General features: G+C 33.7%; 1 long non-coding RNA gene across 1 annotated transcript; it reads left to right on the top strand.

Annotated features, from left to right (window-relative positions):
• Positions 1-52,868: 52,868 nt before the first annotated feature.
• Positions 52,869-108,100, top strand: LOC116420612. Its single transcript, XR_004230980.1, has 3 exons — positions 52,869-52,948; positions 80,168-80,305; positions 107,730-108,100. It is a non-coding gene; the product is annotated as an uncharacterized LOC116420612 (long non-coding RNA).
• Positions 108,101-144,179: the final 36,079 nt, after the last annotated feature.

Genomic DNA, 144,179 nt, shown 5'->3' with positions numbered 1-144,179 from the left:
TAGAGATCTGGGGGTGGTAGTTTATTTGTAGGATGTTGACTTGAGAGCGATGTGGAGTAGGGAAGAGAGAGGTGGATTTGTTGGAGTCAGAAAGACTTGAGATTGAATGTGGCTTCTGACATGTATTGGCTATGGACCATTGGGCAAGTTATATTGTCTTCTAATTCCCTGTTCAAATCTTGTCTAACCAATAAATAATTAATAAATATTTATTAAGCACCTACTATGTGCTAGACACTTGTTATATGCCAGGGAAACAAAAAGAGGCAAAGCAAAGTTTCTACCTTCCAGGAACATACAATCTAATGGGAGAGGCAGCATGAAAACAAACATAAACAAAAAATCCATATACAGGATAAATAGAAGATAATTAATAGAAGCAAGCATTAGAATCAAGCTGAGCTCCATAGTTAGAGAATTTTTTTTTAACCAGGGGTTAACTGAACCATTGAAAGTACAGATTCAGGAACTTTAAAAAAATGATGGTGAATTATTTGATTGGGATTAAAGACCCCTTCCTTCACTCCATCTTCTCTATCTCACCCTCTGTTCACCCCAAGATTCTTATGCCTACATCCATGTTAACTGTTTTTACTAGTGACCTTTATTCCTGAAACTTCTGCTCTTGTTTTTCATGTTAGTCTTAGACTCATAGAATAATGAAATTTCAGAGTGAAATCTCAGTGATCGTGTAATGTATTGAATAACTGAGCAGAAAGACACTGCAGGTGACTATCTGTCTTTAGCAAAGATTATGATCTTTGAAGCTGGCTCCTCCTTAAGGGGAAAAAAATGGGTTTATACTTCCCGGGTGGAGCCAAGATGGTGGAGTAAAGCCAAGAAGCTGCTCAAGCTCTCCCAATTTCCCTCAAAAACTACATGAAAGGAAGCCTTTGAACAAAGTCTAATGGAATGAAACCCCTATCCAACTCAAGATAGATCGGAAAAAGTTCAAGAAAGGTCAGTTTCACCGGGGTGAAAAAAGTGTTCAGGGCAGTTCAGACAGATTCTGAGAAAGCCAGTGAGAGAGTCTTAATCACAGCAAATTGGCAAATAAGACCCACAGTCATGGCTCAGTAGAGGAGCAAATCAGAAGTCAAACTCTGGGAAACCAGGGTGTTTCCTAAAAAGAATAGGCAAAGCTACCCCTATAAACACAAGGGGTCCCTATACTCAAAGGTAAGGCTCAGAGCTGCACAAGAAACTTGGGACAGTACCCCATTTACCTCAGGGGCAGAGCTCAACCATAAAAGTAAAAAAAAGAGGAAATACCAAAAAAAAAAAAATGAAAATGAGCAAGAAACAGAAAAGAGGCTTGATCTTAGAAAGCTACTATGGTGATAGGACAAACCAAAACACAAACTCAGATGAGGACAGAATATCCACACAGGAAATCTCAAAACAGTGATATGAATAAGTCCCAAGCCCAAAGAGGCTTCTTGGAAATGTTCATAAAAAATTTTAAAAGACAAAAGAAAGAGAGAAGAAGAAATGAAAAAGGAAATGAGAGGTAGGCATGAAAGAGTCAACAGCTTGGAAAAGGAAGGAAAAAAATTGCCTGAAGAAAACAACTCCTTAAAAAGTAGAATTAACTAAATGGAAAAAAAGATATAAAAGCAAACTGAAGAAAATTATACATTAAAAATTAGAATAGGGCAAATGGAAGCTAATGACTCTGTGAAACAGAAAAAATCAGTCAAACATGAAAAAATGGAAGAAAATATGAAAGACCTCATTGGAAAAAACAGCGTACCTGGAAAATAGATTCAAAGGAGACAATTTAAAATTGATTGGCCTACCTGAAGGCCATGACTAAAAAAAGAACCTGCATGGCATTCTTCAAGAGATCATTTAGGAAAACTGCCTCAATATTCTAGAAACAGAGGAGGAAATACTGATTGAAAGAATCCATCGATCACCTTCAGAAAGAGATCCTACAAGGAAAACCCCGAAGAACATTGTTGCGAATCTCCAGAACTACAGCCTGAAGGAAAAAAATACTGCAATCTGCCAGACAAAAATAATTCAAATTTCAAGGAGAAAATAGTCAGGATTATCCAAGATCTGGCAGCTTCTACAATAAAGGAACAGATATCCTTGAATACCTTATTCAGGAAGGCAAAAGACCCAGGGTTACAACCAAAAATTATCTACCCCCAAGACTCAGTATCAGCTTTTGGGGTGGGGGGGGCACAAAGGAGCTTCAATGAAACACTTGGATCATTTCTATTGAAAAAAAAAACAGAATTAAATAGAAATTTTAATCTATAAATACAGGACTCAAGAGAAGCATAGAAAAGTAAATAGAGAAAATATATATTATTTAAAGATTAAACTGTTTACATCCATAAATTAAAAAGTGATATCTGTAACTCTTGAGAATTATATCTGTCACTGGGGCAGACAGAAAGGGGAATCACATGGATTGAGAGTATGGTTGTGAATGGACTCTGATGTGATGACATGCAAGGAAAAGACATTAAGGGATAGAAAAAGATCTATATTTGAATAAGAGAAAAGGGGAGGTATAATGGGACAATTAGTTTACATGAAGAGGTGCAAAAGACCTATTACAATCCAGGGAAAGAAGGGAGGGGGATGAGCATTGTCTGAAATTTGGTCTCATCAGTTTTGGTTCTAAGAGGGAATAATTTGATCATTCAATTAGGTATAGAAATTGATCTAACTATATAAAGAAGTAGGAAGCAGAAGAAGAAAAGAAAACCAAGAGACAGGATAGAAGAGAGGGCAGAAACACTAGGGGAAAAGGAAGGGTGATAGATGAAAAGGTACTGAGTAGAGTGGGTTAAAAAACTACAAGAAAAGGGGGTAGAAATGATAAGAGATAAGGTAGTGGGTGAGGTGGGTAAAAAAAAAACACTACTTAAGGACAAGGTGAAAATAAAAAACAAAAGTATATACAGGGGAGAAAATAGGATGAGGGAAATACAGACTTGGTAATCATAACTGTGAATGTGAATGAGATAACTCTCCTATAAAATGGAAGCCAATAGTGGAATGGATTAAACAACAGAATCCTACACTATATTGTTTACAAGAAGCACATTTGCACAGAGAGGCACATAGAAAGTAAAGATAAAAGGCTGAAACAGAATTTGTTATGCTTCAGCTGAAGTAAGAATCACAGGGATAGCAATTCTGATCTTAGATAAAACAAAAATAAAAATAAATCTTGTTAAAAGAAATAAGGAAGGAAAGTAGATCTTGATAAAGAGTACAGTAAATAATAAAGTAGTAACGATATTAAATGTGTATGCACCAAGTAGGAGAGCAGCCAAATTCCTAAAGAAGATTTAAAGTCAGTTGCAGGAAGAAATAGATAGCAAAACTATACTAGTGGGGGATCTCTACCTTCCTCTCTCAGAATCAGACAAATCTAACCACAAAATAAACAAGAAAGAAATTAGGGAGGCTAATAGAATCCTAGAAAACCTAGGACAATTGACAGGAAAAGATAATGATAAATGTTGGAGGGGATGTCGGAAAACTGAGACAGTAATGCATTGTGTTGTTGTTGGAATTGTGAAATGATCCAATCACTCAGCAGACAATCTGGAGCTATGCCCAAAGGGCTATAAAACGGCATACCAGCAGTGCCAAGATTGGTTCTGTATCCTAAGGAAATTTTAAAAGAGAGAAAAGGACCCACATGTGCAAAAATGTTTGTAGCAGCTCTTTTTGTGGTAGCAAAGAAATGGAAAATGAGTAGATGCTCAACAATTGGGGAATGGCTGAATAATTCATGGTATATGAAGATAATGGAATATTATTTTTCTATAAAAATGAAGAACAAACTGATCTTAGAAAAACCTGGAAAGATTTATATAAACTGATGCTGAGTGAAATAAATGGGATGAGAAATACATAGTACACAATAACAGCAAGAATTTGCAATAATTCAACTATGAAAGATGGCTCTTCTCAGTATTTCAGTGTTCCAAAGCAATCCCAATAACTTTTTGACAGAAAATGCCATCTCCATCCAAAAAAAGAACAAAGGAGACTGAATGTAAGTTGACACATGCTATGTTCACTTCTTGTTTTCTAGTTTTTTTAAAAAAATCTCTCCCATGGTTTTTCCATTTTGCTCTTATTTTTCTCTCCCAACATGATTCATAAAGTAATGTGTATTAAAAATAAATAAATTTACTAGAAAAAAAAAGAAAATGGTTTTATGTGGAGGAGGATCAGCTAGGAGGCAGTTGATTGAATCTGCAGATATACATCTCATGATTGGCCAATTCCATCTTGGTGTTTATGTGTCTAAATTCCTAAGCTGCTTGGTCTGCTTACAGACAGACAAGTCATGAGCTAGGAAAATGTATCTAAGCAGCTCCTGAGATACTGCCTTTAGCTGAGATATGCTGCAGGAGAAAGAAACCGATAATGAAGTAAATAGATCTGAGTCTGTCTAGACTTCTGTTGCAATGGTGACTCATTGTATTGGAGATGCTTCCCCATTCTTTGATTTCTGCCTAGTCTTTAGCTTGTAGTTCTGAATGATGGGTAGTTCTAGAAACACCTGTGACTCCTCAACTTCAGACTCTCTCTTTGAGCTGGCTAATTATATCTCAGCATGTAACAGTAGGTGGGCTTCCTGGAGTAGAGGCTGCATCCTTCAGACCTGCTCTTTTCACTGCTTCTGATATTAGCTTCAGATGTTTAGTTTTGTTTTAAAGGCCCAACCTGTTACCCTAAGACAGAGGGAAATTTTATCTATATTTAAAGTTGTACCTATTAAAAATATAAAGCTGAGACCTTAGTTCTAGAAAAAAATGATAAAATTAAGATTCTATGATGCTGATCCAATTTATCACCAGATATGCTGAACCTTGAGTCAGGAAGGTGTAAATTCAATCCAACCTTAGATCCTTAGCATTATGACCCCAAATATAGAGATAATAATAACAACTACTCTTCAGGGTTGTTATAAGAATCAAATGTAATATTTTTAAAGCATTTGCCCCATAGTAGACAGTATATAAATGCTCATTTCTTTCTCTTCTTCAAAGAAGGAGTTGAAGTTCAATGCTCTGGATTTAGAGGATTTGAGTTCAAATTCTGTCACTCATACTTGACATCTACATAACCTTTGGTAAATAATATAATCTGCCTGTGCTCCAGTTTCCTCATCTTTAAAATTAAAGAATTATTTTTGTTGTTGTTCAATTACTTTTCAGTTGAATCTGATTTTTTTGTGATCCCAGTTGGGGTTTTCTTGGTAAAGATACCAGTGTTTTGCTATTTCCTTCTCTAGCTTTTTTTTTTAAGATGAAAAAACTAAAGAAAATAGGGCCAAGTGACTTGCCCAAGATCACATAGTGTGCACAGAACTCAGGATGATGAATCTTTCTTGCTGCAGTCCTTGCACTCTATACCCAGCACCACCTAGCTGCTTAGAGTTGTACACAAATAGTTTCAAAGTTGTTTTCCAATTCTAGCTCAATGAGATCATGAGTTCCTCTCCTTCCATCTTTTTCTATTTTTTCTTTCTTCCCTCCTTCCTTTCCCTTCCTATCTTTCTTATTCCTTTCATTCTCAGCTCATTATTGCCATTCTGGCTTCATGTCACTGCAGAATATTGACCTTTAATCATCTTATTCATTTTTACATGGCCCTGTGCCTTTCAATCTTTTGCCCCTTTCCCAATCATTGTCTTCCCTTTTCAAACACTAAAATTTGGATCATCCTCACCATGGCCTATTCTGTTCCTACTTACCATGTTTCTGAATGACAGTAAAAGTTATCCTTGTATTTCCAATATATTTTATTTATTTTTATAGAATGATTGATAGTATCCTGGATTTGGAGATAGTAAACACTTCAGGTCCTTCACCAATGCCCCTCATTCTTATGAAATAATTCTCATAGGAACGATATGAACTAAGGCCCTTCAAAGGCAGTCAGATATTTCCACTATCTCATGTTGCTTCCTCAATTGGATCTCCATAGCTGCATTACAACATATGAATCTCCTAAGACTGACTGCTTATATATTCCCTATAACAACTTTTCCAATCTCCTCTCCCTAATTTATCTATGCTTTTCTCCTCATTCTCATAAAAGGTTATTACCTCATACAAACAAAAGGGTTAAATATGGCAAGAAGAGGATCTTTCTCAAAAAAGGAGGAAATAATAGATATGCTCACAAGTTTTGAGGTATAAAATTATGGAGAAGATGAGGCTCAAGATTGTTGGCTATTATTTGCTCAATAAAGTATGAAATAAGGTCCTGTATTAAGGATGGGGAAAGGTGGTATAAGTGTCTTGAGAGAAAATAAGGTTTAGAACAGCTCCTTTGGAGAGAGGCAATCTGCAAAGGCTAAAGGTTGTTAGGGACCACTTAGACCCAGTCAACATAACTCAAAGACTTCCTTCAGTGGCTTTCAGGACCAGTGGTTTAGACAGAGGGAAGGCTAATGTTGGGCAGGCTTGGGTTTGAAAACAAACAAGCTGTGATAAGACAAGGGGTCAAGAGCAGAGGAGCATGAAACTGAACTATTTAACTAAAATCAAGATCTTGAGAAAGGCCATCCCTCCTGCTGTGGCTTCCTTTTCCTATGAAAACAGGGAATGGTAGAAATATCAGAGGAGCTGCTATCTTTCTTCTTCCCCAGATTCTGATCCTAACTCTCAGACTTTTTCTGCTATGCCATTGCATTCTCACCCTGGAAGTTTACTTTCCCCCTACTAAGATGGTCTTGATGAATGAAGGGGTTAATTCTGATAGGAAGAGAGTGAAAAAAAAGTGTTGATTTTTTTGTCATTCTTCTTCCCACATCCTAGGGTTGATGAAAGGGAGGACATACTTGGGAAAAGCACATTAAAAAACTTGGCCCTTTGAGCAGGGATGTGTATTCCAAGCAAAGGTGTTTTCTTGATCTGTGGAACAAATTCTTAGAAAAATTTTATCTTTTAGATAGAAAAAATATATCAAAGAAAATATATAAAAAACATGTTTAGCTATTAGAGAGGGAGAGGAGCAAAAGGAAGAAGAAGGACAATACAAATACTATATCCACTAGAATGAGGTATCTAAGTCAATCACTATCGACTCTGGACACTCTGTATGCATATCCTGTCTTTAAAACAAGAGAGAAATCTCTCCGTCTTCTCATCTTTCTCCATGCTAGGAATTTTTCCAGCTAAGAATCCTTCAGGCTGACATCCTGAAGGACAAAGCATGTGTGAGATACAGTGGGAAGCACAGAAACCAGATCATATTCTGTGTAACCTACTCTAAATCAGAGGAAACAAATATCCCATGCACTGGTTTGTGGCAATGACTTCTCTGCATAAGAAGATCCAGGCCAAGCTGGAAAAACATGAACAGACTTTTGGAAACTGCTGGGGAGAGACCTCTGGCAGGAATTGTGGTATGGAGGGACCATGAAGATATGTCCCAAAAATAGCTGAGGAAAAAATTCAGGAAATAGTGAAATATATGAGAGTGGAGAGGAAGGACACTAAGAAAGAAAAAGTCTGTATGTATTCTAATGAAGACCAGTTAATCAATAAACAGTGTCTCCCATGAACCAGACACTCTACTAGGGGCCGGGGATATAAAATGATAGTCCCTGCCCTCAAAGAACTCATATTCCAATGCGAATATGAGTCTTAGGTGAATAAGAAGATAAATGAGATGTATTCTGGGCCAAGAGAGGTAATGTTCCTTTACTCCCCAGCAAAAAGAAAAAAAAAAAAGAAAAGAAAAGAAAGAAAGAAATAATCAACAAAAGAAGGAGTTGTGTGAATATGTTGGGGCATGATTTCTTCATAGAACAGATTGATGGAAATGATTACTGACCTTGGAAAAAAGAGACAAACTAAATATGGAACTGCTGTAGAACTTGACAGATTGGAAAGGAATTATCTAATTCAGAATCTAAATCTTTAACTTATTCTGAAAATGGATAGATTTTATGTGACTGTGACAACCAAACTGTCTCAAAAATCTGGACTGTTACAAAGCTGTGATTCCTATGGACTCTTTGAAGCTAAAAAGAGAACTATGACATCTGTACCTGGCTGCTCTGGTGAGACATATGTTGTTTATACTATAGAGAATATTCAAGCTGATGTTGCCCAGGTAAGAACATAAGAATGTGGTCCCAGTATAGAATTTTTTAAAGTTAGTTTTGCTTTATTTTTAGCTCTATACTCTCTCATTCCCACCCCCTTTGAGAAAATATGGAAAACAAAACCCCTTACAAATAGATGTAATTAAGCAACACAAATTCCCACCTTGGACATACTGAAAAACAAATGCCTCAGTCTGCACTCTGAGTCAATCACTTCTCTATCTGGAAATAAATAATGTGCTTTATCATGAGTTTTTTGGAATTATGCTGGGTGATTATATTGATCAAAGTTCTAAATCTTTAAAAGTTGTTTATTTTTAAAATACAGAAATTGTATTCTGGGTTCTGCTCACCTCACTGTGCATTAGTTCATGTGATCTTACTAGGTTTCTCCAAAACTATCTCTATTATTATTTTTTACATCAAAGTGGCATTCCATCATACGAAAAAATCATAACTTATTCATTCATTGTTCAATTAACATGTTCCCCTATCAATTTCCAATTCTTTGTCACTACAAAAGAGCTGCTATAAATATTTTTTGTATATGTGAGTTCTTTTTCTCTTTCTTTGGTCTCTTTGGGGTATGGATGTAGGAACAGGACTGTGTCACAGTTTAATAGCTTTTCACAAATAGTTCAAAACCATTTCCCAGAATTGCTGGATTTGTTCACACTTCCGCTAACAGTGTGAATGTACCTGTTTTTCCATAGCCCTGCCAACAATTATCATTTTCCATTTTTTTTTTTTTTTTGGTCAACAATTATCCATCTGATGGAAATTGTTTAATCTGCACTTCTCTAATTCTTAATGATTCAGAGTACTTTTTCATATGGCTATTGATGGCTTGGATTTCTTCCTCTAAAAATTCTATTGATATCTTTTGACCATTTATCACTTGAAGAACGGCTCTAATTTTTATATATAATTAAATTAATTTAGGTAAAATTGTCATTTTTATTGCATTAGCTCAGTCTACCCATAGTTTGTGTTCATGCTCGTGTATTTCCTGTCTTAGCAAATGTACTCCCAATTAGTTTAAACTTTTTATTGTTTATTTAAGTGAGATTCCTCTCTATCTATCTCTAGGATTCTCTAAGTGAAATATTATTTCATCTTTAAAAAAAACAAAACAATTTTGTTTCCTCTTTGGCTATACTTAACTCAATTTATTTTTATTATTTTATTGCTGTAGCTAGTATTTTTAGTACTGTATTGAATAATAATGGTGATAATAAACATGCCTATTTTATCTCTGATCTTAAGGCTTCTTGTGTATTCCCTTGATAGATAATGCTGGTTCTTGGTTTTAGATGCATACTATTTAACATACTAAGAAAAAATTCCATTTATTTCTATGGTTTCTAGTAGTTTTTTTTTTTTTTTTTTTTAAATCTTGACCTTTTCATCTCCCAGGATAAGTGGGGCATTAGGCTATGTGCTCCTGGGCAGGCCTAATCTCCAGTGTTCTTTGTCAGATCCCATCTGCCTGTTTTGACCCAACAATCTATATTGGGGAAAAAAATTACTTGCTGATTAAAATTTTTTTTTCTTGTAAAGATTTGGTCTAGTACATTTTCCAGATTTGTATGGAAGAATTATGGTAAGGAAGCCTTGGCCATTATAATTATTTACTTTGTTCCCCAGGTTAGAATTTTTGAAGAGGAAGTATACTAAGGAATATTCATCAACTTTAAAATTGCCATTTTTTGAAATGCAAATTACCTTTTAACCATCTTTGTCACCATTAGAAAGGGAGGATAACCAAATAGAGTGCACCATGGGTCATGAGTTTTTCTGGATGATTTTGGAACTCTTCTATTTTATAGTCTTCAAATCTTTTCAAATACTCATGTGTAGTTTTTTTCATCTTGGGCAGATCATAAGGTCACATGATTTAATAGGATAATAAATTTAAAGCCATAAAGATTAGAGAAGGTTTTAATAAAGTGGATGACAACAGGAAAGCATTTACTTCTTAATGTTTCTTTATAGATATTGTTTAAATGCCAGACATGTGTACTTCTTTACTCTGCTGGATTCATTAAATATGATAACCTAGATTATTTTATTTGATATAGAATTCAATATGTTTAGCCTAAGCAAGAAATATTCCTGATGCTCTATAGTTCCCTAAATTGTTACCCTGAGTGGAAGAAAGTTATTTTCAAAGCACAAATTATATGATTATCAGGGTTCTTTGAGAACTCATTATGGAGAGGCCATCTTATATATAAATTAATATTTATATATACCTTAATCATTGAAAATTCACTCCTCTAATTTTCACAGTCCAGAATCTGTTTAAATTTGGTCCCAGGGTAATAACTGCAGACCAGTATTTCAATGATCTCAGTGGAAATATACCATCTACACGAGAAAGTTTTGTGTAGCAAAAAACTGAACCAAACCGAACCAAACCAAACAAACAACAAAAAACAACAACTCTGAACTTGGAGTCAAGGAAAATTCATATTCAACCCCTAATGCCAAGATTTAGTAGATTCTATAATCCAGGATAAATCTTGGTTCCTGATTTCCTGCTCTTACATTTTCATGAAGTTTGAGATATTTACCTCCATCTCTTGCACTACCTCATGCATAAATGATACTTCATTATTTCAACTTGTTGATCTGAAAATGGAGATAGGCCAGCACTATTTTCATTTTTTCTAAAACAAATATATATATGTATGTATTCTTATATATAGTTATAGATAGATGCATATATAGTTATTATTCAATTGTTTTAATCATGCTCATCTCTTTGTGGCGATATTTGGTGTTTTCTTGGCAAAGCCACTGGAGAAGTTTGCCATTTCCTTCTTCAGATCACTTTACAGATGAGGAAACTAAGTGAATGGTTCAAGGTAAATATTTGAGTAAATGGCAGATTTGATCTTAGGCATCCTGACTTGAAACCTGGTGCTCTATCCATTGTACCATATGGTTGCCATATTGATATATTTATGACCATACATGTATATATGATTATATACATATATACTTATATCTATTCATATACAGACATACATAAATGAGACATAAAGGAAAGACATTGTAATTAGATCTATCAATAGTGTCTAAAAGAAGAATTCAGCCTGATACCCATTTTATTTCACTTGTGTAGGTTGAGGAATTTACCTTTGCAAGGAGAAGGGTCATCTTTTCATGTGTGGGAAAGAGGTAATAGTGTAAAAGGTGAAGCAAAGAGTTTAGTTGAATGTAAGGGAAATGGAGAAGGTATGGGTGATTTGAGAAGGGATGAAAAGAGATGGAAAAGTGTTTTTTATTAGCAAAGCATAAACCATTGTCTCGTTGCAATGTGGGACCAGTTGAGATTACATAACATAAATCTGAAGTAAATTCAGTCAAAATGGTTTTATTATTTGTCTTCATTGTCATTCAGAAGCACATTAGTAGAAGAAAAGATGGTGAGAATAACCCAAGAGTGGGTGAGGTTTGACAGAGCAAAATTGGTCTCTGAGATGTGAAGGCAGGTGGCTTTAGAGAAAAGATTAATATAGAACTTCACTGTTTTACTAACAGGTCAATATGGAACAAGAATAAGAAACAAGAATTTTTCTAAGAAAAAAACTGGGGCATGGAGGGATTGCAAAAATGCCTCATTAGACTTTTTACTATGTAATGGTTAGGTGGCAATTGACCAAAGACATATAATCTGTAAAGAATCTAAATGGTCATCTTGTTAAATTTCTTATTAAATTATTTCTGCAAGAGTCCCAGAAAGTAATCATCCTACTTTTTGAATACTACAAGGAATTGTAGGTTCACTACTTTATATATGAACGTATTCTTTTTTTTTTTTTTCTCAGAAAAAATCCAATTGTTAGAAAGATTTTCCTCATAGTGAAATGAAATTTTTTCCCCAGTATTTATTGCCCATTGGTCATTTGCTCCTTCAATAGTGTTAAGCAAAATAAGCCTAAATCCACTTTTACATGTTTCTTATAATATTCCAAGGTAGTAATAATGTACTATATGCATCATCTATTTTCCAAGCTAAACATGCCCAATTCCTTGAGTCAATATTCTAATATCAAAACTATGTACATGTTTTATGTACAATAAAGTGTGGGCTCCCTGGGGAAAGGAACTCTTCTCGCTTTGGCTTTGTGAAACTAGTACACAGGACAGACAAATTCATATTCATCTCCTTTGCCCTAACATTTATACCAGAGCAGGGAAAGTGTTTATTTGATGCACATCACACTTTAGCTGAAACGGCATTTCTCAGATGTGCTGAGTTTGTTGAACGGCACAGGCCTCCTAAGCAAGGGTGAGCAGCAGATGCTACTTGCTAATTCTTTTTTTCCTTTCTCCTGGTGAACCTGGATTATATCTCATTATAGAACAGCTTATTGAGATTCTGTTAAATCCCCATTATTACCCCCTCCCCCTTTTTGGAAGCTAAATCATGCTCATATTCCTATATAAGAAGAGGCAATTAAAACCAATTCAGCTCTATTTTTAGTGGTACAATCCCATTTAATTAAGTCAGAATATAAAAAAGGAATCTCCTCCCCAGCTATATAAAGTGCAATGTTATGTTGGTAGTGTTCCTATTAATGGCTAAAAAGCATTAAGTAAAAGGGATAACTATCACTTCTAGTCTTTATCCTATCCAATCCATATTCTCTAGGATTTTCCCTTTTGTTCTGTACCTCAGATCATACATGATTTCACATCTGACCTATGAAAGTCAATGAATAAAGGTCAGACATAAGCTAGGTTTCTGAAAGGATTTACTATACCAGTCACTTTAGTTGCTGTTATTGTATTATTGGAAGCTTCACAGTATAATTTAGTTTTCTCATGATTGATCTAGGAAGCTCTAGGAAGGAATGATACCTAATGATATCCAACTGGTACTGGGGGCAATGGAAACTTATTGAGTTTTTCTTGAGAGGGAAATTAACTACAATCTTAATTTCTTTGTTGAAAAATGTTATGTTTGAGGAAAAAAAAAAATGGGGTTTACTTAGTTTGTCATTGTCAGAGCTTCCTACTTGGAAAGGGGAAAGAAAGGATGGTGTTTCTTTGCGATCAAAGAAATTTTTATGATTGCCTTTTCTATCTGAAGGTGTATGGAAACCCATTTGGGGGCAAGAATGTAGCTTATGTTCCTGTGACAAGTCAAATGTTTGATTTATTCTGTTCACCTGTCTCTTCTGTCAGATTAGGTATCTAGTTCCTAAACTATACTCAAGGGATTAGTTAGGTTTCATGTTGGTCTATTTTGCTTGTCACTTTTTGACCCCTTGAGATTCTCTTCAATATACAAAGTGCATTTCCTTTGAGTTATTTGGCTTTCCCTGTCCTTCATTTATCACATTGGAATTCTAGTCACATTTAGGTGATTTCTTAGAATCACTCTCCTCAGCATGAGTATCATTAAGAAGGAGCCATTTTTCCGAATCTTGAATAATTTTTAAAAAAGAAGTTACAATCCATTAGATTTGTTCCTTTTAATTGTACAGGTTCCAAGTCATTAGAGTATTAATGTCTGCAATGGAAAGTGTTCTGTGGGCTTTGCCAACATGGACTTTTGGTTGTTAGATGATTGAATGACAGGACTGTTAGGTAACTGATTTTTCAAGGTTAAAACCTAACTTTTGAGTTCCTTTGAGGTTCAGTGAGAGGTTTATGCTTATTGATGGTTCATAGACCACCATTTCCTGTTTCTCTCTGAATTAATCATTCATGCTAGTCTTATCCCTTCGATATTTCTACCAAATTTTCCTGCTCCTCATTATGACTCTAGAATGTCCTTTCTAATGTTAATTGCTTTTCATTTTAAACTTATATTCTCCTCCTAGAATTTCTCTCTCTCTCTGTTTGTACATATATATTATATTTTAAAATATTTTATTTATTGTTTATATTTATTCATTATATATATTTATTTTTATGTGTATATTATGTTTTCTCCCATAAAATACTTCTTCACTTCTTGTTGATGACAGAGACATTGATTATGTCTTTGTAACCCTAATACCCAGAATGGTTCTTGAAATATGGTAGAGACTTAAATTGCTTGATGAATCAGCACAGTACAATGAAAAGTTAAATCAAAATAACTAGCTTCAAATCCTAGTTTTGCCATTTACTCTGTATATATCTCAGGTGGGTCTATTTGTATATCTGAACTTCACTTCTCTGTACCTCAGTTTACTCATTTGTAAGATAAGAGGGTTATGTTTGAAGACCTTTGAAATTGTTAGCTGGGAATAAAATATTTTTACTAAATAAAGATATCCTAATTAAGCCTTTGAAACACACCAATTGCTTTGACTGCAGCTACTTTTTTAGTCCAGAGGGGAGCCAGCATTCACAGCTGTGGAAACTGAGATATACTCACAGTTTTAACACTCATTTGGATGTTCACTCTCTCTTTACAGTGACTTCCTAATTTCTGCAACCTTCTTTTACCTCAGTTCAATCCCATGCATTTCCTGGCTGGTTCTATACATTTGCCATCTGGCCAAAGATTGAAGTTTCTGTCTGATACTAAACAAAGTTTCTTTCCATTTCTATGCTTTGTCATCACCATCCAGGACAGAATTTTTCTTTGATTTTCCTTTACATTGCCCTTCAAAGACTTTCAGTCCTGGGAATGATCTCTCTTGGCTACTCTAATATCTAATAACTTCATCCTTTCATTCCTTCCTTAATTAATTCTAAAGCATAGCAATGGGATTTGCCTTATGAAAGTGACCTGGTCAATCGTTTTTAATTTTACCTTCTCTCTTGTCTTGGAAGGAGCAGTATGACTGTCATTTTAGTATAACCTCCATTAGCCTTCCTTGGTTTAACAGAGTACTGAGTAAATTGAAAGGATCAGGTCAAAGATTAGAAGACAAATGGAGAGTTTCCCGTCTCTTTTTTTCTTACTCCCAGGGATATAGCATTTTTCACACCACTGGGAACCTGTTTTTGACACGTAAGGGTTTCTTACTTTTCAGGTGTCACAGAAAGACTAGCCAACTCACTGAGTTTTTATCCATCTTTATCCCCTTTCTCTTGGCTCATCAGTCATCATTTATTTTTGCCAATGAAAATTCTTAACTATTTTGTACTCTGTGTGTGTTTAAACAAGGAGAGTTATTTTTCTCTCTCCCTCTTTTGCAACATTTATTAAATGTTTTCCCAGTGGCAGACATGCTGTGAGTATAGTGAGATTTCCTGGCTTATTCTAGCACAGATTACCACCTTTCCCTTCCTAATTTCCATCCTCTTTTCTTATGACAATAAACACTTTGTAAAATCTGGAAAGTATGAGTTTAATTCACCCAAACTTAACATGATAGTTATCTTCACTTATTGTCTGAACTCCACTTTGAAAGAATTAATAAATGAATGAAAAAAAGTTTATAAATTATTATTAATGAATAAGGTACTGAACCTAGCCTTGGTAATACAAATATACAAGGGAAAAAAAATCCTGCCCTCAAGAAGATTATATTTTTGTTAAAAATATTAGAAACTCCTTTTTTTAAAAAATTATTACCTAGAGAACAGTATACTTCAGTGAAGAAAACTGAGTCAGCATAACAATGATAGAACTCATTCTAACAAAGGAGATCATAAATATAAGAGAATGATGATTAGGGAAGGATATTTTGAATTAGCAAGTCACAAAGAGGAGAGTTAAGTGGAAGCACCAAGTGTAGATAGTTATCTTAAAAATAATTTTTCTGGAAGAGATAAATAGATTACTAGCAGGCATGGTGGGTTAAAATGAAATGAATTTTTTTTAGTGATTTCTGTGGCTGATGTTGCTTTTCTTTATCAGGACTGAAAGAGCAGGTAGATGAGATAAATAATAAAAAAAAAAAGAGTAGGAATGTAAAAGAAGGGAGAGTGAGTGAGGATAATTTGTTGGAAAAAAGGAGGAGGTATAATCAAGGGTGCATATGGAGGTATTCACTTTGGCAAAGAGAACCTCCACCTCTTCAAGATAAGAATAAAAAATAAAGTGAGTGTGGGGGGGGAGGGAGGGATGGCTGAGTGATATGAGATGAGGAAGGAAGGAAGAGCTCTTGGTGAATGCTTTATTTTTTCATGGAAGTATAAGACAAAGTCCTCAACTTAAGAGGATATGGATGGGAATCCTATGAGAAACATGAGGAAATAGGAAAAGGTTTGGAACAGTAGCTATGGAGAGTGTGATCATGAACTGATTAGAGGAGAATGATTTCCTTATTGCAGTGAGGGCAACTGAAATTAAATAACATAAATTTGTGATGAACCTAGTCAGCAGGACTTCAAAATTCCCTTCACTTCTGTTCAGCAGCATATGAATAAGAGAAGAAATTAAATGAGAAAAGTAATCCAGGAATAAATTCCTTCCTCCCTCCCTCCTTCCTTCCTTCCTTCCTTCCTTCCTTCCTTCCTTCCTTCCTTCCTTCCTTCCTTCCTTCCTTTCTTCCTTCCTTCCTTCCTTCCTTTCTTCCTTCCTTCCTTCCTTCCTTCCTTCTTTCCGTCCTTCCTTCTTCCCTCTACATGAACTGATTTTGATGAATGAGGCAATTATTTTCATGTTGGCTTATTTATTTGTTTGATTTAATTTTGTGAATTCAATTTAACTTTCTAAAGATTACCAGCAAGCCATCCTTTTATTTATCTAGAACTTCCTTCTGGTTTTTGTTTGGTACACTAATGTCAAAAATGGAATGATACAGCTCTTCCAAAAATATTTCCACTTATTGGTAATTGGACAATGCTCTTCCTTTTTAGGTTTTTGTTCAGTTGTTTTTCAGTGTCATCCAACTTTTCATGACATTATTTGTGGCATTATTGGCAAAGAGTGTGAGTTCTCTTTTCTTCTCCAACTCATTTTATAGATGACGAAACTGAGGCAAACAGAATTAAGTGACTTGCCTAGGGGTACACTCTTAGAATGTATCTGAGGCCAGGTTTGAACTCAATAAGGCTTAGGAACAGGATTCTATTCACTATTTTCAACTACAAGCAGTCAAGTTAAAATATTTTGACAGTCTGCAGGGTATCTGCTTCTTAGCATTTGCTGTGCCTTTTCCCACTATATTACCATCATCACTTCAATGATGGAAGCAGAACTCAGAGGACTGAGCACTACTTTTTAAGTTTTTGCTATATTTGGTAAGTATTGCTGTAATGCTGGAGAAACTGAGCAAGACAGAGATTAGAGACCAATTCAACAGTTTATTAAATGGAGAGATACACTGGGACCAATGGGTCCATGTCTGGTCCCAGGGCTGGAGGAGACTATCATCTCAAAGAGTCCAGCCCCGAGTATCACAGAGCAAGCTTTTTATAGGATAACAAGACCAATGACATAATGGGGGAGGTACCTGGGATGACACATTGGAGGGGAGGTATTGGAGAGGCTTCTGATATTCTAATGACATCTAAAATGAATAAACCTTTATCCTGTCAAACATTAAGAAGGAATGTCTATACCCTAAAGATATAAAACCTTTATCTCATCAAACATTAAGAAGGAAAGGTTATAACCTGAGGCAGAATAACTAAATAGGACAATTGGGGAAACTAGGTCAGGACATCAAAAGGGAACTTTGGCACAACATTGCTATAGCCAAAAAAATGTTTCAACACGACATGGCCAATCTACTGACAATATATTTCTCTTATTAGTTAGGTGGGTACTAGGAAAAAAGTACACTCAATCTAATCCAGGCACCAGACTCAAAGTTTTCACAAGATGGTAGAACTTCACCTCACTTAGTTAATATAACCTTCAAGAAGCAATGGTCACCTCCATGCCAAAATTAGGCATTGGAGTGGAACTTTTTGGAGGCACACAATAGGTATTTTTAATGTATATGTAACAGGTAAAGGTTTGTTGACTGATTTATAGATTGACTAATGTTCCTCCAAAAATGAATGGAGCATACAGGATATGTACTCCCCCATGAGGCACCTATAAGCTGCTTTTCACAGATTCTATTTCATTGGATTATAATCACATATGCTGCATGTGATGGATATAGCCAGGAAAACTTGAAATAGAAGTTATGTGTACAAACACCTGTAAAGAAAGCCACAATATTTAGCTCATTACCTAAATAAACACATTGTTAGTATTTTTGCTCAGGAAAAGAAAAACAGTAATCTTGTTGCTCCACCAAATCTCAGGAAATGTAGCTTAAACTCTTCACATATGGATTTTATCTGAGCTGATTTAGAGTCTTATCTGGGACCAAGGAAATCTAATCAAGGGTTTTCTAGGCATATTTCTACCCCTAATCCAATCCTCCTCTTGATTCAATTAAGAGCAAAGAAGAAAAAGGATTGTAAATTCTTAAAGGAACAATCCACAGGGTGAGAGCAACTCAAACTATTTTGTTGTTCAATCATTTCAGTCCTATCTAACTCTTTATGACCCGATTTAGGGTTTTATTGGCAAAGATGCCAAAGGGCTTGCCATTTCCTTCTCCAGTTCATTTCACATGTGAGGAAACTGAGACAAATAGGTTTAAGTGACTTGCCCAGGGTCACACAACTAAAAAGTGTCTCAAGGCATATTTTTACTCAGGTTGATGAGGTGACCTGGAGTCAGGAATCAGTGAATCAGGAGTCAGTGAATGTATATTTTCCCCTGGTATAATAGAGTGGCAGGAATAGCAGACGTGGAATGACAAGTGCAGGATTTAATTTCCAAATCTCTCAATTAGCTATGGCTTACCCAAGTTTACCCACTTTATTTACCCACTTTGTTTCCCCAAGTGAAGTTTTTTTTAAAGATATTCTTGACACTAGAAAAGTACTTTACTAAAGTGTTATATAAAAATTATATATTTATATCATATAATTTATTATATAATATGTTATATATAAAGTATTATAGAAATTTAAGTTATTATTCACTGATGTATTATTATTCATGGATCAGTAAACTCACAGATATTTGTATGATTTTAACTGCCTATAGGTAGGAGGCAAGTAATAGTCTCTAAGATTCCTTCCAGGCCCACAATGATGATGTTAAGATAAATAAAAATACATTATTAAAAAGGTCAGAAGAATATTGGGAAGTCAAAAGCAAGAACTGTTAAATTTCCCTTTTTCTTTCCTTTGAAAAACTTTATATTGGGACCTTTTTATATCACTTTAATTCTAAATAGATTCTTGCTTTTACTATCCAGTTTTCACTTAAAAAAAAAAAGAAAACATGAAAGAAGGGAGGGGAAAAGAAGGTAGGAAGGAAAGAAGAAAAAGAAGAAGAGGACAGCAGGAGGAAAAATTTCATCATTGGCAATGCCTAATAATTTATGCAGTATTCATGGTGTCTTATTATTATTATTATTATTGCACTCCCCCCCCCAAAAAAAAGGAAGTGAATTTTCTCATTTCTTCTTTCATTTTGTCAAATTTTTTGTTTATTTTTCATTCATGTTATTGTAATCATTGTATATCTATTATTTTCCTAGTGTTGCTCACTTTACTGCATCAGTTTTATATCTTTTTGTGCTTTTCCAAATCCTTCACATTCATCCTCTTTTATGGTTCAATGGTTCCACAATTATCATGTACCAGTATTCAAGTAGTAATTTCTCATTGATAGACATCTGCTTTGCTTCTAATTTTTTACCCAAATAATTGCTGCCATGGATATTTTTCTGTGTGTAGAATAAAAGTATTGTATTTCACTATTATATTCAAAGTTATTATTTCATGGATGACAAACAATTCAAGGACTATAAAGAATTATTACCATGACTTCCAATTTCTTTGCTGTTAAGCAGACTTCTTGTTCTCATTGTGTTTAATGCTTTTATTCCCAAGTCCCACTGGCTGGTTTTCAACATATTTTCAAAGACCAGGAATGGTTCAGTGTCAGTTATTTGTTGCATAAGGCCAGGACACTCCAGAAAAGAAAATCTAGAGTGTTTTTTTATTGCATTTATGACAGTGTGAAGCTATTGTCATAAAACATTACTCAAGTCTCTGAGCTCATTACTGGGCAAATGCCCATGTGTGCCATTTGGGAGTTTCTTTAAGCTGAGCCAGCTGTGACACTGGAGATGTGTCATGTCCTTGCTTGCCAGAGCTGAAAAAAAAATGACCCATTTCCACCTTACCAAAGAGTAGCAGCAAATAGGATACAATGATGGCTTGCATTTACACAGCATATTATGGTTTACCAAGTACTTGGCTTTGTGAGTTAGGGGGTATAAATGTTATCATTTTACAACCAAGAATATTGAACCTCAGAATTTAGTTAAGAGTTAGGAAACCCAGGTCCAGGTTTTACCTCTGCCACTAACTAGCTATATGATCAAGGGCAAGTTACTACTCCTTCTCTATGACATAGATTCACACTTCCTTGGCTTGTAACCCTTAGTCAGAAAACCTAAGAAATATAAACGTTATCCTTTAGTATACTATTTTACCACCAGGTGGGGCTGTTAGTTACTACCTAGATTCCATTAAAAAGGAAAATTCTGGGAGAAAGATGCTCCAATGCTCGATTTTGTACATTCACTCCACTGGATAGAGGTGCTGAGTAAGTTCTGAGCTCTGTATTCTTCTGAGAAAAGTCAGCAAACTTTCTCAGCTTCAGCTCTCTCTTTCTCTGCAGGGAGGAATAAATCAGCTCTCAAGGGGAAATAGATTATTGTGCACATACCCAATTAGAAATTAACTCTCCATCCTTCATCTCTGACAAAGCCAACATCTTCTTTGGGAAAAGGATATTCCTGAGCCATAGTTATGTGATTTTGACCTTGCAGAGTTGCTCTCCACAGAAGTGGACAAACATCACTGACTTCATCCATAATGACATAGATTTGGTAAGAAAATAAACCACATTTTACACTTATGAAACAATACATTAAAAATGTCTCCTTAGAGTCTATATGCCTGCTGTTCTCTCAGCAGAATTCAGAGAATACATAAACTACTTCAAATGTATTAATTTTAGGAAATATATCTTCAGTTTGCTTAGTGCCCTGGGGCCATTCATCCTGCCAATGGGAAATTTATTCTAGAAAATAAAGTACAGTTACTAATTGAGGTTTATCTCACATATGGGGGCCCAGAAGGATGGGAAGAAGAATAATTTTGAAACATTAGATGATTACTAAATACTTGAAAAATGAAATAAGGAAAGAATGTAGAAATGATAAACATCCCCAAACTGAATAATGGTAACTGCATAGGGAGTTATAGAGGCAACAGAGTTAGGGTGGGAAACAAAGAATGGGCACTAAAAGAAAGAAATACATTTGTCAAGCAACAACAACCACCCACCCCTCCCCCCCAAAAAAGACAAAGTCCACCACCATATTTTTTATTATGTAATCAATAGCTATATGATACAGTAGATAGAATATATGCTACATATATTATTTCATTTAATTTTTACAACTTTTTCTTGAGATAGGAATTATAGCTATTATTAGCCTTTACATTTAGTAGAAAAGGAGATTAAAAAGTTAGAAAGAGTGAATGGTTTGCCCTTATCATACAACCAATATGTAACACATATAAGATTAAACCCAGATTTGACTAATTCCAAGTTTAAAGGCTACACTGCTTGTGATCATCATTTTCTTAACCATCTAAGCTCAAACTTTAGATATTTAATGAACTCCATCCTCTCTTTTGATATTATCTTTCATTAGTTTTGTATTAAATTTTCCTTTTCAGTATCTTTTATTTCTTTTTCTATTTCTTTCTTTCTTTGTTTCTTTTTTCAGTTACATTTAAACAATTTTTTGTAGTTGTTCTTATAACCTTGAGTTCCATATTCTTTCCTCTCTCTTCCACCCCACCCACCATTAAGAAGGCACACATAAAGTTATGCAAAACATTTCTATAAAAGTCATATTGAAAAAGAAAAAGATCTCCTCCTCCCCCACTTCCCCCAAAAAACCCTCAAGAAAAATAAAGTTAAAAAAAAAAAGATCATGCTTCAATCTACATTTAGACACAATCAATTCTTTCTCTGGGTATGGATGGCATTTTTCATCCTAAGTCCTTCAGAGAGTAATGGAGCAGTTGTATTGCTGAAAATAGGAATGTCATTCACTACTGATCATCCTACATCATTGCTGTTACTTTATATGAAGTACATTTTACTTTGCTTGAGGTATGGAGGACTTTCCAGGTTTTTCTGAGAGCATCCTGTTCATCATTTTCCATAAAATATTATTCCATCATAATTACATGCCACAATTTATTCAGATATTCCCTGACTAATGGGTATCCCCTCAATTTTCAATTTTTTTGCCAAAAAGAGAGCAGTTTAAATATTTTTGTATATCACTTTTTAAAAAAAACTCTCTTTTGGGATTCATGATTAGTGATGGTTTTGTTAGGTCAAAGGATATACATGATTTTATAGTCCTTTGGGCATAGTTCATATCTTTTAATCATTTATGAATTGGAGAATGCTAATTTTTTTAGTTATAAATTTACCTCAATTCCTTTTACATTTGAGAAATGAGGCCTTCATAAGAGAAACTTGCTTCAAAAAATTATTTTACCAATTACTATTGCTAACTCCATTTCCTCCCTGTTATTCTATTCTCTCTCTCCTTTCACCCTAATCTTCCTCAAAAGTCTTTTGTTACTGATCCCTCCCCCAATATACTCTCTCTTCTATCACCTCCCCTCTTCCTGTATCCCCTTTCCCTTCACCTTTCTGTAGGGTGAGAGATTTCTATACTCATTAAGTCTGTATGTTATTTCCTCTTTGAGCCAATTCTGAGGAGAATAAGGCTCACTCATTCCTTTTCCTCTTCCTCTTCCCCTTCCTCTTCACTGAAAAAGTTTTTCCTTGCTTCTTTTATGACAGACAATTTTTACCATTACTTTTCTCCCTTTCCCTTTCTTCTAGTACATTCCTCTCTTGTCCCTTAATTTTATTTTTAAAGATATTATCCCTTCATATTCAACTCACATCTGTGCCTTCTGTCTATATATACTTTCTAACTGCCATAATGAAGAGAAAGTTCTTATGTGTTACAAATATTATCCTCTCATATAGGAATGTAAAGAGATAAATCTTATTAAGATCCTTATGATATTCCTTTCCTGATTCCTCCTTATGCTTCTTCTGAATTCTGTATTTGAAAATCAAAATTGCTGTTCCTCTCTAGACTTTTCATCACAAATGATTGAAAGTCCTTTATTTCATTGAATTTCTGTCTTTCCTCCTGAAGGATTATACTCTGTTTTGCTGGTTAGGTGATTCTTGATCATAATTCTAGCTCCATTGCTCTCTAAAATATCAGATTCCAAGCCTCCTGTCCTTTAGTGTAGATGCTGCAAAATCTTGTGTTATCTTCATTATGACTCCATTATATTTGAATTGCTTTGCAATGCTTGCAATATTTTCTTTTTGATATGGGAGTTCTGGACTTTGGTTATGATATTTCTCAAAGTTTTCATCTCAGGATCTCTTTTACTAGGTAACTTGTGGATTCTTTCCATTTCTGTTTTATCCTCTGGTTCTAGAATATCAGAACAGTTTTCCTTGATAATGGCTTGAAAGATGATGTCCAGGTTCTTTTTTTTTTTTTTTTTTTTAATATGACTTTCAGGTAGATCAATAATTTAAAAATTATCTCTTCTGGATCTATTTTCCAGATCAGTTGTTTTTCCAAGGAGATATTTCACATTGTTTTCTATTTTTTTCATTCTTTTGTTTTTTTTTTTATTGTTTTCTGATTTATCTCTAAGTCATTAAGTTCTATTTGCTCAATTCTAATTTTCAAGGAATTATTTTCCTCAATGAGCCTTTGTATCTCCTTTACCATTTGGCCAATTTTGCTTTTTAAGGTATTCTTCTCATTAGCTTTTTGTATTTCCCTTTGAACCACTCTCAATTTTCTTCCTAATTTTTCCATTAATTGATTTTCAAAATTCATTTTTCCCTCTTCCATGACCTGAGTCCAATTCTTATTTTTCTTGGAAGGTTTGAATATAAGAGTTTTGACTTTGTAATCTTCTGAGTGTGTGTTTTGATCTTTCTGGCCATCACAGTAACTTTCCATAATCTATGGTCTATGGTCTATGGTTTCTGTTGTCGGCTCATTTTCCTAGCTTTATCTTGATTTTAACTCTTCGTTAAAGTAGGGCTCTGTTCCCAGGGTGGAGGGTGCACTGTCTCAAGCTTCAGCTGTTTTCAGAGATTCTTCTAGGAATCTGACCACAAGTGCTCTTTTCTGCTCTGGAACCATAAGGAGGGTCCTCACCCTTCTATAGTTGCAAGATCAATTGTGATAAAGAATTTTTCCTCACTGCTGGTAAAGAGATTTCATGTGGGCTGAAGCCTCCAGAAGTTGCAGTTGCCACCAGTGCCCATGCCCACTCCTGGTTTGCTGGTTTCCCAAGGCCCTTTCAACCTACTTTCAAACCTTTCCTGCTGTTCTTCTAAGTCTTTGGTGCCTTTGGGCTGAGAGGTCTGGAAAACTCCAGTGCTGTTGCTGATTCAAGGGTCCCTAAGCCTGGTCCAGCTTTTCTGCTGCTGGAGCTGGGCCCCAGACCAGGGCTTCACTTTGATGGCTGTACTAGGACTGCTTGTTGGGCTTCCTTCATGGTTCCCCCAATCTTTTCTGTTGACCTTCTAAGTTGTCTTCAGCTGGAAAATGTTCTAGTTACTTTCTTTATTTGTTCTGACACTCTAAAATTTGTTTAAAGTCATTATTTAAAGGAATTTGGAGCAATTAGAAAGAGAAATCAGTGAGTGCCTACCTTTATTTTGCCATCTTGGTTCTGCCTCCCCTTCCTTTTCTGTATCTTTATGAATCATTTGTCATGAATCCACAATCACCTAGTGTCTATTGCAAAAAACTTCTAGTTCTGCACCTTCAAAATTCTTGCCCCACAATCCATCCTGCAGACAACTACTGGAGGAACCATTATCCAGAGTTGGTATTGGCAAACATTTTTCTTACTCAAATCCTTCTATGTTGATCCTATGTTCAAAGCCCAATGTGAACTAGTGATTAGACAGTTGCCTTTAGAGTGAGGGAAACCTGGGTTGCCAACTATGTCTGGCATAGTGACTGTGTGACCAAGGGCACATGGTTTAATCTCTCAGTGTCCCAGACAACTCCCTAAAATTGTAAGTTACTTTCTAAGGCTCCTTTGGGGCTCCCTGTACTTATGATATGACAGGATTGACTAAGAAAAATTATTAAGTTCAAAATTTTCATATGCTTTGGTGCAGAACTCATAGGGAGAAACAGATTCAGAGCTTTAAAAATATCTTAAGAGTTTAGTGTTTTGAAGAATATAATTTTAATTTTAATATAATTCAAATTCAATTTCTTTTAAAAACTAGAAAAAAACATGTTGGGGAGGAGTGCAATTTCAAAACAAAATGGAACATTAATAAAACAAGGAAGAAACAGAAAGGTGCTTTTTAAAGCCTGATGTTGATTGCTATTTTTGTACAAATGATTTTAAATTAATAAAATAATTTTTCCAGTATCTTATTAGCAAAATCAGAGATCTTGAACCTTGAGTCATCTCTGAAGATTCAATAACAGATGTCAGTTTTTCACCCAAGATGAAAAATAATTCCATCACATATAGCAATTTAGAGTGTCTAAAAAAAAAGCAACCTCAACACAATTTGCACTTCTTTTGTATTTCCTAATAGAATCCTAACATTTTAAACCCAAAAAGGACACTAGCAATTAGCTCAATTCAATTTCAAAAGATTTTACTAAATGCCTGTGATAGAAAATGTATCTATTAGATTTTTGCCTATTCTTTATTCCCTTCCTCCCCGTTCCCTGGAAAGGTGAGAAAGCCAGGTAGGAGAGTAGTAAAGCTGAACCTCCCTAGACTCTATATTGATCATGGCCTCCCGGTCCCTCATGGCATAAAAGTTCTAAGATACTTGTTTTATGAACTTCTCTAATATGGTGAATTGTCTGATGATCATTTAGCTCATTATTCCTTACTCTGGTGGACAGACATGTTTCCATATACAGATGAAAGGTGCTACATCTATAAGAGTTAAATGCCACTATTAATGTGGCATACCCTTACTATGTTAAGCCTCATTAATTTTTCTTTTGTTAATTATTCAGTGATTTATGATTGCTTCATTTTGTCCCAGCATTAAACAGAAACTAATAGGGTGTTAACTTGTATCAGGTACTCCCCTAAAATTATTTTTTTCTTTTTGTTTTAGCTTTTTATTTTCAAAATACATGCAAAGATAGTTTTCAATATTTGCCCTTGCAAAACCTTGTGTTCCAATTTTTTCTCCCTCTCTTCCCCCACTCCCTCAGACAGCAAGTAATCCAATATATGTTAAATATATTTCTTCTTCTATACATATTTCTACAATGATGCTACGCAAGAAAAATCAAATCAAAAGGAAAAAAAAGAAAAATAAAATAAAAGACAAGCAATCACCCAAAAAAAGTGAAAATACTATGTTATGATCCACATTCAGTCCCCATAGTACTTTCTTAGAATGCAGATGGATCTTACCATCACAAGTTTATTGGAATTGACTTTATCAAAAGAGTCACGCCCATCAGAATTGATCGTCACATAAGTACAATTATTTCTGCAAAATACTAGGCTATGTTCAGGACACAAAGACAAAAATAAAATAATACTTAACTTTCAGAGTTTGAATTCACTCTATAGTATAAAAGGATATTAGAGGATTAGAGTATAATATGGAGATCATCAATTAATTGCAAAATAAACACAAAGTAAATAGAATGTAATTGTGAGAAGGTAGGGAATACAGCCATAACAACAATCAGGAAAGTGGGATTCTGGGAATGAGTACCATGATCAGGATTCAACTGGCCAACTGGACCAGCATATATCAATGATGTATATGAGGCTGTATCCTTAACATGTCCTTGTCAAATAACTCAGCTGTATGGAGGAGCCTTTTATAATCTTACTGTACAACTCAACTGTATGAATAATTCAACTACCTGAAATGTCTGATGGTTGTTACTTCTAGTAGGGAGCAACACTTCTGGGAAACCTGTGGGGATACCTGTATTTAAAAGTCTTCAAAGGTTTTTGGTAAAATTCTCCGGATTGAGAAAATTTCAACATCCAGGGGAGGTTAACACCAATATTCTAATAGCTATGTAACTGTGATTAGCTGATGCAAGGTGTTAGTTTGTTATTCCCATATCTTGTAAGAAAGCAGTAGTAAAAAAATTCTTACCCAGAGATATTTGAAGAGAAAATCATTTAGTATTGGAGTATCCAGTGAAATTCTACAACAGTGTGATAGAAATAACTGGTGGACAAATTTGTAATAAAAACTGTGTATTCTCATAGAGAACAACTCAGGGAAAAATAAAAAAGATTGTCATACCAGCTGAGACTAGATAGCATAAATATATAAGGGACCTTTTCCCTCATATCTAGTGACATATGTATAGAAACAGAGTAATTAAATGGTAGAGATAATATATTGCTGGGGCCACTATTACTGATGAGGAATGTTATAGAAATTATGACAAATGTTCTATTTTCCATTTGGAGCTTACAAGTCAATTCCATTTATAGATATTCTAGAGATGAGCTGTCATAACACTTGGCTCTCATTTCAAACTTTTTGTGAGCTTCTTTTAATCTCTATTTCTTTCCTCTGTTTCAGAATACAATGTTGATCAAGATCTTTTACCTCTTTCTTCATAGTGTTTAATGAGTATATTTTAGGCTCTTATCTCTTAACTTGACAAACTCAGATTTTAAAGTATTGCATTGAATTCAGGATTCTGTTGTTCAAGAAGTACACTAATAAACTGGAAATTGTTTCAACAAGAGACACCAGGATGATGAATGGGCCCTTGAGATCATGTTATATGAACATTAAGTTGAAGGAACTAAGTTAATTTAAACTAGTGAAGTGAGTTTTCTCCTCATTATTTTAAATGTACTTAGTTTATTCCTAGCTATCATGCACTCTTTTTTTTTGAGCATTTAAAGGACTGTTGTATGAAGAGATTAGTATTTCATTTGGGGCTAAAGGGCAGAACCAAGAACAATAGTTGCAAAAAGACAAATTCAGGCTTGATGTCTGAGAAGGGAAAATGTCTTAATTAAGGCTATCCTTCATCTCTTCCTCTCTTCCTCCACTGGATGTTTTCAAAAGAGATTGGACAACTACTTTATAAATATGTTGAAGTGTACATTCCTTTCTACATTCTATATTTCTGTAGTCTATTGGACTAAATGGCTGCTGAAATGCCTTTCATCTTTCAAATTCTGTGATTCTGTGAAATATTTACTGGCTCCACATTTGCCTTCATCTTCTAGCTTCCTTATAACTACTTCTTTGAATCAATTAAACTTCTGTAGAAGATCATGATAAGCAAGGTTCATGTCTTTACTTCTTTCCATTTCCTAATTTTCAACATCAAAACTTTGCAAATTGGTAAGTTTGAAACTGTTGCACTTGTTTAAAATGTCTTTTTCCTGTCTTTGACTTTTGCTCTAACTAATCACAATCTATTCCATTGATACCTGCCTTTTACATCAGTTACCAGTCATTTCCTGTCTGTAAGATATAATCAGTTTAATTTTTATGTGTATATGGTTCTGTTCAGTACTACTAATGTCCAGCATCGTCTAATTCTCTTTTTGAAATGTTCTCCTTCATCTTTCTCAGAAATTTAGAAATAAATTATATAAATTATTTCCTGAGAAGTTAATCCAGTATTTGGATGAGAGGAACCATTTAATAATTGAATATTTTCTTTCAATATCTGAATAGCAATGTCTGAGAATTTGAACCTTGAATTATCTCTGAAAATTCAATAAAAGATGTCAATGTTGGTTTTTCTCCCAAAGTGAAAAGTGATTCCATCACATGAAGCTTTAATTCTATTAAATAGATAAAATTACATAAAAGAAAAAAAATGTGTAGTTAGTAAATGTCTTCCCCCAAAATTATCCAAAGTAAGAAACATACATGCGTGTTCACTGTAACATTACTTATGATGCTAGAAACAATAAAATGTACCTGATAATTAAGAAAAGGTTAAAACATATATTGTATATGAATGAAATGATATGCTACTGTACTATAAAAAAATGACAAATAAGAATAATTTAAAAATTTGGGAAAACTAGTGTGAATTTATAGAGAGCAAAAAAAATAGAACCAAAAGAACAATGTAGACTAAATATACATATAATAAGTTAATTGGGGAAAAATTCACAAATCTCTGATCAAATATAAAGGTTAATACTAATAATAGCACTGGTAAAAAAATTAATACACCTGTCCTTCCCTCCTATGTATAATCAATAAACTATAATAAAAAAAATTACAGATAATTTATTAGGAAATGTCTGTTGTAAAAACCAAAATGTAATAGTAAATTTAACAAAAAATAATTAAAGTAGCTTACATTTTCTCAATACTTAAAGTACAGAATAGTTTATTGGGTTAACAGGAGGTTGATTTTATTTTTTTATTTGAGGAGAAAAAGAACACCAAGAATCATAGTTTTTAGATAATTTAGAATCATTACCTATTAAACTATAAACATGACATTTCCCTCCGGAATTATGTGACACATAATTAGAAGAATTGAATCACATCAAGATTGATGCCTTTACAAGAAATTAAGTTAGAAAACAATGTAGGGATAGTTTGTAAATTCTTCTTATAAAGTCAAACAAAGAAGTTGCTTGAATTATTTTATTATGTATCTAAAAATCAATCTTTAAATAATTTTTAATTTATTTCATTTATTCATTTTATTTATTCATATAAATTCATTTCATGGGATATCTAGTCATTTCCCCTTGCATTAGTCATAAGTATTTAAGTAAAAAAGACTATGCTGTGATATCACAATTTTAGTTCATGTATCAACATCTGTTTTAAAGGATGACATTTTATGAAGAAAAATTAATCAATTAGTATTTGTTAAACACCTACTAGATGCAGATACATATATAAATACAACAAATGAAACAATCTCAACTTATAAGGAAGTAGTTCACATTCTTAAAACCATTAATGGCTAAGACTTTGCTAAGAGTTGCAAGGTCCTTTAAATATACTATCTCTTTTCATTTTCACAACAATCCCATGACATAGATGCTATTGCTCATCCCCCTTTTTACTGGCAAGAAAATGGAAGATGATTAAATGTGACTTGTGTGGGGTCACATAGCTAATGTCTATGAGAGGATCTGAATTAGGTTTTTCAAAATCCAAGTTCAGTATTGTATCTATTGTAAACCTATATCCTGCAAAGAACAATATGTATGTATTTGGATTCTTCAATTTGATTGTGAGTATAAGGAATAGTAGCATTTTTAAAAGAAATTATGGCTTTTCACAGTAAAAATAGTTTTCTAAAGAAGAAATACACACTACCACAACCATCTGAAAAAATGTTCAAATTCATTACTAATTGGAAAAATACAAAAAAAAAAGATGACTTAAAGGGATCACTTCACATGCATAAAGCTAAAAATGTAAAGATGAAAAAAGATGAAAAAACTTGTCGGATATCTATTTAAATACTAGAGCATGGCATGAATTCCTTCCTGGTGAAATTCATTATATAATTTTTAAAAATTAGTATTATATAAAGAAAGTTATTAAGGGCCAATATATCCAAGAGATTATTAATAAAAAGAACTCACACAAATTATACATATATAAACATGTATAAATTAACATGCCTTTTTCCATATTTCTCTAAGTTATTATTTTTTATGCTTTACATTTCAACATTGCATTGTATTCACATAGAATATATCATTCAGCTTTTCCTTGATTGTTAGATAAATTTTTTTATTTGTTTTTAGCTTGTTATTATCAGTAGGACCAAAACAACAATGTGAACTTCTTACTTTGGTTAATTTTTCAGGGATATAGTATCAAAGTTTATAATTCTATTTTTTAAAAATAATTAATTTTATCAGTAAGGAATTAGTATTTTGTTTTTTGGTTTTTAAATGGAAATTCAATGATGATTTTTCCCATCTTTTATCATCTTTACCTTTTTAGCTTTATGGGTATAAATTGATACCTCAAAGTCACTTTTATTTGTACTTTTCTTATTGGTAATGATATTGAACATTTTGCAGATGGCTGTTGAAAGTGTGATTTTCTCCTTTAAAAACTGTTATCATTTTTATGTGTCTACTGAAGAATGATTTATAATTTTGCATCAATTTCCTATAGAATTTGGATGACATGCTTCCATAAGAGTATTTGATATAAAAATATTTCCCAAGTCATATAATTTCTTCTCATTTTAGTAGCATTAATTTTATTTTCACACTGTTTTAAATATCACACGCTCAATATGATGGTTTTGAAAGTGATAATTGATGGGCACATAGACAACCTGCTTGCTACAATGATATTCTATGGAAACCAAAATACAACTTTCCTTGTATGTTAGACAGATTCCTTGGTTGAAATATTGTGAGGATATGGATGAACATAACCAAAAAATGGCCAGGTATAGATGGATCACAATCTGTATCATCTGAGGGAATACCTATGTTATTAAGTAAGAAAATACACTGAAATCTTGAAAAATAAACAAAATTGTATATTTAGTCTTTTTTAAAATCTTTTTTAAATTACATATTTGACTTGGAGTTCTTGTTACCATTCCATTCTGTTTTTCTAGTATATTCTAGGTATAATAAATATAGAATTATTCTCTTCTTTTTATTGTAATTTTAGAATCCTAGAGCTAAAATGAGCCTCACTATTTTGTCAATTAACATGCATTTATTAATTGCTTACTGTGTGACAGGCACAGTGCTAACTACTGTGGATAAAAATATATAATTTATTTATGTAATAGATTAACTATATTCTCCTATATATGTTAAGTATTAATAGTATCAGTAAAGATGCACACACAATTCCTTTGTTATAGCAGATTTTTTGTTTGCACATTGATTTAGTCTCTCTACTTTTTTTCCCCTCTGGAAATTCCCTTATGGGGATTTCTTTTCTTTCTCCTCTTTTAGTTATTCCAATTTATTTGACATATTTCTACTTATTTCAAAGTAATGATGTAAAGTTGGATTTATATATACCCCTTTTTCTAGTCAGTTCATCAGAGTATCTCTAAGCTTCCTTAAAAATATATGTTATTTAGTAGACCAGTTATGACTAAATCCCTGGTATATTATTAAGGGTAAAATCTATGTATTTTGTGAATCATAATTTCTCTGTCTGCTCTGTCTTCAGACAAACAGTTGTTTTTTAGCTTCTCTTCTTTTTTTCTCCTCTCTATGCTGGAATTGTGGTGATTCATTGTATTCCCATATGAGCAAGCCAAATCCCACCTCAAGTGTGATCTGATGGCTTGTAACTTATCTTCACATATAATGCATGTGTTTTCCAATTAAGAGAAAAACTACAAGCCCCAGCAGATATAATATATAAGATATAAGAAAAACAGTAAAGCTAGCTCATAAATGGTAATATTGTACAAATGCATATACCTTTGAAACTTGTTTTTAGAATCATAGAGCTAAAATAAATTCAGAATTTGTCAATCAATATACATTTATTAAGCAATTACTATGTCAGGTACTATGCTACCACTAGGAATACAATGAAAAGCAAAATCGTGGTTTCTGTTCTGAAGGAACTCACATTTCAATGGAAGAAATAACATACATACAAACACAATATAAACAATGTAAATGGAACATAATCTCAAAAAAAGTCACAGGATTCTGAAGTCTGTCTTCCTCCTTTTGGTTATATTGAAGGAGGAGATAGTGGAAATCTTATGAGAAGCAAGAATTCTGCAAATGTGCTGAGGAGTGGATATCAAGAAGTCCAGCAGTATCTGAACAATTATCAGAGTTTGACTTATACTGAAGTTAGCTACTGGGGGAAGGAGGGTAAAGCATTCTCATGGAATTGAACTTAGTGCCAAGGAAAAGGTGATAATGTGATATCACTACAGAGACTGGCTAATGCCTACTTTTATATCCTTAGTTTTTCATTTTCATATTTTCAAGGGAGAGACAAACTGTTTCCAAATTTTTGCTCTTTAAGAATGTTTTCTTTTTGTCCCATTCCCCCTTTCCCCCTCCCCTCCCTGGGAGCCCTTTTCCTGCTTGTTTTTACAAAAACCAGTTTGTCCAAACTAATGTGCTTATTTATTTATTTATTTGACTGGCTTGTGCATGTGTGTTCCTTTTGGAGTTGAATAGAGAAGAGAGGAAAGAGGGAGTCAATTGAATAGAATAGAAAGATACCTAAAAGGCATAATGATTAAAGCTAGAAGGTATTCCCTGGCATAATATGGGGGCTCATAACTATATTGAAAAGAGGTATTATTGATCCATATTTTAAAATATCTCAACAACAGAGGAGAAGTCAAACTATAAACCCAGGCAGAGTCTGGACCCAAAGCAGCCTGTAATCAAGAGAAGGAAAGCAGAACTAAATTACCTCTTCAGAGACCAGTTGCTTTAGTTGAGTACTTGTCTCTCCTTCCACACATTGTTTCCCTCCACCCTGAGAGCCTTGGGTTTTGACTAATAATACAGCCACATTAGAAACTAGGACTTTTACTTCTGTCTGTTTTGATTCTCATTCATTCTCTCTCTCTCTCTCTCTCTCTCTCTCTCTCTCTCTCTCTCTCTCTCTGTATTATCTTTACTTCTCTGTGTCCTTATTATATTATCATCCCCATAAATATCCCCAAGGAATACGAGCTCTTTGAAGACAAAATTTGTTTATTTGCTTTTGGTATTTCCAGCACCTTTAATATAGGTTCATATAATTGAACTGAATTAGTTGCTGCTGATCTTTCTGGCACTTCGAACCAGCTAGAAGCCTCTAGGATGACACTCTTAGTTTGAGTTCCTTCTCCTGTTACTCAGTTGTAAGCCTCAAATGAGCTGGGGTCTGAGTTGGAGACTCTGTTCTGAAGTCAGAGCTAAACATCTGCCATTCACTTCTGCTCTTGTTGCATGTCCATTAAGCAGCCTCAGAACCATTCACCACTGCTCATTGCCCTGTTACTCTGAGGGACAGGTTCAATTTTTAATCCACAGTTTATCTGTATGCCAGCTCTTATGTATATGTACAACAAAGTTATCAGCGGGGATCTTATTCATTCTCCCTGCACAGCTAGATTTGGGACCTCTTTCTGCCTAGGGCACAGAAGCAAGTTCCAGTTGAATTCCCATGCAGGAATACTCTTGTGTTTAGTGCCCTTATGGCAGAAATCATATAAGACCTTCTGTCTTTTGTTTGTTGACTACAAAAAAGTTGTAAATTCGGGAGAGAAAAATGTCATCTTAAATACTCTCCTTAAAGAACAAGACAACAATAACTAAAGGACAGGTCTACAAACAATGTTTTTGAAGGGTTGTTTTTTATATATTGAGATGTTTACATTTATTGATGGTGTTCAAATTACTAATACAAATAAAAATTTTCTAAAGATATCATTTCTCTTCTATATATTAACACAAAAATCCTTGATAAATGCAAGAATGATACTCTAAAACATGTGTTCCTTAACCTTTGTTTTGCATCACAATTCCACTTTGGCCATTTAAATGAAGACCCTTTCTCGGGATATTATTGCTAAATGAATAAAATAAAATACACAGAATATCAAGACAATAAAAATAAGTAGTTCATATACCCAAGGTTAAAAACCCTTGTTCTAAAGTAAAGCTTAAAGCAGGGGAGGCAACACAGTAAGAAGAAGTGTTTCTCCATTGTCTCAGAAAAAGTCTTGCTCAGAGTATCAATGGAAGATGAATATTTTTAAAAATAGATAATGAGTTTCTCCATATGATCTCAATTGTATTCAATACTGAAGGAATTGCTTCAGTCCTATAATATTACAGGGCTTCCTCAAGGGAATGCATGGCTCCTCAACAGAGTCCATGTAGGAAAATCAAATGGATAAACTATTTATTTTCCAGATTATGACATTCAGTTATATGACTAGTCTTTCAAATTAGTATATCAATGCATAAATCCAGGACAGGTAAAGAAAGAACAAGAAAGAAAGATGAAGGAAAGAAAGAAAAAAATGTCAAGGACCACACCTAAGTGTGAAGGAGCAGGTCAATTCTCCAAAAGCCCCCACAAATATAAATTATAACACACTTGAGGGAATTGAAAATCAGACTTTACTGACACAGATGTTGCTTGTGAATTGGGAATGAAATAAATCAGAGGCAAGACGGAAGAGGAGAGAGGTCAGAGAATTCAACTGCCTCTCAGTCTCCTTGTATCATTATCATCCTCTCACATGAAGGGATCTGTTCTACTGGTCAGAATTAGATCCCCAGCATCCACTAGCAGGTTGCTCCCGTAACAAAAAAGGGAAATAGATTGCTTCAGTTTTTATTCAGACAGTATGAGTTCTTTCTCTGGAGGCAGATAATGTTTCATCATTAGTTCTCTGGGATTATCTTGGATCATTGTGTTGCTGAGAATAGCTAAATCAAATGATACTGCCATATTGTTTACAGTGTGCTATTTCTTCTCACCTCACTTTGCATCAGTTCAAAGTCTTTGCAAGTTTTCTGAAATAATTCTGCTTGACATTTTTAAAATAACATTATTCCATCACAAACATATGGTTTATTAAGCCATTCTCCAACTCAAGGGCAACTTCTCAATTTCCAAATCTTAAGCCATCGCAAAAAAGAGCTACTATGAATATTTTTTTGTACAAAAAATTTTCTTCTTTTGTCTGTTTATATCCTTTGATCAATAGGAGAATGACTTCTATTCTGATAGATTTTAGGCAATCCTCTATATATTTTAGAAATGAGGTTTTTATCAGAATCCTTGGATGCAAACTTTTCCCCCAGTTTTTTTGCTTCCCTTCTAATCTTGGCTACATTGGTATTGTTTGTACAAACCTTTTTGATTTAATATAATAAAATCCAGTTTCCATTTCATAATGTTCTCTAGTTCTTCAATGGCTTCAAATTCCTTCCTTTTCCACAGATCTGAGAGGTAAACCATCCCTTGCTCTCCTAATTTACTTATAGTATTACTCTTTATGTTTAAATCATGAACCTTATTTTGATATAGGGTGTTAGGTGTTGGTCAATGCCTAGTTTCTGCCATACTATTTTTCTAATTTTCCCAGCAATTTTTGTGAAATAGTGAGTTCTTATCCCAGAAGCTGAAATCTTTGGGTTTTTTAAACACTAGATTACTATAGTCATTGACTATTCTATCTTATGAACCTAACCTATTCTACTGATCTACTACTCTATTTCTTAGGCAATACTAAATGGTTCCTTTAGAGCAAGGACTGTTTTTTGTCTTTCTTTGTATCTCCAATACTTAGCACTGTGCCAGGCAATTGGTAGGTACTTAATAAATTCTTATTGACATGTTGACTCTTCGCTGTTTCATATGGAATCCTTTTAGATTTATGCTGTATTTATGGAAATTTTCTTTTTCTTTTTAAGTTCAGAATTAAAAACAAAATTATTTTAAAATAAATACATCAAAGTTTAAAACTGTGATTTATGAATTCTTTTTTTATTTAATAGCCTTTTATTTACAGGTTATATGTATGGGTAATTTTACAGCATTGACAATTGCAAAACTCTTGTTCCAATTTTTCTCCTCCTTCCCCCCACCTTCTCCCCCAGATGGCAGGATGACCAGTAGATGTTAAATATATTAAAATATAAATTAGATACACAATAAGTATACATGACCAAACCATTATTTTGCTGAACAAAAAGAATCAGACTCTGAAATATTGTACAATTAGCCTGTGAAGGAAATCAAAAATGCAGGTGGGCAGAGATATAGGGAATTCAATGTAATGGTTTTTAGTCATCTCCCAAAATTCTCTCATTGGGCGTAGCTGGTTCAGTTCATTACTGCTCCATTGGAACTGATTTGTTTGATCTCATTGCTGAGGATGGCCAGGTCCATCAGAATTGGTCATCATATAGTATGTAGTTGTTGAAGTATATAATGATCTCTTGGCCCTGCTCGTTTCAGTCAGCATCAATTCATGTAAGTCTCTCCAGGCCTTTCTGAAATCCTTCTGTTGGTCATTTCTTACAGAACAATAATATTCCATAATATTCATATACCACAATTTATTCAGCCATTCTCCAACTGATGGGCATCCATTCAGTTTCCAGTTTCTAGCCACTACAAAAAGGGCTGCCACAAACATTCGTGCACATACAGGTCCCTTTCCCTTCTTTATAATCTCTTTGGGATATAATCCCAGTAGTAACACTGCTGGATCAAAGGGTATGCACAGTTTGATAACTTTTTGAGCATAGTTCCAAACTACTCTCCAAAATGGTTGGATTCGTTCACAACTCCACCAACAATGTATCAATGTCCCAGTTTTCCCACATCCCCTCCAACAATCATCATTATTTTTTCCTGTCATCTTAGCCAATCTGACAGGTGTATAGTGGTATCTCAGAGTTGTCTTAATTTGCATTTCTCTGATTAATAATGACTTGGAGCATCTTTTCATATGGTTAGAAATAGTTTCAATTTCTTCATCTGAGAATTGTCTGTTCATATCCTTTGACCATTTGTGATTTATGAATTCTGAGAGGGAAGGCTGTTTCTCATGTGAATTAGGGGTGGTTTCATTCAGGTTCTCTCCCTTATCCCACAATTAAGAAATCACATATGAAATTATGTAAAACATTTCCATAAAAGTCAAGTTATGAAAAATAAATGATCTCCTATCATAATGAAAATAAAAATCCTCAAGAAAATTAAGCTAAAAAAAGAGATCGAAAAAGAGATAATGCTTCAATCTATTCAGACAAAATCAATTCCTTCTCTGGGTATGGATAGGATTTTCCATCGTAAGTGCTTCAGAGTATGCTGGATGATTATACTACTGAGAATAGCAAAGTCATTCACACCCGGTCATCCCAGAATATTGCTATTTCTTTGTATGTAGTATATTTCACTTTACTTTTGTTTGTGGAGGACTTCCCAGATCTTTTCTCCCCTGAGAGCATCCTGCTCATCATTTCCCATGGAACAATAATATTTTATCATAAAGATATACCCCAATTTATTGAGCCATTCAACAATTGAAGGGCATTCCTATCATTTCTATTATTTTTTTTGCCCTGAGAAGAGAGTTGCTATGAATATTATTTTGCATATATGCCATTTTCCTTTTTTCTCAAATCTCTTTTGGCATTCATGCCAAGAAGTAGGGCTATTAGATAAAAGGATATGCATAAATTTAAAGCCCTTTGGGCACAAATCATATCTTTTGGTCACTTATCATTTGGGGCATGATTCTTATTTTTATATATTTGATTTAGTTCTCTCTGAGAAATGAGGCCTCATCAAAGAAACTTGCTTTGAAATTCCTCAAAAGTGGTCAAAAGACTATTTCCTCCCTCAATACCCACCTTCCTCCCTTCCCATATCACATTCTCCTTCTATTTTCTTGTAGGGTAAGATAGATTTGTATACCCCTATTGAATATGTATGTTATTTCCTCTTTGAGCCAATTCTGAGGAGAGTAAGGTTCATTCTCTCACCCTTTCCTCCAGTGTAAAGGCTTTTTTGCCTCTTTTTTATGGCAAATAATTTGTACCTTTCCATTTCTGCCAGCTTTTTCCCAGCATATTCCTCTCTCACCCCTTAATTTCATCATTAAAAAAAAAGATATTATCTCTTCATATTTAACTAACACCTGTGCCCTCTGTCTATATATACTCCTTCTAAATGCCATAGTAATGAGAAAGTTTTAATGAGTTAAAATTGTCATTCTCCCATGTAGGAATGTAAACAGATAAACATTATTGACTTCCTCATTTCCTGATTAGTTCCTTATGCTTCTCCAGAGTCCTGTATTTGAAAATCAAATTTTCTATTCAGCTCTGCTCTTTTCATCACAAATGTTTGAAATCCATTTCAATGAAAGACTACCCTTTCCTCTGAAAGATCATACTATACTTGACTTTTCTGAGTAGGTGATTCTTGGCTGTAATCTTAGCTCCATTGCTCTCTGGAATATCATATTCCAAGCCTACCAGTCCTTTAATGTAGAAGCTGTGAAATCTTGTGTTATGCTGACTGACTCCACTATATTTGAATTGTTTCTCTCTGAATGCTTGCAATATTTTCTCTTTGATCTGGGAGTACTGGAATTTAGCTATAATGTTCCTGGGAGTTTTCATTTTGGTATCTTTTTCAGGAGGGGATTGATGGATTCTTTCAATTTTTATTTATCCTCTGGTTCTAGAATATCAGGACAGTTTTCCTTGATAATTTTTAAAAAATGGTGTCCAGGATTTTTTTTATCTTGACTTTCAGGTAGACCAATAATTTTTAAATTACCTCTCCTGGAACTATTTTCCAGGTCAGTTGTTTTTCCAATGAGATATTTCACTTTTTTTCTAATTTTTTCATTTTTTGGTTTTGCTTTATTGTGTCTTGATTTCTTATAAGGTCATTAACTTCCATATGCTCAATTCTATTTTTAAATTTTATCAAAGCTTTCTATTTTCAAAACATATGCATGGATAATTTTTCAACATTGATCCTTGCAAAATTTTGTGCTCCAAATTATCCCCCACTTACTTCCCTCTTACCTAGATAGCAAGTAATCTAATATATGTTAAACATGTGCAGTTCTTCTATGCATATTTTTACAATTATCGTGTTTCTATCCATATTTTTACAGTTATCAGATCAGAAAGGAAAAAAATGAGAAAGAAAACAAAATACAAGCAAACAACAAAAAAAAAGTGAAAATGCTATGGCTATGATCCATGCTCAGGTCCCGCAATCTTCCCTCTGAATATAGATGGCTCTCTTGTTCACAAAATCATTAGAACTGGCCTCAATCATCTCATTGTTGAAAAGAGCCATGTCTATCAATCAATTCTATTTTTGAAGGATTTATTTTCCTCAGTGAACTTTTGTACCTCCTTTCCCAGTTGGCCAGTTTTACTTTTTAAGACATTATTCTCATTAGCTTTTTGCATCACTCTCAATTCTCTTCCTAATTTTTTCTCTAATTCTTTTACTTGCTTTTCAAAATCTCTTTTTTCCTTCTTCCATGGCCTGAGCCCAATTCTTATTTTTTCTTGGAGGCTTTGGATGTAGGAGCTTTAACTTTGTTATCATCTCTTGAATGTGTTTTGAACTTCCTTGTCACTTTAATAACTTTCAAAGGTCAGAAACTGTTTTTTAAAAAAAATTTTTATTGTCTGCTTATTTTTTTCTAGCCTATTGCTTGGATTTTACTTCTTTGTTAAAGCATGTCTCTCTTCCAGGTGGAGGGTGCATTGTCCCAAGATTTAGGGGGTTTGTGCAACTATTTTCAGAGATCCTTCTAGGAACCTGAGCACAAAACATTTTCTGCCTTGGAGCTATTAGGAATGTCCCCGCCCCATTATAGCTATAAGATTTAGTGTGATAAATTAGTAGAGTTCTGCTTTGCTGATGCTAGGGTCCCAAGGTTGGGGCTGGGTTGTGCTGTTGAAGACTGTACTGAGACTGCACAGCAGACTCCCACCCCATTGCCACAGACCCTCTCTGCTGACTTTTGATTTCTCCTTAGTATTCCCAGCAGAGAGGTCCAGGAGCCTCTAACATTACTGCTGATTTGGAGGCCCTGCCTTGCTGATGCTAGGATCTTGACGAGGGGGTCAGGATAGGGCTGGGACTGGCTCTATGTATGTTTTGGTGAGGTTTGCACTGAGATAACAATCTGGAATCCCACCCTAGTGTCACAAACATTTTCTACTGATCTTCTAGATTGCCTTTGGCTGATAAATGTTCTAGTCCATCTTTTTGGGTGTTGTGATGCTCTAAAATTTGTTTAGAGTCATTATTAAAGGAATTTGGGCAATTTGGGGGAGAGGTTGGGTCAGTTCCTGCCTTTACTCCACCATCTTGGCTCTGCCCTTTTCTTCAATGCATTTTTAAAGAAGCTGAACTTTCTAATTCCTGGAAAGAGCTCTTATTTTCCTCCTTATACAGGAGATAACGAAATACAAAATAAATACATCCTGTTAAATGCCCATTTATTTTCTTGAATACTGTAAGTTTGATGAAAGAAGACTAGGAATGTTACTGGAATGAAACCAAAAACTATAGAATATCTCTAATGCCAGAGTTAAACTGTAATTTCAAAATCTCTAATGATGTTACTCTCTGAACTATAAACAATTCTAACCCAGGTTCTTCTATTTTAATTTGCTTCTTGTCATTCACTCTTATCCTTGGTCTCAAACCATATATTTCTTCAAAGTCATTATCTACCACTGTAGTTAAATTTATTTAATAGCTTTTGAAAGTTCTCAGTGGGTTGGAGAGTAGTTTGGAATTATGCTCAAAAAGTTATCAAACTGTGCATACCCTTTGATCCAGCAGAGTTACTACTGGGCTTATTCCCCAAGAGATACTAAAGAAGGGAAAGGGACCTGTATGTGCGCGAATGTTTGTGGCAGCCCTTTTTGTAGTGGCTAGAAACTGGAAACTGAATGGATGTCCATCAGTTGGAGAATGGCTGAATAAATTGTGGTATATGAATATTATGGAATATTACTGTTCTGTAAGAAATGACCAACAGGATGATTTCAGAAAGGCCTGGAGAGACTTACACGAACTGATGCTGAGTGAAATGAGCAGGACCAGGAGATCATTATATACTTCAACAACAATACTATATGATGACCAGTTCTGATGGACCTGGCCATCCTCAGCAGCAAGATAAACCAAATCATTTCTAATGGAGCAGTAATGAACTGAACCAGCTATGCCCAGAGAAAGAACTCTGGGAGATGACTAAAAACCATTACATTGAATTCCCAATCCCTATATTTATGCACACCTGCATTTTTGATTTCCTTCACAAGCTAATTGTACAATATTTCAGAGTCTGATTCTTTTTGTACAGCAAAATAACGTTTTGGTCATGTATACTTATTGTGTATCTAATTTATATTTTAATATATTTAACATCTACTGGTCATCCTGCCATCTAGGGGAGGGGGTGGGGGGGTAAGAGGTGAAATTGGAGCAAGAGGTTTGGCAATTGTTAACGCTGTAAAGTTACCCATGCATATAACCTGTAAATAAAAGGCTATTAAATAAAAAAAATAAAAATAAAAATAAATAAATTAAAAAAAAAGAAAGAAAGTTCTCAGTGGGTATTCAACAGAATTTTCCTTTTCAAGGGGATGGAAGAAGCTGGGCCTGTTACTTTTCTTTCTTATGATATTAGGATCCAATTGAATCCAATAAAAATTATATGCCAGAGAAATATATAATCACAGGGAAATAGTATAATGTAATGAAGGAATGGTAAGCTTGGAATCAGGAGAACTGCTATACTGATAACTGGTATAATAATCCTACATATTTTATGAAGCTAAAAACATTCTTCTGAGGAAGGTTCATAGACTTTGCCAGACTGCCCAAAGTTTCCATGACATGTGAAAAAATAAAAGAATCTAATTTACAGTGAAAAAAACTATTTGAAATGATAAAATAGTATTGCAGTTTTTCCCCCTTATTTTCCTATCTATATTACTACCAACTTACTTTCTCCCTGATCCTGAAATAAGATTCCATTATTACACACACACACACACACACACACACACACACACACTTCAAAACATGGATTGTGTCTGGGCATTCACGGTTGGTTCTCTACTTTCAGGTCTCTGTCAAGTTAGAAGATATATTTCATCATCAGACTTGAAGTCTTAATTGTTTGCCACTTTACTCAGATTTCTGAGGTTAAATTTTTGCAGATTTCTTTCTGTATCAGCTCTATATTCTCTGAATTCATTAAGTTCCTTGTTTCTTTTCTTTTTTTTTTAAATTCTCACTTTCTAGGAACCAAAGATATTTCACTGTATTCAAATACCATGATTTCTTCAGCTATATTCAATTTGATAGCATTTTATTCCAGTTTTTTACTACAACAAAAATGTCTACTTGTAATTATGAAACTTTCCTTATATCCCTAACTTCATTAGAATCCATATCTAACAAGGGGGATTATGGTTCAATATTATTTGCCAAAATGGTTAAATAAATTCATAATTCCACCAACAGTGCTCTAATATGCTTACCTTATCCTATCTCCTCTTTCTTTTTTTCTTTCTCTCCCTCATCTTGATCTCTGAAACCTCCCAAGATATCTTGGGGTTTATGGATGAGATTTCTTTATAAAGGACTATGCCTTAAATCCTAATCACTCTATTCCTTACTGATTGACCAACACTAGGCCCAGGCCAAGCCCTAACAATTGGTTTTGGTTAAGCCAGAAAGTCTGAGGGTCTTCCTCTCTCAGATTGGATTTTTATTTTTTATTTTTTGGACTATGTAAAAAGAGGCCATTTTCTGCCTCATTTCTTACCCAGCCTTAATCACTAATGGGTATTGCCTCAGTCAAAGTAAGACCTGATAAAGACCTTATCTTAATATAGCCAAGGTCTCCCATTGCATCTCCAGCCATCCTGATCTATACCTTGCCACTGGATCCAGATAACTCTAGAGGAGAAAGTGATACTGGGGACTTTGCATAGCTTTCCCTCACTTAAATATAATTCACTTGCCTGTTATAAATCACCTTCCTGAAGTCATGGTCCATCCTCTTCAAAAATGAAGGATAAACAACAAACAATAACCTCATCTCCCCTGACAATTACTGCTTTCTTCTTCTGACATCTTTGCTATTCTAATAAATGTGAGGTAGATTCTCAGAGCTGTTTTGATCTGCATTTTTGTTATCATTAGTGACTTGGAGCATTTTTCATTTATGGAGTATATTCATATACTTTGATTACTTATCTTCAGGGCAATGGTTATTATTTATATATGTTATATTCATTCAAATGTAGTATTACATTTATATTTGCATTTGTTCTTTATATATCTTATTAGCCTCTTGTCAGAAAATTGTCATAAAGATTATCTTTCCAAATTAACTGCTTACCATCTGATTCTAACTGAATTGTGAAGTTTTCAATTTCCTTGTGAAGTTTTTCAATTTTTGTATTCAAACTGTTCTGACTTCTTTGATCATCTCTGTCTTATTTATTTAAGAATTCTCTCCCAGCTTCATTATGAAAGTGGTCTTTCTTTTGTCCTCTATTTTTGAGGCAAACATTAAGTGTTATAAATTTTTTGAGGTGCCTGATCTATGACTTCATTTGTTTAAGGAATGCCCACTTATTTTCACTTATGCACATTGGCAACTTTAGTGTCTTAGTGAATTGTCTGGGGAATTATGAGATTCAAATACATCCTCATGGTTATAGGGTTAGTACATATCAGAGGCAGGAAACCTGTTCTTCCAGCATATTTTGTCCTCTCTCCCTTCCTACCTGTTTGCCCTTGGGCAACCTGCTTGGAACTCAGTTTCTTTAAGCTGTAACATGAAAGAGTTGGATTGAAAAGTATCTAATATCATCTCCTATATCTCATTTTATATAAGTGAAAATGAATATTACAATGACTTTAAGGCCATCTAAAATTAAATTGTTCATACCATAAATGAAATAACTGATTCAGGAACTTTTCCCACATAAGCAATGACAGATGTCAGTGAAGAATTTGGCTTCCAAAGAAACTCAGAGCTTTTGGTTTTGTCATAGTGTCTTACTGACTGGCTTTTCAACTTCAGCTTCTTTCTCTTCAAATTGAGAATTAAATATTTATCAATCAACTACTCATAAGTATATTTGAAATAGTCACTGAGAAGCTGCTAACCATATTTTTGGGAAAATACCTGAACTAGCATCATAGAATCATAAAGCCAGAGCTGCAGAATATTCAAAGGCTATGTAATCCAAATCAATTATTTAAATGTGGAAAAACTAAGGCCCAGGGAGGCTGAGTGCACTGTCCAAGGTCACTCAGGTTGTAAGCATCAAAGGTAGGATCCTTTGATCTAAAACTTAACTTGAAGTTGAAGGAATTGGCAGTGAAGATTACAAAAGAATGGGACAGAAGGAGGAGAATGGAAGAATAGGATTTTGGATAACCCTCCACTTGGCTACAGAATTTTAACTTATAGTATGTTTCTAAGCCTGAAGGGTTTTGTTTTATTTTGTTTTTCAGATGAACAGTAACAACATCTTGAATTTAAAATACATAGATTCTAATAGTTTGCCCCCTAACTCGTTGTATGATCATGAGGAAGTTTCTCTCTGAGACTCAGTTTCCTGAGGAAATGAAATGAAATGAAGAAGCTGGATTAAACACTCCCAGAAGGCTCTTTCCAACTCTAATATCCAGATATTTTAAGAGTTTTGTATTCATTGTGCCTATGAGGCTTTCTATTGGGATTTCGGAATCCTTCCACTAAAGACAGATTTCTGCTTGTTCCCTGATTCATTGTAATGTTGTTTTCCTACATGCTGTTAGTGGTATCTATCCCTTTCTAACAATGAATAATAATGATGTCATAAAATCAGGAAGACATTGTACTCCTGGGCAAAGAGACAAGGGCTGCTTGTACAAGTGCCCGTTCAAGCATATATACTTCCCGACTTAACTCTGCTTCCTGGGTTCCAGTTATATTTTTACAAGAGAGTCTTTAGAATAAAACAAAACTAAACTAACAACAAAAGAAGCTGTCTACTGGCTTTGAACCAAAGGTCTCAAAGCTGCTTCCACTCATAATATATATTTCAGATCCAAATGAGAGTATAAATAAACCTGTTTCCAAATCAATCTTTGTTATAATCTATAGCCGTATATAATATGAGGTTGTATATAATTATGTGTATATATATATATATAAAGAAATTATATTCGTGTATATATATACACACATATACACATATAATATATATCCAAAAGATACTAGCAATGTAAGGCAGTGATACCCACCTTCCTACTCAAAACTAAGTATATGCAGGTAGTCAGCTGGCTCTGGAGCCTGACACTTAAAAATGCATCTCTTTTAGTCACAAGTGTTCTGTGTCTAATGGGTTTATTAATATTGAAAGCTGTAGATCATTTTGAACTGAAAGGGAAGAGGCTCAGGCCCTTGGGATGCAGGACCATGAAAGTCAAGGTCAGTAGCAGCAGCTGTGACCATGTGACTTTATTTAGAGCAAGACAAGGAACCCAGAATCTTATTCTGAGGCTAGCCACTAGACCTACTTAGAAACTCTCTCCTGACCCATGCTGGCATTTGTCTTCATTCCAGCTATCCTTCTCCCTGTGGTTTTCTTGCCTCAGGATCAGTCTTCCAAAATGAACCTTGCTAGTAAGTAAGGATGCTCTGGCAAAAGGATGACTACATCCTAATAATTCCAGGCTTTTTTTTTGCATTTGTGATTTCCCCTGAAATAGTACTTTTGACCTGCTGGCTTCCAATATCATTTAATAACAGCTGGTATTTGTAAAGAGCTCATAGGTTTGCAGGCGGTTTTTCATATTCATTATCCCATTTGATTTTTATAACAGCTTTGTGGATTAGACAGGTAATAAATTAATAGTTTTCTCACTTTACATATGAGGTCATGGAGGCTTGGATATATACATAATACATATGTACACACACATACACACACAAATATACAGTGTTGAAGAACTAATAAGTGATGTGGAACCAGGATTTACAAGCAAGTGCTCTAGCTCCAAGTTCTGCATACATTCTATCATTATACTATAAGGAAATTGCCTTATCCAATTTTAGATGCAGTAATCATAATAGACATTTACATAAGGCTCTAAAGTTTGTAAAACCTTTTGCATGCATTAACTTATTTGAACCTCACAGCAAAACTGTGAGTGAATGCTATTTTTAAGCCCACTGTACAGATAAGGCTGAGGTTTAGAGTGGCTAAGTGGCTTTTTCAGGGTCACACAGCTAATAAGTGCCTGAGGTAGGATATCTGCATTTATTGTCTCCTGTTAGGATATAAACTCATTGATAATTGAGATTGTGTTATTCGTTGTTTTTGTTTGTTTGTTTGTTTGTTTTACTTTCAAGCACATGGATGATTCAGAAGAGACCCTTTATTTACTGTTTTAGGATATTTTTCCATAGAAACGTGCGTGTCCTGTGACTCAGTTGTTACAGACAGGTACTTTGTGGACTTCTTGCTAAAGAATTTATGCTACAATTTGTAGAGATGACTGTAGTAAGCACTTATTAGTCCCCATGCCTAAGGATTGTATCAAAGAGAAGGGGCTGCTGAATTTCATAGAAAGTAGATGTTTGTGTGAGATCATCTCCTTCAATAGTTTATAAGAAGAAAAAGAAGAAAGTGCTTCTAGGTTCTTCCTAATACTTCTTTATGACACTTTCAATGCTTGCTCCCTCTTGAACTTCCATCCAGGAGCATGTGTAATGGTAGATAGCTGGAAAGTCTTTTGTTTTCCCCTAGTATTTCTCATATGAATTGGCCTTCTGTTGGATCTGAGCATGATCATACACATAAACAAACAAAAAACCCCAACAAAATAAAACATGCATGATAGTGATTCTTTGTTCTTAGATGGGGGAATGTGGGGAACTGATAAAAATAATTAGTGACAACCTGTGATATCTGTGATGTCTGTGAACCCTTGATCTTGTGGGATGCTGATGCTGGTGGATTATTTAAACTCTGGAGATTTGAGGTACAGTAGGATTAAAGCAGATCAGGTGTTCATCATAACAATGATGTGCTCCCTGGAGTGAATGGGAACCAGGTTGGCTTAGGAGGGGTGAATTGGCTCTGGATGGGAAAAGCTTTTTGGAGATGGTCAAAACATTGGGCAAGTTTGACACAGGATCTCAAGTTTCTGGGAACCTCTTCTGTTTTTGTTTCCTGAGCATAGGTTGCTGAACAGAGAATCTGAGAGATGGATAGCTCTAGCTTTGGCCACTTGAGATAGCTCTAGCTTTGGCCACTTGAGTCTAAGAATTTCTGGATTTCTGAGTTCATGAAAACTGCCAATGGGAAATATTTCGTACAGCCATGCTCCTTCTCCAAGGAGATCATTAAAGAACTGACTGGGCAGAAAATGACTTGCTTACCTTATGATTTACTCAGGACAGATCTGAGGTGAATATATAACATACATTTCATTGGCCTAGAAAGTTGTTTTTAGCTTGTAAAAAAAAGATAATAGATGTTGAGTTATTTTATCTGCTGAATATTTTAAATGTAGCCTAATGAGTACTTTGTATTTTAAACAATTTTTTTGATTCAGGAAATAGTTATTTGAACCATAACTGATGTATATAAGGCATACTATTAATTCCCTTTTGGGAAAATCCTTGATAGGTTATCATCCATAAGTTTTGTTTAATGATTCTTCTCAGTCCCAAATCCTACTCCTTGGATGGAATGTAACAAAACAGAGAAGATAATTAAAAAGCAAATAAATTCCTTTGGGGATTAGTTTCTTTGAACAATGGAACAATAGTCTATATGAATCTAGCCCTTGAGCTCTTGGAAGGGCCCATGGCTGCCAATTAGTTTCAGAGGCCTCTTTGTGCTTTTAGTATTATTTTTGTTGATTCTTATCAAGATTCTAGTTGCTGTTAGAATTATTGAACAGTTGTTATTAGTCTCCAGGCCATTCCCTTTCCTTTCTCAATGAATTCAATACTTCAATCACAGCTTTTCTCTAAACCTAAAAATCCTATTGTCATAATTGGAGACTACAATTCTATTGATATGCCTTCAAGTCTCTAACTTCACAATTCCTTAATCTACTCATTTTCCATAAATTTCCCCTCTCTAATCCATCTTCCACTCAGCCAGATCAAATACAAAATGCTCTGGAATTTAAAATCTAGCCCTTTCCTAACTATTTACTCTTGTTATACCTTATTCCCTGACATGCAATTCTTCATTCCATGGACACTAGTCTCCTGGCTGTTCCATGAGCAAGACATTCTACTTTTTGACTCCAGGCATTTTATTTGACTTGGCCCTCATATCTGTAATACTTTCCCTCCTCAATTCCACCTCCTGACTCCCCTGGCTTCCATTAAATCCTAATTAAAATCAATTTTTTTTTAACAGAAAGCTTTTTCCAATTCCTCTTAATTTTAGGGCTTTCAATCTATTAGTTATTTCTTATTTATCTATATAGGAAATGTCTTGTTTTGTAAATTTTTGATTTGTAAATATTTGTTTACATGTTTTCTTCTATACTAGATGGCAAGTTTCTTTAGGATAGCAAATTTCTTTTGATTCTTTTTGTATCCCCAGTGCTTAGCAGTGTCTGGTATAGAATAAATAATCAAAGTGTTTAATGTTAAAATGAGTGAATAAACCAATCTTAATTACATACAGAAATGGATGCATCTTTAACAGTATTTTCACTCAAATATATTCCATTGCTATATTTATGAATTCTTAAATTTATTTATCAGATAATGTTCTTTTATTATTAAATCTTTCCCTTTATAACTCATGTGTATCTTGTATGTACATTACTATTTTCATTTCCCCATTAATGTAAGGGCTACTTGAAGACAGGAGACTTTTCTTTTTTCTTTCTTTGTATTTGCAGTGTTTGGATTAGTGCCTAACATGTGGTGAGTATTTAATAAATGTTTGTTGACTAACTGAATATGGTTCAGCAAGATCCTGACTTCCCCAAAGCCACTTATTTAGTAAACATTAAAGGTAAGATTTGAATTCAAGTCTATTCTGACTCCAAATGCATCTTTCTTTAACTTTGACATGATTCCTCTTTGAAGAAATCTTTTTAAATGTTGTCATTTTTTTAAACAACCAAAATATCAAATGAATATTTACATATATTTTCTCTAAGAATATTCCCCTAACATTAATTTTTAAGTGCTCAGCTCAAATGAGATAATATATGTAAAATGCTTTCCAAAGTTTAATGATATAAATATCAATTCTTATCATCAACATCATCACCACCATCTCAATAGGTTCAAAGAAATTACGTTCTGGGGCAACAATAAAAAAACAACTTCCATATGGAATATTTTAACACAATGACTATTTTATTTTTATTGGTAGATATCTGAGTGAGTACATAAGAGATACATATAAGTACATATAGTGTATATTATATAAATACATATGTATGTAAGAGAGAGAAGCATTTATGGAGCAAATACACAAATAATATTAAAATACATACATATATGTACATACATAATTCTTTTTAGTATTATAAGTTTTTCTTAGTCATAAGGCTTTTTCCTTTTATCTATTTGACTTTATCTTCTGAGATTTCTTTCATTCAAAATACTTCCAGCATCATTTGCTGTCATTTTAGTCATAGGTCCTAAATACATAATCTCTTGCTTTTCTCAGCCTTTTTTCTTTAACCATGGAGCTATGGATTTTGGCTATGTCATTTCTTGGTATTTTCATTTTTTTTTTCAAAAGGTGATTGGTTAATTCTGTTTTCACTTTGTACTCTGGTTTAAAAGAATCTGGTTTGGTTTCTTTTCTGATTTCTTGAAATATAGTATCTAGTTTTTCAATATCATAATGATTTTCAGGGATTCTGGTGATTCTTAAATTATTTTTTCTTAGTCTGTTTTCCAGGGCAGTTGTTTTGGATAGTACATCCCTGACATTTTCTAATTTTTCAGTCTTTTTTATTTTACTCTATTTCTTAATGTCTCATGAAATCGCTAAATTCTTTTTGCTCCAACTGATTTTTCAGGAACTCTTAGCTTAGATATGCTTTCCCATCTCTTCTGATTATTTTTTCTCAAAATATCTAATTTCATCTTTAAAATCTCCTGCTACATTTCTTCTAGTCACTCTCAGATTCCTTATGCCTAAGTCATTCCTATTTCAAAAGCTTAACTTGTATATGTTTTTGGAGTTAGATATAATAGCCAATCTAATAAGTGTGAAGTAGTATCTCAGAGTTGTTTTAATTTGCATTTCTCTAATTAATGATGATTTAGAGAATTTTTATATGACCAGAGAAAGTTTTAATTTATTTTTCTTTGTTTATCTCTTTTGACCATTTATCAATTGGGAAATGACTTGATTTTTATAAATTCACTAAGTTCTTTATATTTTTGAGAAACAAGGCCTTTATCAGAGATACTTGTTCTAGAAATTCCTTTCCTGTTTTCTTTCTTTATAATTTTGATTGCTTTTATTTGTGCAAAAACTTTTAATTTTATCTAATCAAAATTATCTATCTTATATTTTTTAACGCTCTCTACACCTTTGGTCCTAAATTCGTCCCTTATCCATAAATCTGACAGATGAACTGTTTTATGTAGTCTTTACCTGCTTATGGTATCACTTTTTATGTGTAAAATCATGTATTCATTTTGATCTTTTTTTGGAATACAATATGTGATGTTGGTCTATAAATAGTTCTTGCTATACTGTTTTCCAGTTTTAATTGCAGTTTTTTGTCAACTAATGAATTTTTCTTTCAAAAGCTTGTATTGTTGAATTTGTCATATACTAGGTTACTACTTTGATTTATTATGTGTGATTTGTATTTAATCGATTCTTCTGACTCACTAATTTCTTTCTTAGCCAGTACCAGATTGTTTGGATTATTACTTTTTAATATAAATTTGAGATTTGCTACAGCTAGACCATTTTCCTTTACATTTTCCTTGATTCATTTTATATTCCTGACCTTTTGTTCTTCCAGATGAATTTACTTATTATTTTTCTAGCTCTTTAAAATGATTTTTTAATAGTTTGATTGTGTGGTATCAAATAAATAGATCAGTTTAGATAGGATTATTATCTTTTAAGATTAAGTTATTTAATTTCCAATTAAGTTTTTAATCTCTTCTTCCATTTTCCATTATTGAATGCAATTTTTATTTCATGGTGATGGGAAAAGAGTGCATTTAATCTTTCTGCTTTTCTGAATTTGGTTGTGAGAATTTTAGGGGCTAATATACATGGTCAGTAAGATATCATTTCCTTATATTTTTAATTGAATCTTTTTTTGCTTTTGCTCTGAAACCATAATTACTATGCCTGCTTTCTTTGCTTCAATTGAAGCATAATAAATCCTGTTCTAGCCCCTTACTTTTACCTTGTATGTATCTCCCTTCTTCAAATGTTTCTTGTAAACAAAATATTGTCGAATTCTGGTTTTTGATCTATTCTTCCATTTACTTCTTTTTTTATGTGTGAGTTTATCCCAATCACATTTATAGTTATGGTAAATATATATTTCCTTCCATGCTATTTTCCCCTTATTTATTACTATTTTCTTTTACCCTCCCCCCCACTATTTCCTTCCTCACAAATGTTTTACTTCTACTTACTACCTTCTTCAATTTATCCTCTCTTTTATCAATCCTCCTTTCCCCTTCTATAATCTCATCTCATTTAGATGGTTTGTAGAGGGTGGAACTTTGGAGAAGTATACTTGAAACAAGGTGTTAACTCAGTGGAATTGATGAGACAATGGTTATCTAGTTTACATATACTTAATACTTAGTATGGTGATGTAATAATTGTACAATTGATGTACTTGTAATAGGGTATTTAAACTGGAGCCAAAGTCAGTCACAGACATTCTATCTTTAACCTTCATCTTGGTGGCTCTCCTGCTTCCTGAACTAAGATCAGACTGCAGACTGGCAGAATGCTGGGAGAGGAGACTAGGTCAGACTATGACAGATACAGATTGTGACGGGGACAATAAAGACTTTGGACTTTATTCCTAACTATTCTCGTGGTGATTATTCTGCTGAGATCAAGGCTGGTCTCAAGACCCTCCAGAAAGCTAGCCTGGACATTACATTGGTTGGTTGTTATCCTTTGTTCTAGAAGAGGAATGAAATGACATCATTATGTTAGAATGGAATTTTAGTGTTCAACTGTTGCTGATCAGAACAATAAAAGCTTGGAGTGCTCTGCCATAGGTTGGACACAAATAGTTCATATAAACATGTAAGGTGACTTCTCTAATTTCTTCTGGGATAATGCTTTGCTATTTTTGTTGGCTCTTTCTTCCAATAACTCATTTAACTTCTCTAAGAATCTAAATGTTATACTACTTGGTCCACATATGTTTTGTGTTGATATTAATTCATAATCTATGGTACCTTTTAGCAAGATGTAATTTCCTTCTGTTATCTCTTTTAAATAGATCTATATTTGCTTTTCCTTTGTCTGAGATCAGAATTGCTACCCCCTTCTTTTCTTTTTTTTCCCTATTTGTTTTTATTAACTTCAACTGAAGTATACTAGATTCTGCTCCAGCCTTTTATCTTTACTCTGTGTGTATCTAACTTCAAATGTGTTTCTTGTAAACAACATACCCTAAGATTCTGTTTTTTAATCAACTCTGAAAACTACTTCTGTTTTATGAGAAAGTTCATCAGATTCACTTTTACTGTCAGGATTACTTACTTCCATCTTATTTTCCCCCATTTATACTTTTTTCTTTTATCCTATCCTTCCTTACCAGTGTTTTTTTCTGACAACTCCCTTCCTCTGCCCCACCTCCTATCAGCCTCCCTTTCCCTTTCCCTTTCCCTTCCCCTTTTCCTACTCACCTACTTACCTCCCCTGCCTACCTACATGTGCATGTTATTCCCTCTTTGAGTCAATTCTAATGGCAGTAAGATTCAAACAATGTTCACCCCTTTCCTTCTTTCCCTCTATTATCATAAGTCTTTTGGACCTCTTCATGTGATGTAATTTAACCTATTCTCCTTCCCTCTTTCCTTTTCTTTCAGTACAATCTGATTTTTTTATCTCTTCTCTTTAATTTTTTTATATCATCACATCAAAGAAAACCTATACTTACACCCTCTGTCTATGTATATACCCTTTCTAACTGCTCTAATGAAGATGTAATTCTCGAGTTGCAAGTATAATCTTCTCATGTAGGGATATAGTTTAATCTTATTGGATAACTTTTTTTTCTTTCCTGTTACCTTTTTATATTTCTCTTGAGTCTTGTATTTAAAGATGGAATTTTCTGTTCAGTTCTGGTGTTTTCTCCAAGATAGTCTGAAGGTCCCCTATTTCTTTGAATATTCATCTTTTCCCCTGAAATATTTTATTCAGTTTTGCTGAAGATATGATTCTTGGTTGTAATCTAAGAACCTTTGCCTTCCAGAATATCATATTTTAAGCCCTTCAATCTTTTAATGTAGAACTGCTAAATCCTGTGTAATCTTGATTGTGGCTTCTTGATATTTGAATTGTTTCTTTCTGGCTACTTACAGTATTTTGTCTTGACCTGATAAATCTGGAATTTGGCTACAGTATTATTTGGAGTTTTCATTTTGGGATCTCTTTCAGTAGGTCATTGGTAGACTCTTTCAGTGACTATAGCTTTTGTTTTTATATCCTTAGTTTCTTAATATGTCATTTTCCTCACTCCTCCTTAGGAAATCATTCCTTATAACAATTGATATTTAAAACAGAAAGATAAAAACTAGAGCAGTTCAACAAAAATTAACTAACACATTAGTTGAGTCTGAATGTATAAAAAATATTCTACACATCATCCCCAACCTCTGAAAAGAAGGGAAGAATTTCCCCATCCATTCTCCAGAACAAGTATAGTAGTCATTATGATTACAATCTTCAGACTCATGCACCCTTGATTTTCCTCAACTGCTTCTTTGTATTTTGTGAAGTGATACTGCTCATATTCTTCATATTATTCTCACATTCTCTGTATTATTTTAGAAGCAAGTTTGTATTCTTATCCATTTTGATTGGCTGCCAATTCTCTTCATTTACCATGGGGATCCGATACTTGCTGGTTAAGCCAGCTTCTAGGCTCTTTTGTTCTCCTTGATAAAGTTGGACAAAGTTGCTTAGGAAATAGTGAAAATCTTTAAATAATTTAATTTTAAAGCCAATAGCTTGTTTAAGTAATTAGCCTTAATTTCATGACAAATTTTATTATTTTTTCTTTTATTCCAGCACTGATTTTAATCTCTACTTACATGTGGATGTGGGTAGATATCTGAATTTTTACTTTACCTACCTACATACTTACCTGTCTGATTCAGAAATGGCTCCCACATTGAAAACCAGATTTTTCCTCTCCATTAATGAATCTGTGTCTCAGTCCTGCCCTGGCTGAGTTTGTCCTAGCTTATATGCTCTATTCTAATTACATCATCATAGGTGTGAATCTTGTGGAACTATATTAAGTACATGTACTGAACTAGAGAACTATTAATCACATGTTAAACTAGATAACCATTGTATTATCAATTGCACCAGCTTAACACCTTGTAAGAATCTTTGTTTCAGAGTTCTGGCTCATAACAGATAAGGATATCCCATTTATATTATCAATAGCAAAATCCAGTTTTTTTGTTATATCTGGATGTATATAGAGCATCTGTCCTGGAGTCAGGAAAACCTAATCTTAAACCTAGTGTCAGATACTTACTTATAATTATGAATAAGCCACTTAATTTGCTTACCTCAGTTTCCTCAACTGTATAATGGGGATAATAATATCCATCTCACTAAGTTGTGAGAATCAAATGGGATATTTGTAAAGTTCTTAGCACAGTACTTGGGACATAGTAGATACTTTCCCCCTCACCTGACACTTAATACTATCTACCCACTTCTGAAATTTTGCTGCAATCATTGCAGAAACAAGAACTGGATGAGACGGAGAGCCACAAAATTCACAACTGATGATTCAATCAATTGTTGATAAGCATCTTTATGTTTAATTAGGCTAGACCTTGGAAGGCAAATATAATCTCTATTTGGGACCTTATTTGAAGCATTTCCAAAAGAGCTTCTGAGGATTATATTTAACAGGTATAATCAGATAAGATAAGAGTTGCTTTTCACTAGGATGAGGTATCAGAATAGAGCACAGAGGGTTATCAGGATGAAAACAAGAGAATGTCAAAAGAAGAAGGTATTTTGGAAAGAAGCTTACTATAGGGTCATGGGAAGAAAATTAATGTCCAAACAGCATTTATAAAACAGGGAGGAACAAAAGTATTGCAAATACTATGAGGGTAAAAGTCTGGTAGAGGAGGCAAGGAATGGGACGTCATTATGGTTTTAAAAGTAAAAAGTGAAGACAATCCTCTTATTTTACAGACAAGGAAACTGAAATTCAGAGAAGTTAATTAACTTGTCATATATAGGTAATTAACACCAAAGGAAGAATTTGAACATGAGTGAACTACTTTTTTTTTTTTTTTTGCATAGTATCATAGTATATGGAATCATATATCATATCATAGTAAATGGAATCAGACAGAATCTGTCCAAGTTTAGGTTGCTGGAAACAGAATAGTTTCTTGTAAGACTTAGTCACAGTTGAAATTGGCACTTTCTTTCTTATACTGATTTAGGCTTTCAAGTGTGACCTATGTGTATACCCTTAACTCCTCAAATATGTGGCTCACCAACCTTCTCCTTTCAATTCCCAGCTTTCAAATCTCTTGTACTTCCAGATCTGCTCCCAGTATTCTCTGCTCTTTACTACTGACCTCAGGAGTCAGGAAGAGCCATTATCACGATTTCCCACATCAGCCCCTGTGACTCCAGTTTTCTTAAATGTCTGCTTCTGGCTTCTCAGTTCCCTGACTTCCTTATAATTGATTTTGTTCATTTGTGGAAGGTTTTAAGTAAACAGAGTGTGACCATTTGCAATAATGCAACCATGCAGCAATAAAAACACTTCTTAGGCACTTGGGACCATGAGGTGCTATAGGAAAGTTTTAATAATGAGAATGACTCATCTAGGTGAAGTTGAAGCAAAGTAGACAAACCACACTACACAAATTATTTCCCCTGTTTTCTAATGCAAAACTATTACTTATATGCCATACCCTTTCTCCACAACTTGGCACTGCCATTCCCTTTCATAGCTTATGAAAATTAAAGCTATTTGTACATAATTTCTTATGTTTATAGAACTTTATATATGAAAATTTATCAATCTGACTACACCACTCATCAGTATCAAAAATGATCACAATTTTTCAAAATATATTATTTGTGTCGCTATCCTATCTATCTTCCACCTATCCAATGGATTGGAGACTACTTCTCATTTTTAAAATATTCGTTGCATATAAATGTAGCCTTGAGCATATTAATTTGTTCAGAAAGGTAAGAAGCACAGGAAATAGAACATCAGACTTGAATTCAGGCAGGCCTGGGTTCAAAACCTACCTCAGACACTAACTTTTTGATTGAGGAAATCACTTAATCTCTCTCACTCTCAATTTCTATATTTGTAAAGTGGGATAATTATAGCACTTAACCATACAAGGTTGTTATGTGGATCAAATAGGATTATAAAAGCAAAATATTTTGCAAACTTTGAAGCACTTTATAAATTCTAGCTATTAACACTATTTTTGTACTGCATAATCAATCATTGATCAATAATCAAAAATTCAATTAGAATTTATTAAAAGCTTAATTTTTTCCAGGAAAGATGTTAGATGCTGGGAATATTTCCTGTCCTCACTAAAGTGAGAACCAACTTTCACGTTCCAGCTTGCAAGAAGCACATCCCAAAGCCTGAAAGTGAATGCCCACTAGCCATTGCCAATGAATTTGCTCTCATTCACTTCTACTTTGCCCAGTTTTACCACTGATAGCTAGCAAACTATAATGTTTAATTCTCTCAGTCTCAGGAATACTCAGCCCTAGTTGTGTTTATGAGTAAAATAGCCCCATCCTAACCATCATGTACCATTAATATTTTTACAATATTTTTATTCACTTCAACTCTACCTTTCTAATGTTCTATTCCAGACCTGCCCATCCTTTACACTCATTGTTTCCATTTTTTCTTTAAGAAACTTCTCAACATTCTAGACTTTTAACTCCTGTGCTCTTTCCATATTCTGGCACTCACAGAGAAATGGTCCTTTCCAGATGTCATGGCATCCCTAGCCACCCCTTTCAGTCTTTGTTACATCTTTTTATATGTCCCTCTGACTTCCATAGAGGGGAAGCCAGTTTATTCCCTCCTTCTTACTATAACTTAGATTCATCAGTATCCTCCATCCTCCAGCAACAACCTCTCTTCTTTCCCTTTAGGGGGTCATTATCCAAATTTATTGTTAATCTATCTCCTTAGAGACAGTTATCTACTGTTAGCCAAGTAGTTCTCCCTCCTTTCTTAATGGTTCAATTCCAGGGTAACAATTTTCTTCTCCACCCAAACTTCTAATGTTCTGTTGTACACTGCTAAGGTCTTAAACATACATTGATATATTTTCAAAAATCCTAATTTCCTAGTTTCTCAGTCTATTAAATTCACATGAGCTATTCCTCCATCCATTCAGCCACACATAGGGGTGATCAAACCCTTTCTGGTGCCATCAACCACAAATGTTTACTTTCTTTGGTATTCTTTAATCTGATGATAACCACCTAACATAACATTACTCTGTGCCTTACTCATCCTAAATTTACTCATCACTATCACTCTGACCTCCTTTCTCTTCAATCCTCCATGCTCTAACATTCCTTTTCCATCTTCACTTCCATTCCTCTCCAGTCTCTTTTTAGGTAACCAGATTTACTTTATATTATTCTTTATCCTCTATAAAATGCAATGGTTCTCAAAAGTGATTCAGATTTCTTTGGGAATTCCTGAAGCCCTTTCCAAGTGTCTTTTGTGAAATCAAAAAACTGTTTTCATAATAATATTGCAACATTTAAATTTTTACACACAATAAATATCGATAGATATAATACACATGAAGAAAAAAATTTTAGGAGGAACTTAATAATTTTTGAGTGTAAAGGAATTTCCAAGACCAAAAGGTTTAATAACTACTACTATAATGTCTAACTAATGCTCCTTTGTCTTATTATCAACTGCATTTTATGCATGCCCATTATTGCATATAAAAACATGGCTTTTTAAAGTAAAATAACATTATTGCAATCTTCTAGTCACCTTTCCCACACCTTTTGAAGTGCTACTAAATAGTGCCAAGACAAGTCTTACACCTGAACCTCACACAAACAAGACTACTGTATTCGCTACCAAATGATGTAACCTATTTGTAAGTGGCCCATCACAGGAGAAAGAAAGTCTTTTTATTCTTTTTCTGATTTTCTATCCCATTTCAAACAACTGTTTGAAACCTTTTCTCTTCACAAATCTTTCAAAATATTCCCTTCCCCCAACCATTTGGATCAACTTCACTATGGACATAAAGACACTGGACTATGAACCCCTTTTTTCTTTTTTTCCACTTGGAAATAGTGCCCCATTTTTCCTGCTGTCCCCAAGTCTTCAAATATAGGTCCTTTATACATTGTCTTACCCTACCTTTTGAATGAAGATAATTTGGATTCTCCAAGATTTGAATTCTCGTCTGCCTCAAAATTACCCTGTATGTATTTTACGTATATCTATATCTATATCTTAGTTTGTTTAACAGAACATAAGCTTCTTGAGAGCAATTTTTAAAAAATTTTTACCTTTGCCCACCACAATGCCTGCAATATAGTAGGTATTTAATAAATGACTGGTGATAAATTGATTGACAAACATGAACTAATCTCTGCTCTAAGTAAAAAATTTAAATATATATGCTTCTTAAGTTAAATATATCATAATTATAACTTATACATCATTTCTTGTGAAGAATTTGTTTAGTAATATACTGAAGCTCTCTTATGTCAACTGTATTTATCACCCATTGACTTAGCCTAATTTTAAGTTTATTCTCATCATGCTGTGTTCCATGATTCTCAAGCAAGAAATATGAAATTAAAAAGATTCTTGATAAATTCTTGTTATTATTTGTATTAAAAATTAGCTTTTGTGGCACCCAGTCACTTACAATTATTGAAATTGCATCTAATTTCTTGATGACATATAATCTGATTCCTTCCCCTTCACTTTTATGATTTTCCCCTTGTTTGCCTTTATGTAATGATACTATATATCAGGGGTCTCTAAACTATATCCTTTCCCTGCTTTATTTGGAACTAAATGCTAAGAATGGTTTTTACCTTTTAAAATACAATAAAACTTTATTTTAAAAAGTCTAAACTATTCTTTGCTTATTGGCCATATCAAAACAGATGGCAGCCTGGATTTGGCCCACAGGCTGCAGTTTAACAATCCATTTATAGATGAAATGACTATCCATGCAACTTTGTATTATAGCTTCTATAATATGCATTCTTTGTTCATGTCATTTACCCCCCTCCCCTGCCATGGTTGGGCAGACCAATTTTGAGATTTAAAGGTTATCTTTCTTTTTAATATATCTATAGCTTAGAATTTTTTCAAATTAAAGTCTTTCATTTATAAAAGATATGCATGAGTAATTTTTCAACATTGACCCCTGCAAAACTTTTTGTTCCAAATTTTTTCCTCCTTCTCCTCCATGCCCTCCCCTATATGGCAGGTAAATATATTAAAATATATGTCAAATCCAATATATGTATATATATACATGTTTATACAGTTATCTTGCTGCACAAGAAAAATCAGGTCAAGAAGGAAAAAAAAACTAAGAAAACAAATTGCAAGCAAACAACAACAGAGAAGGAAAATTCTATGTTATGATCCACACTCAGTTCTCTCAGTCCTCTCTCTAGGTGTAGATGGTTCTCTCCATAAAAAGTCTATTGGAACTGGCCTAAATTATCTCATTGTTGGAAAGAGTTACTTCCATCAGAATTGATCATTGTATAATCTTGCTGTTGCTGTGTACAATGTTCTCCTGGTTCTGCTCATTTCACTCAGCATCAGTTCATGTAAGTCTCTCCAGGCCTCTCTGAAATCCTCCTGCTGGTCATTTCTTACAGAACAATAATATTCCATAATATTCATATACCACAATTTATTCAGCCATTCTCCAATAGATGGGCATCCCCTCAGTTTCTAGTTTCTGGCCACTAGAAAGAGAGCTGCCACAAACATTCTTGTATATACAGGTCTCTTTCCCTTCTTTAAGATCTCTTTGGGATCAAAGAGTTTCCCCATCTGTAAAATCATAGGTTCAGTCTTCTCCAAAAATGCAAGGCATTAAAAATAAAAAAAAATTAAAATAATTTATAACAAATAAACAACAATTGCCTGGGTAACAATGCTGGGTCAAAGGGTATAAGTTGGATAGCTCTTTGGGCATAATTCCAAACTACTCTCCAGAATGGTTGGATGTATTCACAATTCCACCAACAATGTAAGTGGCCCAGTATTCCCACATCCCTCCAACATTTGTCATTATCGTTTCCTGTCAACTTAGATAATCTGAGAGATGTGTAGTGGTATCTCAGAGTTGTCTTAATTTGCATTTCTCTGATTTGCAAAAATGCAAATAAAGATGGCCAGCTGTACCATACCTAAAACTATATTATAAACATTTTGTGGTTCAAGAAATCAGTGCAAATAGTACAATATCACTAACAAATTAAAAAATATGAAGAGCCTCACCAAAAAGAAGGGAACATTTCTATTCTATTTGGACTTGACACACGGCATATTCTATTACATTGTCAAAACCTTTGGTAGGCATATGTGTTCATGTCTTATGTCTTCCTATATGTCCTAAGATACTTATTGGCTAGAATACAAGTTTCTTGATAGGGATAGCTTAATTTTGAAATTTTATTATATTATTATTGATTATTAAATGTATACAATAAATAATACAATTATCATTTATTTGTTATAAATTATTTTTATTTTTTTTTTAATTTTTAATGCCTTGCATTTTTGGAGAAGACTGAACCTGTGATTTTACAGATGGGAAAACTCTCTACCAATGTATACAGGAATTTCTTCTCATTCTTAGAGAACTGTTTGGAGACACTGGGATATTAACTTATCTAGATCTCTTGTCACTACAAGACTGGCTCTCTGTACATTTGACTGTCTTTTTTTTCTTCTTTTTTAATGAAACCTTTTTATTTCAAAATATATACATGGATAATTTTCAGCATTCACCCTTCCAAAACCTTGTGTTCTAATTTTTTCCCTCCCTTCCTCCCACCCTGTCTCCTAAGATGGCAAGTAATTCAATATGTATTAAATATGTGCAATTCTTCTATACATATGTCCACAAATATCATGCTGCACAAAAAAAATTAGAACAAAAAAGAAAAAATAATGAGAAAGAAAACAAAATGCAAGCAAACAATAACTAAAAGAGTGAAAACACTATGTTGTGGTCCACATTTAGTTCCCACTGTCCTCTCTCTGAGTGCAGATGGCTTTCTTTATCACAAAACCATCAAAACTGGCCCAAATCACCTCATTGTTGATGAGAGCCATGTCTATCAGAACTGATCATCATATAATTTTGCTGATGCTGTGTACAATGATCTTCCCTAATGAATATTGATGCAAAAAAATCTTAAATAAAATATTAGCAGAAAGATTACAGCAAGTTATCCCCAGGATAATACACCATGACCAAGTAGGATTCATACCAGAAATGCAGGGTTGGTTCAATATTAGGAAAATAATTAGCATAATTTACTATATCAATAACCAAACTAATAAAAATCATATGATTATCTAATAGATGAAGAAAAAACATTTGATAAAATCTAACACCCATTTCTATTAAAAAACACTAGAGAGTTTGGAACAAATGGAGTTTTCCTTAAAATTATCAGTAGCATCTTTTTAAAACCATCAGCAAACATCATCTGTAATGGGGACAAATTGGAACCTTCCCAACTAAATTGAGGTGAAACAAGGTGGCCCACTATTACTATTGCTATTCAATATTGTATTAGAATGTTAGCTTTGGTAACAAGAGAAGAAAAAAGATTAAAGGAATTAGAGTAGGACACCAAACTATCATTCTTTGCAGATGATATAAACTACTAGAAACAATTTACAACTTTAGCAGAGGTGCAGGATAATAAATCCATATAAGTCATCAGCATTTTTATATATTACCAACAAAATTCAATAGATACAAAGAAAAATTCCATTTAAAATAACCATAGATAATATAAAATATTTGAGAAGATACCTGCCAAGGCAAAGTCTGGAACTATATGAATACAATTACAAAACACTTTCCCCACAAATAAAGTCAGATGGAATCAATTGGAAAAATATCAAGTGCTCATGAGTAGGCTAAGTGAATATAATAACAATGACAATATTACCTAAATTAATCTACTTATTCAATGCCATGCCAATCAAATTTCCAAGAAATTATTTTACAAAGCTAGAAAAAATAATAATGTTCATCTGGAATAATAAAAGGTAAAAGATTTCAAGAGAATTAATGAAAAAAATGCAAATAAAGATGGCCAGCTGTACCATACCTAAAACTATATTATAAAGCAGCAGTCATCAAAACCATTTGGTACTGGCTAAGAAATAGAATAATTTACAGTGGAATGGGTTAGGTTCACAGGATAAAATAGTCAATGATTACAGTAATTTAGTGTTTGGCAAATCCAAAGATCCCAGCTTTTGGGATAAGAACTATTTGACAAAAACTGTTGGGAAATTTGGAAATTAGTATGGCAGAAATTAAGCATTGACTCAAACTTAACATCATTTACTAAGATAAAGTTTAAATTGGTTCATGATTTAGACATAAAGAGTAATATTATAACCAAATTAGAAGAACAAAGGATAGTTTATCTCTCAGATCTATGGAGAAGGAAGGAATTTGTGGCCAAAGAAGAACTGGAGTACATTATTGAATACAAAATAGATACTTTTGGTTATATTAAGTTAAAAAGTTTTTATACAAAAAAAAAAAAAAACAAAGCACACAAGATTAGAAGAAAACAGTAAACTGGGAAGAAATTTTTTACATTCAAAGATTCTGATAAAGGCCTCATTTCTAAAATAAAGAGAGAACTGATTCAAATTTATAAGAATTCATGGATTCTTCAATTGATAAATTGTAGAGGGTCACAGTCAGTGGGGAATCTCTGGGTAAGGTATAAGACCCTTCAACCCAGAGGGAACCTGTTAACAATGTCTGGTTCTGTTCCCCAGCTCCCCAGCTCCCCTAAGGGCTCTTGGCCTTCCTGAGAAGTAAGGGGGTAGTGGCAACCTGTGTTGAGATTGAAGCAGAGTGATAGCAGGCGGAAGAATAATACCAGGTGGCAAACTACATACAATAGAAAGTTGTTTATGTGGTCCTACCTATTCAGAGTTGTTTTTGTTACATTATAAAAAGGGGAAAGTCCTTATAAATGGACTCCATTTTTCCACCATCCTTGGGAGTCCCACCTCATCACTTCTCCACTAGGAAGATATATTTAATCCCTATTTTTTCAAATAATTTGCAAAATATTGAAATTGTTCTTTAAATGTTTAGTAGAATTCTCATGTAAATCCATCTGGTCCTGGAGATTTTTCCTTAGGGAATTGATTAATAGTTTGTTCAATTTATTTTTCTAAAATGGGACGATTTAAGTAATTTATTTCCTCCTCTGTACCTCTCTTCTTGAACAAAAGCTAAAATCAAATAAAAACTATACAAAATGGGATAGCAATGACAAAAGAATGGGAAGGAGAACTGATAGCCTAGAACAGACAATGGGAAACCATACTCAAGAACTGGATGTCTTGAAATTTAGACTTAGACAAACAGAAGACATCTCAATAAGACAAAAATAGTTAAACACAATAAAAAAAACTAAATAAAACAAGAAAATGTAAGAAAAATAACATGTTTAAATGACCTGGAAAAATAAGTCTAAGAGAGATAACATGAGAATTATTGGACTATCTAGAAATCATGACCTCAAAGAAGATTTTATATCTTATTTCCTTGAACAAAGGGGGACCAGACTTATAATTTCATTAATGTAAGGAGATGGTAGTTAGAAATTTCCTTTATCAATATATACTGGACACTTCTCTGCAATTCACAGTCTTAGAAAATTGATGAGATCTAGGTTTTTGATATTTTTTATTTTTATTATACATTTTTTATTATAGCTTTTTATGTACAAAACATATGCATGGGTAATTTTTCAACACTGACCCTTGCAAAAACTTCTGTTTCAACTCTTCCCATCCTTCCTTCCACCCCCTTACTTAGATGGTAGGTAGTCCCATACATGTTAACTATGTTAAATATAATATATGTATACATATTTATACAGTTATCTTGTGGCACAGAAAGATTGGATTTAGAAAGAAGGTAAAAAATAATCTGAGAAGAAAAAACAAAAATGCAAACAAACAATAACAGAAAGAGTGGAAATGTTATGTTGTGCTCCATACTCATTTCCCAGTGTTCTTTCTCTGGATATAGCTGGTTCTGTTCATCATTGATCAATTGGAACTGGAGATTTAATAGATTAAATAGTTTTCCTGGGGTCATATGATCAATATATTAAAAAGGTAAGACTTGAACTCAAGGTGTGGTGGCTTTGAAGCCAGTTCTTGATCTACTATTCTACATTGTCTTTCTCTTTGCACCAAGTGCGCACTAAACAAATATTTAATAGAAATAAATTGAATCTTTGGTTGCATTTCTAGTGGAATCTGTTAAATATCTTAACACATGTATTAGAGATACTCCTGGAAGAGGGCCTTTAAGCTTGCATTTTGCTCATATTGAAGCTCATCCTTTATTTTTGTTTTAAATTAGCAAACAACACAGAAGGATTTTTTATTTTCTTTTTGGCCCCTCTGCAGTAGAGATATTTTTGAATCCCTCTGGAGAACAAGAGAAGGAATGGCATAAATAAAATATACCATTAGGCCCTGGGGATGCTCAAACCGAAAAGCAGACAGATGTGTGGGAAAGACAGCACTGACACACAGCTGTCCACAGTTGTTAATTATGTTGGCAAATTCCCTGGTTATTTAGGCATTGTTGTAATGTCTCCATGATGGTTGTGAATGCTGTTTGACAACAAATGCTCATGTTTCTTCTTTTCTTAACTCTCCACTTATCCCCCATCAGAATGTAAGCTCCTTGAGGGAATTTTTAAAATTGATTTTTCCTGGTACACATTAGAAGCCTAATATATGGTATTTAGTTAATTGATGGATAATTATAAAAGATAGACCCCTTGATTGTGGACTACATGGTATGTGAAAAATATTATTCACAGAGTAATTTAGTATCTGCAGATTTTAATAGAGGAAAGCAGCAAGATCTAAATCATAGTAGTTTTGAGTGTGTTTGTAACTGAGGTGCTCTGAGGTCTAGATATTAAGAGCCTGATGGTTTCTGAGTAAACATGGATCTGGACAAGACGGAGACTCATATGCCCTCCTGAATTTTGAATATTGAGATTGTGTGTAGCTCTGGGAGCTGGTACTTTATAATAGACATTAATTGTCTGAGAGAAGAGAAGAGAGAAGAGAAGAGTAAACCTTATGGGTTCAATAACACTTAGAACTTGGAGAATGACTGTGAAATGAGTAAAAGTGATCCTATAATGCTTTAGACTCTTCTAAAGGAAGTGCTTGGGTTCCCAGGTGTTTAAACTAGGTAAAGGTTGTAATGAGCAAAGTAGACCTAGATAAGAACTGGCTCATGTCCAAAAAAAGGTAAAGTCTGAAATTGTACCAGGAAACTTAAAGGGAAATATACAAGATATTCTTCCATTGCCTCCCAAAACTCTCACTTGATTATATATGTGGAAATACTGTTTATTTGGGCAAATGAGTTTGAAGAAGAGAAAGAAACTCTGGGAAAAGATAAAGAATTTAAAGAATTATAGCTCTAATATATGAGACCTGAGGCACCCCTTTCCCTCACAATTTCATGTCAGCTACACTCAGACCCATTTTTCATATATATTTTATCTTCCATTCTAATCCACAGTTGTAAACTTTCAATGAATTTCACCATATCAAACTAGAAAAAAACATAACTTCAAAGCAAAAAGTATTTACAATAAAATTCAAATTTGTTAATAAAATAATTTAATATTTTTAGTATTGTTCCAAATCTATTCTTTCCCTATGGATATTGTCAAGGAATACTAACCATTTTGTCTCCCCAGTCCCATAGGAGAGGCATGTATCAGTTTATTCACAAAATTGCTAGGGAACTTTGGGATTTTTAACATAGGGCTACAGGCTAGATCCCAGAGCTCATAGCATTAAAACTAGATGATCACTGAAACTTGGGATCACAGTCAAGATCAAAGTCAAGATGAAAACCTGGAGCTCAGGACATTGTTACTTGTCCCCATGTGCTAACTGTCCTGAAAAATCAATGTCTCATCAGCTTCTGCTTGAGAGATGATCTTAGTCTCTTATACATTGAAGGCAGCCCTAACCAATTATTGTCAAGCTAAGTAAACATCATCATAATATGGATATTAAAAACAGTCTGGGGAGAGAATAGAGTCCAGACATTCTCTTAACAAGTGAAGCTTTCACTTATTCCCCAAATCTTCTGGGAATTTTGAGATCCTAGAATGAAGATACCCAATTATAGATTATAAAATTAATCTTCTGGACAAGGAGACTGAAGTATATTCTTATTCTATACTCTATCTGCCTGTGACCAACAAAAAATGATTCTGGGCAAATGAACTTGGGAAGCAATTGAAAGATTCAACAGGAGATCTGTGGTAGGAAGGAAACCAAAGAAGCTGTAATAGGGAATAGTAAGGATGGGTTTTATATGAATACTGTTGTGGCGAATGATTTCCAGGAGGAGAACATTCTTCCTGTTCAATGAAATATTTTAGCCAAACCAGATCATCTGTGGAGAATGAGTGTTGTTGCCTTTTCTTTTCTTGGTTGTGGCTTCAGAGTGTAGAGTAATACAGGGATCTGATTTTTTTTTAGCTACTGGCTAATAGTAGGGAGATAAGGTTGCAAAACAAACCTCAGCTAAATATTCCATCTTTACGCTTACCCTCTGAAATGCAGAACCCCATATTTATGACAAATTTCCCCTCTTACTCCAGATGATATCTTAAAAGTCCCTTCTCTTAGGCTCCTCCTTAAAATTTATCCAAATATCCAAGATGTTAACTTTTGTTGTTGAGTTATTAAAATATAGGAACCTAGCATTGTTCTGAACAGGATTGGTTTAAATTTTAGGGGAATATACTCCTCTGACATCCTAGTGGCAGCCTCACCATGCTTCTGGATTGATGCTCAGTTCACCTACTCCCTCAGTGTTGATACTTATTTCATCCCTGCATCTTGGATATTCCAATGGCTTTTTAAAGGACAATTTTCCTCATTGTATTATGCAGTGAGTTTAGTCTGCATCTTCCCTGAGTCTTCAAGCACTATTCATGTCAGCACCTGTATATCTTGAGATAAAAGCCTTGAAAAAAAATACTGAGGCTAGAAGTCTTTAAGATAAACCAGAGCTAATGAGGCCAATCTTTAAATACTATAAAGGCTCATCCTTGAACTTGGGCCAGCTGCTGCCTAAGCCCTGTCATTCTGATCTTTTCTTGGCTCCTGATTTCTAACCACTTACAAGATTTTCTTTAACTGTTTGGCAGCCATGGCAATGTATATAAAGAGACTTTTAGAAAGATAAGTCAACTTACCTGATCATCTTCAAGAACCTTTATTGTTAAGAGCATGAATAGCAGATTTAATAGTATTTGTTCATAACATGCGTGATGGGTTAAACTTTTGAATAGTCTCTAAGCCTTTGACCCTCTTTACTTCTTAATCTTGAATATATTTTCCATCATATTTTTTCATAGTTCACCTCTTTCCTTATCTTTGCATTGAAGCAGCTTAGTAATAGGACACACATTGACATAGTTTGGGGGTAAATTTTTCAGTTTCTTAATAGGATTCCTTTAATTCTTTTACTTTAGAAATAGATGTTGGACCATGGTAGAATTTCAGCTTATGTTCTTCATGAGCTTTGCAAATCATGATGTTCTGGTACTTTCTAAAATGATATTTTTGTTCCCTTTGGGCCTATAATGAAATTAAATCTACCAACTCCATAATTTGCTGCTCTCAGGAGAACCTGTGAAGTGTCCTTCCATTTAGATCTAGCTTTATGCCTTTAGGGTTCATTTAAAGGAACAGTATTAATTTAGATGTGATTTAATTCCATTGATAGTGTTTTCGCTCATTGGTGGTTGGATAAAGATATCACATTGAGTACCAATGATTAAATTAATATGTGCAGAAAGTCTTAGAACTGTGATTATTAGTACCTTCTGCCCAATTTGTCACCAATATTTCAATCATTGCAGAAGTAGAAGGTAGGTACATGGTACTGAAGCCATGTAATTAGCTACTACCCTTTCTAGATTAAGCATATTTGCATGAGTTTTAAAAATATATCATTTTAAATTATTACTTTGGAATGGGGAAGAGAAGGAAGGAGGGGAGGAGAGAAAAGAAGGAGGAAAAGAAAGAGGAGGATGAGGAGAAAGAGGAGGAGGACAGGAGAGAGAGGAGGGAGGGGGAGAGAGAATAAATGTCCATTAATTTAAAAAGAAGGTTTTGCATGTACATAAATGTGTATGTGCATATATGTGTGTATTCAGAAGAGAGAGGCAGGATGAAAGCAGAAGTAGAGGAAGAGAGCTATAGGGAGTCTCTGATGCTACTGAATGTAGAAATGACAAGTGTTTCAGCTTTCATATCTACAAAATTGTGTTTCATTCTCTTAGGACTCAGATGAGTTCTCAGAAGATCTAATCTCTGGTAGAATTCCATGTAGCTTTGGAGCTTATTTCTAATGAATTTGCTATTGTCAAACCATCATTGGAAGAAGGGATGTTTTTGGACTGCTAGTACACCTAACCATCTGCATTCTAAACTTGATATGATCCAGTTATATCTTCTCCAAGGACTCTTGTCTTGTGTAAGGAAAAACTAAAACAATGAGTAGATCCAGACAGTGCAGATCTAGAATGTGGTCTTATTTTTCTTGTTCTCAGCTGAGTCCAAATGGAGATGAGTAAGCCCTCATTAGAAATGAAACAAGATTGACTACTGTTTTTGAATGTAGAGTTACATGATTTGAGATTTCAAAACAAAACAAAACAAAATAAAACAAAACCTGGCAAGTCTCATTGGCCAATATTCAAAAACCTATTCAGGGCATCCTTAGCCATCTGTACCCTCCTTTCAGCTTGACCATTGCTGGAAGGGGAAGGCCTGGTTAAGGTTCCTGTGCACATATTGTTTACATTCTACTGAGGCATTTGCAGTCCCATTATCAGAAATGATAGCTTCTGGCGATGAGATGCACGTGTGACAGCTAACTAGGACAGAGCTGTGTGTTTTCTGAAGCTGAGTTTGGGAATAGAAATAATATTTAGAAATATTTTTGAGAATGTTCTTGCCATCACCAAAATTCCTAGAAGTGTCCTTAAGAGGTAGCATTTAATCATAATTGTTAATTTCTGTATCACAGATTTAAGATTTTCACAGTTCTATTTTTCATAGTTCTTTTATTTCGTCCTCACAATAATCCAGGGAGTTAAGTATTTTTATTATCTTGCTTTAGAGATGAGAAAAAGAGATTAGAAAGGTTAGTGACTTTTCCTGGTTTACATAAATAGCAAATGTCTAAAGAAAGATTTGAACTCAGTTTCCCAACTACAGGGTCCAGCGTTCCGTCACCTGCACCACCTAGCTGCCTCAAGAATATTAGTCACATGCTATGAAAAGTATGGGTTTTGGATGAGCTGCCTTAAGATGGCAGCTTCCAATATACTCTGGATAGAATTTCAGATCACCAGACATAGCTTCTGGTTAATTCTTCCATGCACTTTTCAGATGTGCTATTTGTATTCTGGCCAAGACAATGTGACAGCTATAATAATACTGTAATTTTCCCTAACAAAGGCATCTGTTACAAAATAACTTGATTTGATGATTCATGAATAGGTTTAATTATTTAGGCAGTTTCTCTATAAAACACCCCTCCATATGCATTTTAAGACAAGAACTAATATGGGATTTCATGTAGTTGACAATAGGACTAAAAATGTAGGTCAGAAAAGTCTTTTAATTTCTCCATTTCCAATGAAAATAGTGCAACATTATCTGAGAATAGAAGCAGCATGCACTTAATGGAAACTGTATTATATATCTTTTAGCCTTGTAGACAAAGGTATGATGATAAACAACAAATAGAAGCTTCTATGTCTGTATATATGGTAGGTAATTAACATGATGTCCTATATCCCTTCCTAGTAGAGCTATGAATTGGCTCAATAATTCTTTTTGAAGTGGAATCAAAAAGACTCATCTCTGTGAATTCAAATCTGGCCTCAGACACTTAATAGATGTGTGACCCTGGGCAAGTCACTTAACTCTGTTTGCCTTGGTTATTCAATGAGCTGCCAAAGAAAATGGCAAACCTCTTCATTACCCCTTACAAGAAAACTCTAAGTGAGATCATGGAGAGTCAGATATGACTGAAAAATGACCTAACAACAACAAAATTCTTTTTAAGTGGAATTATGTAAGAAAAGTTATTAAATTGTTCATATACTTTGAGCTGTAGATTCTCTTACTTATAGTCCTGGGAATATATCCCAGGATGATTATTAACAATAAAATGAATAAAAGGGATGAATCAATGAATGAAAAGGCATTATTATGCCTACAAAAGAAAGGATAGCCCTCATCCTTAAGGACATTATGACATGTGATGAGAGAGGCAACTCAAATGGAGTAGTGTCAGGGAGGCACTTTTTGGCCTAGAAAGTTATAGGACTAGATTGGCAGACCCCTTCCAAGAACAGCATAACTCAATTTGATCAGCATTGAAGCAGTCTTTGTATGTGTGTGTGTGGGGAGGGGGGGTGGTTAAGAAGGGATATGGGAAATGTTGTAATAGAAGTGCAACAGAGTTGACTACACTATTGAAGAGATGATGAGGGATTTTGCATTTGGGAACCTTCCTATAATAACAGGCAGGAGAAGAAGTCACCTGTCAGAAGTGGAGCACCAGGACAGAGACACTACAGGTCAAAAACGTTCCTTACAGAATTTTTTCCCTTAACCAAAAGTGAGAAAACAAGTGTGCACCCAATCATTGAGAAATATTTTAATAAATTATGTTATTTGAGTATAATAGAATATAAATCATGAAATTTTCAAGGAGTTTGTCTTTAAATTCTTATAAAAGTACTAATGATAGCTTCCAAACCAAATTAGTTAATACTTACCAATATCCTTTCGAGTACTTGATGACTATAGATTATATTAAACTAGAGTTCCACCAAAAACAAATGAAATAGTTCCTTTGTTTTCTAGAATCTTTCTTCAGCTGTATCAAAATGCCATTTGGAGTTGATAAATCCAAAATTCAGTGATGTAATTCAAAGAAAAAATTGACTGAAGACTTCTGATTGGAATCCAGATATCACATAGAAACAGTGGATAGAGGAAATATGTGATCTTAATGTACACTTTTAGAATTGTAAAATGGACTGCAACAAACATGGAAAACATTAAAACAAAAACACTATACAATATTTAGACAACATAGGTTCATTACTCTTAGGGACACATGGAAAATTAAAGATTTGTCATACAAAAGAAAGAAAAAAAATTAATAGATATTCCAATATCATATTTAAACAAATAAAAAAATACTGCATAACTACTTTAGAATGAGCAAACATTACTGTTTCACCAAGCAACAGTAGAAACTGAAAATAGGTACATCCTATTGGTTAAACACAAGCAGCATGATTTAGTGTGCTTCTAAAATGATCCTATGAAATGGCCAATATCTAAGAAAAGAATAAAAAATATTTTCATGTACATTTTATGAACTCAGCCAACATCTTGACAAAGAAGAGTTGAACAAATGGCTGATGCAGACATATTTGTTTATGGGAAAACTTTATGTGGGCAATTTAGAAACATATCACGGGCCACTTAAATTTATTAACTTTTAAAAGTCTAGATGCAATAATCAATGTAGATTATGTAAGCAAAATTAGGAATATATCACTATAGGTTGCAAAGATGTAGCATCTACCAAAAAACTAGCAAGATTTTATAGTAGAAAAGATGACTAGAATTATTGTATATCAGGAACATTTATCCATTGTAGACAAGATCCCAAATTCCCATATTATAAATACAGACATCAAAATATCCTAGAGAAGTCAACCAAAAAGCTATTATCATGATCTGTTGCTTATAGAAATCCAGACATAATTTATCCCCAAATGCAAAACTAAAGAATCCATTTTAATAGATTTAAATTGAATCCTTAGAATATATAATCTACATGGAGCAAAAAGTTTTGAAAATATAGGTACCCAGAAGACCTCTAAAATAAGAATAGGAATAGATGTATATGATTCCTGTTGTTGTTTTTTTCTGTTACTAGAATTATAACAAGATGTGTTTAGTGAATCCAGGGAAAATAAATTTGCAACCTAATATTTTGTTAAAATGCAAAAAGTTGTTTTATTAAACTAAAATGTGCAATAATCAATCCATAGAATATTAAATAGAAAAGGATACTAACAAGATAGCTCAATCCCAGACAATTTCTGTCTGAATTCCATAAAAATGATGAAAAGAATGAAATAATAGTAATATGCTCATTATGGAGATTCTAACATCATATTTCCTATTTTTTAAAAGTGTTTTTTCCTAAGATTTACCCTTTCTGATTTGAGCTTTATCTTTAGAAATAGCTTCATTCCCAACCTTCTTCTATACATGCCTAATTCATGCTCTTATGACAGGTGGAAGAAGTAATTATTCTATTGGTAACTATACTATTCATATATCTTTAATTTAATCATTAGCTATCTTTACCTAATTTCTAATACTTTAATATTTTTACAGTTTTCTCATGATTGTACTATAAACCAACTTGCTAAGGAATTGTGAGGAACATTCAAAATCTCTGGATCTTTAAGAATTGATCCCCATCTATTGTTTCTCTTTTTATTAGAGACATAATTCTTGTAAAAAAAAAAAAAAGTAGGGTTTTGCCTTTTTAAAGAGAAAGCTGAAGCTAAAAAATATCATTGGAAACACTACTGAGGAGACTTTTTATTTTCCATTATTGAATCTATCTCATCCTGCAGATTGCTTAACCCCTTCACCACTATAACAAATCAACTATGAAAATATGGAAGCAACGCAGAAGAAAATTACAGACTTGGATGGCAGATATAATTCTATCATAATAACAATTCTAATAGTAGCAAACATTGGAAGGAAATCTGATTAATGTATTCTAGGAAAATTTTCAAGAACATTTCCCAGAACAATCAAAAATGACATTCTACAAATAAAAAAAGAATGTTGGCTCATATTATCCTCACAGCAGAATAAAGAGCAACGGAAGAATGTTATCAGTGTTTAAAGTTTATATCTTGGGAATGACTTACCTGAATATGAAGGGCTATTGCCTTCCTCTGGAGGAAAAATTGGATTTTGGTTATGTTTGCCTAACAAAATTGTTCTTCATTATTTTAATGATTATTATTGAAATTATTTTAGAAACAAATTTTATTGATTTTTATTGATTTAACATAAGGAGAAGGGAATAAATACTTATTAAATATCTTCTGTGTGACAGGCACTGTGCTAAGTGCTTTACTTATAACTTATATTATTTCATTTGATTTTCACAACAATCCTGTCATTGACATCATCATTGCTATATGTAATGCCTCATGCCATTTCTTGAAATTTAATCCTTCCTTTTTATAAAGTCAAGCAAAAACATTTGCTAAACAAATATAAACAATACATAGACCAAATAGGACAAAAGGGCAGCACTCTGACCATGTAACTCACTTCTTCATTTACTTTTTGATAACAACACTAGTTTTTAGAGTTCAATTTCTTCTTAACATTTTCTTAAAATTTTATACCATTATAGCATTGTAAATATTTTTCTCATTTTGTTTATATTTCTCTGTAGCAGCACATACAGACTTCATTCTCTTTAAAATTTTAAGCTCAATAATATTCTGTTTAGTTCATACCACATTTCCTCAGTCATCCCTAAATTGATTTTAAAAAAAAGGACCTTTATTTTTATTTCTTTCCAACCACAACAGTGCTGCTGTGCATATTTTGGACACAGAGGGCCTTGTTTTCTATTGTCTGATCTTTTGGGTGAATAAATCAAGCAGAGTAATCTGTAAATCAAAGAGTATGACTAGTTTGATACATGGAATTTACATATATACCATTGTGAAAAACAATATGGAATTTGTAAATAGACTTATAATCATATATTGAATTATAAATATTACATATGCATATATGGGCATATAAACATACCTACTATATGTGTATATCTATGTATATATCAATGTAGTTATGTATTGCTTTCTGGAATGACTGGTCCAATTCACAGTTTCTCCAACAATATATTAATATTCCTGCCTTTCCATTGTCCACCAATGTTTCTCTCTTATAAAATGCTTGAGAGTAATAATTTTATTTTTGATTTTTGTATGCTTAGGATAGTGCTTAATATATATTAGTTTTAGGATGGAACCGTGATTTCATTAGGATAGAGAAATCCCATGTAAGAGATACTTCCTCTACTTGTATAAATCATTATCTTTTCTGAAATTTGAAACATCATCTGAAATTCTGCTCTTTTTGCTTGTATTTATCTCTTGGCTTTCTTGAAGTTGAACCTAAATCCCACCTTCTCTAGGAACCTTTCCCAATCTCTCTTAATTCTAGTACCTTCCCTTGTCAATCACACCAATTTATTCTGTATGTAGCTTATCCCAAGTTTTCTCTCTCATTAAGTGTGAGTGCTTCAAGGGCAAGGACTATTCTTTTCCTTACTTTATAACCTCAGCAGTTAGTACAGGGATTAGCACATAGAAAGTGCTTAATAAATTCTTATTGACTGACTGAGTGAACTTATAGTTTTAGTGATTTGCTTATTTAGATTATGGGGAAGTTTAAAAAGTTAAAAATGCTCAACTTCATATAGAAAATCAGGAGTAGATCATGAACCCAGATCTTCCTGACTACAACTCAATTGACTGTGTCATTCTCTCTTAGAAAATGTTTAAAGAACAATTCCATTAGACTTGGGATGGAAAATGACGTCCACATCTAGACAGATCAAAGCATGTATTTTCACCTTTTGTGGTTTGCTTTTTTTTTTTCTTCCTTGTGTTTTTTTCCTCTTGTTTTTATTTTTCTTTCACAACATAACTATTATGGAAATATATTTTAAATGATTGTACATGTAATTTATATCTCATTGCTTGCTATCTGGGAGGGGAGGGGAGGAAGGAGAAAAAACACTGGAACTCAAAATCTTTAAGGTCAATTTGTTCTTTTATGGTAAAATTTTTAGTTTTTCTTGTTGGTTGCCTAGATATTTTATGATTTGGATTTCAATCATAGCTCCTTTTCTTTCTTGACTTATTTTTTTGTCAACTTCTGAGTATCTTAGATATTTTCTTTCTTTGGTTCTTTCTTTGAAGAGCTTTAATTGTTAAATCATAAATTAGCGTCTCTATTATTTTGATACATTGCTCCCAATTCTACCATCTTAGGAGAAACAGAAGCCTAATACACTTACATGTGAGAACACTAGAAAGATTGCTATTGTATACCTTCTAAATCTTATCTTCCTTAGAATAAACACATTCAATTCTTTCAATTGTTCTCATAGGACAAATACTCAGTATTTTTCATCATCCTGCTACCATCATGTAAACTTACCCTAGTTTGTCAATGTCCTTTTTAAATTGTGGTACTCACAATTAAACATTCCTCCACATGAGGTCTAGAGGAATGGATTATAATAGAATTTTTATCTATTTATCCTAGAAGCTGTGCTTTCATTAATATAAACTAACTTTATTATTGGAATTTTTGACTGCCATATCATCTTGTTAACACATTAAATCTGCAGTTCAATAAGCTCTCCAGTTCTTTTTCAGAAAAACTTCTAATCATGACTTCCCTTACCTTGTACAGGTCATACTAAATTGTTATATCCAGGTGTAAGGTTTTATTTTCTACTAAATATAATATTTATCTTTATGGAATTTCACTTTATTGCATTCAGCCCAGTGTTCAGTTTACTGTCATGTTCTTGTTGACTCTGTCACCCATCATGTTAACTATTTTTATATTTTCCAGCTATGTTTGCAGAAGGAATGATCATGTCATCTCCTTTTATCAAATCATTGATAAAAAAACTATTAAAATATTACAAATATTAACTAGTATAAGATAAAGCACAATGACCTGAGATTCTATATTAGAGATATCCTTACATTTGTCATTGAATCATTAGCAATTCCTCTGAGATTGGTTATGTATCCAATTCTAATTGTCTAATTATTATCAGCTTGTTCATATGTCTCCATCTTTTCCATAAGAATAATATAAATAATATAATATTTAATTTAATTATACATAATAAAATTATTAATAAAATAAATAGTATTGCTATTATTGATTATTGTTAATAAAAAGAATAATATGCTAAAATATAGGTAAACTATAGTCACAGCATTCTTTTCACTTACTAGTTTAATAATTATGTCAAAAAGTGAAATGTGATCACACTCACTCTTTGTAAATGCTGCTTCCTTTTCTAGTGTTCTCTATTGTTCAACAACGGTCTATCTCTTTAATGATCTGTTCTTGAACTTTCCCAAGGACAAACTACCCTATAGCTTCATAACCTGTTTTTTTTAATTCTTTCAAAATCTCCATTCTAAAACCCAGAAGTACTTCCCCTGATTCTTTTTTTTTTTAATTGCAGTACTTCCTTGATTTTATTGAGTAGAGGAGTCCATGGAGTTGTTTTTCAGGGGATTTTAGATATTAATTAGTCATTTTCAATATAAAAATTATTTTCCTTTGCAGAGAAAATAGAAGAAAAATTTCAAGTAAGCATTTCTGCTTGCTTTATTATTGCAAGTTATCAGCATCCCATCCAATCCAAAAGAAATCCTTTGTTTGTTTTGACTATCCTTATCTTCCAAATATATCTAAAGAAATATTTTGGTTGCCCTTAATTTCTAATCTTAGCTTATTCCAAAAGTTAGTAATCCTGATGCTGTTTTTATAGGACTATGCAAAATCCTGTTTAATTGATCCTTAGTTATCTGACCTTACTTTCATATTCTGTATGTTTCTTTTAAAATTTAAGTTGGATAGTGAATTCTTTGTGTATCTACATAAGCAACTTCAAAGAAACTTTTCCCAAATGAACAGAAATTTTCTTTCCTTCAAACATTTTTCCTCTCCTGTTGAAATTATTTTCCCCTGTATCTTTAGAATTCCTTTCCAGAGCACTTATCTTTTTTTGGGCTAACTTCCTCTATCACATATTTGTCCATGTGATCCCACCTGTCTACTTCTATATTTTAAAGTATAAAATTATTATGAAAGTAAAAAAAAGTTATTTTTGCTTTGCTTTTAGCATAGAACTCCAGAAGATATCAAAATGATTATTTTTTTTCATCACTACTACTTTTTGCCACTATGCCAAACTTGTGGTGCATTTTTCAAACCCCTTATCTATTTCTTCTTTCTGGTTAAGTGATCTATAACATAATTCAATTACAAAATTATTTCTATTTCTCCCTGCATAAAGTCAAATATTCTGCCACATGTTTCTGTGGTTCTTATATCTCCTCAAATGAATATATTTTCTTAATATATAATACCACCTCCTATTTTTACCTGTTCAGTTAATTTTGAATAAGGTATATTGATCCAAAATTATGAGTTTCATTCCACCAAATCTGAAAGATATCTTTAAGGTCAAATTTGCTCTTTTGTGGTAAAACTTTTAGTTTCTCTTGTTTGTTACTTAGACATTTGATGCCATGGATTTCACTGAAAGCTCCTTTTCTTTCTTGCGATTATTTTTTTTGTCAACTTCTGAGTGTCTTAGATAATATTCTTCTTTCTTTGTAGTTGTTCTTTATTGTTCCTAACTTGGAAGATATAAAAAAGCAGTCTTTTCTCTGACCTAGACCTCATGAGTAAATTTTCAATACACCTAGCCAATACATTCTTACAGACCTTTGTTACTTTATTAAATATACACCAAATCTGCCAGAAATCTATCACTCCTGTATTTCAAATCAAATAATTACAAAAGTCCAAATGCTATTCTAAAATACCACTTTTATCCAGCCATTTAATTCCCAAATTATTTTTATGCTCTGGATTCCTTACTTTCAATGAGAAAAACATAACATAGGTCTCTCTGGTCTCCAATTCCTTGCTAAACCTTTTTAAAATCATAATTACTTTTAGTATTATCATTATATTTTTGTGAGCTGCCAGAAGCAGATAGTTGGCCTCCATTTTGATAACTTGGTAAGTTCTTAAACATGTCTTGAACTGATGCCTTAGGAAGACAGCAAACTTCTCTGGTATTATGAGGTTTAAGAAAAAAAAAAAGTTATTTCAGTATTTCTGGAAATAAATTTCTTTGCTGGCAACCCCTTTTTTCTTTTTCTTTTGATTCTTTTGGGATGATCTTTCACATGGTAGTTACTTTGACTATGTCATTCTTTGGAAGACAAATAGTTTCTTCCAACTCTGACTTGTATAATTTCTTCAGGAAAATCCTTAAATCTGTTTATTTTTTAAGATTTCATTCTATCTTTGGCTTTGCCACCACCCCCCCACACACATTTTCATTCCTTTTTTGGTCACCCTCTTATATTCCAGCATTTTGACATGAGTTAAGTCTTTTTTCAGATTTTGATTTTTGCCATTAAATATATCTAGTTCCTTTAGAAATAATTCATTTTTCCTAGTGACCCAGATATGAAGAGATATTCTTTGAGTCTTAGGAGAGATATCACCTCTATACTTGGAAGACATAACAATAATTTGGCTATGGCAGAAATATAAATAACAAATAATTATTGCAATTCCCTCTATACTTTTCTCTACTTTCCTTAATAATTGAGTATTTTAAATATAATTAAATCACTTGGTATCTACATCTCATCCATAATTACCTACTTAAAACTTTTACAACCTATGTTTTATATCTTAATAACTTGCCAAATCTACCTGTTGTGAGAACAATATTCTAAAAACCTTTACCATTAGGTTAGTTTATCTATAGAAGGTATTGGGCCTTGAAGGGAGAGAAAGAATTCTAACTATTGAGTTTTGAGTGGGTTGTAGTACTTAATAAATATTCAGTGTCTATCACTGATACTGGCAGCATCCATCTAACTGAAATTTTAAAGTGAGGTAGTTTAATTAATGTCCTTGAGCAACTCACTGATTATAGTAATTATTTCTTCCATTTATAGGAATAAACCTACTGCATAAATTAGGATTGAGAAGCAATAGCCTACCCTGTTAACTATAACACTCATCAGATATAATCAGCTATGTTCTTCCAGTCATTTTGGAAACAGCTCCATGGCATGGCAATCCTAAGGTGGCAGGTAAAGATGTTCACTCTTCAATTTATAAGACATTTTGCTTTGAGTCTCAGTTCCTCCTTCATAAAATAAGGATTTAAACAACATAATCATTAATATTGTATAAAATTGATCATGTATAATTTTGTATACATATTGTGTATAAGTGATATTGTATAATTTTATGACTCTTTAAAATGAAATAGTGTATATAAAGTATTTAGTAAATCTTAATGCACTAAAATAAAAAAAAAATCATAATGTAAAGAATGCAGGTTGAGCTAAGGAAATCTGGTATCATGATTGATACTTCCCAGCTGCCTGACTATGGAAAACTTGCTGAACCTCAGTTTCCCCAATTGCAAAAAAGGAATGATAATTCTTTTTCTTTCTTTTTTTTTTTTTGCAAGGTTGTTGCAAAATATAAATTATACTTTTTAGACATTCAAGTGTTAGAGAAATGTGTCCTTTTTTTTTGGAATTGACCTACTCTTAGCTTTTTTATCTTAGCAAATTTTAAAGTTGACTATTTAAATTGACTATTTCAAAGTAAACCATGACCTTGATGTGTGTCCTTCTGCTGTCTCACTTTTTCCTGGATTACTGACTTTCTTCCTGTTCTACTCATCTGCCTCATACAGAGAATAAGGATTCATAATCATAGCAAAGTATACTTAGATTAATATCAGTATAAATGAAAATATTTCAGTCCGTTCAGCCACTAATTTCTAATTAGATTCCCTCTGACACTTTGAATCAGGAGTATAGTTGTTTTGCTCTTGTGCTGTCCAGGCTAATTAATGAACAGAGTCTTTCATAAGTAGATTAATAGAATTCATCCCATTACCCAAAGTTATTTCCGTCAGGGTTACATTGCACTTCATTAGGGAAGCATGAATTGAGGCAGCTTTCAATTAGAAAACAAAGCTAATATAAGTGTGAGCTTCTGTTTTTCAGAGCTGCTTATTTGTTTTTCTTAAACTTTAAGAAGGGCCTATTGGGTTTTTATGTACTGATTAAATTCCCACATGAAACAAGTTTCTATGAATATTAGTGCTGCAAAAAATAAGGACCCATTTCTATAATATTAAGGAGAACCTTGAAAGGCAATTTGTTTTGAGTTATAGAAATGCTCAGATATGGAAGGTACTGTGCATAATGTCTAATCAGACTTGGAGTCAGGAAAATCTGAATTCAAGTGAATGTCTTATATTGGCTTACTCTCTCAGTATCCCAGCTAAATAACCTTCTAAGACTAAGAATTACAGAAATATTACCCATCATCATTGGCACAGGGTGTTTCCCCAATGGAGAATCCCCATTGAAATTCCAGGTGCAGTCCAATTTTTAAATGCCATATGCAATTAAATGACCATCAATCCATTTATTTTATGCATAGAAAATATAATATCCTAGATCCTCTGGAATAGGTACTGCTGGTCAGAATTGTCCTTGAGTAGCTTACATTCTCATTCAGATAAGATAGCTATTTGACAATGGGGATAAAGTTATCCTATTGTATTTTTATCTTTATGTAGACACATTCTGTATTTACATTTTCTTCCTCAATCCAAAAATCAAAGCAGTGTATATATACTGTTGTGTGTGTGTGTGTGTGTGTGTGTGTGTGTGTGTGTGTGCAAAGCAAGTTTAAGGTATAAATCACTTTATTTTACAATAATGCAACTATTCATGCTTATTTCAAGGAGGTGTTTGATCTTCAGAGTTCCCCTCCTTAGACATACACTAAATCTCTAATTTACCTTATTCAATGTTTCATGAAATGGGTTTTTTGAAAGTTTCTATCCCTTTGTTGTTAATCTGGAGATTAGCTTCTCAGAACTCAGTCAAACAACAGACGTTAGAGATAGCTTCCTGGTGTAGTGGATAGATAAATCTTTGAAGACCTATAACACTGAAATCTGGCCTCAGATACTTATTAGTTCTGTGACTTTGAGCAAGTCGCTCAAGCAAGTCTGTTTTCTTCAATTTCATCAGCTAATAATAACATTTACTTATCAGATTTGTTGTGAGGACCAGATTAGCTAGTTTTTGTTTGTTTGTTAGTTTTTTGTAAAATAACACAATGTCCAGCATATAGTAAATTTTGCTAGCTTGTAGAGTTGCCACAGCCCAATGATTTAGTCTTCAAGAACCTGGATCTACCTCTGTGCCAGGATATGGTATTGGATTGGGTTTGCATCAGAGAATATCTATTTTTGTACCAATAAAATATATTTTAATAATTTCTGAACAATATATCTTGCAAGTGGCAACATTCATTTTGTAAGAAGTTTAATGTATTGTGGCCAATCTTTTGATGTGAGTCTCTCCATTCTTATCTCTGACAGAAGACAGTCATCAGGATCTCATTCAAAGAATTTCCAGAATGACAAATTGTCAGAGCTTTATGCTTTTTACTGATGTAGTCACTGAGAAACGAGGGTAACTTCTAACCGTGGTGAGATATTAAAGTGAGACTTTGTGCACAATTCAGAAATCAGGAAGACAAATGAACCAATGTCTGGACAACTATCACCACACCATAGCACTGTGGATGTCTTATAACTATGCAGAGCAAGTTAGACCTGAAAGAGACCAAAGGGATCATCTGATTAAACCTACTCATTTTACAGATGTGGAAACTGAGACTCTGAGAGATAAAGTGAATTGAATGAAGAACACACAGCTAGTTAAATAACAATCCTGGACTTCTGAGTCCATTTTCTCATGTAGCATATGCCATTCATATGATTAATTTTTTTCTTTAAATCAGGAACCAATGTTTTCATACTTAACTTTTTGAACTCTAGACAGGATAAAGAAGAGATAAACATCAACGTATCTCAGTCTGACTCATTTAATTTTATCTTTTCAAGGTCATTTTCAAATAAAATAATCCTTATGTATTAAAACCCTTATGGGTCAAAAAATTCAAAATAAAATTCCTTCCTTAGCAGAAGTTGAGTCCTTTAAATAAATAAATGGGAAAAAAACCTTACTGTGAAAACTCTAGCAGATAAATAATGATAAAAGGTTATATGTAACCAGCAAAATATCTTAGAAAATACTTAGCCCAATAAGATGCTGGCTCATTGCTTTACTCAATTTTCACATAATAATGAAGAATACCCATACTGAGATCACTCCATCCATAATACCAAGGTGAACCTAGTTTTCTGAAGCTGCTGTGAGCTAGATGTGCTCCGGTTCAAATGGGAAATGAGCAGTTGTGGTGATTTAGCAGAACTGTAGTTACGCTATTATCAGTGGAGATCACCTTGGGTTCATGGAAAATGATCCAGCCACTTTCAGTGCCTGTTAGAAACCTTTCCATTTATTCTAAAATACACTCTGGGTCTCAATACAGCTTTCTACTGAAAATCTCATTTTATCAGCTTAAGCCATTCTATAGATTGTGCTCACTTTCAACATTCAGGTTTCATCAGCCAGAGAATGAGCTGTTTCAAGCTGCAAGACATTAAAATTCAGGTATTGATGAAAACTAAAAATTGTCTTCAGTGTCTTCATGTTTGCCCCCGCCCCATTTTCTTTTATTGACTTACAAGTATAATTCTATTTCAATTTACTAAAGAGCAATAAGAACTGGATAGCGCTGTTTCTGATATTTTACATTTTTTTAGGATGCTAGGTTGAAACAAAGGTCTTGTGAGTCTTGAGTGACAGCAAGGGATACAGGAAATCTTAGACAGTGGTGTTGAGCTGGGGAATGCCTAATGGTCCCCATTTTCTCTATGGCTCTGCTACTACCAGGTCTACTTATGTATTCTGAGCTAATCCTAGAATTATTGTTTTGACATGAGCACCTGGTGAGTGTAATTCCCTGTCCTGGTTTTGGAATGCAGAGCTGGGAAGCTGAGTAAATACATAATTATTCAAAGTTTCAAGTGCTCTATCCTTTACATGCTCAAGTGCTGCTTGCATCAATATATATATATATATATATATATATATATATATATATATATATATAATCTCTGCAATTCTATGTATAGAATGTTATACAAAGAAATTGCATTCCAAGAAAAGTGTGTTAAGACCATGTGTTAAGGACTAAAAATCTGAGGGTGGGGAGAAAGTAGAATGATTATAATCCCCTAACAGAAGGGGATCTGCTCCATTTAGTGACTACTAACTGAAAACATCCAGACATTTTAAGGATCATGTTCACTCATACAGATGAGAGATGAATAAGATCTCCTAATAAATGTGTTCCTGTCCTATAGCTCTACCCAACTTTGTCTTCAGGAGAAAATGTAATAGGTAACAATTTATAGAAGCTATTTGTAATAAATTTGCATCATCATTTCATCGTGTGTAATAACTTGCTCTAAAACTTAATGCTATCCTTACTTTTCAATTCATTTAATTCAACAATTTGTGAATGCCTAACAATTTATCATCTTATCATAATATGGATTTCATCTTCAGCTGTTTTGTTTTTCTCTTCATATAACACCTTGTTTTGAATCCTGGCACTCAGCACAGGGCCTGACACCTAGTAAGTGCTTAATAAATGCTTGTTGATTGTTTCAACACTTATTACTGTAACTGTGGGACTCTAGGGAAGTCACAACTTCTCTGAATCTCAGTTTCTTCACTATTACTGTGATTGTCATTAGGCATAGTTGCTGTTGTCAGGGTCATGGGAGCTTTCATTACGAATCAGAAATATCAAGTATTAGAATAACATTAGAGATCATTATATTATCAGAACTAGAACTAGAAAGGGGGATTTGGGGCTTAATGACATTAGGACCAAATAATTTTTTCAGATGAGGAAACTGAAGCTTATAATGATTGACTTGAGACCACTCAAAATATTTGCAGTAGGCTCTAGATAAGAAGGCTTTTCCAAAATGCATTGTTAAATTTGTTAATTTCTAGATTCTGGAATTCTAACTCAAGGTCTTATGTTTTAATTTTTTCTTCAATATTTTCTTCAATATTTTTCTTCAATATTCTTCAGTAGTCATAATAGCTATGTCAGTAGGAGTTTAATGCATTTGCAATATGTATTGCCTTTAATCTAAAATTGTCACAATCACATGAGATTTCAGATATGTATGTGTTTGTGCATACATTATTAATATATACACTTCACACACATGTTTGTCATATATATGTAGTTAAATTGTATTTATTATTGTAGGGAGCAATTGCATGAATGATTCAAAAGCTATCTAAATCTTAATTTGTGCTATCCTCATATTATTCTTTGGTTAAAGTTTGAATGAATTTATAGTCCCTGAGCACCAAGCAGTGTGGAGGAGAAGGGAATGATGGTGTTATAGAAAAATCATTTCCAATTATCCATTGAGTATCTGCTATATACCAAGCAATAGGAGTGCCAAAAAACATGGCCTCTGTTTGAAAGGTACTTATAATTTCATTGGAAAGCTTTTAAAAAATGGCCACAAAGCAATTAATGTCTAAGTATACATGGAATGTTGTTGATTGACATGAATAATGGATGTGACAAGGATTTTAAAAGGGAGAAATCATTATTAAATAAACTCATTAGGAAATATATCACAGCTGGTTCTGTTGGTCTATAGATTAATGGAAATGGCAAAACCATTAAAAATGATTGATGATCATGATAATAATGTCCAGCATTTATAATAGTTTTTAAAGTTTTGCAAAATGCTTTCCATATATTTAATTATTTATTCCTCACAACAATCCTGTAAAACAAGTGCTGTTATTATTCCAATTTTCTTGATGAAGAAACTGATGCTGACAGAGGTTAAGTGACTTGCCCAGAGTCACACATCTAGTAAATGTTTGAAACAGGATTCACATTTTAGTCTTCTTGATTTCAGGTTAATTGTTCTAATCAATGCTTATAGATGCTTGGTAACAAGAGTTAGAGAGGGAGTAAACCGATTCATATCATTAATGAAAGGTTTATGTTGAGAGAGTGGAAGATAAGTCCACCTACTTAGCTTATTATAAATGTAAAAAGAACAGCTTTAGATAGTAATGAGCTTTCCTACTTTAGAAAGCTTTATTTGAAGTCTGTATGACCAACTTACTGAGCATATTGTAGAAAGGATTCCAAGTCAGATATGGATTGGATCAGATGGCCTATGAGGACCCCGCTAATTTGAAGATTCTTTAATTCTGTGAGCCACAAAACTCGTCTGTGCATATTCTGTGACCACACCCAAACTATTTCTTGCTCCTTAAGGAAGTACCAAATTCTACATATAATCTTTCAGATATTTTACCTTTTTAGAGGTAAAGATTTTGCCTTTCAGAAGTAAAGAGAAACTAGACCATTATAAATAGCGTCACTTAAGGAAGCCTTTAACATTGAATTAAATTTAGAATTGATCCAACAGAAAATAGAGAACAGTTTTTTAAGACTATTAAATCTCTCAATGACTATATATAATTTTTGAAAAATATAATCTTAAAAAGTATAGAATTTTAAGTGAGAAGATGCCTTATAGGTCACCTAATCTATTGTGCTTATTTTACTACTATAGTAAATCAATTGATATCTCCTATAAATTTTTTTTTTCTTAAGAGACCTACTGCATCATAGGGCTTCACATTGGAAATCTTCCATTGACATATCACCTTATTCTCCTAACTCACAAGATTATGCAGTTGGAATTGAAAGGGACCTTTGAGTTTATCTTTTCCAAATTTCTCATAGTTTTAGGTGAGAAAAGATACTTATAATTTCATTGGAAAGCTTTTAAAAATGGCCACAAAGCAATTAATGTCTAAGTATACATGGAATGTTGTTGATTGACATGAATAATGGATGTGACAAGGACTTTAAAAGGGAGAAGTCAGTATTATATAAACTCATTAGGAAATATATCACAGCTGGTTCTGTTGGTCTATAGATTAATGGAAATGGCATTGAGTTGCCAGTCATATAGATATTCAGTGACAGGGCAGGGTTATTGATTGGAGTCCTCTCTCTTCAGATTCAGTGGCTTTTCCAATATACCCTCAAAGATTTAGGTAAAAAACAAACAAAAAACCTTTCAGTTTTATATTGTCAAGTAGAGAAGTATATTATTATTATCAACACCACTAGCACTATCAGTAATACTAATAATCAAAATAAAAATAACATGATGTTTAAATTTACATTTGAACAAGGAGTTGATTCTTTGAGCTATCTTGAAGAAGATGTATAAAGGATTCTTAGCAAAGTCATTTTCAAAAGTTTCTCCATTGACATCTCTTGGAGCTGCATTATTCAAAAGAGATTTATAATTACCAACACCTTTTACATTAAAATTTTCCTAACTATTTACAAGTGAAGAACTCTAATTATTTCACAATTTCTGCTTACGATGTTCAGCAAAAATGCAAAAATTCATCTTTGCCAATCTCTCAGCAGTCTTTTAGTTCCTGTGATGACTTTGCTAACTACTGACTTTTGTTTTTTTGCAGTTGGGTAGACTCATTATGCAAAGAACTTCTTGGAATATTAATCTCATTTTTATGTATTTTCTGGATAACTTTTGGGTTCATTTTTCCTTGCTATAGGTCAGATGCAATGACTTCACAAACTAGTAATGGTTTCATAGAAACAGCAGGCAAAATTAAAATCATCTTGGGTACATTACTTATCTGAAAGAGGTAAGCAATGCCCTGGCGTTACAGTAATCATATGCTAATGAAGACTATTAACCACAGAAAATCAACAATCCTTTATTACTAAAAATCACATCCACTACAAAGTTCAGCATCTAAGGAGGATGCAATCTGAAAAGATGCTCAGGATGACATCCTGAAGTGTGATTATAAAAACTAAAACTATTTTACTATATTTATAAAATTATGAACAGATACTAGGGCTCTGCTGAGTCAATTTATAACTACTATCATTCGTCTGTAGAAATTCCTACTTATTCACATGAAGTTAACATTAGAATCAATCTAATCAAGATTTCAACTTTCAGATAAATTCATTTGTATTCCCCCCAATCCCTACACCACACTGAAAAGTTCTACAACAACAACAAAATAAACAACAATAAATAAACAACAAAACAAATTTCAATTATAAAATAGGGAAATTTTACTTGAATGAATCTTTCAGGTTTCTGAGTTATAGACTCAACATAAAACATGAAATATTTTTCTTTGCTCATCACTTAACTTCAATAGGAATATTTTCAAATACTCTACAGATGCTAACATTTTAATGAGGTTCAGTCAAACTTCTTTGGCATCTGGAGAAAAAAAATTATCTTCTCATAGTGTAACTTGAAAGAGAATGTTTACCAAGCACAAATCGAGTTTTTATTTAATTTTTCCCTCATCTGATATGTTCATTTATTAATTGTACCAATATAACTTTACTCCCTTCTAAAATAAATGACACACACACACACACACACACACACATATATATATATATATATATATATATATATATATATATATATAAACATAGAGAGACAGACACACATACGCGCATATATATGTATATACATATATATATATATATATGGAGAGAGAGAGAGAGAGAGAGAGAGAGAGCAATACAAAACAGATTGGGAACTATTAGAATTCATAGTCATAAAGCCTGTGGTGTTTTTTCATATCCTCACCATATACTAACTGAAGTATCAAGCTATTTTTAAAAAAATTCCAATATCTCAGCAATAGCATATAGGTACAGAATTTGTTGTAGACTGGGAATGATCAGGCTGGACTGCTAGTTCAGGTTTGATATTGGAATGGCTCACAAATCATTCAATAGTTGATAAAAGGAAATTTACTTAGTCTTAACATCTAACAGATATTTATCAGGCACATGGTACTAAGTTTAGGTAGATGTGGGTGGGACTTGATTCCACAAAGAATATGTAAAAAGATATGGTCAGCAAAGGAGGATATAGTGAGTCCTGCAGCCTTGGATTATCTATAAAGTCTGAAAGTTCCAAATTCCATGTGGGCAGACTTCTTGGATATGGTTTGCAATTTCATCTGTTTTTACTTATGGGAAGAGTCACTTTCCAGAATCACAGAACAACTAAGACTGACTAGCACTAAGGATGAACCCCATTTGCACTGCATATTTCCATTTTTAATGGAACCAATGGTCATATTTTACATGTTTACACCTTAAAGTAGTTCAAATTCTAATAAATGAGACCATTGCATAGGATACATTAATGTACTAATCAGGATCTAGCTGTTTTTGAGAACGGGAAGGAATGTCTGCAGCATGTAGTCCAATATTTACATTAACAGAATAGAATTTTAAAAAACCCTCTAAATCCTATGATGATGGTGATGATGATGATGATAATTGTAAGAAATGTTCCAATTTGGGTGAAATGATATGAGAAAGAGGGACTTTTTTTTTTTTTTTTTTTTTGCTAAGGCAATTGAAATTAAGTGATTTGCCCAGGGTCACACAGCCAGGAAGTGTTAATTATATGAACTCAGGTCTTCCTGACTTCAGTGCTCCTCCCACTGCACCACCTAGCTGCCCTGAAAAAGGGACTTCAATAGATGTAGACCATACTTCTCAGATAATCAGCAAGCAACCAATTCCATAGGCATTCATTAAACACTTTTTTGATGTACCAGAAACTGTGTAAAGTGTTGGAGTTATAGTCAATTCAAGTAAAAAAAAAAAAAAACATTGTGTTTACTATGTACTAGCCAATATGTTAAATGTTAAGGATAGAAAGAAAAGCACCAAAACAAAATAAAATAAAAATACACATTATCTACTCTTAGGAGAGAGAGAGAGAGAGAGAGAGAGAGAGAGAGAGAGAGAGAGAGACAGAGAGAGAGACAGAGACACACACAGAGAGACAGAGACAGAGACAGACAGAGATAGAGACAGAAAGACAAAGACAGAGACAGAGTGATACACAGAGAGAGACAGAGATAGTCACAGAGAGACACAGAGAGTCATAGAAACATACAGACAGATACAGAGACACATCCAGAGAGACAGAGACACATACACAGAAAGACAGACAAACAGATGAAAGAAAAAGAGAAAAAGAAAGGCAAAAAATGAAGTAAGGAAGATATTGAACTTGACCTCGAAAAAGTTATATGTTACCAGGAGAAATTAAGAGCTATAATAGAGGATCACAGTGATGGAGACTTTACTTCCATTTCACTCACCTCTTTCATTAGAACTCTCTAGAAACCTTTGCATTTAAAATGGAGGATACATGTTTTTAATTCTCCCACTTCTAAGTATTTCCCCCAGTATCCCTCCCTCATGTGTCTTTCCTTTACTCTTCCAATTTGTCACATTTTTTTCTTTGAACCTAAAGTAAAATTGGATGAGAGGGCACAAAATTATGTGTATTCTATATCTACATGTAGATATAGAGGTAGCAAGCTATCTTGAAGGACTAACAAAAATAGAAATTTCATCTATTAAAAATAACCACAGCTGCACCAAATCTCCCTGGCAGAAAGTACTACTTGTACAACAGCAAAATGTCATCATACAAATGTTCCCTTCCACTGTGCAATGATCAGGGTACTCTCTTTCAAATAAAGCTGACCTTATAAGCAGGCAGAGGAGGAAGCTAACTGATGTGATGTGAATGCCTTCCTTCCCCTCCCATCTTTCCAACCTTCACTCCCCTCAAAATCTTTACTAGGCTTTGTCTGGCACCTGAAATTCACATAGCTATCAAACCTAAGGTTTGAGCTATACCCAGTCTCTTTAAAAATATGCTTGCTAGTTTCTGAGAGATAAAATTCTGGGTCATTGTGATTCACCAATTTTAGTGCAAAATAATTTCTTATATGGCTTCCTAAGAACCAAGGAGGATCCTGAAAAATGGGGACTAAATCAGATAACTTTTTTTTTGATTGGGAGAGTTTGGTTTCCTGGCTAATATGAGAAGACCTGATAAGGGGCTGTCAAAAATCAAGATGTGGCTGATTTTATAATTTTGCTCAAGGCTGGCCTGGCTTGATTTTATGCATCTTTTGATAGCTTCAGTTTAACATAAAATTCAGTCGGCAACCATAACCTAGATTTGTAAATGCACTCTCCAGAAGATTATGGTCCATAACGTAATTAATGATTCTCAATAATCTACTGCTGATTTTTTAAAACTGTAGCATGTAGTAGAGCTAATTATCTTCCCTGAACAAGGCAGCTGATTAGAATTGAGTAGTTTGCATTACAAATATATTCATTTTATTTTAACTATTGGAATTTTGAAACAGGTTCTTCTCATAAAAAGACTCTAGCACTTGTGGAATGCAGAAAGGATAGCTTCATAAGCCAGACATATAACAGACATGCAAAATTAGTTTCCTATGTATTCAGGTTTCATCATGTCACCCTTTTTTTCAAAAGTCCTATTGGCTTCCTGTTCTTACTGGGCCTAATGTGAGTTATTCTGCTATGTCTCATCAAGACTCTGACCACCAAAAATCTAGTCTATACAAGTTTATTTTTGATGATTCCCTCTCCACTCTCATTCAGTCAATATGTACAATTAAAACCAATATATATTGAATGAGCTTCTATTGCATAGAAGATAGCGTGCTAAGTTTACAGTATGGAACATGAAGATAAGCAAATATAATACCTACTTTTAAGGAGCTTAGAGTGTGGAAAACACAAATAAAATCCCACTGACTAAAATACAAGGCATACAATAGCCTTTTTCAGACATTTCTATTCCCCACACATACATTGAATAATTGCTAATTAAGTAATTCATTTATTTATCATCTTTGATAAATTATTTGTAACCTAGGTTTTTTTTTTATTAAAATTTGCAATGGTTAAATAATGGTGGCTTTTTGAGGTAGTTAAATAGATTTGGGATAGAAAATACCAATCATATCCAGAGAGAGAACTATGGAGACTAAATGTGGATGGAAGTATAATATTCTTATCATTTTGTTTGCTTTTTTTCTTTCTTTTTGCTTTTTTCCCCTTTTGGTCTTCTTTCACAACATGTTAAGATATGGAAATATGTTTTAAAAGAATATACATATTTAACCTATATCAGAGCTTTGTGTCTTGGGGAGGAAAGGCAAAGGAGGAAAGGAAGAAAATTTAGAACACAAAGTTTCACAAAAATGTATGTTGAAAATATCTTGTGTGATCCTCATGACAACTTTGTGAGGTAAGTGCCATTGTTATTCCTACTTTCCTTTTGAGGAAACTGAGGCAAACAGACATTAAGTGACTTGCCTATGGTCTTACTTTAAGGTGAAATTTAATTCATGTCTTCCTGAATGCAAGCCCAGTGCTCAATCCAAAGTACCACCTAGCTGCTTTGTATAATAAGTATATAAAAGCTCAGTTCTTTTCTGGAACTAAATTCATAATATATTATTTGAAAAAATATATATTGAGTTCTAATGTAAAAGACACTAAGTGCCATGATATATAATGATATTTCTACAGTTATTTTTAAACAAAATCTAGAGAATTATAGTTGAAATGGATAATTTTCAGGAATCATTGGAGTTTATTGAATAAGAAAGTCATGTGATCAGACCTTTGCTTTAGGAAGAGCTCTCACAGCATTAAATCCTAATCCCATTGAAGCATGTCTAATTTGCTTTATAAAGTTTTAAAGTAATGAGCAATCTGCTCATTTAGTTAAGAGTTAAAAAGCAGGGAGATGATAGATCCAGCTCAAACTGTGTCATCATAAATATCTGTGTTAAAAAATATAGGCACAAAGTTCTGAGCATGATTTATTTATTAATATAGCTAGCAATTGCTAATAAAAGATATCAGTGGCCAGAATAAAAGAGATCAGACAGAGATGCTTCTAGTAATTGTTACAACTTTTTATACATTTGGTTACTATGGTTTATACAGTTGCAAACTAAACTAAAACAGTGATTGGTCTATATCAGAAGGAAGAGTGAGCCTGTCTCACAAAAGGGTATCTCCAGGTCCCATGGCAATGGGGAAAACACAGAGCTGTTTAACATCTTCTGGAAAGCCCTATGTGAAGCAATCTCCCTTACTAGAGTGGTCTGATGCTAGACTTAAAACCAGGTAGAATATCTTATGACCACATTGACTTATCCTCCTTCCTCCCTTCTGGAGTAATAAAGATTGAGTCCAGAGAAATGAGGAAATTAAACTCTTATAAAATCTAATACTTGGGTCTGTAGAATTGAATCTAACTTTAATTCACAAATAGTGATTTTGCTGATTAGATATAATTCTCAATCAGTAACAATAGATTAATAATATATAATAAAGTAGGATATCAATTTTTAAATTCACAGCTGGAAAATTGATTGTCATGTTTTTCAATGAAAACTTTTATACCTAAAAAATTAGCAAACCCACTGTAAAACTTCAGGCTTGATTTATTGTTTTATTAATTGTATGCATTTAAGAAAGTAATGGAGAAAATAATAATACAGGTTAAAATTTAAAAGTGTATCATATTTTTGAAGAATTGGTTATTAAACAATTTAATTACTAGCACGTCTGGCTGCAAACTCTATGTGAGTACCTCAAGGAAGGAAGTTTTCACATTCTATTATGGAGATGTCAGAGTTAGACTTACATCCTTGTACAGGCAAGAAGGTAATTTTGGGTTAGGCATGAAATGCAGCAATGCCTAAAGTAGTCCCTCTTCCATCACTCCAGAACTAAATTATGGTGAGATGGCTGAAGACTACTCGTATAAAGAGCAACTGAAAGAATTAGAAAAATAGCCTGAGGAAAAGAAAATCTAGAGGGGACATGATATATTTATAGATGGCACATGTTGTTTCCCCAATAGAATGTAAACTCTTTGAGGGAAGGAACTGTTTCATTTTTGTCTTGTATATATATTTGTCAGTATATAATACAAATAAAAGTATTTTTTTAATTGATGTATTTCCTTTGATAAAAGCTATTTTTAAAATATAACTAACAAACTTTATAAATTAATAAATATTTCATGGATATAATTAATGGGTATTGAAAATGCATCATGAAAAAAGTGGTGATTTCATATTTCTCTGAGAACTTTAATTTTTGCTATTTTTTGGCAGGGAAATTATTAATGAAATATTAAATCTTTTTTTTTTTGCATTCAAAATCCTTGCTAGTTTATTTTTAAAAGAGAAGGTGGGAAGAACAGAGACTGTACATAGCTATCCACCTCTGCAGAAAAGAGCAGCATGAAACCACAACTACATGACTATCAAAATACTGTTTTTAAAACTCTACAGTTAGAGGAATAATTATATAATTCAGAATGTCCATGGAAACCTCGTACTGTGTGAATAAGACCTTTCCACCATATTCTTTTACTTTACATGTTGCATTCAAAAATTTAAATTCTCCCTTTAATGTCATTTGGGAAAAATTAGAATGGGAAAAATAAAATTCTGACAGGAATTCTCTTGAGAACTCTATCGGTGTATGTCTCTCTTTATGTACAAATTCTTATTATAGAATCCCATGTGATGAATAACAATAACTTACTCATAAAAAAAAAAAAAAACAATAACTTACTCTTATTTTTGTGGGGTTTAATTCCTAGAGGACAACTTCTATAAGGCACACTAAAAAGTGAAACATAAAATAAATAAAATATAGTAAACAAAATTTAAATAATTCTGTCCATAAAATTACAGATTTAGAGATGAAAAGATAAGGTCATATACACCAATCCCATCATTTTACATTTGGCTCAAGGAGTTTAACTTCTTGGCCAAGATCACAATGGCAAATTCAGACTTTAAGCTCAAGTTCGTTTGTTCCAAATCCTAGACTCTTCTCACTGGATCAGCATTTAAGGTTGGAAAGAAACTTGACATAGAACATCTAACTTTAATCTCAGAGCTCCCCTGAACGTTAGTTGCTACTAATATACCATTTTACAGAAGAGGAAACTATATCTTAGAAAGCTAAATTTACTAGCCCAGGGTAACCCAACTTGCAAGTCTTCAATGTGGGATTTGAAAGTGGGTCTTCCTGACTCCCAGTTTACCACTTTATTAGACTGCTGCTTGTTGGAAAGGGGGTAGGGGGATATGTCAGAACATTAGATTATATATGACAAAACTTTTCTATTTCCTCATTATTTTATATCTAAAGTCCTCAGGGTGATGCACAATTATGTAAGTCTTTTCATTTTTACATGAGTTCAAAACTGGGTAGCTATTGAAGCAAAAAAACAACAAATGTTGTAAATGTCAAACAAACATGGTGTTAAGGATGTGTTGAATAGTTGGCTGACTTTAAAGAAAAGATTGTTCTTTATCACTTTACAAAAAAATAGAGTTGTTGTTTTTTTTTTAAATAAACATTCATCCCATCTTACCTCTGCTTTGTTTCCTTGGCCTCCTTTTTGATTCAGCTCAAATCCCATCTTCTAGTGGCCTTCCCTAGTCTCCAAAGCTATTGATAACTGCTCCTTTGCAATGAGCTTCCATCTACTATGTGTATATTTTGTTTGTATTTGTTTGTTTTTGTATTTTATCACCCATTAGAACATGAATTCCTTATCATTTGATGTACAGTATGGTAGAGCTTCCATATTATAAAGGATGGGGTAAGCATATTCAGTGTAAACCCCATTATAAAAAAAAGTAAAATGCTGTTGTTCTCAGATTGTGTTTTGTAACCTTAGCTTTATTTGATTAAAATTGTATCTATGTTCATAAAAGAAACATGTTAGCTGATGTAAAGTTACAAATCTTCATTTAAAGCTGGCAACTCAATGAAACTTTAAAAGATACAGACTGTTAATTAATAAATAACTAGATCATTAAAGATTTTTAAATTAAAAAAAAGTATGTGAGCTCCTTGAGATCAGGACTGGTGTCTATTTTTTTTTTTTTTTGGTATCTTCATACTTAGTACCATACATGACATAGAATAGGTGCTTCATAAATATTCATTAATTTATATTTTAAAAAGCTAGACAGTGAGGCATTGTGGTATAATAGAAAGAACAGTATAGCAGAAAGTCAGGAGAACTAGGACTTAGTTCTTTTTTTTTTATTATAGCTTTTTATCTATAAATATATGCATGAGCAATTTTTCAACATTGACCCTTGCAAAACCTTATGTTCCATCTTTTCCCCTCCTTCCCGCCTTTCCTTCCTCCCACCTCCCCTAGATGGCAGGTAGTCCAACACATGTTAAATATGTTAAAGTATATGTTAAATCCAATATATGTATACATATTTATACAGTTATCTTGCTGCACAAGAAAAATCAGATCTAAAAAGAAAGAAAAAACCTGAAAAGGAAAACAAAAATGCAAGCAAACAATATCAGAAAGAGTGGAAATGCTATGTTGTGATTCACACTCATTTCCTATTAAGAGACAAGTCAATTCTCTGAGAGCCTCCGAAGCTGTGGATCATAACATCTGAAGGAGTTGCAAGGCAGCTTTTGCTTCAGTTGTGGACTGGGAATGAAATAAATTGGAGGCAGAAGGAAGAGGAGAGGGTCAGACAATTCAACAGCCTCTCAGTCAGAGAGGTCAGAGAGCAGCAACTGCCGCTCAGTCTCCTTGTATCATCGTCTCACAAGAGGAGATCCATTCTGCAGTTCTGGGTTGGATCTCCAGCAGCCACCCTTAGGTGACTCCCGTGTATTCCAACAGCATGCAGTAGCACAACAATATCCCATAATTCTCTCTCTGGGTGTAGCTAATTCTCTTCATTACTGAACAATAGAACCAGTATAGAATAACACAGATATAAATATATACACATACATATATTTAATGATAGTCATCTTTGTTGGGGGAGGAGAGAAGAAAAAGAAGTAATTTACATAATAACTGGTTTAAATTTGGAAGGAATAGCAAGTTATACTTGATAGATTTGCAATTTTTTGTACAATCATCTTTTTATTGTACTGTCATGAAAATGCTTGTTTTGTTGCCTGAATTAAAAAAATAAAATACAATGCTTATTTTCAAAATAAAAGTTATAGGATATGACTTGAATAATGAACCAAGTAAAGGAGTGGTCAGGTAGGGAGGAGGACAATCAGAGGAGATGAAAACTCAGAGAGAAGAGGACTAGGAGGAGAAGGTTGTCTTCAGTGTCAGATGCCACAGTCAAAGTGCTAGAGATCTCTGAAGATACTATCAGATTTGACAATTAAGAGATGGTTGGTAACATTGGAAAGAGCAGTTTCAGTTGTATAAGGTCAGACAGCAAAGAGCTGAAGAGTGAGGGAGAGGAGAGAAAATGTGGCAACCTTTTCAAGGAATTTTGCTATAAAAGGAAGGAAAGATAAAAGGGAGCTGAAGAGAATGCAACAGTCTTGTGACAGCTTTCATTTTAAATAAATGGGAGGATTTGAAGGTAGTAGAGACTGGCCTCTGCTATTTATCAGGCTTAAATTAAATTTGTTAATTCTTGTTAGATTCTACACCTTAGTTTGTTTCACTGGAAAATGAATATGTTGAACTAAATGATCTAAATCTCTAGTCCTTTACACTCTGCACTCTATGTTCCAATGGCCTTTAGGATTGAATTATAAGCATATTCTTAGTAATTATTGATATTTAATAAGTATGAGACAAGGCATGCATATAGTTATTCAAGTATCCATTCATTAATTCTTGAGACACTTTGTATGTGCAGAACATTGTATGAGAGACGCAAAGTTTAGTTAAAAAGTTTTCTTTCTTTCATGTAGCTTCGTTGGATCCCGGACACAATACATAAAATCATGGGATGAATAACCAGTTGAACTGGTTCTATTACTGGTGATATTTGCTGTGAGGAATGCCAATTCACTATCAGATAATGAAGAGATCCCAAAACATGATTGTAAACATTAAGTTCCATATGGTTGAAGAGGACTTAACACATGAACATTTAACTGCAAAGTTAAGTTCTACACCACTCGTGGGCAGGGACTCTATTGCAAATGCATTGGGAATCTCCAAATATGCATCACTCAATTCCCTTCTGACTCTTTAAGAGTCTATGATAGGAATCTATGATATCAATCAAAGGAAACAACTTTCAAGAGGAAAGTGCTATGTCAACAACCTCCAAGTGGAAATGTGGCCAAAAAACCCCAACAACAACAACAACAAAAAAAAACAGGTTTACTATGTCATTTTTGAGGTATTGTCCCATCTCGGGATGTTAAGGCCTCAGTTGGAAATACTCTGCTCCCCAGATTGTCAAGTTTATGTGTACTATAGGCAGGTGTATAAATCAATGAATTATTTAAGGTATACAAGAGGACCCTATTTATGACCAAAAGCATTATATATTCATATGATACATCATGTAATGGTTAAAAAAAAGATATGTCTTTTAAATAGAAGATAGTTTTCTCTGGAATGGTGGTGATGGTGATGGGGAAGAAATATTTATTAAATGCCTATTATGTGCCAGATATTGTACTAAACACAATATTTATAATATTGTACTTAACTTAGCTAAATACAAATATTATCTTACTTGTATGTATATCTGTATACTTAGGCATACATATGAATTTGTATATACTTTTATATATACTATATTTGCATATATACACTTATACTAATGCACTTACATATGTACGCTTGCATATTACACTTATATAGATATACTTAAACATCTGTATATATACTCTTATTCATACATCTGCATTTGTATATATACTTATACATATAAGTATTTGCATATAAATACTTAAACATATGCCGTTGTATATATATTATTGAATACATATATAATATGCATACACTTACATGTCTCTATATATATATATATATATATACACTTTATCTATACATATATATGTATTTGCAATATGTTTATATATATAATCATATATAAAATAAATGACACATTTGCATTTTCATATACAAATATACAAAAATACATATAGATGCTTGCATGCATATACATGTCTTTTGGGGCAAAATACTTTTATCCTCACAACAATCCTATAAGAAAAGCATGATATATGTATGCATATTATCTCTATTTTACAGAAGGCAAAACTGGGATTCAGAAGTATTGACTTGTCCAGGGAGATAGAACAAATAAGTGGATGAATACAATCCAGATTTTCTTTTTCCCTCCCTCCCTCCTTCATTCCCTCTCTTCCTTCCTTCCTTCTTCCCTCTCTTCCTCCTTTTCTCCCTCCCTCCCTCCCTTCTTTCCTCTCTTTCTTCCTCCCTCCCTCCCTTCCTTCTTTCCTTCCTTCCTTCCTTCCTTCCTTCCTTCCTTCCTTCCTTCCTTCCTTCCTTCCTTTCTTCCTACCTTCTTTGGGCAATTGGGGTTGTGACTTGCCTGGGGTCACCCACTTAGGAAGTATTAAATGTCTGAGGTTGGATTTGAATTCACATCCTCCTGGCTCCAGCACTGTGGCTTTAATCCATTGTGCCATCTAGTTGCCCAAACTCACATTTTCTTAACTTTATCCATTGTGCAACACATTTCTCATATAGAGCACATTCTAGTCATGGTAGCCACATATAGAAGATGTTGTTTTATAACCACACTGATCAGATCACTCTTCTGTTCTTTTGAGTTGAGCACATGCCTGCTATATAATATTCTCACTATGTATGTCTTTGAAAATGGAGTGCATATATGGAATGTTGTACATATATGCGTGTTTGCACACCCCCCCACATGTCTTGACCACTATTAACCAGGAATGAATAATAGTCTTGATGGACCTATAATTGGCAACCAAAGATATAAACATTTCTCATAGTCATATCTAGTTACAGAAATCTGCCTAGACAAACAGAATATTTCAAAGTTTCATTTCCTCCAGAATAAAGAACTTACAACAATCTATAGTTCCATTAATTATCTTATTCCTTTTTTCAACTGAAGTTTAGAACCTACCTGGCTCTCCATTCTATCTTTTAAGAACTGAATTAATCCCTTTAAAAATCAAGTTGCTTGTTGATTTCCCCCCTCCCTAGTTAGCAAAAAAGGAATGATACTAGAGTATAAGACATAAGTTTGGACTAACACATATTATTCATACTTCAACTCTCCCAGCACTAACAATTTCATCTGTCTGGGTACTTCTTCCATTATTACAGACTATACTTCATGATAAATCCATCATCTAATGACTAACTTGGTGATACATAAAGGGCTGAAACTATGAAAAGGTGCACTTGAATCAGACAACGGTACTCTTAAGGCTAATTACCTATTTGATATAAAGCAATGACCCTATTAGCATATATTTGGGGAAATGACCCTTCTCACCACTGATACTGGCTCAGTATTTGGGGTTAAGATAATTGTAGGCAAGGATTAGAGGGTGGGATGACAGAGACCAGAGATTCACTTGGCAGCAGGACGAGGAGGAGAAAGGTGGAGATTCTGGTCTCCAGAATCAAGGAGAGATCTTTGGCTAAACTCCTGGCAGTTTGCCTGCTTCTCCCCCTAAACACCAAGGACTTTTACTTATCCTGATTCTACTGATCCTGAGACTTCCAGGGAGCTAGTTTGGACTTAACAGTGATAGACATATTTAGATAACCAAGCTGGTCCTCAAAAAACAGATGATTACTGTGCTCATATTTATAGCCTTTGCCACTTAACATGACCTTCCAGAGCTTCCTCGTTGCTGGAATCATCTTTAAGAATAGAGCTTCTTCTGAGTTTGAACAAGAGAAAAAAATCTATATTTCCTACTCCAATGATTGAGGCTATTTATTGTCAAGAAAAAATAGGAACATATGTACCTCAGCCAGCAGTCAGTCCTGGCTGTCAAACAACCAAATACTTGCATAAATCATATTATTTTTTCTTTTTCTAATATAAGATAGATGAGAAAATAATGGGAATGCTTAGGTAGATGGCTTATTGACACTGTTACAGTTTTTGGTAAATTATAGCTTTCAGCAATGTTACACTGTGATCTTGGGTTTACCTTCAAGAAATCTTTTCTGGCCTTGGCACAGCTTTGGAACCATAGTTTTGAACCACCAGAGAAGTAATCCACAGAAGCATGCATTGCATACATTTTCAAAGCTGTCTCTAAAATGAGAAATTTCTGGGGCATCTAGATGAAACAATGGATAGAGCACTGGCCCTGAAAGTCAGGAGGACCTGAGTTCAAATGTGACTTCAGACACTTAATACTTCCTAGTTGTATGACCCTGGGCAAGTCACTTAACCCCAATTGCCTCATCAAAAAATAAAAATAAATAAAATGAGAAATTTCTGACAATTATATTGCAAAAAAAGTTAATAACATCAAATTTAGCAATTAAGGAGAATTTAGAATTTTGAACAAATCAGGTTATAGAATTTTTAGGCAATGATGACATGTTATGTATGTTAGAGTTTGAACCCTGATCACTTAACTTCAAACCAAGTATTCTTTCTACTAGACCAAACTGCTCTCAGTTTTTAGTGGAAGATAGACAGATGGATAGATAGAGAGATAGAAAAATAGATGGATGGATAGATAGATGAATGGATCCCTATATCTCTTTTCCACTAAAAGAGTACATGATATAAGTATTATACACATTTATGATATATGTCATATTATACCTATGATTTATAAACAAATTGTGCTGGCTTGTTAATAATCACTTAATAATCAGTTAATAATTTTTTATTATTTATTTATAATTATTTTATATTAATTATTTTATAATAATTATTTATAATTATTATTTATAATTTTTGACTGGCAGAAATACAAAGCGAACTGGCCATATTTATATAAATTGTGCGTATGCATACATATGTCTCTGTACACATAGATACACACAAAACATTCTTATAGTAAATATGACAAAACTGTGAATAGAGGTTCCATATAAAGGAGAGTCTAAGAATGGTAATCTTTTTGTTGTGACTTGCCCAGAGTCACCCTGCTCATGTTTCAGGCTAGATTTGAATTAAGTTTTCCTGACTCCAGATCCAGTGTTTTATCCACTGTGCCACTTCCCTGTCCCTCTGGAATTGAAGACCCAACTTCACATAACAGCTCTGCACATTAAGGCTCACTTAACCTTCCTGGACTTCAATTTCTTTATCTGTTAAAAGGATATGGTTGAACAGGATGATTTCAGAAAGGCCTGGAGAGACTTACACGAACTGATGCTGAGTGAAATGAGCAGGACCAGGAGATCATTATATACTTCAACAACAATACTATATGATGACCAGTTCTGAATATCCAGGCCATCCTCAGCAACGAGATCAACCAAATCATTTCCAATGGAGCAGTAATGAACTGAACCAGCTACGCCCAGAGAAAGAACTCTGGGAGATGACTAAAAACCATTACATTGAATTCCCAATCCCTGTATTTATGCACACCTGCATTTTTGATTTCCTTCACAAGCTAATTGTACAATATTTCAGAGTCTGATTCTTTTTGTACAGCAAAATAACGGTTTGGTCATGTATACTTATTGTGTATCTAATTTATATTTTAATGTATTTAACATCTACTGGTCATCCTGCCATCTAGGGGTGGGGGTGGGGGTAAGAGGTGAAAAATTGGAACAAGAGGTTTGGCAATTGTTAACGCTGTAAAGTTACCCATGCATATAACCTGTAAATAAAAGGCTATTAAATTAAAAAAAAAATAAAAGGATATGGTTGGACTAAAATGACCTCTAAAATCCCTTCCAACTGTGGATCTGTGATCCACTGTGACCTTGTGACTCACCTCTTTTGAGCATATGGAGTGAGGAAAAGGAATGATTGGTTTTCTGTTCCTAGAAGAGTCCCATTTGTGAACTGAATAGGCCTTTGTGGTTAAGTATTTGCACTAACTTTGTCCACCAAGTTGTGCCCTCATTCTGTCTAAAAAGAGAATCTCCATCCGGTGAGACGACAGAACAGACAAGGCAACATAATTGTACCCTCCACCCTGTGTAATTGCTTCTGTGAGGAGTAATTTGAGACTTTTTACACAGGTGCACATTATTCTTCTTTGAGATGCAATTCCTCCAAAGCTGCCAACAAACCCAGGAATACCAAAGGAAAAGCAGAGCATCTCCCTCCCACAGAGAAGTAGAAAGCTTGGGCTTGCAGCTCCTGCTTCCCTTTCATCACCTGTCAGTTTGTTGGAGGCCTAAAGAGACACACCTCCTAACCCTCATTTTCACAACTGCCAAAATAAAAAAGAACAAAGAACATTAGTGATAAAATAATCGGCCAATCCTTCAGAGAGAAAGGGAAAGGAAAATGTACTTTCCTGAGGAAATAGTCTCCTATTTGGAGTAAATTGTCATGTGGCCTAAAAGAGGAAATTTACCTCATTTGAACAAGTAATTGACTTATTTTAACTCACTATTTTATTAATATTTTGGGTACAATATATTAAGTAAAACTACTCCTGAAATTTTAAAAAGCATAGGATACGGGATGGGAAAAGAAAGAACAAGACATAGGGAATTGTGATTTTCAATTGTATTTCTTTTAATAATGAGCTTTATAACTTTGGTGAAGGCACTTAGCATATCAGGACCTCAGTATCCTCATCAGTAAAAATGTGGAAACTGACTTCACTAATGGCAATTAAATGTATGTTTCTTTTGTACTTTAATATTTATAAAATAATGTATGCCCCCAAATCCTGAGGTAATAGAAATTATAATAATTTTATTTCACAGATGAAGAAACTGAGGCTCAGAAAAAAGAAAGTGTGTTCATGGTAGTCAGAATAGAATTATGGGTCCCGGTCTTTTGACTCCAATCTTGGTACTAGTTGATTTTTAAAGTTTACCTTAATTTGCCTAGAGGCAAATAAAGTTAGAGTGCTTGGCCAAGAATCTGCAAGATCTGAGTTGCCATTCAGTTTTAGAAACTTACTGGGGATTCTGGGTAAGTCACTTAAACTTTATTTACCTCAGTTTCCTCACCTGTAAAATGAGTATAACAATAACACCTACCTCCTAGGGTTGTTGTGAGAATTGAATGAGATAATATTTGTAAAGTTCTTGGCATTTCTTGGAACATGGGTACTTAAAAATGCTTGTTTCCTCCCTCCTATTAGCTTTTGACGTCTGTATTATGTTATTTTAGTGAAAATAGGACCAAGATGAGAACTAGTCACTCAACCATTTTCATTGAATTTCATTTTTAAAATACTGAAATTAGTTCAGATAAGCTTTTCATAAGTGCATATGGTACCTGTATCTATACCATATAAAATGGTGTTACATGCTACCATGTAGTAGTTCCATATCAGATGCAACATATCCCTCAGAGTTTGAGAGTTCAAATGAGCTCCCATTTTTATTAAACAATATCTTCAGATATAATAAGTTCCCAAGGCAGTGAAAAAGATAAAAGCAGGTAAAAGCTATTAACAAGATGGGTAAAAGCAATGGACAAATAAGTTTTCTGAGCTCTCCCTGTTAGAGTCCTAGAGATGTCTTTATAGTCTCCTTGCCCCAAAGGCCTGGATACCAAATTTGGATACCAGATCAATCCATCTAGGGACAAAGTTTCAAAGTGGCAAATGGCTTAAACTGTGGTAGAAGCCTTAAAGTAGAAGATCACACTGAAACTGCCTCAGGCTTACTCTGTAACTTCTTTGCTCATCACAGTCCTAGCTGATGTTTAGGAGTGTGAAATTAACTCGTGTCCCCAGCTCCAGAAATATTTTGATCCACAACACAATGTAACTAATATTCACTTAATTGTTATATTTCATATTAAAATAAACTTATTCTCCACTCCTTAAAAGTTTCTACTGTAAGACTGCTAGATGGTATAGTGGATAGAGTACCAGAGGACCCAAGTTCAAATCCAGCCTCAGACACTTAACACTAGTTGTGTGACCTTGGGGGAGGTACTTAACCTTATTTGCCTTGCCAAAAATAAATGAATAAATAAATCAATACAAGCCTCCTGTCAACTGTAAATGTGTGTGTGTGTATCTCACTGATTTCAAGAAAACATTTTAGAAACAATCATTTTTCCATTGAATGGATTCCACAATAGTACTGATAAAAGGCAAATGGATAGGAAGTGATAGATTATTATTTGACATAGATGATGAGATATTTGAAACTAAGCCTGAGAAGATCCTATTGTAAGGTACTCTCAAATATTCAAATACTCAAATGGATCTTTGTTTTCACAGATTTAGAAATTCCCTCCAGTAACACTGGTCAAAGAATTTCCCTTCTGTCCATCATGTGTTCTCCATATATTATTTATGTATTTCCATGAATTCATCACAGTGGGCCAATCCAATATGCTGGAGACCTGTTTTCTTTTGATATTGCAATTGTACCCATGGAGTACAGTGGCCTGTCATCCTTCATCCTTGTCACATGACCAGCATTTCACTGATGACATTTTTATCTTTTGTTCTCTTAAGTTAAATAATATACACTGCTCATGCTACATATGCCAAATGCATATTGATTCCAGACTAAAAAATTGCATCGCCACGTCAAAATTAGGTGGTTCAGGGTTTTCCTTAAATATAATCAAGCTTGAATTTTCTTCCGTAATAACTTGCATATCTCATTGACATTTGAAACTAAATCTATCCTAAATTAAACCTATTCCTTCTTTCAACTTTTCTTTCCCTATTTGTTGTGTCAACCATCCTTTTATTCATCTTATTCACACATCAGAATCTAAGTCACTTTAGAGTTTTCTTTCTCTGTTGTTTTTCTCTTCTGTCTTTCAGTCTTTTTGATTTTCTGTTGCAATCATTTCTCTGACTCTCTTTGTGTCCGTCTTTCTGTCTTTTGGTCTCTATTTCTGACTCCCTGTATATCTCTCTTTACTTCTCTGTCTCTATCTCCCTTTGCCTCTGTTTCCTTTTGTCTCTGTCTCTCACCTCTAATCTCACCCAGTTAGTAAGTTTCTAGGTTCAATTAATTACATACCCACAACATCACTAATACCCATCTCTTTCTCTCCATTTACATGGTCACTACTCTTATCACATCCTCTTTTCCATGGTAACATTAACTAGTCTCTCTCCCAATAACTTCCTTTTAACTCATCCTTCACACAGCAACTAAAGAATCATTTTCTTTCACAAGCCTGACCATGCAATTACTCAATCAAAAATTTTCAGTACCTTCCCAGTTCTTAGAAGATAAAGTAAAATAAAAATACTCTTTACCCTGAAATTTAGGGTCTTCTTCAATCTGCTTCTAATCTGCCTTTTGAGTTTCATTTCACCATTACTCTCTTGCATTACCTTATATATTATAACCAAACTGAACTAGTAACTATCCCCTGAATTAAACATGTTATCTCTTATTTTTGAATATTCACATGAGCCATATCAGGTTCATTCATATCCCCCTTTATTATCTCCATGGGTCTAAAATCCTTTCCTTTTTTCCTTAATCTACATTTTCATGATCTCTTCTTCCAAATGTGTTCTCTTTCTTTTCAAATTTTTCTGAGCCATTTCTTTATGTCTTTTGTGCCTCTATAACTCCCTAAATTTTATTATACCCACCTATAAGTATTCACATTCCCTTCAATGAAATATAAGCTTCCTGAAACCAAGTATTTCCTGAAAATACTGTCTTGTATTTTAATAACTACAAATGTTAGCACAATGCCTTGTATACAATTAGCATTTGAAAAGCATTTATTGAATGCATAAAATACATGGTAATAGATAAATCATATGCATATGTCCATTTGTTGAAAATTTGAAAAAATGTTAAATACAGAGTTGAGATTTAAATCAACACACCTGCTTCTCATTTTAATTATGGGTATAATGGCTTATATCAGCCTCAGGGATTATCAACTCCTCTGTAGGCAATAGTCAACTATCTTAAGAAAGATCCATTAAAAATATGATTTTTAGAGGACCTTTGAAGGTTTCATCTATGTATGTAGTAAATTTATGTTTCTATGGCTACAGTCTGTCTACATCTTTTGAAGAATGATTGAGGAAATCAGAAAACCAGAGACAAATAAATAGCCTTAATTATTAATTTAAAAAAATCTCTATAAGCAATTGAAAAGTATAGTAAGATGACTGAAGAGTTCATATATTGTATACCAACATGACACAGAAATAACTGATTAAGTATGAAATGCTAATTCTAATTATAGTAATGATAACTGAAGATGAAATTCTGAATATTGAATAGCTGGGAGCCTAGTTAATGATACTAAAATTTTGATTGCTTAATTGGTTCATTTTGATTCTAGCATCAGATTTGGACAGTGGCTATTTTAAAAATCAGTCTAGTAGAAAGAGTGTTTAAGTGTTCTATAGCTATTTCAAAGCTGGTTTTGGAGCTGTCATGATCAAATGCACACACAGCATTCCACCCAGAAATTGATGTACTACATTTTAAGAACTGAAGAAAAATTCAGATTACAGGATTTCCATAAACCTATTGACAAAACTATATTAGAAAGACATTTGTTGTCACTAAAATAAAACCACGCAGAAAGTTAATGAAAAATCAAAGCATTTCCCCTCCTCCCCCAGCATTTCATCACAAGTTTCAGATCTTACTCTTAATTGCAGCCTTTGCTCTCTCATTTTCATTCTCAGATCCCACACCAATCAACACCCTAAACCAGTGTGCAATCACTAAAAGACTTCAGGGAGTCAGTCTTGACATCACAGGAGGAAACAGCTGACTATATTCATCAACACATGCAATCTACTCCATGAAAATGAAGATAGTGAAATGTCTTCTCATTTTTTGTGACCTTGTAACTGGTTTTGCATATGTTCTTATGTAGCTTGTTTTAGGCCAGAATGAAATGTTGCTCCTACAAAACATAATTTATTGATATTACCATTTGGAGGACAAAACATGTGCCCTTTTGTTTCAAAGTGATGCATAGCTTAAACTATTACAAAGTGATAGAAGCATTAAAGAAGGAAAATATATTCAATATTTAGATTGTGACTTTGAAAAAGCCTTGCAATTTGTCTGTATTTCCTATTTATTTATCTGCATTGTATATATGAAACTTAAAACAAACAACAAAAACCATTATGCTTGATGTAACCCATTGATTCACCTGACTTTTTAGTATAATCTGTCAGTGCAATCAAAAAGCTTTTTGTAGAAGGTTCTGTACTGCTTAATGCATGCTCAAAAGCAAAGTAACATTTTTAACGCCATCTGTATTTTGCTATTTTCTATTACACTATCATGTATTTTTCATCAGTGATTCCTCTTCCCCTCTCTCCTCCCCAAAAATCGGTTGCATTCTAGAGGAAATTAGATGGCAAAGTGAATAGAGCATTAGGCCTGGAATCAAGATGTACCCGAGTTCAAATTAACCTCAGATACTTTCTATGTAACCCTATGTAACCCTTACCTTCTGTCTACCTCATTTTCTTCATTTATAAAATGAGAGTGATAATACCACTGATCTTCCAGGATTATTTTAAAGATGAAATGAGATGAATTTTCTAAAATTAAAGTGCTACTTAGATGGTAGCTATAATAAATATAATTATTAATGGATTTATTTAAACCTTTTCTTGAACCTCTTTATATTTGCTACCTATATTGCCTCTTTGAATAATGAGCAGAATGAGCTAACACTGTTTCTGTAACAAGTAATATTGAATTATAAATGTTTGATAAATGTTTAAACAGAAACTCTCCAAAATGTATGCATAACAGACTATGTTGCTGTATAGTTGTTCAATTGTATCCTATTCTTCATGACCCTATCAGGCTCTTCTATTCTCTACTGTCTCTCAAAATCTGTCCAAGTTAATGTTTATTGTTTCATGATAATGTCTGTTCATTTCATCTTCTGCCATTACTTTGTGCTTTTGCCTTCAATCTTTCCAATGGTTTTTTTCCCCCAGAGTCCTGTCTTCTCATTATGTGGCAAAAGTACTTAAGTCTCTGTTTGAGTATTTGCCCTTCCAATGAATAGCCTGAATTAACTTCTTTTAAGTATTTACCGATTTAATTTCCTTGCTGTCCAAGGACCTCTTAAAAGTCTTTTCCAGAACTACAGCTCAGCTTTCCTTATAGTTCAACTCTCATAGCCATGTTGTGAAAAACCATAACTTTGACTATATGAACCTTTGTCAGCAAGGGAATGTCTATGCTTTTTTATACACTTACCAGATTTGTCATAGCTTTCATTCTAAAGAGCTAGTTTCTTTTAATTTCATGCCACAGTTGCTGTCTTTAGTGCCTTTTGAGACCAAGAATTTAAAATCTAATGGTGCTTCCATTTCTTTTTTCTCTATTTACCAGGAAGTGATAGAACTGGTTATCAAGACCTTAGTTTTGTTGTTGTTTTTAATGTTTGGCTTCAAGTCTGCTTTTCAAACTCATCAAGAAGCTTCCTAATTCTTCACTTTCTCCTATTGGGATAGTAATGTCTGTTTATCTGAGATTATTGACATTTCTTCCAGCAACCTTAATTCCAGTTTCTGATTCATCTAACTTGACATTTCAAGTAATGTTCTATGGATAAATTAAATAAATATGGTGATAATATTCACCCTCGTATCCCCTTTTCAATGTAAAACTTATGAATTGTTTCATTTTCAGTTCAAGTTACTACTGCTTCTTAACCTCCGTACCTGTTCCTCAGGAAACAAGTAAAATATCTGGTAATCCCAGCCCTTTTGCTGTGGTCAAACAGTAAAAATCTTTAGTGTAATTAATGAATTAGAAGAAGCTATTTTTCTGCAACTCCTTTGTCTTCTTCATAAATTCAGCAAACACTGATAATTTTGTCTCTACTTCTTCATTCTCTTGGAAAGCCAGATTGCTTTTCTGATAATTCTTGTTTCACATATTGTCGAATACTAGCATAATATTAAAGAGAACCTTGTTGGCATGTGGAATTAACATAATTGTTCAGTAATTTGAATTTTCCCTGGCATTGCTGTTTTTTAAGATTGGGACATAAACCAATCTTTTTCAATCTAATGGGCACTGTTGAGTTTTCCAAATATACTGACACAATTGAGTGCAGCATTTTTATTTGTTATTTAAATTTTTTAGAATTCTATTTCTATTTTTTTTAAAAATAAGAGCCCTCTATTTTAAAAATACATGCAAAGATAGCTTTCAAAATTTACCCCTGTAAAACCCCATGTTCCAAGATTTTCTCCCTCCTTTCTTTCCACCCCTCCTCTAGACAGCAAGCAATCCAATATATGTTAAACATGTGCAATCCCTCCACACAAACCTCTATACCTGGCATGCTGCACAAGAAAAATCAGATCAAAAAGGGAAAAAAAAGAAAGCAAAAAGACAAGCAAATAGCAACAAAAAAGGTGTATACATCATACCGTGATCCACACTCACTTCCCAATATACTATAACTTATTCAGCCATTATCTGACAAATGGGCATCCACTTACTATCCAGTTCCTTTTGGAATTAGAAAAAGTTCTACTACAGAAAGGGCTGCTATAAATATTTTTGCACATGTGGGTCTTTCCTCCTTTTTTTTTGTGATTTCTTTAGGATACAGATCCAGTAGAGACACTGCTGAATGAAAGGATATACACTGTTTTATAGCCCTTTGGGCATAGTTCCAAATTGCTTTCCAAAATGGTTGAATCATTTCACAATTCCACCAATAATAAATTAATGTCCCAATTTTCTCATGTCCCCTCTAATATTTATCCTTATCTTTTTCCTATCATCTTAACCATCTTAAGCCAATTTGAGATGTGTGTAGTGCTTCTTCAGATTGTCCTAATTTAAATTTCTCTAATCAATAGAAAACATTTTTTCATGACTAGAAATGCTTTTTTATTTTTTATCTGAAAATTTTCTGTTCATATCTTTTGAACATTTATCAATTGGAGAATGGCCTGTGTTCTTATAAATTTGAGTCAACTCTATATATTTTAGAAATGAGGCCTTTATCAGAATCCTTAGATGTAAAATTCCCCCCCCCCCAGTTTTCTTCTTTCCTTCTAATCTTGGCTGCATTGTTTTTGTCTGTACAAAAACTTTTAAATTTAACAGATTAAAGCTATCCATTTTAAATGCAACATTTTTAATAGCATTATTTTCTAGAATTTTAAATAGCTCAGCTAGAACTCTTATCACTTCCACTAGCCTTATTTTTCTAGAACATCTGGATCTAGATCAATGATCAGGCCATTGTAGTTATCAGTAATGTTAAGATCTTTCTTGTATAGGTCTTTTGCATATTCTTGCCACCTCTTCTTAATTTCTTCTGTATCAGTTAAGTCTCTAACATTTTGTCTTTTGTCATGTCCATTTTTTTGCATGAAACATTCCCTTAATATCCCTAATTATCTTGAAGAAATCTCTTAGCTTTTTCATTAGATTGTTTTCTTCTATTTCTTTGCACTACTCATTTAAGAAAACCTTATCCTCTCATTGCTCTTTTCTAAACTTCTGCCTTCTATTGGTTATATCTTTCCCTTTCACCCTTCTTTTTTGTTTTCCTTCTTTTCTCAGCTATTTGTAAGGCCTCATCAGATAACCATTTTTATTTCTTGCTCTTCTTTGTTCTTTGGAATTTTTTGTGTGTGACTACTTCCAATAGAGTATTGTGAACCCTTGTCCATAATTCTTCATTCTATCTACTAGATCTAATCCCTTAAATCTATTCTCTACTTCCACTTTAACTAAATCTTTATATCTTCTTCACCTTTGGCTGCCAAATTAATAATCAATCTCATATCTATATATTACCATCTGATGATGTTCATATATAGAGTCACCTTTTGGGTGATTGAAAGGGTGTATGCTATGACCAGTGAGTTATGAATGTCTTCCCTATTTTATTTTATATTCCAAGGCTAAACTTGCCTGTTAATACAATAATTTTTTGAATTGCTACTTTAGCATGATAATCCTCTGTTTATGAATGTTTTATATTTTTGGTGTTATTTCTAGAAGATGTAGATCTTCAGAGAATTGATCAAATTGACCTATCTAGCATCAATGGTTGGAGCAGAGACTTGTAATAGTGTGATGTTGAATGGTTTGCCTTGGATTTAATGAACAAATAAGTATTATTTGGTCATTTTTGAGATTATATCCCAGTACTGATTTTCTTATCCTTTTATTGGCTATGAAAGCTACTCTACTTCTTCTAAGGGATTCTTGCCCATATTACATACATACATATATATATATATATATATATATATATATATATGTAAATGATTGCTTGAATTAATCTTGCCCATTCATGTCTATTTGTTCACTGAAACTCAAGATATCAATGTTCAATATTTCCATTTTCTGTTTGACCATATCTAACTTACCTTGGTTCATAGATCTTAAATTCCATATGCAATATTGTTCTTATCAGTATTGAAATTTCCTTTCTTCACCAGACATATCCACAACTGAACTTCCTTTTGGCTTTAGCCCAACTGCTTCATTAGTACTGGGGCTATTTCTAGTTGTCCTCCGTTCTTACCTTATAGAGTATTGGACAACTTCTAATCTGAGGGGCTCATCTTCTGATGTCATCTCTTTTCATCATTTTAATATAGTCTGTGGGGTTTCTTGGCAAAGAAACTGGAGTGGTTTTCCATTTCCTTCTCCAGTGGATCATTTTTTATCAGAATTCTCCACTGTGACCTGTCCATTTTTGCATAACTCTGCACAGCATAACTCATTGAGACATGCAAATCCCTCTGCCACAACAAGGCAGTAATCCAGGAGAGAATGACATACCATAACTTTCTTTATTATTAACATTTTCTACATCACTTTTCTTAAGTTTAATCAATCAACAAAATAGTAAATCACTTCCTGATTTATATAGTATTTGACAATTTCTGAGATATAAATGCTCATACTGACAATTTAACGACTGGATCTTTTGAAGCATAATATTGTGCACATCTCTGATTTTAGTATAATTGTATTTGTTGAATTACTCCATGCTTATATATCCTGTAAGATGTTATAGACTTCAACCATAGCTATTCTCCACTTTCATCTTCCCATACAAAAAATCCCTCATTTTAAAAATCTGTTCTTACCTAGCAGTTTTTTTAAATTTTCTGATTCACTTTAGTTGGCCTTTATTTAATTCTATAAATGACACAAACTTCTAAGAATTTATTACGTGTAAAACCACTATATGTACAAAGGTTTCATGACTCTTCTTCTCTTAAGACTCTAGAAAATATCTGCGAGAGTACCCTCCTAATTTTATAAGTTGGAGCTAACAGGTTTTTTTCATGGAGTCTGGTGGCCAGAAATGTTCATGGCATTTCAGGTACACTTTTGTACATCATGCTCATTCAATCTTGCAAGAGATCTTTGTTAAAGAGCATTGAGAGTGTTGGATGATTTCATTTGTACATCATGGAAACCGCATCCTGTATTGCATGGTAATATGTAAATATTTCAGATGGAAAACAAAAAAGACTAGTTTCCAAGAGGGCCAGTCAGTCCATCAATAGCTTTGCCACGTGGCACACCAAGAAACAGCTTGAGAACTGGCAACACAGCTGTCTGTAGTATATGCCAAGGAAACAGATGGTGCTAATGCTAGAAGAATGCTTTCCATCACTTGGCATCAGGATCTTGTGCTTGCACGCCAAAGAAAAGAAAGAATAGATAGGCATAAGGATGACTATATGCAGGTCATAACAGAATTTTTTGTCATACTGAATATTTTAAACACAGAGTGATGAAGAATCATTTGTGATCTGTTTACTTCTTTTAAGCAAGTGAAAGGACCTAATGGTCTAGGTGGAAAAATTGAAGAATGAGAAGATTCAGAGACAGAATTTTGTGAGAGTCAAATAGGGCCTAAACAAAAGCTTTAACATATTTCCTCTTGTATCAATGTATTTTTCGCTATCTAAAAGAAGTTATCAAAATAGCAAGAAGTAGAACTTGCAGATGTTTTAAAAAGGAGGCCTATTCTTTATTTACAGTTTAAAAGCTATTTAGTCATGGAATTTTTTTAAAAAATCTGTTTTAATGCAGTTTCATTAACATATGATTCAATCTGGTTCAGTTAGTTTTCCATTCAAATTTCTTAAAAGAAGAAACTCTTTCTGTGAAGAAAGAAAAGGAGATTTCTGCAATAGTACAACTTTTCTAAAACTCATTGACTCAGGTTTTGAATATACTGTCCCTTCTAAACCTCAGAGGGTTCCTTATATCCCCTTCTGAAGGATGGAGGATAAAATATGTTTCCATTTCTATTTGTCCTGGAATCTTTATCAAAGATGCTTCATAATCAACTCCAAAATGATGCTACAAAGGACAAAACTAAATTCATTACCCTATTACTGATTCCTGGGGAATTTTAAATGAAGAATGGATGCACAAGAGGTAGATGGTACAGAATGGGATCTTATATGAGAGTTGTTTTTTTTTTTTGCTACAACTTCAAATTCAGCTAGATAGGTCTTAAAAATTGCTTTTCAGCAATGGAACAGCTTGCCTTGTCAATGAACAACCTCTTCATCATTGGAAAGTGAAGATTATTCACTTTATTTATTATTTAAAAAAATTATTATATGGTACATGATACATAGGAAGATAGATTGGATCAGAGGTTAGACTAGGTGATGTCTAAATTCTTTTCCAGTTCTAAGATGGATTTTAATAATATGACTGAAGCCATTGTAAAATCTTGAATTGCACCATTAATCTAGAGGGAAGGAAGAGAAAAGTAGTAGCAGAAATCAAATCCTCAAAGGTTAAGTTAGAGGAGTATATAGTGATGTTACTCTCCATTTAAATAGCAAGCTTTTTGAGTTTTAATTGTAGTCAATAAAATAAATACTACCTGTCACTCCAACTAAATCAGAAAAAAAATTTGAGGGATCCTCATTAATTAGGTTCTGGATATACAAAAAAAAAAAAGAATCCAAGAAAATATTTGGCTCTCCAATTCAGTTCAATTAAATAAATGTTTATTAACCACATACTCTCAATAGAACACTTTGCTAAGTTCTGGAAGAGAACTTTTGTTATGGACACTATGGCTTTATTAAAACAGGCTATTTTTATTTTGTTTGACTTCTGTCAGCTGTCAGCTGTCAGCTAAAAGACCTTAGGGTCTTTTTGCTAAGACCTATTGTCTAGCCACCCTTCTATTATGGTACACTTGTACTGCCCTAGATCAAAATGTTAAACACAAGAAGCTTCAACGCAAAAGACAGAAGGTGAATAGTAAAGGTGGGATGTAGCATTCATAGCTAAATGTGTTTCAAAAGTACACTTCGACATTTTCTACTCATGCATGTATTTTATACTCATTTAAAGTATATTATTAAAACTGATTAGCTCCTTCATGGTTGATGTTTTTAGACACAATTATTTTCTCATATTTTACTATGTGCTGCTGTAACATGGTTCTTTGGACTTCCCAGGGGAAAAGATTTGTACTCTACACAGGAACCAAACACATCTAGAATGCCAATTAACTACAATTATAAATTATAAGTGTATGTGTATGTACAATTCAACTATGATTTCTATATTGGGATTTTTAAATGATAGACTATCGCTAATAACTGTAGTGTGGGAATCAATTCTCTCACAGTGATTGAATCTAGTAATTGTCCCTGGTCCTGTTGAGCTTCTCAATTCTCTATTTAGCCATTCAGCAGTCACTTAAAGGTTACAAAGGCTTAAAAGTGTGAAATTATGTGTCTCTAATTTCCAGAACCATTTTAGATTTAATCTAATATTCAATCCAGATAATAACTTTTCATCTTCTTTGAAGAAAGGAAACAGGAAAAATCATATCATTTAGTTTTCATCCTCTATGTACCTATCAGTGGTTGAGTGAATTCTTCCAGAAATCATAAGAATGAATCAATTAAGAGGAAGGAAGGGGGGAAAGTAAAAATTACATAGCAGAGAACAAAAGAAAACCAATAAGGAAGCAAAGAAAAGGTGGGCAGCTTTGGGGAAAAAATGTGTAGTATTTATTATATAGGTTTTCTTGAAATGGGAATTTATTTTATATTGAATTCTTTTTTATAGTTTTCTGTGTACATCATAATGTTGGGTTTTCTCTTTTAGTCTTTTCTCATTTTGTATATCAGTTCCAAATAAAAAAAAGTTACTAAAAATAAATAAATAAAACAAAGTTTTTAAGAAAAATGAACCAACAAGCTATGGTTTATAGTTAATCATAGAAATAAGCAGAGTTAGAGCATGTATTTTTAATATTTTGTGTCTTAGACCTCTTTGTCAATCTGAAGATCCTTTCCCAGAAATTTTTAATTAATAAAACAAAATACATAAGAATTAAAGTATTTTTAAAAACCTAAGAAAACTTGACAGAAACTAGTTGAAACCTTAGAGAATATCTAGTTAACCCTCATTTTTCAGATAAAGAAACTTGGTACAGAGGGGGAAGTTTATCCAAGCACTTAGATCTTAAATAGGAAACCTGTTCTTCTTTCTCCACATCTAGTGGTGATCTTTCCATTCTGTTATATTGCTTCGACTGATAACTTTATATGGCAGATTTGTTAGATCTGTATGAAGCAACCAAGGAACTTCACAAGACATTTGAAATATGCTCTAAGAATCTTTTCTCTAGAAACACCTAACTATTGATAAACCTCCCTCCATAGCATGAAGTCTGAGAGGTCACAGCTTTCTGCCTGATGGAGCCATCTAAATCTCCTGTAGACAATTGTTCCTACCTTTAGTGTGGTACACAATGGATATGTCATTAGAATCATTAACCACCTGAAGACTTTAGTTCAGTTCAAGAAATGTTAATTAAGATGTGCCTTGCAAAAAGCCAGATTTGACTTTGTTTATATATTTTCCCCATATATTTTTGAGGAGAAAAACTATTTGCTTTCTCCTTATCATCTTTGCTTACCTCCTGCTCCTCAAATTAACTGTACAATTAAATATTCTTTCATCTGTTTTTGGTGTTCAGAGCGCTGTACTAGTCTGGGTGATGCGGTTTGAATGGTCTCAATACCTGGTGGTCAAGAAGTTAATGGCAATAAGAGAGTGTTAAATATCCCCTTTAAATCAGCTGCAGGTTTAGGAGAGAAAGAATTCACTCATTCCCAAATTATTAGTTGCAAAATGAAAGTTTATTGTTGGATAGAAATCAGTTTACAAGGGACTGACTTCTATAGTGGCAGAGTTCTATTAAGGAAATTGAATTTTGACATTGAGCATGCTTTCTCAGTGGACAGAAGAGTCCTGGAGGCTGAGCAAGCTACCTAGGGCCATCTGCAAAGACCTTACTTGAGGGAAGCTGTTATATTGGGTATCTTGGTGGGGGCTGAGACAGCTGGAGCTGATCGGACCAGGATTCCTCATTTGAATGAGAATTTAGAATTTCTATGGGAGTTTATTTGCCCCTGAATAGTATTGCATCTCTTATCCTGAAAGGTTTGGGCTTGGTCTCCACTTCTTGTAACCTTGGGAAATCCTGATTAAAGTTAGGGACACAATCTCAGAGTGATAATCTGAAAGGGAACAGTTCCCCTCCCCTTTTATGAGGATGATGCAATTTAGATAAAACACAACCCTAGACATCCGGGAGCATATAGAAAGATGACACTAACAAAGAATTGTTAAAGTAACAAATGATATATGCTTTAGGGAGCTACAGATAAAGTGTGATGTGAGCTCCAAGGAGGAAATTCATCAAACAGAAAATCAAAGAAAGCTTCCTGGAGGAAAAAGCATTTGAGTTAAGATAAATTGGCTTTCACTGTGAACTCCAGATATTTGGGTTTTCTAAAGGACTGGTCAGATTTTTGCTTATTATCTTACTGTAGTATCTATGAACTGCACATGCCAAATTCTGCTAATGTTTAACCATTCATATTATTTAGAAAGTTGTTATTTATGTTCTGGCTGCTTTGTAACTTTGAAGTCTTTGCTAATAACAGTGGGGTATTTTCTCATTAATCAGCACGGAGGATCACTGTTCTGCCAAAATTTTTGACATAGCTTGAATTTATGGCAAATGGGTCTTTAAAAGTGATCATGTTCATTTTCACAGTCTGTGTGTGGGTATGAATATATATGTGTTTTAGAACAGATCTAGCCAACAAATCTTTGAATTTTCCACTAAATAAATAAAACTGATAGACTTTGGGGAGCTATAAAGATATACTTACCCATATCCTGTCCTCAATGATATCATAATCAAGGATTTTAGATAAAAAGACATATGCATATGAAAAGTTAAATAACCATTTGTTTAATCATCTTTTTGATCATGTTCAATTCTTTATGACCCATTTGGGGTCATTCTTGGCAAAGATACTGCAGTGGTTTGCTATTTCTTTCTCCTGCTCACTTTGCAAAGGAGGAAACTAAGGCAATCCGACAGAGTTCAGTGACTTGCCAAGGGTCACAAAGCTGTTGAAGTGTGTGAGACCATATTTGAAGTAATAAAGATGAGTGTTCCTGATTCCTGGTCCAGCACTCTATCCACCCCATCATCTTGCTAGCCAAATAACAGTATAGCCAGATGCCATTTACTCAGTATCTTTGAAGAATGCATCTCTCTCTTATTTAAACCCAAATCATGAGCAAATCAAAACATTGCCCTCATGATGTCATTGTTCATCTTTGACAATGAAGGACAAACTACAACTATAAAAATAAAAGGATGGAAGACAAATACAATATTTTAGATAGTGGAAACATCACATGATGTGCAAATATGCTTTCCTTTATTTTAAAAGTTTTAATGGACATCTAGGAAGAATTACTGAGGCTCTTAATTTCTTTGGCAGAACAAGTGCTCCTCCATTCTGACTAATGAGAAAATACCTCACTGTTATTACCAAAGTCTTCAAAGTTACAAAGCAGCCAGAATAATAAATAAAAACTTTCTAAATAATATGAATGAGTGAACATTAGCAGAATTTACACATGCAATTCATAAATACTATAGTAAGATAATAAGTAAAAATCTGACCAGTCCTTTAGAGAGCCCAAATACTTGGAGTTCACAATGAAAGCTGATTTGTCTTAACTCAAACACATTTTCCTCCAGGAAGCTTTGCTTTTCTGTTTGATGATGACCTTCCTCCTTGGAGCTCACAAGAATGCAGAATATAATGTAAGCATTGCTTGATCACTCAGGTCCATTGTTAGCAACTTAATTAGTGTAAAGAGAACTCTTGGGATCTGTTAAAATGTATAAAGTTAAACTACATGGATGATACAAAATTATTTTGCTTTTTGAGTCCCTATAGCCTTTTTTTGGTCTCTTCTACATTTTTCTTCACTCTAACTTTTAGAATCATTACTTTTTTTTAGTTAATGTACTTGCCTTTCATAGTACATCCTTTTGTTCAAGTATTAAGCATTGCTGCTTCCCAATGCCATTTGGGATTTGTGCTGTCTTAATTTACTCTGCCCTTGGAAATGAAATTACCAAACATGCTAAAAGCATATGTAAAGTAATAGTAAACAGGTTCCAAATGAGGCATTTCAATTGTGTTTATGGCTTTAATGCATGGATTTTGTGTATTTTTTTGTCCTTTAGTGTCAATAATTGTTTATTTCAAGGTTTTCATCTATTAATAATTACTGAGGCTCCTAAATAAAAGGCCTACAGATCAATGAAGTAGGGTTTTATTATGGAAAAGCAATTCATGTCATATACCAAGTGAAATTAAATCAGTAAGCATTTATTAAATACTTAATAGGGACCAGACAGTATGCAAAGGTATGGAATTATAAAAACAAGGAAAAAGAAAGTCTCTGCTATCAAGGATCTTACATTCTAATGTGGGAAGACAACACATAAAAGAAAGCTGAAAAGATGGCAAGAGAAGAAATTGAATGAAGGGGATGGAGGTGGAGAGACTAAAGAATGGCTGGTCAAAGTCCTTTCCCCAAATGGAGATTCTCAAGGAAACTCAATGAGAGAAGGAGACCAAAGGGACATAGAAAGAAGGTATATGAAATATGAATAACCAAATAAAAAGAAGAAAGGAAAAATGACATAGAAACTTAAAGGAAAGAAAGAATACCAGTAGCTTATACAATACCTAATAAGAAAATTATATAACATAGTGTAATTGCTCATATTTCAATGTTTTCTCTTTGTTCATTGATGTAAGAATAATGGATAATGTAATACATAAATACTAATAAAAATGATTAAGTTTGCCATGTTGTTACAATACTTACTTCTTGTTGTTGACTCATTCCAATCATGTCTCATTCTCATGACCCCATTTAGTATTTTCCTGGCAAAAGATATTAGCTTTGCCATTTCCTTCTCTAGCTCATTTTACAAATGATGGACTAAGGTAAACAGGGTTAAGTGACTTTCCCAGTGTCATACAACCAGTAAATGTATGAGATCAGATTTGAACTCAGGTCTTCCTAAATCCAGAGCCAGTGTTCTATCCATTATATTACCCAGTTTTATACTTTATTTTTCATATTCATACTTTATATTTAAAGGATTCATGCTGTCCCCAGTATATGAGTTTTCTCTTTCTTAAAACAGCTTTCAATGCTCCTGTATCTTAATAAATTATCTTAATTAGTTACTGTAGACAGTGATTAGGTAGGAAAATATATAGGTTAGGAAGATAGATGGATGGATGGATGGATGGAGGAATGAGCAAATAATCAAGAAGATAAATAGAAAGATAAACAAATAAATAGTTCATGTAGATGGTGACCATCTTCAGTCACTCAATCACTTGAATCTATCTAGGCTGAATCTTGAACAACTGACACATAAGCAAACTCTAGGACTATATATATTTTTAAGGGCCTATTAGAACTTGTGCTTCACTAGTGTGGCCTTTAAGAAGCCAAAGTTATATCCATGCTAGGATATAACATTGGAATACTTAGTGGAAGGTCTTTCTAATGCTTAAGAAGTAATGTCTAGGAAATAGTTTTTAAAAAACAGTCAATAGGCTAATTCTATTCTGTTTGAGAAATTGATAGGAATCTATGACAGTTATCCACATATAATGATTTAACATTTATAAATATAAATTTATATAAAATTTATAAATACTTATTATAAAGTGACCCTGAAATAATACAGCCAAAATGTCATCTAGCAAAGTCTAGGAGGCGATTATTGCAATTAATCCTTATATAAGGCAAAAATATATGTTCATCAAAAATGTTATTATTGAAATGGAAAAAGTCTGTTACTGACTACAAATGGAAGAGAAATCCCCCATAGATGATGAGGTTTTCCCATATATTACTGTTGATGAATAATATTGACCTCATTGTTGCCACTGATTTCAACAAATCTGGGGAGAGACAGGAACAGGATTATTCTAGGCAGCCTTTGCTTGATAACACAAATATACAGTTTCCTTATTTTGACATTAAATTTGCTTATACAAATAAGTTGGAGTTGATCTTTGATCATCCCACAGCATAGAAAGTCTGGAATGTAACCCTACTAGATATTGATGAAGTGCCAAACCAAATATAAAGATTTTATTGCTTGACCTAGATAGCACAGTGAACCTAGAGTCAGGAAGACCTGAATTACAGTCTCAAATGTTTACTAGTTATGTGACTGTGGGCAAGTCACTTTGTCTCTATTTGCCTCAGTTTGCCCATCTGCAAAACAGGAATAATAAATACCTCCTACCTCCCAAGGATGTTGTGAGGATCAATGAAATATTTGTAAAGTGCTTACCACAGGTTCTAGCCTATTGTAAGTACCACATAAATGTTAGTCATTGTTCAGTGATCCTTTTATGGGGTATGAACACCTTTTTCTGATAAAAATAATTATGGAATACATTTAATGAGCAAACAAAATAACCATTGCACAGGGCGGGGGGAGGGCTCACAAACCTAAGCTTTGGGGAGATCCCAAAAGACCCCAAGTTGGTAGCCAGAAGTGGAAGAAAAGCCAGTGGAAAGAAGATATCAGTAATATCATGGATCCATTGCAGATTCATTGAAGCACAAAATATAATGGACAGAGGCATTTTTCTGATGTTAGAAGCTGATTTTTCATTTGAACTAAGATGGAAGAATCTGCTATTTCTAGATCCCTATGTTTTTCCAGAATGTCTTACCTCAAGTGTCAGAACAAATTGGAACAAAGACCAAGTTGATTTCACCTTTCTACCTCTAGGGCTTTGATTAGTCTGTGGAGGCTTTTCCTTCTTTTTCCTAGATTCCAGCTGGCTCTTTTCATTTTATCTGAAAAAGAGCTGCTTTGCTGAGACAAGCATACAGTGAAGTGAAGCAGTGAGAAAACACACATCTGCCCAAATATAAAATAAGCTTTGAAAGTCTGAAACATTTACATCTGAAAAATTCTGTATGCATCAATATCTATCTATACATATATGAATATATATACATGTATATAGATAGATAGATATAGATATGTATACATATATACACACATACATACAATATGCTATTTCTTGACTAGGATTCATATTCCACAGTTAGACCAATATGTTCATGTGTTTATCTCTTCATATGAATCTATAAACATAAATACACATACACATACACATTCTCTTTTTAACTAGGATTTTATATTTTATCTTTTCCCAGAGTATCAAGATTCATAATACTTCAAATCAAGACAACATATTTTTTATAACACACTTACTATGTGTATTTGCTGTGTAACATTGGGGAAGTCACTTAATATTTTTTTGTCTAGGAGATAGCCAAATGGCCCAATGGACAGAGCTCTGGTCTTACAGTCAGAGTTCAAATCCAGCCTCAGGCAAGTCTACCATTGCAGAAGGAAAGACAAAACATTCCTGTGTCTTTGCTAAGTGAAACCCATGAACAGTATGGTCCACAGGGTAATAAAGAGTTGGACATGACTAGTCGTCTGAACAACAACAATCCCCAGGGAACAGGAATAAATACAAACAGAAAAATAACCCCTATTCTCAAGAATGTCACATTTTAAAGAAGAAGATAACATACAAAGGAATCTGAAAAACAACAGGGTGGGTGATGGAGTGGGCAGAGATATGGTAGAGAAAGTCCTGAGAATCAGGAATGCAGCTTTGGAGAAGAACAAAGACATAACTATCCTGAGTATCCTTAAACTGGAGGTTCTGTTAAAGAAACAGGCTTACAAAGAAGCATCTAAAAAAGAACTGAAACTAATATACACCAGAAACTTTTAGCTAGAAAGGACTTTAGAGATCAAGTTCACTTTACAGAGGGAGGAACAAGCTCAGAGTGTTTATGAGCTGCTGACAGTCATAGAGCTAACTAGGGGAAGATCCAAAATTACAACCCAGATTTCCTCACCTTCTTTTTCTCATTACTATCCCCATCAAAGTCCTAAAAGGCAAAAAGTCACAAAATCTTTAAATCAGAACTTGAAATGTGTAAAGTCTTATCAGAGCTTCTCCGTCCCTATTAAAGTGAGTTTTCTGAATATATTATCAGGAGATAAGTTTGGTCTATACCAGGTCTCAAGATATGAAGAGTGTACCCAAAGGACAAAAGTGATTTTTAATGATTTTATTTTGGGTCACATGCCGATTCAGCCATTATGATCCTCTCACTTTGTCATTGAAAACATCCTGGTATACTCTTTTTCGTAGGGTCCTAGAATTAGGGTCCTCAATCCCCTTCCTTTTTGCCAGTGCTGTACTGTGTTACAGCAATACCAACATATTGCTTCTGCCTTGCGTAAACGGCATGTTGACTGAAGTGCTGATCGGGCACACATCTTCTGTTCCAGTGATGCCAGAAATATCACAGGAACAGAAGGATGAGCTCTGCCTGTTGCCAAATTTATTTTGTATTTTCTGCATGTTAAAAATGAACACCCACATGACCAGGAGCACTCATTCTTGTGACAGGAAGTGCTGGGAAGGATTGAGCTTGTGGTTGAAAGCAATTAAAAAAATGTCCTTAGGAGAATAAACTACATTTGGCTTAAATTACTATCTAGATGCAATGTTCTCTCCCAGGACCTCCTACTTTTCCTTTCCCAAAAGGGAGATCAGGGCACAGACAAGTGAGAAATATAAAGAAGTGTCATTTTTGTTGTTTTTGTTTGGAAAGCAGGAATTAGAAATAAATCAAAATGTGGCAAAGATAATACAAAAATGAAAGTAGAAAGTTGAATTTATTCCTTAGTATGTGGTCCTATAGCCTACATTTTTCTTGGAGTATTTTATGGAAGGTATCTGATTAATTCATATAGCATTGCTCAAAATCAGTATGAGCAAAAAATTCCCATTTTGCAAAGTAGCAAAAGGTTGGGTATGATAAGGTCCATTTACCCCAAGGCAAGGCTCAAAAATCAGGTTGATACCTCAAGGTTCATTGATGAGAGCAGAGAGTATTTGGGGTCACTCAACATGGGAGTGAGAGGAAGACACAGATTCAATAATCCATGAAAAAGGGCTGCTCGAGCATGAGAAGGAAGTATCTGAGAAGAGGGCAGGCAGAAAGATAGAATACTAATATGATGAGGACAAGGATCAAATCATCTTGAGAGCCAGAATGAGACTCTTGTAAGAGGTCAAGATCAAGACAGCCAGACCTTAATGAAACCTTCTTAATGATAAAAAACCCTTTCAAAAAACAAATTGATTGTTTTAAAATATTTAAATATTAAGAAGTTATGAACCAGGCAAACCCACTGAGTTTGTTGCTACCTTGCATCAGAAAGATGATATAATTGATCTAAGGAGAAAAATGCTGAGCACTGTTAGTATCAAAAGGGGTAGGACTGGGGTTTGGGGGAGAGAAGTTTCACTTTCTTGAGTCCCTTTTCACAACATGGTTTCATCATTTTGTCAAAAGTGCTCCAAGTCTCTCGACTACTGGGTAATAGTTTCAGTACTGGTCAAATCAAATGCTTTCTTCCTAAAAGTTTCTATAACTGACAAAAGCAAGGATCCTGTATTTCATTAGCTTTCCAACTCCTCCAGTGCTCAAAATAGTGTTTAGCACATAACAAGAACTTGATAAAATTTTGTCGAATGGGTTGACTATTGGCTGATTTTACTTGTGTTTCTGTAGCATGAATATGAATATGTACTTATATTTGTAGCTATATTTTGGAGGTTATCCATAAGGTAATAGAGTGGTCCATGGGGGGTTTTAACAAGCTATTGCATATCATCAAATAAGAATTATATAAGGATTGTGGCTCAAAGGATAGGAATATAAAATAGGAACAGAAGATAGGATAGTGGTCTATTGAAAATAAGAGTGATTAATGGAAAGTTTATGTGTTACATAATGTACATATATCAGGAGATCTAGAGTAAGATCCCCAGTCAATAATGTAGCTCATACATAGAGAATATATAGAAGAACATGTGAAAGAGCCACTCAAGATAAAAGACATGGATAAATTGTAATCTGTAATTTTGGAAGGCATAATTAACTACATTAATAAAATCACAAATCCACATGGCAGAAGAATTTAAATACAGATCATTTAAAATTATTCATGTTAATTTGTGACTGTGAATGTATTTACATATATCCATTATATATACACACACTCCAGTAAAGCATTTTGGTAGATGGAATAAAGCAAGTTGCAAGTAACTGAGGGAATACAGATCCATCAGTGAGTTAGTGAGTGTGTTTACCCCAATCATGTAAAGATTTCCTCCAGGGGAATGGGCAGATGAGAACAATTCATTCTAGGGACTATGAAGGCAGCTAAAGCAGGTTCTGTGAAATGCTTGGAGCTTGGTCAAATATTGAAAATGTCAAGGTAATTGTGATATTCCAGGCCACTGCCAGTCATCCTGATTTTTGTCTCCAGTGACTGATGACTATGCAACTGTGCCTCATTTAAATTAAATTCCATCGTGAATTGAGACATTACTATGTGATGCCATTGGTCCTCTTAAAAAATGAAGGACAAACAACAACAATATATATATGCACACATATGTGTGTGTTTGTATGTGTGATATATATACAATTCAAAAGGTAAGTTAAGAGGTCATTATACAAAACTAACATTTCCTAGTCAAGCACCATTTTTCAACTCTTAGAATCTCCCAAGCAGGTAGAAGTGTCAGAGATATTAAGGGGAATATTGAAGGGTAATTTTGATTTTAAAACTACATTTAAAATTTTAATATATTTTGGAATGAACTAAAAACATCCAATCGTACAAATAAAACAGCTCAAGAAAATGTTTTTAGAGTTGACTAGTAATTAGGGGAGAATTTCTTCTTGACCTCTAAATATTTTTTTAAATATCTTTTTGGCCAAGTTTGTAATTCCAATACTTCTTAGATAGATAGCATTCTATACATATTGCTGAGTGTAAACCCAAGCAAGACTTGGATCATAGCAATGGCAGTAAAAGAGGCTGAAGTAAGAGCTTATTTGTCCCAATAAGTGGCTCTCTCTCTCTGCTTCTTTCTTCCTCCCTTTCCTTCCCTTCCCCTCTATCCCCTTCCCTTTCTTTCCTTTCCTCTCTCCTCTCTTCTCCTCTCCTCTCCTCTTCTAGATGAGGCTAGGAGGCAACATAAGTAGATAGATTTAAAATTGTTTAATGACTAGATTAAAAAAAAGTCTTTAATTTTCAACCTCGAATACCATTTTCTCTTGTCCCTTCCCACCCCCACCCCCACCTCAGGATCTATTTTCTATATGTTGCTCAACATATATTTTTACTGACAAAAGAAGGTATAACTAATATGATTTTGAAATTTGAAGAGAATACAAAGTTAGAGAAGAGGGAGTTTATACACTGACCACATTACTGAGCCAGAACCAATACTTCTCTAATCTGATGGCTTTCTTTGACCTCATTTTTCTTGATCTCTGCATTTTTTGACATTCTCAACCACCCTTTCCTCCTGGTTATTCTCTCAAGCTTTCACATGACTGATTTTCTTTGGTTCCTCCTCTATCTGGCAAGACCTCCTTATAGTATTCTTTTCTGGATTATGATCCATACTACGTCGCCTGTTTGCTGGTGTGCTCCAAGGCTTTGTGTTATGCCCTCTTATCTTCTACATATTCTTCCTTGATTTATTGCATCAGTTCCCATAAGATGAACTGTGCATTTTGCTTATACAAATGGAGCCCTACAGTTATTTTCCTAACCACTCTGCTCTCTCCCAAGTTCAGTGCATATCCACCTACTAGACATTTCCAACTAGATGTAATGTATGAATCTCAAATTTAACATCAGCAAAACAGAATTTATGTTTTTTCCCCAAACCTCCTGTCTTCCAAACTTCCTTTTTTTCTATTGTGACCTACATCTGTTTTTCTAATATTCAGGTTCACAATCAGATAGTCATCCTTGACTCTATTTTTCTGTATTTCCCTGACATTCAATCTGTTGTTATGTCTCATTGTTCTGTCTCCACAATATTTCTCTACCTTCCCTTTTCTGTTTTATCAAAACATTTCTACTCTAACACATTATGCCATCATTTATCACCTGTACTATTTATTGCAATGGCCTATAGTTTCCTGGCTGCAAAACTCTCCTCTCCAATTAGATCATGATTTCCTTGTAAGAGGGATTTTTATTTTTTTTTACTTTTTTGTATCTTTAGTATTTATCAAATTGTCTGGCCCACAGTAGGCACTTAATGATTGTTGACTTGACTTTGTTCTTTTCAGTATATCCTCCAAATAGCTGCCAGAATGATAACCTTCATATATGTCTAATTGTCACTCCAAAACTTCTAAGGACTTTCTTTTGCCCTTATAATAAAATACAAATATCATTATTTAACATTTAATGTTCTTCATAATATGATTCCAACCTACCTTTTTAGACTTATTATGCATTACTTCCTGTTCATAATGTTCTCATTACATAAGCTCTATGTTCCAGTCACACTAGTCTATCAGTTGTTGCCTACAGGAAACATTCCATCAGGTCTAGATTGTACTCTCTCCTTTGCCTTTACTTTATACAATTTCTAATTGTTTTCAAGATTCAGTTAGAATACTACTTTCTTCCCTGATTTTCCTATCTCCATTACTGTTGTATTAATTTATCTCCATTCATGCTTTTTCATTTGATAAAATGTAAGTTTCTTGAAGACAAAAATTGTTTTGCTTTTGTCTTTGTATCCCCAGTTCTTGGCATACAGTAAGTAATTAATAAATGCTTGTTGGCTGAATAAATAAATGTTATAAGGGGGAGATTCCTATTCAGGTGTAGGCTTACCTGAATGATCCTATTGAAATGAAAGATCTTTATTCTTCCTAAGAATGTGAAAGAGTATGAAAAAGAAAGTTAAGTTCTCTTAACTTTCTCCTGCCATAAAACTTTATAAAAATAAGTTTTACATGTTATATTTGGTTACTTTTCTATTATATTTACTCTAACTTTTAAATAACTATGCTAATGTATAGAAAATACTGTAAATAATACAGAAATCATACAAAATTATTATTTAGAATGTATCACATTACATAATTGTTTAATTGTAGCTTTCTACATATGTTTTATGCTGAGTTACCTTTTTAAAATGTTAATTTCCTGGGTGAAGTCACTTAGTTGCTGGGCAAAATATTCCAAACCAGTTGGAGGGGGATGCAAAACAAATTGTGAAACAAAAGTTTACTACAGATACTCAGTAAACTCTAAAGTCTACCAAATGAGTAAATCAAAGGATTTTTTTCCACAGAGACCAGTATGGATTTAGTGTCATCTCCATTATAGTATATATTGATAAAGAAAGTTTAAGAATATTTTACACCTGAAGATAAGGCATCTAAATACACAAATTATAGAGCCCCAACTTGTCATTCTGGTGTCTGTGTCAAACTTCAAAAAAAAAAAATAACCAAGGAAAACAGTCTGACAATAGCCCTTGAATCTACTTTTTTTTTTAAAAAGCATATTCATTCGGGAATTGAAATAAGAAATATAAGACTTCCTGGTGAGAATGTGGAGATCCCAGCAGTTGCTAAACCAATTATTGGGATGGGAAGGTGGTGGAAAGTTGGCAGGCAAGACAGAGTCAAGTTTTCCTGGTGTACTAATTGTTTTTGCTAAATAGCTGCTCATCTCAGTAGTTTTTGAGATGGCGAAAGAATGAAATTGCTGTCAATGATCTCTGAATTTCAAGGTTCTATAGCAAACCCCTGATTGCCCCACACTAGTTATGGCTGTGAAACTAAACCATTTGTATTATATGTTTCAATTTTATGAAACTCTTTGTCATTTTCATCTATTTGCTATGATCACCAGTCATTTTATCCCCTTGGTGACAGCCCACTCTGTATGAAATATTACCTTGTCCCTTCTACTTTATGACTATAATAATAGTCTGCACTTAGCATCAGAGTTCAATAGAAATAATCAAGAGAACAAGGCTGTTCTGGCTGTCTTATGTTGCTTTGAGTACGGTGTTTCATTCTCCTTTGCCTCAGTTTCCCATCAGTAAATGTAATCAATTCAGCTTTCTTATTTCAATCATAGATATAAACACCTACCAATTAGTCCCTAGAAACTATGGGAGACCTTTAATAGGTACTCAAAAACTATTAAAATCCATTCTTATGTATCTGTGTGCATGTGAGAACATCTAAGCATGAATTCATTGCAAAAGGATAAGAGAACACAATATAATAAAACTCACTCAGATGACAACAGTGTGCAGATATTTAAGTTAATATTCTTGAGCACTTTTTACACAACAACTTAAAGCACTTTTTATTCCTTGGTATGATTAATCTCAATGTAATTTGTGGAAGAAGACAGTAAAATGAATGCAATTCTAAAAGAGTTTCTTTTTAGAATTGTGTAGAAAAATAATTGGCTTGAAAATTGGCACTACATAGGCAAAATTAGGTCATCAGGAGGATATAATAAAAGAGAGGACCTTTCTAAAATGAACACTCCCCTCCCCTTAATTTTCAATGGTATTTTATTTTTCCAAATACATGTAAAATACATTTCAACATTTATGCTTGTAAGACTTTATGTTCCAATTTTTTCTTCCTCCCTCATTACCCCCCTTCTCCAGGACAGCAAACAATCTGATATAGGTTAAACATATAATATACTTTTAGACATATTTATACATATAATATACATTATCCATATTTGTCATGTTGTGTGGGAAAATTGAATAAAAGGTGAAAAAAAAACCAAGAAAGAAAAAACAAAGGTGAAAATACTATGCTTTGATCCACATTTCATCTCCACAGTTCTCTCTCTGGATGTAGATCGCACTTTCCCTCCCAAATCTATTGGAACTGCCTTGAATCACTGCATTATTAAGAAGATCCAAGTCCATGACTATTGATCCTCACATGATTTTGTTGTTATTATGTACTCTATTCTCTTGGTTCTGCTCACTTCATTTGGCATCAGTTCTTGTAAGTCCTTCCAGCCTTTTCTAAAATCATCTTTCTTATAAGAACAATAATACTCCATTACATTCATATGCCAGAACTTTTCAGTCATTTTCCAGCTGATGGGTATCCACTCAATTTCCAGTTCCTTGCCATTATAAAAAAAAGGGTTGCTGCAAACAATTTTGCACATGTGGGTCTTTTTCCATCTTTTATGATTTCCTTGGGATACAGGCCCAGTAGAGACACTGCTGGATCAAAGAATATGAACAATTTTATAGTCCTTTGAGCATAGTGCTAAATTGCTCTCCAGAATGGTTGGATCAGTTCACAACTCCACCAACAAAGCATTAGTTGTCCCAATTTTTCCACACACCCTCCAACATTTATCATTTTCTTTTCCTGTCATTTTAGTCAATCTGAGTAAAGTGGTACTTCAGCGTTGTCTTAATTTGCATGGAATTCAATGTCTGACTAGCAAGTAGTGCTGCTTGGTTGTAAGCAGGTGGAAGGAGCAGGCTGCAAGTAAGAGGAAGCATAGAATAGGTATGTCCAAATAGGGTGTAGATAAATAAAGTTGAGAATTGTTGAATTATGAAGTGGAAAGGAGTGGGGAACTTGGACTGAGGCCTTACATGGTGAAGTGATTTGCTCAAAGTTAAAGAGAGAATTAGCAGAATGGTGACTATAAATCAAGAATTTTAATTCTTCACTGTTCTTTATACTGAGATCAAAGCAAGATCAAAACATGATCCCAACACACTATTCAAAAATCAAGCAGATACAGAATGGCAGAATGTAGCTGATGAACAGTCAGGTTTTTGAAGCATATTATAAGACAAGAATTACATGTTTAGGGATAACAGACAGACACTGGCTAAAAAAATTGCTTCAACAATCTACTGCTCAGAGATATATCTATTTAAAAACTCTCGATTTTCTATTTCCTATTAGGGATAGATTGGTATACTTTTCACATTGGAATCAGGAAGTCGTACATTTTGGATGTGAAAGAAAGAAAGGGCTTCATAGGCCATTTCTTTCCTACAAAGTGAGTCTCAGAGGCCAGATGGCCAAAGTAAGATTCTAGAGGAGTTCCTAGAGACTGATTATCTGAAAACTGAAGATAGTAGTGTGATATGTTTCTGGGTGTTTTTTCCTCTATGGGGGAAGAGACTGAGATATTAAGTGGGAGTAGGGGTTTTGCTTGGGGACGCATCATACAGTGCATCCTCACTTACATATAGAGAAATAAATATCTCAGTAAATTTTCTTCCCTGGTATGTAGCAAGCTGTTTTAATTATGTTCCTTTAGGCTCTGATGATTAGAAATATGCAACAGAGACAATCTGGCTTGCTATAGGTATATAACAAAGTGTCTAACAGTCTAACAAGCTAAATATCTTCTTTATAATATATGTTATTATACAGCTTTATACAGCATGTAGTTAAAGGGTTTATAGGACAAAAGACAAACTTATAGAGGAATCAAAAAGCAACTGCTTAATAAAACTTCCTCAGCTTTTTTTTTTAACCTTAAATCTGTTTAAAAGGAATGAAGTCATCATGGATGAATGTGTGACTCATGCTCAGATTTTGGTTTGTGAAAAGTTTTTAGTGTTAATGAGAAGCTGGCCACTCAAAAGAAAAGGAGGAATGAACGGAACTTGGACAGCAACCCCCAGCAGGAGGAAACATGATGAGCCTGACCAGCAAAAGAAAATGGTAGTGATTAAAACCACACAGTCAGGATAGATGATATAAAAAGCAGAACCAAAGAAATCATAAATATTTCTCCCTGAGCATCAAGAATGGTAAAATAAGTGGAGCCTTGCAGGGTTTGTTCAGACTTCTCTTGCAGTAGAGCCTTGCTTCCCTCTTGCTGGAGCTGAACTGTGACAAGAAACAAATAAGCAATGGGTTGAACTGCTGCAGTTCTTATATTTGTGACTATATTTTTCAGACCTCTCAGACCTAACACGTAGGAACCTCAGGGAGGTAAAGGAATATAAAGTAATGATCATATAATTTGAAAAATGAACTTTTTGGCAGAGAGAAGTATGGCCTATTTCAGACTTCTGCACCTTTGGGAGGGTGTTTATACCATGGAACTATGTAGCAATTCAAATACTAGAGCTGGTAGAGACCTAGGAATTCAAGAATCACTTGCTTCCTGTTAGGTATCAAATTGAATTCTAATTCATAGGATAACCTTAGCATTCCCCACAATTTTTTTTTTACACTAGTTAGCTTCTTCAAGATATTGTCAAGGGAATTAGTCAAAAAAGCTTGTTTTTTTTTCATAACAACGTTGCATTTGGGTACATATTGATCTACTTACATTGTTATTTGCAGTGATATCTGCCCTTCTCCCCAATCTCTTTGCCTCTTTCTCTCAAACACCCCCTTCCACATCCCCACTCTCATTTAAATTTCCCAAGAGCAATTCAAATGCAGAGTTTTTCTGAAACTGAAATAGAAAAGGGTCCTTCACTTTTTCTAACTCTGAGGCATCTAGTAATGGTCTTGGGATCTCATATATTTGATTCAAATAAATGAAATTTATGCTTTCCCAAAGAGTGCGTGCTTTCTGGAATTATTCAAATTACTAATGTTGTTTCAATTGAGATTGTATATTACTTAATACACAAGGAAAATGGCATATCAGAAAATAAGGAAATCAATCAATAAATAAACAGTTATTAAATACCTACCATAGACTCTGGGGATACAATTACAAAAACAAGGAACTTATATGTTCTAGCCAAACAATGTCAAGGATGAAAGTCTTGTTGATAATCCATATTGATTGAGTTAATTTCCCTCCTCTATTTTTAGAAATTTGGTGCTCTTTTGATAAGAGTTGCAAGAATTTCAGAATCAAAATAGCTCCTTCTCTGTCATCAGTCCTTAGGCTACATTGAATTGACCAAAAGAAGGGATGGGGTATTAACCTTTATTTTAAAAAAATTAGAATGTGACCCCAAGAGCAAGAAAAAATACTGCGAGGGGATGATAGCTGGGCTTAACATTGATTTGAAAGAAGACAAATCAGGTGTTTTAGGATTTATTGTTCATCTCCTAAGCCTTAAAAGGCTGGATTTAAAAGGGATTCCAGAGATTATACAATCCAAATCCCACATTTTACAAGGAAAGAATCTAAGGCCCAGGGAAATTAAGTGATTTTGCTCAAGGCCTTATAGGTAACAAACATCTGGAAACGGATTTGAACCCAGATTCTTAGACTCCGAAGCACATGATGTAACCCTGTATCATGCTGCCTCCCCTTAGACTGTCATCCTCTAATATCAATAGTTGCATCAAAATTGTGTGGCGGTTTATGTGTGTTTCTGGGCACAGACTCAATAGACCCATATTTGCATTTCTATAAAACTTTTCTTCCAAATAGCCAATAATGAATGAGGAAGTAAGTATTGAGGTAAAAATACCTCAATTTTCCAGAGGATCAAGTGGAAACAGACCAAGATACATACATATATACATATATATATATATATATATATATATATATATATACACACACACATACATACACATATATATACACACACATACATGCATATACATATATATATATATATATATATACGCATATACACATATAGGTTCCCAAGTGTATGTATGAATGTATATGTGTGTATGCATATATACATTACCTATATAACATAAGAGATAGATTTACTTAGAGTATCTCTCTCTGCCTACCTACATTTATACATGTATACGCACAAAACAAAATGAGCATAATCAATAAAAATCTGGCTTCTGAGTCATGAATATTTAGCTTTAAATTCTGTATTTGCCACATAAGTGTCTGGGACCTCTTGGTGCAAGACATTTATATCCTCCCCTTCCCCAGCTCTAAGACTATAAATTGCAAATGGTTGCTAAATTGCCCAGTAAAGGGAATTTCCCTACCCCAGTGAAATCATGAATACATATATTTTTCTGGAGGATGGAATGGTATTAACAAGTGATGAAGGGAAATCCAAATATAAATATAGCTCTAAAAAGTTTTCATTTTTAATAAATACTCTCTCAGAAATATCATTTTCTTCCATGCAAAGATTTTAAAAGTATGTACTATGTACCTTGGAAACAGTCACCTTTTCATTACATGACATGGAGAGGGTAGTATGATACAGGGATTAGAAAGTGTGCCTCAGAGGAGAGAAAAACCAAATTCAAGTTCTTCTTTTAATACATAATGACTTATTCATGTGTGTGCACATGTATACAAACATATATGTTAGATATGCTTATATGCACATCTGTGTATACATTGATAGATGTATATATTTATTAGTGTATATATGTGTATGTATGTGTATTTGTAAATATGCATGCATATATATATGTGCATACACACATGCCTATAGCAATAATTATACACTAAGAATAGTAGCACTTATGTATCACTCTAAAGTTCACAAAGTACTTTATGAATATTATTTTATTTTATGCTCACAACAACCCAGGAAGAGAGATAGTATTATTATCCCCTTTTACAGTAGAGTAAACTGAGGCAGAGAGAGGTTAAATGTTGTGCTTAGAGTCATATAGCTAGTAAATACCTGAATTTGAACTCAAGTCTTCTTGACTTCAGGTCCATAGCTATAAACTAGGGTGATAGGATCAGAATTGGAAGGAAATCCTGGAGCCATCTAGTTTAATTTTTTTTACTATACTACTAAGGAAAATTACATACACAACTGTATACATGTATTTATTACATATTCATATTCATACATAAATATGTATATATATATATAAATATACATATCCATCTATATACATACAGAGATACACACACACAGAGACAGAGACAGAGAGGAGAGAGAGACAAACAGAAAAAGAGAGATAGAGAGATTGAGATTGAAATTGAGAATTCCTCATTTTCAAAGAGCACCAAAGATATCATGAGAATTATGTTTTGACTTTGATGATTTTGTGTAATCATCAGACTCACTCAGACACAGACACAAACAGACACACACATAGAAAGAAAGACAGACACAGAGATAGAGAGACAGATACACACCCACACCCACACACTGAGAGAGAGAGAGACAGAGAGAGAGAGAGAGAGAGAGAGAGAGAGAGAGAGAGAGAGAGAGAGACAGAGAGGAAACTACCTCTATGAATGAAAGTTTGCCACTGAGATTGTGATTGATATCCTTGGAGAGTTATTCAGAGGCTCTTAGAGATTAAAAAAAAAAAGTGTTCATGTTCACATAGCTACTATGTGTTTGAAACTTTATTCAGTGTAGTAAATTACTCTCTTTCTATGTCTCTTCACTCTTCCTTCACTACCCTACTGAATGAAAATGAAATATATATTACAGAATCTTTTTAAACTTTTGCATCTCTATCTCACTAACTTAAAAGTTTTTTTTAATATGAAAACATTTGCTTTTGTTCATTTTATAAAATAGATCCTAATTCTTATCTGCCTCTTTAAAAACAGAATATTTCCAATTCATATGACTCAAAAGAATGAATAAATATACTTGGGATCAGAGGAGGAGGTGAGTTCCAGGAAGGAACGAGCTGTAACTATTTTCTCATTACATAGCAGCTGGTTAGGAGTGAAGCACATTGATGGAGTGATAGTGCAACTTATTAAGAATCCTCAGACTTGAATAAATCTCTCTGTCTCTGTCTCTCTCACACACACACATACACACGTGTATGTAAGATGTAGATGTGTATATATTCATATACATAAACTCACACAAATATCATCTGCTGTTATTTCTACAATATAATAATTATTCCATTAGCATCTTTTTCAATTGGCATTTGTTAAGTGCTTACAAGATGAAAAACACTTGTCTAGTCAAGAGATTTATCACACAAAAGACATAACTAGGCTCTCTTCTCCCCTAGAAACTATCCCATAATAAGGAATGCTACAATTTGAAACATATGGAACAGAAAGAATTAGAAACTTTACACAAAGTCTCATCAAAGGGCCACACATGCTGATAAACTAATGGAAACAAAGTGGAATTAAGATAGTGTATTATAGCTGGATTCTTAGGAAAAGTTTCTTAAGTGAGGCCCTAAGGGTCATAGCCATATGTTGTCTTCAGAGTAATCTGTCATGATGGAGTATTGTGTTTGCTTCCAACTGCTATCTAAAAAGCCTATAACTGCTTTGTAATGAAGAACATTAAATATCAAAACATATTTTAGTTCAACGCCTTAAAAAGGACATTTATCTCATAGTTATAACTGTTTATTTTTGGCAATGCTATTTTTTTCACAGTCCAAAATACTTTATTGGTCATCTCTTGATAGATATACAATGTATGTAATTTTTGTCTTTCCTTCCCTTCCTTCCATCCTTCCATCCTTCCTTCCTTCCTTCCTTTCTTCTTTCCTGCCTGCCTGCCATCTTGCCTTCCTGCTTGCCTTCTTTTCTCCTTTATCTATTACTGTAATCTATACTTGGAAGAAAGAACATGGCACTAAAGGAGTTTGGAAAATATGACCAGGAAAAATGATTCTATGTCATGCGGTTAATAGAAGTTTTGACCAGTTTTTTTTTAATCTCATTATCTAGTAGCAAGGCCAGTGATCAGGGAATAATTGATACATTTTTTCCCAGAGGGGTTGGGCACGAAAGGAACAAATGTATTTATATAAAATGATTTCACTCAAGTATTGTCCTGAATCATTATGTTCCTTATAAGGCCATTTAAAAAATATTGATTATATCTTTGCAACAAGGTGTGAAGATTGACTTTATACTAATATGAATTCTTGATTTTTCCTGGTTACTTGTTGCTCCACTGAGACCACAATAGAGATGGCACATAGATAATTAATGATTGATGATTGATTAACAGCCAGATCATGTACCTGATAATGCACCCTTGATTTGTGTGCATGGTGCGTGCGTGCGTGTGTATGTGTGTGTGTGTGTGTGTATAGTTGTTTCATGCTGTTGCTTCTAGTAGAACTTGAGTGAGATTTCCATGGGCAGGGATGACTTTCTTTGTATCCTTAGTGTTTACCAAAATTCCTAGAGTATTGTAAATGCTCAATAAATGTACATTGACTAATGGATTTAATCCCCTCTCAGTCTCAATTTCTTCATTTGTAAAACTGAAAGTTATCATGAAGACCAAATGAATACTTTGCAGATATTGACTCACCATGTCAGTGCCAGCTCTTAGTGAGAACTTCCAATACTGAGTTCAGTCCTTGCAGACCCAGAATTTTAGCAATTGGCCAAAGATAACTTTTTTTTTAAACAATTTCCATAATAGTACCTTAAAAGCTCAAAAGAGTGAAAACAATATTCAACATCTCTAAGTATTTCCCAGAGTATGATACAGGAAAGAACAAATAATGGTATTCATGGACACACATAAATGCATGCTGTCTAATGATCAGTAAGTACCTTCATTCCTTCAAAGTTGCTATACCTTCCCATTCACTTTCTGCACCTCCCTTCTTATCTCTCTCTCTCCCACATCTTTCTTTCTTCCGTCTTTCTCTGTACTTCTGTGTCTCTCTCTCCCTCCTCCCTCTCTCTTCCTCTCATTCTCTCTTTCTCTTTGTCTATCTGTCTCTCTATCTCTCTTTCTCATGTATACATACTCTCCCTCTCTATATATACCCACATACATATATATATACAAATTATTATATATTTATATATTACTTGTATTATGTTTGTATATGCAAATATATATATACATACATATATGTGATATATATATATTTGCATGAAGCTTTGCATGAAGCATAAGGCTTATGAAGTGCTTTGTACCAAGAGCCTCATGAAATATATAATTTAAATGTTACTATCCACATTTACAGATAAAGAAAAAAAGCTCAGAGAGGTTCTTAAAGTATTATGTAAAATATCAGTGCAGCAACTGAATTGTCAGTCTGTTACTTTTCCTTTTAACTCCATGATTGGTCCACTTCCTTTTCCAGTATTAAATGTCCTTGGAAATGTCTCTTGTGCCAATTGTGGTAACATTAGGTTATGCCGTTTATCATTCCTTATGATATGCTTTTAGGCATAGTACACAGGGCTCTAAATCTCAAATAACAGAAGGTCAGTTGCTCTCCACTCCCAAAGTGTTCCTGTGCAAACTACATCTGGAGTCTCAGGTTCTGTGCTCTCTGTGGCTTGTAATTTTCACCTATCTAATACAAGTGATCTATGCCATTGTAGGGTTTAATCAATGTTGAACCAATATTCAAAACTCTATTGTAAAAAGTGGGAGAAAAAAAAGCTTATGTTCATATAATGCTTTGTACTTCCAAGTGCTTTATATAAAATACCTCAATTGATTACAGTTTAAATCTGTGAGGTAAGTGAACTAAGCATTTTCTTGTTTGTTTGCTTTAACAGGGAAGTGATTTAACTTTATAGGGGACTCCTGGTGAGAAAATCCCTTTTCCCAGTGCAAGTTGCCTTCTACTCTGAAACTTAAAGTCCAAGACAGAGATGTCAAATTCACAGAAGCTGCATGAAATCCACAATTCTTCAAACTATATTAAAATGTAGTCTATGTAATATATTTAATATAATTAAAAAGAAATATTTAAACATCTGTGATATTCTAAGATAATATGCAGCTTGTAGGAATATTTATATGTGCTTTCATGGCCTCTATTTTTATTTAACTTTGATACCACTGATCTAAGAGAATTGCCTAGACCACTGAGAATAACTTGCATGGTATTGCCCAACTGGTTTATATCAAATGTGAGAAAATACAGGTTTTCTATGCTTTAAGTCTGGCTCTCTATCTCCTGAGATACTGCCTGCCTCAGAGAACATGCATTATTCTCCCTATTCTATAAATGAAGAAACTGAGGGTCAGAGAGATTAATCAGTTTTTTATTTTCTTTCTTTTTTTTTATTTTTTCCTATGAGGCAATTGGGGTAAAGTGACTTGCCCAGTGTCATACAGCTAGGAAGTGTTAAGTGTCTGACGCCAGATTTAATTCAGGTCCTCCTGACTCCAGGGCTGGTGCTCTATATACTGCACCAATTAACTGCCCCTGATAAATCAGTTTTTTTAGAGAAGCTGCCTGTTTCAATAGGTAACTGGCAATGTGCTAATCACCCTCCTAAGTCCTGGGAACATAAATACAAGCAAAAAAAGGAAAAAGGAAAAAAGTAGTTCCTGCACTCAAGTAATTTACATTTCAATGGGGGGAAGACACACAAAAAGGAGCTGAAAATATAAGTGCAGGCTTGAAGGTGCTTGCTTGCTTAAGGTCATGATGTTGAAGTTCAGAAAGTCAGAAATATAGCTAGATTGGCCAACTTGAGCCCCATTTTAAAATGGAAATTCAATGAGGAATTTACTAAAGGAGGAAGAGAATGACACAGAAACTAGTTACCTTAAGGTATGAGGCTTCAGGCACTTTGGGAGGTCAGTGGGGTGCTCAAGAAGCTTCCCCATAGGCAGGATATGGCTTTTTTTGTGGCTCTATAAATCTGTCTTCGAAAAAATCAGTCTGTTCTTGGATCTCAGTGCTAAGACTGACTCAGGCCATTGTAGTTCTCAGGGTACCAAAAACAAGATGGGAAGCCCAAAATCCTATGGATCTTCCAAAGTTTCCAAGGTCCTTCTCCAGGCAAGGGGAGAGAGAAGACTGAGACTGAGGCTGAAGAGAGGGTAGTCACCTTCTCATCCTTGAAGTTCTTCTTCTATAGGGGATTTTAAAAAATAACATTCTCTAGCCAGCATCAATCTAGAAAAACATATTACCTCTAGACCTAGAATAACTTGTATATTTCCTCACTCTATATCATAGATTCATAAGGTGAGAAACAGAGAAGGAAGATAAATAACAAAGCAATACTTCTTGTGCTGTAATAAGAATCTAAAAGATAAACGAGACCGTTGAGGTCCAGCTATTACTTGAAAGAGAAATTATACTTGAATATTCTCTGGAAAGTGCTCATTTAGTCACTGCTTGAAAACCTATAATGATAGTGTCCTAGACCAGGGTTGACACAGACCAGCGGTTTTAGCGGGGGAGTGGAATGAAAGGCATTATCTAGATACCATATAACACTTATCAAAAAATGCTTACTTAGTAATAGCATGGTAAAACTACTCAATATATATTGCAATGTTTCAGGTAGACTGAAACATCTCTTGTGTCAATAATGAAATATATTTGATCAAATTAGTAAATTTAACCAGTGGCCTTCTCTTGGAAGAAGGTCCTAGACATGTTTTGACTTCAATTCACATCCTTCAAGTTTTGATTTTTTCAGTTATTTTCAGTCATGTTTGACTTTTGATGACTCTATTTGGAATTTTCATGGCAAAGGTACTAGAGTGGTTTGCCATTTCCTTTTCCAGCTTATTTCACAAATGAGGAAATTGAGGCAAACAGGGTTAAGTGGCTTGCCAAGGGTCAGATGGTTAAGTGTCTGAGACCAGATTTGAACTTGAGAAAATTCAGTCTTCCTGACCTCAGATTCAGCAATCTATATACCAAACCATTAACTTTATATAGATTGGTCTTTTGTATGTGCTAAATTAATTTTTAACCTGTAATTTGTATAACAATGTCAAAATGATCTTTTCCTTTTTAATTCTACATTTATTATTTTATGTTTTTTAAGTAAGTATACTAAGAAAAAATATATGACCACTAAAGTGATAAAACTACTGAAGTTTTCCCCTGATGCAAAAAAAAAAAATTAAGAATTTGCCTGAGATGAAATACAAATCCTATCTGAGTGTTTCAAATCTTCTGAGCCAATGAATTTTTTAGGATAGATTCTTATTCTTTTAGGTATCTTCTATTCTAATCTACATGGCAGAGACCCTAATTGATAGTGATTGCAGTATGCAGATGGGGAACACTGATCCTCAGAAGTAACCCAGGTCATATTTAACAAGTTCTAATATTTAGATATTCACCTTCCAATCTAATATTATAACAATTTGGACAAAACATTGTGTTATTTGTTCAATGATTTCTCAAGAAAAAATAAATACCAGAAAGACCCATTGGCAATGGAGAAACTTTTCTAATGAGTTTTCCCCCAAATGAGCTATAATGAATAATCAAAAAAAGGGGATTAGAACAAAAGTGAACTGACACATGACATAGATCTATGTATCCAAGCATATCTAGGGAAGTATAGAATAAAATGTCATCAAACTAGCTAAATCAGGGATGTTTTTAGCAGTGTAGATGTGTCTCATCAATCGCCAATAATATGACAGGCATCTAGGAAACACATATGACCATCATAATAGTCAAACAAAAATTCAGGGAAGAGTGATATTGATTTCATCTATATTAAAATTATGGGGAAAATCAGCTCTCCCTAAGCATACTTACAAAAACTATATTTTGAGTAATGACTTTAGGGATTAGAGCTATGAACTTGCTAAACAAACACCATTTTGCTTGCACTTTTTATGACTAAAAACATATCAATTATCAGCTTTTTCTCACTTGTTACAAAGCAGAATTTATGTAATGATATAATAAGCATTTTGGTAGCAATTTCTTTGTTCTTTTTTGAGCTTTTTATTTTCAAAATATATGCATAGATGGCTTTCAACATTCACTCTTGCAAAACCTTGTGTTCTAATTTTTTTCTGCCTCTTTTCCTCTATCCCCTCCCTTAGCAAATAATCCAATATATGTTAAACATGTGCAAATCTTCTATACACATTTCTACACTTACCATGCTGCACAACAAAAATTAGATCAAAAAGGGAGAGAAAATGAGAAAGAAAACAAAAAGCAAGCAAACAACAACAACAAAATAAAAATAGTATGTTGTCATCTACACTCTGTCCCCACAGTCCTCTCTCTGGATGCAGATGGCTCTCTCCATCACAAGTCCACCAGAACTGGTTTCAATCACCTCACTGTTGAAAAGAGCCATGTGGATCAGAATTGATTATCATATAACATTGTTGTTGCTGTGGACAATGATATCCTGGTTCTGCTCATTTCACTTAGCATCAGTTCATGTTAAGTCTCTCCAAGCCTCTCTGAAATCATCCTGCTGGTGGTTTCTAATAGAATAATAATATTCCATAACATTCATATACCAATTTATTCTGCCATTCTCCCAAGTGATGGGAATCCACTCTGTTTCCAGTTTCTAGTCACTATTAAAAAGGGCTGCCACAAACATTTTTGCACATTTGGGTCCCTTTCCCTCCTTTAAGATCTCTCTGTATTATAAGTCCAGTAAAAACACTGCTGCATCAAAAGGTATGCACAGTTTGATAGCCCTTGATAGCCCTTTGGGCATAGTTCCATATGGTAGCAATTTCTTTGAAGAATTATCCAACAGTTGTTTACTATCGGCCAAGTCAAAGGTATTTCATTGCCTGAGAGTTCTCATTTAATTGGCAGAAAGGTTAAATGGAATTAAAATGTTCAATTTTACTTCTGCAGATTTCACTAATCTAGAGTACATTTTTTTTTGTTTCCGTGTCTTTTTGGCCCTGACAGAGGAATGCACAAAAGACAACACTAACACAGGTATCTGGGCAGGCTGAGTTTATTGAGATTTTATCTTTCTTAATAAGTTCTATGTATTCTTAAAATTCCACTCATATGCTATCTCCTTTGGGAAGTCTTCTTGAAAGATCTCTGACTTTGCACCCAACTTTATTTTGTAATGCTCTAATGCATTTGTCATGTAATATAATTTATTATAGCAACTTCCCTATGAAAAATCTTATACAGATGCTTCATAGGAGGTAGAAAAAGCAGGACTCCAGAATCTTGAAAATGATTCAAAATTTCAAGTAACATATTGACAACAGATAATATCTGATTTCTCAGCAGCAATCTAGCTCTTAGTTGTGAGACTCATCACTAAGTGATCATTTGGTGACAAATTCTCAGATGGTGATAAGCCATGAAACAAAGAAAAATAATACTTCCTTTACTCCTCCAAAGTCTATTTCTGATTCTACAAAGATGGTACAAATTGACGGGAAAGGAGACAGAATATGCTAAGCATCCTAAAGTTCTTTTAAATCATACATAATCATTAACTTATAACTGTTTGTATTATAAGTGTGAATCTCTTGCTCAGTTACATAGTGGATATATTACAGGATAAATTGAATCATATTGATATTGATGTTGATGTGTACTAGGTACTATTCTATTTAATATTTTCACAATGACTTACATAAAATTATATATGATATAGCTATTAAATTTGTATACACAAAGAAGTTGAAATGAATTGTTAAAATTCAAAGAGATCATAACAGGCATTGGAATGAATCTAATAAAATGTAGCCAATAGGGATAAATATAAAATTTCGCACTTGACTATGAAAAATCAGTTTCATAAGTATAAGACAAGAGAGCTATGACTAGATAGGTGTTCCTTTGAAAAAGGCCTCTTTGGTATTAGTAAGCTCCAAGATAAATAAGTAAGCAGGTCATGATAGCAAAAACAAACAAAATACAAATAAAAAACAAACAAAAATTCTTTAATATATCTTTGGCTGCATTAAGAGGCTTTCACACAGTTTCTGTACTTTGAATATCTCTCTATTCTGGGTCTCATCTTATCTCATCTAGAGCAAAGCTTCCTAAACTGCAGGTTGTGACTTCATATGGGGTCATGTAACTCAAAGTGGAGGCCATAAAATTATGATTTATCAGTAACTATGTGATTTGTATACTTATATATCCAGAGTTGTGTAAAAATTTATTGGACAAAAAGGGGTCATGAGAGTAAAAAGTGGAAGCCCTTATCTAGAGTATTGCGTTCA

This window comes from Sarcophilus harrisii, chromosome 1 (genome assembly GCF_902635505.1).
Source record: "Sarcophilus harrisii chromosome 1, mSarHar1.11, whole genome shotgun sequence".
NCBI lineage: Eukaryota > Metazoa > Chordata > Mammalia > Dasyuromorphia > Dasyuridae > Sarcophilus > Sarcophilus harrisii.
Note: the sequence above shows the minus strand (reverse complement) of the source record. Positions and strands in the feature narration are given on the sequence as shown.